Here is a 112,034-nt window from a genome sequence, read left to right on the forward strand (position 1 = left end):
CACTGTCTGTCAATATTGAGACTTCAAGCAAACACTGGTCACATCTATTACTTTCTGGACCAAATATTTAAGAAATTCCGTTTCTGGCAACAACTCCACTCATTCCTAAAGCTTGAAAAGGCTTTCTGATAAATGATGGTTGACGAACATAATAGTGATTAACACAACAAATCTAAAAGAATTACTAGGATTTAATGTGTCTTTTTCGATCGATTTCAATTTGCCCAGTATAACGCCAACAAACGTGTCACTCCTTCCCGAGGGCTGCCTTGTTGGCGTTGCTATTTCGGCTTTATAAGATTATTTGATAACGTCTTAACGAATTGTTTAACATCAACAATTCAACGTGAATCCTATCTTAAGAGATTGTTAATCGGAATATTATATCTTTTGAGAAGGAAACGGTTAAATTTGGGCATTAATGTAACATTGGTACATGATCTATCTTTGAATGAAGAAGCTAAATGTGGACCGTTCATTGTACACTGATGGAATGTTTGCGCACAATATCTGGAAAACTCAGGTTTGATTTGTTTACCACCCCATTCATAAATTCATTAATGTAATATGAGAAGTTTTCAAACGCGTTGTTAGATCGACTACTGTGATTAATAATTTTCTTTGTAGGGCGTGATTTTGTTCACACGGTCGTCTTTAATATTGTTTTTAGTGATCCGTTACCCTAGATTAGTGTGTTCTATTATCGATACATAAAGATTTATTTGGGTTCTATGTCTAGGACCCTTGAATTTCTAAATCGAGAGATAGTATCGACAAGTTGGGCTAGTATGGCTAATAGCTGACACCTAGAGTGATATCGCAAACAAGTGATTCCAAATGAATGAGAAGCTAGTCCATTGAGGATAGAAAAGGGCTCGCGAAATCTCTTTACCACGAGAACAGAAAGAACATATGATAGGGATAGGATTACTGCATTCGATTTAAGAATATTATACAAGGTGTAATAAACAAGGAGGCACAAAAATCAAATTTATTGGAAAATTTAATCGCATGATTCTAATTGTAAAATTAAATTTATGGAGTGAGATTTTTCAGCACAAACTCAACATTTTACATCCATAAGCTTAATAGTTATCTAACCTCTGATGTTTTACTCGGATTCTATCCCTGATCTTAAAATGTGCATTGTATCTTATATATTTGATATCATCAGGGGCCCATATTGTCGCGGCAAGATAACATCAATATTGATTGGAATGTTAATACTGAGTTACAGCTACTATAATAATATCACACCATGAATAATTGTCAGTTACACCAATAACTGGTAAAGAGTCTGGCGATCTCATCAATTCACAAAATAGTGAAGCCATAAATAGCCCATTGTCAATGACATCTGACATTGCCAGTTTCTTACTACCCGTCTGGGTTTTGGTATATGTTTCAATGACAGAACTATTGGTGAGTATAAACCATTTTCCTTGAACAGCAACACACTGTGTCGCCCACGTAAAAGATCCCTTGACAGTTGGAAATCGAAGAGTAACAGGCGGATAACAATTACCATATCATGTTTATCTGAAATTATAATGTTCCACGTTTTTGCCATTTCTTCGGTTTGACCAGTGAGACTTGTTCGCGTGTACATACATTTATTCATGTTTACAAATTTGCTCATATGCATTTTGCATATTTACTGTGCCTTCGAACAATATATAAGTTAGGAGTGTAAATATCAAGGGATACTTTGAAATATTTTCAAGACGCCGTTGAAGGATAAGACGATATTCCCTTCTCAGCAAAATCTTGAGCTAACGGCTTCCATGTGTCGGGTGGCACAAAAGAAAAAACGAGTACACTATTTAAAATGTACATTTTTCATTAATTTCCATGTGTGGTTCAATATAGTTGTTAGACAATTCCACTGCAAATTGCAGATCTATCGTTCAGACAGTGCTAAAATGGTACAAGTTTTAAAAATGTATGTAACAAACAAAGGTTGGCATTGCCGTTATAGAATAGTAACAAATTATTTTCGTGTCGTGAAGATATCAAGTATGTGTTGTCTTACCTGACATGGGAGGGGGGGGGGGTTGATGGCCGAATAGTTAGCGCTTCCTTAGGACTATCAATGATTCAACTGCCGCGGTTTCGATTCCCCGGTTGTAAGGAGTAGGGTTGCATGTCCAGCCTCCGGGTCCTCCCACTGCTAAAGACCCCAACCCCCGCCTACCCACAAGCGAATTATTAAAATAAAATTGGACCATATGTTAGTCTCGAAATGACCTAGTTTGTGTCGAGTGGACGTTAAACCCCATTTCTCTCTCTTACCTGGCATTCTTATGGCGGTGTGTAAGTATGGAAGGGGTATCGCTGATAATATTAAATGTCCATTTCAAATGTCTTTTCCAGTGATTACATGTAAAACGTAACATGCACAAAGTCCTAATACCGATAATGATAATATGAAAATACCTCAAATAACAAAATCAAATGTAATAAGTCGGTATTAGGATCGTTAATGAAAATGTCCAAATACCTCATCATCACGTGACATCCATCATTTGCATAGCAAAGTTACTGTTATCATAAATGAAATGGCGTTTTGTGGGACGTAAGATCCAACCGGGCTATATTGAGCAATTAGCTGACGTACTGACTGGCAGCGGTAATATTTTTTTAGATCGTATATACAGGAGATGATTGCACTCAAATCGAGATGTGTTTTACTGTCAAAGGAACATGACAGTGAACACATTTCGGTTGAGGCTTTTGCTTCAAAATGAAAATGTCGAGTTAAAAAGGTATGACCAATGCGAGAGCGAGACAAAACAACTTCATTCCGAACATTACCTTCTGCGATGTTCTTTACATTCAAATGCACGAACAGAAACCCTAGACAAACCAAAAACATAAATTCAGGCCCACTACCTATACTCTAGGTTTTAACTTGATTAAACATATTTTAATGTCGATAAAATTGTATCTTACCATTTATTAAGTGTTCAATTTTGACTTTTTCCGATTTTTATTAAAAATATCTATTATGCTTGTGTATGTACAACCATGACCTATTATATATATTGGACATTTTCATCCATTCTGTTATATTTACATAATGTGTATGTGTTTGCCATTTTAACTATGTACATGTAATTACACCCATTTATATATTATATATATAAATTATTTAGGGAGAGGGGTTTTACATAGGCTAAGCCTGATCCCCAATCCCATTCAGACAACCAGAGTTATAGGGGATTATTTTAAATGGCGGCCGTCTTGGACGCCAACTTGATTTTCTCAAAACGCTCAATGGTGACCCAGGTTCACCCGGCAGATTCTGAAAGAGAACACCCTAGGCTACTAAAATCAATCATAAAAAAAACTTTGTATACAATTTCCAGGTTCAGCCATAGTTCTGCCAGACTATTAGTGTATTTTACTGTTTACATTTAACGAAAAAATGAAATGAAATAGGGATTAACTTCCTTCTGTTCTGCTCTGCTCCCACTGGACTAATGAAGACGGACATATGAGGGATATCTATGTGCCATGGGGGTAGTTTTGTCCGGACAGCGGCGCTACGGCCTACTCTTATGTCGAATTCGAACTACCAGGGGATCTTTTACCTGCACGCCAATGTGTATACAGGGCCTCGGTTGTTCGTCCCACTCGAACGACTGGGCAGTTGTCCTTCTCAGGCCCTCCGTCCTGCACCACAGACAAGGGGAATCGTCGCCTCAAAACATTTAATCAGTGGAAAAGACATTTTACCAGAGCATTCAATATTGGGAGCGATACCCTTCCATATTTGATACCCTTGACGCAAATGGTCGACATGAAAAGGTAAATACCGTTGTCAATGGAATAAAAACAACAAAATTCAACTAATGCTCTAATATTTTATTTGACAAGTTAGTCCTTTGCTGCAAACATTATTATGAAGTTATTTGAGTTTTCTACTGGACTAATTAGATATCCGGCGACGACTCTTTTCTTCAGAAGAAGATCCACCACTTTGCCTAAGTGGAGGTCTTCGTGGTGTTCTGCTGGCGACAATCTGTAATTGGGGTTCACCTATAACTGAGAAGATTTAGAGTTACATTAGTAAATAAGAACGGGTAAAATGTTTTACGTTTCGTAGAAGTTAAGAATAATGACTGAAGAGTATGCCGAATAATGGCTAGGATCCTTTCTGTTGGTCGCTAATGTGAAGTTAATGAAAACACCTTATACTGGATTATTATAAATTGTGGCAGATGTGGCAAGAAATTATAATTCATTTGATCCACCCTGAACCGAGTATTTAGCGATTGAATTTTGGGTCTCGCATCGATCATCGTTAGTTACTAACGTCGGTACGATAAAAAAAAAACATAGTTTCGTACAATCAGGGGCAATAATTCAGGAAGTCACAATCCGATATGCGTGAATATCGACAGGAACCAAGATCTTTGGGTTATAAACTTATATTTCAAGTTTCATCAAAATCAGAAGAAAATTGTGACCTCTAAAGGGTCCACAACATTCATATACCTTATTTTAACGCTATTTCAGTACGAGGGGCGCCCATTTTGTCTGTCAGTTTTTGGCTGATCTTTACGAAATTCGTATTCAACCATCCTTAGGGTGTAACGGCGATATATTCAAACGGTTTTTGAAATCGGATAAGAATTATAACCTCTATAGTGTCCACAAGCTAAAAACGCGATTTTCCGTACAATCAGGGGTCATAATTCAGGAAGTTAGGTCTCGAAAGGAACCCAGATCTTTGGGTTATAAACTTACATTTCAAGTTTCATCAAAATCAGAAGAAAAGTGTGACCTCTAGAGGGTCCACAACCTTGATATACCATATTTATACGCTATTTGAGAACGAGGGACGGCCATTTTGTCTGTCAGTTTTGGGCCGATTTTCACGAAATTCGAACTCAACCATCCTTTGGGTGTAACGGTGTTATACTAAAACGTTTTATTTTAAATCGGATAAAAATTATGACCTCTATTGTGTCCACAAGCTAAAAACGCGATTTTTCGTACAATCAGGGGCCATAATTCAGGAAGTTACGATCTGATATGCGCGAATATCAAAAGGAACCGTGATCTTTGGGTTATAAACTTACGTTTCAAGTTTCAACAAAATCGGATGAAAATTGTGACCTCAATAGGGTCCACAAGATAAAAACCTGATTTTTCGTACAATTAGGGGCCATAATCCACGAAGTAACGGCCCGATACATGCCAATATCGAAAGCACCCGAGATCTTTTGGAGATAAACTTATATTTCAAGTTTCGTCAAAATCGGATAAGAATTGTGACCTGTAGAGTCCCAACAAACAATTGTGGGCGGACAGGGGCGACAGCAATATACATGTGGGCGTATAAAAATAGGTGTGGACTCAAAGATAAACCTAGAACAGAGATGAGCTATAAAGCGGTATCTTTATATTGGAGCTTAATGACGACGGACCCCAACAAATAGCTTTGATCAATCTGCAAGTACTATGGGGTGAGGTTTTGACACTTGCATAACTAGAAGCGCTAGTTTGTATTCTGCACAGATAGAGTGAAATTGTGTATTTTTCGGTGATATTTTGTATTCTTTGATATGGCAATAAAGTATTTGTGGACAGATGGGCATAAATATGTCTCCTAAAAACAACCAATCTATTCGATGACTCAAAGCTTGATCCAGCATACAGTGAAATGATTTAGTTAGAATCATACATATCACAGATACTTACGGGCAGTATCACACGTAGTTCCAGTCCAGGAACCAAAACAAACACACATGTACCTGCCATGTATTTCCAGACACGAACCTCCATTCATACATGGATTACTTCGGAGGTCGTTGCATGTCGCTGAAAACAATAACGTTACAATTAGATCGATAAACTAATAAATTTTATAGAATTACTGAATACTCAACAACAAAGTAAAATACACTCACAAGCCTCACCCTTTTTGCTAGATTTTGTTCTAGTAATAGATTATAAACAGAGGCAGCGTTGTTGAGTAGTATAATCTGAATCGCCCAAGGTGTCAAACAAAGGAATTTGAAAGTAAGGCCTTCATTTTTATACTTGCGCCCCGTCTTCATTAGCCCAGGTTAGGAGAAGAACAGTAGGCCGTTAAACCCCATTTCATTTCATTTCTTATACTTGCGAACATTCTTGAAAGAAGACATGAATCAATTTGTAACGCGAAATTGTGGTATTTTAGACATTGCGTAAAAGCATAGTTGATATACTACGCTATTGAATAAAAACAAAAATTACCATTTGATGTAGTATTAGAAACAATGGATTTTACTGGGACAGATGGCGTTTGGGGTGATGCTGGAGCTGGAATTAAAAATTAAAGAATAAAGTTCCAAATACATTTATATACAAGTAGATAAATCTAACGATATTGGCACAAATTCTATCATTCTTTAGTGTATAGAAACGATGTTTTGTTTAAATCTATTTCTGGAGATCTTGTAAATTTTATTAAATAATTTTTAACAATACCAGCTGTAGTTTGTCCAGTCGGCTCAGTAGTGCCAGCTATCGTTGTTGAATACCGAACTGGAAATAAAATTATAAATAAATTACTATCATTCGATACAAGAAAGACCCCCCCCCCACACACACACATGCCAGGGCCTCTTACAGCCTTTCTTCTTACTTATAATGATAATAATGTCCATTTTCAACGCACCAGCTCCACAAAGTGTGCTTTCCTTTTTGTACACCTACAATATCAACTAAACTTACTTCGATCTGTACAGGTAGTTCCATAAGAATTGCTTGGACATACACAAAAAAACCCTTCACAATCACATGGATTAATTAAACAGGGTGTGGTTGCTGTAACTGAAATATATTGGGAGAAAATTATTGTAGTCTCTTTATGTCGCAGTTATAGACAATATATTACACAAAGACTAGGGCGAGATATGTAAGCTACTTAATGTCAATTGCTGATAGACTCATATTAGTAAAATATGCTATCCAGAGCGAGTTGCCACATTCAAAATCAGTGATCACAAGCAAGCCGCTTATGTGCTAAAATCACATAGGAAGGTACTAATGCCAATCAAATATAGATTCTTTAAAAACGAAATTCCCTAATAATATGTCCTATACTTATACTAATCAATTAAAGATATTTACATCAAGTTGGTAAAATCTGTACTGGAGATACCAGCCAGATAATAATACCAAATAAAGACACCCTAATGATATAGTAGAAAGCTAATAATAGCCACTAAGAATATTATTAGCACCTAAGCCACACGATTGGTTATTATCATAAGCACACTATAACTACCTACTAAATTTGTTAGTAGCAAGTTGATAATACCTTCAGGTACCACTAGCAGGTTGATAATATCAACTATACAATACCAGCAACTGGTGTATAATTTTACGGGATCAGACCACTATTATTGTCATTTGTATTCAGTAGGTAGTTGCAGGGAATTGTATGGACTGTCATGTCGAGGTTTTATATCAGCACAATCGAATCAAATCAGCACCTTTTCACCAATGACTAACGAATATTTTCAAATGTCCATTGATCATCACTGTACCATCTAAAGATACTTATAGCAAGTTGATCACATCTACTTGAAATGCTACTATAAGCTAAAGTATGTGATAATATCAGAGATACGAACTAACAATATCAATAGCAAGTCGATAATATCTACTGGAAATGGTACTAGATCGTATAAGCTAATGCAGGTAATAATACTAGAGATATGATAAATATATTAATAGAAAGCTGATAATACTGGAAATGCCATGGTACTACATCGTGTAAGCTAATGCAGGTAATACTACTAGAGATATGAATTAAAGATATTAATGGTAAGTTGATAATATCTACTTGAAATGCTACTATAAGCTAATGCAGGTGATAATACTAGACATACGAACTAATATCTACTGGAAAAACTAGTACCAGCTAATAATGAAATGAAATGGGGTTTAACGTCTTACTGCTCCTAGACTGGGCTAATGAAGACGGGCATACGCCATACAGTGTGCTGAGGGGAATTTTGCCCGGGCAGCGGAGTTATGGCCTATATGTGCACGCCAATATGTAGATGGGACCTCGGTTTTTCGTCCCATCAGAACGACTAGACAGCTTTCCTTGTCAGGCCCTCCGTCCTGCATCACTGACAAGGGGAAACCAGCTAATAAAGGTGATAATACTAGACATACAAACTAAAGATATTAATACCAAATGCAAGTTGATAATATCTACTGGAAATACTACTACCAGCTAATAAAGGTGATAATACTAGTGATATGAACTAATATCTCCTGGAAATACTACTACCTGCTAATCTAGTGACACGAACTAAAAATATTAATAGCAAGTTGAGATCTACTGGAAATGCTACTACCCCAGCTAATATTGGTGATAATACTAGTGATACGTCCAAATGCAGAGCAATACGTTATATTGATAATACTTACAGACAGTAACTACAAACAGCGTTAACAACAGGATGGTCATCAATTTCAACATGATGACAAGTTCAATCACAACTAATGAACAATCTTAATCAGAGATTAATTTATTCTTTTACCTTGTTTATAGGCTAACAGCTGATGACAATATAACATATTAAATACCTGCACTATGTAAAATTATATGGAATGTTACATTTATGTGCAGTATATATCAATGGCATTTTGTTAACTATAATAATAAATAACACCTTTAATTGTTATAATATTAGATTCATGTGGTGTCGGATTAAACTAGTTTACAGTTAAATTAGAAAATCATGTAAACAACTATAAGTATAGAGTAACAGGGTGCCGAAAAAGTCAAAAGTTCAGATGGCTTCTACTTCTCAATTGTATTAAAGATACATTATGGAAGGTTAGATAAGAGCCGACAGTTTTCACTATAATAGTTAAAAACTAGGGTGGTACTTTTTACCGCCGACCACCGCCGTCGTGAAATTACCGCCGACCAAATACTTTTTACCGCCGACCGCATTGTAATGACTTTCGACCGTAATATAATTACCGCCGACCAAATTCATGTTACTGCCGACCAAATGCTTAATGATTCCTTGTTACCGCCGACTATATAAAATTAATTAAATTATTAGTGACAAATAAATAGATTTGGTTAAAAACGCAGAGTTTGATAAAAATATAGATTTTATTATATATTAATATGGTCGACAACCCTAACCCTCGCACTAATAGAAGATAGGCCAAAAATGTAATTTATTTATAACCAGTAGCTGAAACAATCTTGATATTTTTTTTATTTGCCCTTCAATATCTAAATTGTAGTTTGTCATTCCATATTCTTTAAAATATATATGAATGTTTTTCGACAGTTGTACGTGATTACACCTCAAATAAAAAATAACATTCTTGTATTGTTTTTTACAAAAAAAAACAACCGTAAAATAGTCGGCGCTAACAAGGAATCATTAAGCATTTGGTCGGCGGTAATTATATTACGGTCGAAAGTCATTACAATGCGGTCGGCAGTAAAAAGTACCACCGTAAAAACTAGATAATGAAAAGTAAATATTCTGCAAATTTCAGTCAAATTGCTTCATGAAACCCTTATTTCAGAATCACTGTAGCCCCCGATTATCATTGTTACCGCTGTTTTGATAATTAACAAAGTCTCGATTATCCAGTTTTTGCGATTATATCAATTGGCCTTGAACAGCAGTTAAAATTCAAATCCAATAAAACCGGAAACATAAAATGACATCGAGGGTTGATTATGGTCTTTTATGTTAATAAATGTCTAATTAATAGTTTATATAACATTTCAGGCCTAAAAAAAGGACCTGCAATAGACAGATATACCTTGTGCATAATGCATGTTTAAGCTTTCTACAATAAAATAACACATGAAAAGTAGTAATTTAAGTAGTTTGTTTATTAAAATGTCACACACGGCATACAGTAAAATATATACATTAGATAAAATATACATAAAAAAACAGCAGTGTCCATCCTGTATCGAATTATATTCTGATTAATCTTCTTCGTTTGACCATGTTTATAAGACAATTGGCAAGCGTTATGTTGTTATTCATTTTTAAAATACTTAAAACATTTTTTTGAAAATATATTATATATTAACATCTAAATTTACAAATAGTTGTTCCAGATATCTGCGTGGACACCACGGTCAATTAAAAAAAATATGGATGTCGCTCTCGATACATGACGAGCACAAAGGACATATGCGATTATTTAGGGGAATAGGGATTTAGAATGGCGACAGGTTTCTATTGATAAAGGAAGAATATCACGTTAAGGTTTACTTATAACACCCTTTTGGGACCTGTTCAGTGCACAAACTTTTAGATCTTTTGTAAACAACTTATTTCCATGTGTACAGTTTCTATCCTCCCACAGTTTTGAAACCCACCTATAGATTCTTCAGATTTAAACTCCGATTTACTACCGTTACAAACATTAAGCGCATGCTTTACAATTGAATTATAAAAATTAAGCTCATGCTTTGCATTTAAATTTTCTACTAACTTTAATACTTTCCTTTCCCAAGATTTGAGGCCATTTATGGACCTTATTATAGGAAACGATTTCTAACACAGTTTTTGAGATGTAAATTAAATTACCTGAATACCACAATTAGTTATAATCCTTGAGTGGCATTTAGTGATTGAGCACATTAAAAAAACACAACACAATTTATATGGAATACAAACACTGGTTTATACACATATAGCACGACGTTTCGACAAGTATTCTCTTATCGTTATCAAGTACAAATTTGTACTTGATAACGATGAGAGAGTATTTGATCAAACGTCGTGCTATAATATTCCATATAAATTGTGTTGTGTTTTTTTCACAATTGGTTACTTTGTCCGAGAACTGACCTTACCCATATCACCATAAGAAGCTATATTTGTACTCTCTTGTGAACTAAAACAATTTACGAGCACGCGTTTTCAGATTATCTATCTCAGTATGAACAACGGTGCCCCATATAGATGCACCATAAAGTAATATTGACTCGACTAAAAATCACAGAGTTTTTTATATACTGAATAAGTCATTCCACCAAAAGCATTAAATATTGAAGTTAATAACCTTAAAGCGCGGCTAACTGATTTTGCCAGCTCTTTTACAGCAAATCTTTAAGTTAAATGTTCATCAAACCATAAACAATCTGGCGTTTGGGCGAAAGTGTATGATTTTTTATTGTTTGCTATTAAGAACGCGTCGACGAGAGGACAATGCAGAAATTGAAAAAAATAAAAAACGATAACCCTTGCGGTCAGCAATTTTCAATCACACTTGGTCTGGGGCATCTTCAAAAGATGCTTTAATCTCCCGTTAACCCCGTACATCTTATCAAGCTCTTCGCGTAATACCCTGCATATCAAAAGATAGCACGATCTCCCTTTAACTCCGTACATCTTATCAAGCCCTTCGCGTAATACTCTGCATATTCGGGCACTAATTTCGATTGGCCACTGACCCAGCTGATGAGCCTATAAGATTACTCGATTATCGCAATACCAAGTCTTGCGCTTTCCAGCTAAAATGTCTACCTGTGATAATTGAGTTGCAAAGTTCAAGCTTTATTCATTGTCGAGGTTTCCGTGGAGGTCACAATCTCTGATTGGACGTTATCGCGCACGTGTCTGCATTAAAGTGAGAAGTTTGAGAATTGCAAACCACGGCAGTCTAGCAACATCTAGATGTTTTAAAATACGTGAACATTGCGTCAGGTACATGGATCTATGGGGAAATGAAATGAAATGGGGTTTAACGTCCTACTGTTCTGCTCCTATACTGGGCTAATGAAGACGACAGAAGTTCCGGTAAAAATATTCATATTTTTACCAATTTATCCTAATTTCTACTCGAAATGTTGTAACCCTACATTTTTGATTTTGGTCAGGTATGTTATTCGTAGTGGTCGACTAATAATCATGCAATGGTTTGGGAATGAATGAATCATGTGGAATTTTCTGTGAGTTATCTTCAAGTGGTCATAAGACCCAACACCGATAATGGCCATGTCAAAATACCGTTATGGTAATGGTCCGTGGAAATATGAAAATATTTGTTAGTCATTAGTGAAAAAACGCTGATTTAGTTCTATTGCGCTGATAAAAAACTTTGACATGCCAGCCCATACATTTATACACTGCCCTGCAACTTACTACTGAATAATCGTGGTCTGGTCCCGTAAAATTATACACCAGTTACGCCCCTTCCTTATGATAACCGTGAACGTCCGATTTTGTCACATAACACTTAATGATTTTTAACCAATATATATATATGACTAGTTACATGACATCATCATTATAAGTGTTAAGATTTTGTACATTTTACTGTTTACATTTAATCATTGGACAGCCAGGGCATTTTAGCTGAGCATTAAATATTGACAGCGATACCCTTCCACATATATAAGTTCATTTTGCGCGATCGTGACACTATTTAAACAAAACGCGGATATGCACAGGTGCAAATATACATTTGCAGTACCCCTTAACTTGATGTAAATTTACTCCCCTATAGTGGAAACTTGTAGACGTGTGTAATTTGCACACGTGCATATAAGTAGCACACTCACATCGGATATGATATAAGCTTTAACAATGAAAATAATAAAATAATTGTGATATGTGGTTTGAAGGACACTCTAGTATTTAGGTCTTAAATAATGTGTTATCACAAGCTTAAAATAACATAATTCGTCGAATCATCTGGATGGGATGGAAAACCAAGCTCCTTGTATACCATTTAAATACGAGTAGGTGTGTGCAGGAACGTGACGATAATAGGTAGAAACATAACCGGGGAAGGAAACAATGAGTTCTCTAAGCAACAATGTGCTTTTATAATGCGCAATCTTAACGCTTAATTAAAAGATATTACGTGACTGGAGCAAAGATTGCATACGGGTAAAGTTTGGATATCAACAGTATAGACTTCTGAGGAGATTCATACTCCAAACAAACAGCAACTGAATTAACCTTTTAAGAATTTTTTTTTCTGGCAACAACTCTTTACACCTCCAAACCAGGAAAAGGCTTTGGGATAAATCATTGGACAGTGGTGATTTACAATAAAAGAAAACAATATAAAGAATTACTGGGAGCATTTTTCTATCGATTTCAATTTTTCAACAAAAAACTTGCCGCTTGGAATGAGGCGAAAAAACGAGGTCCGTGAATATCATTGAGAGTACGTTAACAATGACAGTTTGAAAACAAAATAAATGTAGGCAGCAACGCAGTTGTCTGGGAAAAATTAAAGATGCATTACATAGTATTTAGATAAAGAGCTGATCGTTCTTGCTATAATAGTTCAACTATATATAATGAAAAAATCATATATCCAACTTGCAGTCTGCCTTTTAACACGTTAGTTGACTGACACCCGCCCCACTTTTCACATGATTATCGAATGATATAAATTCTGTCCCCAGCCATTTCCTTTATATTAAAAGGTGTTGGGGAAGATGTGTACTGAAGTAAATTCTTTCCACAGCGATGCCACTCAGTCTATAGGACATGCTCAAACCTTAAGTTCTATTTCTTGTTATATTCCGTGCCTTACTGACAGTCTCGTTCGTTGAACGATTGTGCGGTTAAGGGATTGTGTAATCAATGTGAGGATATTTACACCGTAATCTCGCTATTGGCTTTAGGATATTTATTAGTACTAAAGACTAATGTAATCAAACTATGTTGTTATGGCTTGAGACGATGTTTTAGAATCCAGATTACTAGGAATACAAACACCAAAACAAAAATTTGCTTTCAGAAACGTGACGATAATAATAGGCAGATAATATGATTGGAGAAGGAAGTAACAGTTCCGTTAAATAACAATTGTAACCACCAGGCCGTGTGAACAATGAGCTCTTCTACATGATGTCGAATCTCTAGTCAGTACGTGAATTATGAAAAGATGCATCTGGTGTAACGTTTTGCATTAGTCGGCCGCTACAATTATTATCAAACTACAGTTTTTAGCCACGACATAGGGATCACTGAAACAAGCAATACCTTATAAAAGGTATATAATTGGAACTAACCCATTTATCATTAAGATGAACATATAATTATAGAAAATCTGAAGATTATCTATTTTACTATTCATTTTATTTCCCCAGTTGAACCGTGTATAATGAAGTCTATCGGAGCTCATTCCTTCGGCTTGCACATATGGAAGTATAACGTTGCCAAAAGTCTGAAGAGACAACGTTTCAAAATACATTTTTCAATGTTTCAAAATACTAATGTCCTAGCGTAAAAATGCAAAGTATACTTTTGAAATACAAAGTACATTTTTCAAGCTCTTACATTCTGAAGAATGAAACAACTTTGAATTAGCTACTTTACATTTTACACCTTGCATTATGAACTTTGCATAGTCGACCTACGTATCTGCGACTTTGCATTGTCGAACATTTACCTTATATGGAACGGTCAAGTGATGATCTATGTACGGAAAGTGGCGGAGATTACCTTAAATATCACATCAATAACTTCTCCCTGAAAAGGTCAAGGTTCATTGTAAAAACAAGGGACATCACTCTCGACGAAGTAAACCAGACGTCATTGACGTAAACAAACAATCACGAAGAAAATCAAACATAAATATAGTACATTATTTCTGACATCAACGGGAAGTCGATGGCGGTCTTATATACTATTCAAAAAAAGTAGGGGATATTTGATTTTGGGGGCATAATACTAAAATATGCAAATGACTACGAAAAAAGTCACTATAGAACCTAACAGAAGAAACATTTCCAGTTACATGTGACGCCCAAACGCACCAATAGCTACCGCATGGAATGCAGGTGATGCTTGGGATCATCATGGGGGTCCAACCCAAGATTTGCACGACTCTGACTTTGAATGTTACAGTCATTGTGGCATTGAATTCTAGGGTGGAAACATCAGTTTAATTGTTTTAGTGACCAGAAAACAAATTTTGATATGCGTCGGCTTACCCAAAATGAAAGGTTACGTGCCCTTGGCATGCTACAGATCGGCACAACATAGGCGGTTGTGGCGCGGACGATGAATGTTTCTCAGTCTGTCATAAGCAGGCTATGGTCCAGATACCGTGATACACAATCTGTACAGGACAGACCACGCTCAGGTCGACAACTCAAGTCCAGGATCGATTTATCCGTACCTTGGCCTTGAGAAATCGTGTCATCACAGCAAATCAGATCAGCGCTCGTCTTCAAACAGACACTGGTGTGAGAGTGAGTGGCCAGACGATTCGGAATCGACTGCATAGGGGTCACCTTCGCGCCCGACGTCCTCGCGTGATCCCTTGTTTGAGAGATCATCACATTCAGGCAAGACGTCGTTGGTATAGGGATCGTCAACACTGGGATAATCGACGATGGAGCAATGTGATGTTTTCAGATGAGTCAAGGTTCACTGTTGATTTTTTGGACAGACGTAGGAGGGTGTGGCGTCGTCGAAACGAGCGCTTCCAAGACGTTAACGTCATCAGACATGATCGATTTGGGGGTGGTTCTGTTATGGTGTGGGGAGGCATCACTGTTGCTGGAAGAACGGCTTTACATGTTGTTGCAGGGCGTGTTACAGGCCAGTACTACCGGGACAACATCTTGGCAGTCCATGGGAGTAACATAGGCCAGGTGGCGTTAGTCTACCACTTCCGGTTTCGGAGTTATGACCGCCGAGCGAAGCCGGGTATCCTGCTAGTACTATAATAAAGTTGTCACACACGAATCATATAATTATCATCTAATAGGTACACGTATATAGAACAAACTAATTAATAGAAATGGCCATAATATATTTCTTCAGACCGCTCCCAATGTATGTATGGATGTTAAAATTAACATTAACAATGTAAATTGGTTTTATTTCAGATTTGTTAGGCTTATATATTACAATATGTCTGATTTGAAAAAAAAAACCCGGCTGATCTGCATCGGCAGGCAGCACATGCGTTAGAAAAGAAATTGGATATGTCTGCCTCAACGAGTGCTTCTACTTCTAGTTCTACAGTCCTAGTGTAGAACTGAAGAATCTATTTAAGCCTTATGGAAAGACGAAGAGACCTACACCTGGAAGCTCAAACGCAAAGTGCAGCTTCAGATTTCTTTGCTTAGCAGATTGTCCACAAGTAATTACAATAGGCCTTCTACCGTATTATAATTAATTTGAATACCGTACAGTTGTTATAGTCTTTACAGAAGCATTATGTAAGATTTCGATACATGTAAAGGGCTGGTTATTCCCGCCATAATACGGTATTTGAAAATTGGATACTGCAAAATGAATAATTGAAAATTTAATTCAAATTACTTTATTTTCAGCCAAGTTATCAATGTTTATAGTTTTGACAAGATGTGTACATTGATCGTAACCACCGTTTTGGTCATCGAGTTATCCAATGGCTTCGAGAGTTAATTATGGTCTTGTGATGTTATTAAATGTATAATTAATAATTTATTTAATTCAAGGCCCAAAGAAAGACCTGCAATATAGACAGATTTAGCTCTTACATAATGCATGTTTTATCAAATATAAAAAAAAATAAACTGAAAGGAATTTTCCTGTATTCAATAAAATGCCATGTACATGTACCTTAACTTAAAATTTTCTTTTGGAATACAGTGCCCGACCGCACCGGGGAAAAAATGCTGCAAGACGCAGGTATTGGTGAAAAAAAGATTTGTCCTCTTAAACATGATAATGCTGATTATTTCAAAAGTGAACTGAATGAAAACTTTCCAAAACAGTTGGAAATCAAATACATTACACGGGACAGTTGGAAAACGAGGTGGTGGGGGGGGGGCAATGTGGCTTTAGAGAGTAGGACACTGACTCGCTAGTCTGGGGGTCGCGAGTTCGCTCCCGGTGTTGGCCGAGAAAGTCCATCGAAATTTTCCGGCGTGGTTTCCGCTTGTCCGTGCTGCAGGAATGAGGGCCTGACATGTGCAGCTCTCTAGACGTCCGAATGGGACGAAAGACCGAGGTCCCGTGTACACATTGGCGTGTAAGTAAATGAGGGCCTGACAAGGGCAGCTCTCTAGACGTTCGAATGGGACGAAAGACCGAGGTCCCATGTTCACATTGGCGTGTACGTAAATGATCCCTTGACAGTTGGAATTTGAGATAAGAGTACGCAAAATTCCCCTCATAGCACACTGTACGGTGTATGCCCGTCTTCATTATCCCACTCGGAGCAGAACAGTATGACCCCATTTCATATCATTTGGAAAACGAAGAAGAGTACACACGGCTGCTACCACACATTGCAGACGTAGTTATCGAAATGATAAAAGAATGTGTTGCCAGGCATTAAACGCGATTCCATTCCTTCCTCATCGTCACCTTGTTTGCTTTGCAAGTCCGGCTTTATATGATTATTTGTTAACATTGGTTAGAATCGCAAATTTCTACTTGAAAACAGTGTTGAATTATTATAAATTTGTGTTAGATATGGCAAGAAATGTTTCCCTTTGGCGAAGAATAAAGAATCATGGTGATAAATAGAAGGTGAGGATTCCAGAATAGCCTTAGGCCAAAAAACAAAAGGGTTCTGTTGCCTGTAACGGACAGAAAATAGGGTAGGGTCGGTAGGTAGAGTTTTTTTTATTTTTTTTATTTGTTAGATCTAGTAGATGTACCGTAGCATAATATTCTGTGCGAAAATCTTCAATTGTATGTTAGGTTTAGTCCGCGCCAAGGAACATGAAGCATGAATAGATTGGTGGATGGAATTCTTGGATCATTGTTTAAAATGTATCAGAGGCTAGATTATGATTTAAATATTCTCTTAGGGGGCAAATGGACTTTTTAATCGTTCTATGTTAAATAAAATAATAGCGTAGGAGACCATTTTGTTCAAGGGAAAGAACTCGCGATGAAAACTTAAAAAATCATATCGTGCCGTCGCACGAAATAGGTCCGTAATAAATGTATTTGTCTTCTTTTAAATACCAATCGAGCAGATCCTACGTTAGCTTGTTTTTGTCAAATTGCGTTCCGTTACTTATTAGAACGAAGGTTGTGAGGATTATGGCTTTTCGTGATGTGCAGTGTTAAATCTATACGAAACCTGTAGTCTCGATTTTCACTCCAGTTAGCAATCTCGCGTCAACAGTATGACAGTTCTTAATAATCGTTCGCTGTACAGTATTCGCTTATTCCGATCGGAAAATGCAGATTCAAAGAACGATGACATTTATATCCATTTATAGCAACAAATAATAAAGCCGGTAGGCTTAGAGTATTTTGAACGGTCGCTCGTTGAACAATTTTTTTTTTATTCCCTTGACACTAATAAAAAAATTGAGTCGGTAGGTTTTGTAATGGGTCGGTCGGGTTACCGGAAACATAACATTTTTTTTTGGCCTTAGAACAGAGGTGGGTAAGGGCGGTATTTTCATATTGCGGCCACAGAGGGACGGATATGAACGAACATTGGACAGCGCCGATCAGAGGCCATTCCTAAAGGAACTACATCTGTAAACACGGTTGATATTCTAAAGATATCTCTTTTACTAATGCGACCGATTTTTTGTTAATCACATATCTCCACATCGAAGTACTTGAATGTTATTTGGCAATATTCAAACCGCGGTTTACAACACGAACCTGTCAGCCTTGGGCCAACCCCATTAACTATTTATGTCAAAAAATGTGTCTCTAAGATGGCCGTTCGAATAGAAATCCATTGTAATAGAGTAATAACAAGGGGAAAGAGGAACACTTTGATAGTATATTAACCGCCATTAGTTTGGATTAAGCGATGCATTGTTTAACTTTATTATTTAAACATCATTTAATGAAACACTAAACCAGTGTGATTTTTCCTACAATCAAGGGCCATAATTCAGGAAATTACAATTTGATATGTGCAAATATCGAAAGGAACCGAGATCTTTGTGTTATAATCTTACATTTCAAGTTTCAACAAAATTGGATAAAAATTGTGACCTCCATAGGATCCACAACCTTGATATACCATATTTTTACGCCATTTGAGAACGAACGGCGGCCATTTTGTCTGTCAATTTTGGGCCGATTTTCACAAAATTCGAACTCAGTCGACCTTAGGGTGTAACGGTGATATAATAATACGTTTTTTTTTTAAATCGGATAAAAATTATGACCTCTATAGGGTCCACAAGCTAAAAACGTGATTTTTCGTACAATCGGGGGCCATAATTCAGGAAGTTACGGTCCGATATGCGCGAATATCGAAAGGAACCAAGATCTTTGGGTTATAAACTTACATTTCAAGTTTCAACAAAATCGGATAAAAATAGTGACCTCCATAGGATCCACAACCTTGATATACCATATTTTTACGCTATTTGAGAACGAACAGTGGCCATTTTGTCTGTCAATTTTCGGCCAATTGTCACGAAAGTCGAACTCAGTCGTCCTTAGGGTGTAACGGTGATAGAATAATACGGTTTTTAAAATCGGATAAAAATTATGACCTCTATTGGGTCCACAAGCTAAAAACGCGATTTTTTCGTACAATCAGGGGCCATAATTCAGAAAGTTACGGTCCTATATGCGCGAATATCGAAAGGAACCGAATCTTTGGGTTATAAACTTACATTTCAAGTTTCAAGAAAATCGGATAAAAATTGTGACCTCTATAGGGTCCACAACCTTGATATATCGTATTTTTACGCTATTTGAGAACGAACGGCGGCCATTGTGTCTGTCAATTTTGGGCCAATTTTCACGAAATTCTACCGCAGCCGTCCTTAGGGTGTAACGGTGATATAATGATACGTTTTTTTTTAATCGGATAAAAATTATGACCTCTATAGGGTCCACAAGCTAAAAACGTGATTTTTTGTACAATCAGGGGCCATAATTCAGGAAGTTACGGTCCGATATGCGCGAATATCGAAAGGAACCGAGATCTTTGGGTAATAAACTTACATTTCAAGTTTCAAGAAAATCGGATAAAAATTGTGACCTCTATAGGGTCCACAACCTTGATATACCGTATTTTTACGCTATTTGAGAACGAACGGCGGCCATTTTGTCTGTCAATTTTGGGCCGATTTTCACGAAATTCGACCGCAGCCGTCCTTAGGGTGTAACGGTGATATAATGATACGGTTGTTAAAATCGGATAAAAATTATGACCTCTATAGTGTCCACAAGCTAAAAACGTGATTTTTCGTACAAACAGGGGCCATAATCCATGAAGTTTCGATCCGATACATGCCAATATCGAAAGCAGCCGAGATCATTTGGGGATAAACCTATATTAAAAGTTTCATCAAAATCGGATAAGAATTGTGACCTGTAGAGAGTCCACAAACAATTCTGAACGGACGTCCGGACGGACAGGGGCGACGACAATATACGTCCACATGAAAATGTGGGCGTATAAAAATAGACTGGCATCCGCCATGCAGTTAGCTATGTAGTAAATTTTGCAATTAAATTCCATTTGTCAAGGTTTCTTTTACGTGCACGACAAAGTGCACAGATGACCTCCGTTCCTCGTCCCAACCGAACTACTAGACGCTGCCCATTGATAAGTCCTCCAGGTTAGCGAGCCAGTGCCTTACTGGAGAATGGGGAAATGAAATTGGGTTTAACGTTCTGCTTGTCTGTTCCACCTAGGATGATAAAAGGGGAGGGGAGGGGCTGCAAATAATTCAACTTGTGTTGACGTTTGATTGGGTACTTATCTTTTACTAAATAGCGACCTTAAGCAGCCATGTCGTGTTAGTAGGTAGAGTGGTTGGCTAATACCAAACGAAAAATGTAAATTCACACGGAATAAAAGGGTTAGACTCATCCGTTGTGTTGCGAAGCAGATTGTTTCGGAGAATGCAACCTTATAAATCATTTCCCCCGTATTACAGGATTCATGTAAAATCAGAGGACCAAATAGATACTCGACGGATCTTGTTATTTCTGATCCGGGTGCCATCGCGACACTGTTACCAATGATCGCGAGTATGTTAATACAATCTTCGTTCGAGTGTATACGTATTCAACCTTCAACTAACCCATATGAGGTTACTGTGTTAAATATATTGTATATAACCACATTTTCTTACTAAATGGTATTCTGTCTGGATATTGTTATTAAACATGCTTAAAATGTAACAAATTAATGCAATGTCCACAAAACTAGCCAATGTGGGTGTATATTAATATACGACGCGTTAGTGACCAGATCCATGTCATCAAATGCTAATTTGATAACTGATGATATTTAAGCAATAACATTATATATGAAAGATAACGTTTGGTGGGCGTGTAATGGCGTGACAGTAAATTAATTATGTTCTAAACGACAATCGTGTAATTCTGGTAATTTATCGTGTAGACACAAGCGCATATCGATCATTTTCTGTTACTTATTAGTATTAAAGTCTTTAATCGTGATCGATATAGTTCATATAATTAACTGCTGAATCTTTTTACCTGTATCAATTGTACGTTTCCAGTTTCTAAATTTATGAGCGTGTATCTTCTGTGACGTGATGGCCGGTCACACAAGTAACCAATGACACCTATTTACTAATGGACTGGCAGACCGTTGCAATCTGCACCGATAATTATCAAATTATTAATGAATACATGAATGAATGAAATGAGGATCAGATAATACAGCAAACGATTAGCTAATACCCGTTTATATAAACACGAATTATGCTTTCAGGAACATAATAGTCAACAGTGAGTAGACCAAGAGCCAGTGACGAAAAAACTGCCTCATAAGTAATAGAAGGTCTGACCATATTAATTGGCAGCTATTGATAGGGCAAATTCAAAACATCCAGTCTTACGAGGTTCCAGTGGGGCCTTTGGCTGGGAGGGGCAGGTAAAAAGGGCTAAAATTTGCCTCATAAGTAATAGGATCAGAATTATTTCTTAAATGTTGCCATACAATGTATGAATATAAAAAAATATAAATCTGACCGGAAAAAGTGGGGCCAGGCCCTTTGCTGACTGGCTTAAAAAGTGCCGACGGGTGCCAAAATTTGCCTCATAAGTAATATAGTTGAAATTTGTGCCAAATGTTAGCTATGTATGAGCCGATTCTAAAAATATCAAATCTGACTGGTTTCAGTGGGGCACGTCCCTAATCTGACCACTTAAAATCTGCCCGATCTGCCACGCCCACAAAAAAGGTGTAAATTTGCATCATAAGTAATACGATCAGAAATAATTTTGAAATGTTGTGGTGCTATATCTGAATCTTAAAATGCAAAATCTGACCGGAAAAAATGGGGCCACGCCCCTTTCTGACTGCCCTAAAAAGTGTGGACGGGGGCCCAAAAATGCCTCATAAGTAATAAGATTGAAATTGGTCCCAAATGTTAGTTAATTGTGAGATTGTTCTAAAAATATCAAATGACTGGTTTCATTGGGGTAAACCCCTAATCTGACGACTTAAGTGTGCCTAATCTGCCACGCCCACAAATGGGGTAAAAATTTGCCTCATAAGTAATATGACTGAAACTGGTGTCAAATGTTAGCTGTGTATTAGTCGGTTCTAAAAATATAAAATCTGACTGGTATCAGTGGGGCATATCCCTAATCTGACTACTTAAATATCACAACCCACCACACCAGCAAGGTGAATACACATTTTGTTATCACTTAAGTTATATCCACGAATTCAAATTTGTGTCAAATATCTGTGAGTAGGTTCTGTTTGACTTATAAACCTTTCAGAATTTTCTATATCTGGCCTAATTTACACTTGTTAAATGACATAATCCATATGTGCAACAAACAAACTTTTCTATTGTTGGTATATCTTCGTCATTCATATATTGGTGGCATCCAAAGTTGGAAAATTATTCTTGGGACTCTGAATTCTGAATTGCCCTAAGGACCTTTATTGGACAAAACTGCCCCATTCTGAAGAATGCAGCAGTGTAGTCACAGTCAGTGAACCAGTGAAAAGCTAGCACATCACTGCATAATGAGGGAACTAATTGTCTCAATATATATCAAATTATTTTGCGACTGTATTCCAACCACTATCCACACATTTCCAACACAAGGATTTCCAAGTAGAATGATCATAACATCTGTTGCTATGGAACGGACAATAATATGTTTGGGCAGGTTTGTCGCAGCTATATGAAAAAACATTCTTGAATCTGCGTCTTCGTGCATACATGTCAATGTAGAATCATTGTTACACCGAAGAGACCCGTTTACATTTGTAAAATATAACAGTCCGTCCCGAGTTACATACACTGGCAAATAGTCAGTACCCATTCAATTGTTACCTATGTACTGCACAAGAGATTTTTTGAACTTGTCATTTTTGAATCCTGATGTAATATGATGTTTGGACCTTAAATGCTGTATTCTTGGTCTAGATCTAAGGAACCAGCACGTCTATCTCTCTCTATGTCCTTTATCGATGGTTTTTAATTTGTCAAATACAGCATGGATCTCTTGACTCAACACACTAAATATTTTAACCAAAATATAATGAGCAATTGTTGCTGTGATCGTTTTTAATTTCTATCAAATACAGCATGGGTCTCTTGACTCGACACACTAAATATTTTAACCAAAATATAATGAGCAATTGCACCAATTGTTGCTGTGAGGTCTCCAAGTAGATGAAGAAAAACCATTCTATCTATCACTATACAGTCAATCCATTTAGGCTCACTAGACTATTCTGCTTTCAAGGGCCTCCAAAAGCAAAGATGTTTGAGTTGATATCATGGTTTTATATGGCATTGTGTGAGCGGATAAGATATAGTAATCATCAGGTCTAATTTATTTTCGATAAAGCAATCTAATCACTATATCTTTCTCCATTTTCAACTGTAGCCTACATCTTGCCGTTCTTTTTCGTTTGTTTTAGGTACCGTTAGATGCAGTTGGGCTTGGTTTTGACCGTTTTATGGGTTTATCAAATCATGAGGTTTCTGCAATTACTTCTAAAATAAATTTGTCACGAGACATGTTACCATTTTCAGAAACGTTTAAAAAGGAAATCTGTTGATTAATATTAATTAATATATCTTGATCCGCATTATTCTTGAATGGATTAGACATGTTTAGTATTCCTTCAGTAATTTTGATGCTATGTGCTGTGTTCTTCTGAATATTAGCTTGTCTCAATTCAGAAGTTACATCTTTAGGTCTGGAAATGCCTAAATGTTCAAACTCCAACTATAGTTGCCCTGGTATAATTTATTGAGATATGGACCATCTCTGTCTAGCTGCTATGGAATTTCTATGATGATACTAATACCTGAAAAACAATTAGCAGCATCTGCATTAACTGTCTGTTCTACGTATGGGAAGGACACCTCTTTGGAATTTGTCAGATATTCCAGGATGTGTTGCAACCAGAGAATCCATCTGCCATAGTTTGGCTGATATAAACTGAAGAATAATCTTGACATTTCAAAGCGGCAATATGTAAATAAGTTGTTACCAACACGAATACCTCGTGAAAAAAGTGAAATATTCAAATTATTCTCACTTCCGTGTACCAATATTTGGCTGTTTTCCCATGTTCACTGGCCAGTGTCTTTTGTGCATAATCAATTATTTCATTATTTCGTTGGAAACATTGTAGCTGTTGAAGAATTTGGTTCACAAAACTGTCTGAAATGTAATACCTCCAATAATAAAGCTAGCAAAGGGTGGATGCGTTTACATCGATTATAGTGGGTACCTACTAAAAATCAAGTAAGAGAACCATCAGCTAATATCCCAGCTTTCCTCAATTACGAATGGTCCTTCAGATTCTTCAATATGCTTCCCAACAGTTTTGAAATATTCATTTGATAATAATAATAATAATCTATTTATAAAGCACTGAATATCCAACAAACTGGTAGCTCAAAAGCACTATCTACCATTATGAAGAGGTTGTCAAATAAAGGACTTTCTGCAGTCTGAATTGTATATGCCATCTTTGCAATAGCCAAGTTATATGTCACTATCATGTATTCCTGACCACACTCTTCACCATTCTGTTGGAATCTCGTCATTGTTTCCAAAACAAAATCGAGGGAGGTTGGAGTTTGATTGATTTAAGGAAGATAACATATTTGTTGTTGAGGAAGGTTATCCTACCCACATTTGTGTATCAGTAGTTTCTAATGCATGTGATATCATCCATATGACATACAATATCTTGCCATCTGCACAACTACTAGGAATAATAGATCTTCTGTGATAAATCCACAGTTAGTCATACTAAGCTTCTTCCTATATGGTTCCAGATTTAAAAGGATTGGAGTAAATGACCATCTTGTCCGACAAACAGGAAGCTGGTTATAATTGTCAGTTGTTTCAGTACAGGCAGTACAGGTAACCAATGATATCTTCTGTAATCCATGTCGAACCATACTCTGTTCTTACCGTGAACTGCATGTTAATTCGTCTCCAGTTCTTCAATGTCGTTGTAACTAACACGGTGTCCATAACGATTTAAAATTAAAATATCAATTACTTTTCTTCGGCTTCCTGTTATACTCTTCATCGCCATTACAAGAGTCAAATGTTTGGACGTTTTAATTTTACCACACAAAACATTGTACATGGCATCTTGAGAAATTAATGCAATTTTTCTTACATTTTTCTCTGCGTTTCTTCTCTCTGGATGGGCTCTCCTAATAAATGAGTAAAAAGTCGATTACTAAATCTGGCACAGAAAGCTATCCTTGAGTTATATCTTGCACAGTTAATTTTGATGACAATCTTGACTTTGGTACATTTAGTATTTCCTTACGTAATACGTATGCTATGTCACAAATCTTTGCATTTATCGATGATTTTCTAAGAACACCTCTTTAATGGCCTCCTCAACATTCATTCTTTTGTTATAAATGATATTTCCTTTAGTATTTGATGATAATAATGTCAATTTCTCTGATTCAAAGTAATTCACTATCTTCCTTTCAAAATTGAAAATAGTAAAATCACCAAACATATTATTCTCTTTGCTACTTTACTCCGAAAACAGATTTGCAATGTACTGATTATACAGTTCTTTTGTTGTGTATACGTTTTCGTCTTCAATAATAAATAGATTCTTGTAAAAAAGATAATGCCATGGCAGTCTTTGGCATCTGGTTATTCAAGTCTACGCTGGTAGTATTCGCCTACATGGGATATGTTTAGCCTCGTTCATCGCGTCGCTTCATACAAATGTTGGATATCAGAAGCCCAACTTTTCAAGGGTAAGATAATAACATCAATGTTGATTTAAATTGACCATTAAGTCGTGTTTGCAATGTAGAAAACTGGGGATGATATTGAGTTCAAGAATGATACCACTTGGAGGTCAGTCGTGCTGTATTGAATTTCCACTATGTTGTTGAAAACTGCAAATTAATAGTGGGGGCGTCAAACTAGTCAGCGTGAGTATTCAACCTCTGGGTGGGTAATGACAATTAAGTGGTCAGATTAGGAGTTTGCCCCACAGAAACCCATCAGATTTAATATATTTTTAGAACCGACTAATACATAGTTAACATTTGGCACCAGTTTCAGTCATATTGCTTATGAGGCAAATTTTTACCCCATTTGTGGGTGTGGCAGATTAGGCACATTTAAGGGGTCAGATTAGGGGTTTGCCCCAATGAAACCAGCCAGATTTGATATTTTTAGAAAAGTCTCATAATTAGCTAACATTTGGCTCCAATTTCAATCTTATTTTGCATTTTAAGATTCAGATATAGCACCACAACATTTCAAAACTATTTCTGATCGTATTACTTATGATGGAAATTTGGATCCTTTTTTGTGGGCGTGGCAGATCGGGCAGATTTTAAGTGGTCAGATTAGGGACATGGCCCACCGAAACCCGTCAGATTTGATATTTTTAGAATCGGCTTGTACATAGCTAACATTTGGCACCAATTTCAACTATATTACTTAGGCAGATTTTGGCCCCCGTCGGCACTTTTTAAGGCAATCAGAAAAGGGCATGGCCCCACGTTTTCCGGTCAGATTTATATTTTTTATATTCATACATTGTATGGCAACATTTTAGAAATTATTCTGATCCTATTACTTATGAGGCAAATTTTAGCCCTTTTTACCTGCCCCTCCCAGCCAAATGCCCCACTGGAACCTCGTAAGACTGGGTGTTTTGAATTTGCCCTATCAATAGCTTCCAATTAATATGGTCAAACCTTCTATTACTTATAAGGCAGTTTTTTCGTCACTGGCTCTTGGACTACTCACTGTTGACTATTATGTTCCTGAAAGCATAATTCGTGTTTATATAAACGGGTATTAGCCGATATCCCAAAATATATAGATGACATATACTAAAGAATCGCACATTTATCTTTTTAGAAAGTGTCGAGCAATCAAACTGGTTATCTAATGTTAGTCTAAGCAGAAAATGTTCACGATCGAACTCAAAAGTTCATCACTCTCCATCAGTAAGAATAAAAGTTATCTTGTCCCAAAGCACCGACCAATGAAATTGCTTAGCTCTGGTTCCAAAGTCTCAACCGATAAAATTAGTGGACCATGCAAATGATTGAACACTGTCAGTCAAGGCATTCACCAAGTTTAAACATTCTACCTCAATAAAATTCCAGTCTCGACCAGTCAGATTAAAGTATCTACTTAGCCTAAGCAGAAAATGCTCATCATCGAACTTATTTAAAGTATTGATGTATTGAAACTATAGACAAAGTTTCATCACTATAATGAAACTAATCGAGCTCCGATGTCTCGACATATCAAATTGCTTATTGCTCTGCTTACCCTCTGCCGAAAATGCTTATTATCGACCTTAGTAAAGATATTGATGGGGGGTCTATAGGCTCCTGACTGTTCTCCAATCCAGTTTATATGAATTATTGTTTAGTAAAACGAAATATTGATATAAGGTTCGTCACTCTCACTGAATTAGAACCAAAGTTATCGTATCGCAAAACACCTACACCAAGTTTGAAATTTTATCCCAATTAGAAGGGGAGTTAGTTAGTCTTCTGCTTTCTTCTAAAGGTGGATGGACAAGGATAAGGGTCGCCTGTCCAACCTCGTGGGTTTTCTGCGGGTCCTCCCACTGCTAAAGGACCCTACGCGCAAGCGAATTATTGAAATAAAATTGAACCATATGTTAATCCCGAAATGACCTAGTTTGTGTCGAGTGGACGTTAGACCCCATGTTGCCCCCTCTCTCTCTTTCTCTCTAAAGGCCGGGGATAAAAACGGACTATAAAGTAGTTAAAAGTTTAAATTATACCCCCCGATACTTATTTGATGGCAAATGTCAATGATAACGGAAATTCCAAATATATATATGAAGCCTATCCTCCAGAAATAGAACTAAAGATAGCTGTAACTTCCTGAATTGGACATCAATATAAAACAACACGTACACATGTGGGTTTGCACTGACAAAATATCCTTCACTTAATGGTAACATACCACTCTAAAAATGTATTATATTCACAAATATTTGCCAAAGTGTCAAACATTTCTAACTGCTGGTATCAGATAGCAAGCCGGAATATATTCGCTATCTTAAATGATTTATCCTGTTTAACACATTAAAGATGATCTTGGAAATTGAATATAAAGAAAATTTCAATCAAATTACTCGTTTCTGAGCGAAGTTATAAAGCTATGAAGTGTTTACAATATAGCCTCGATTGCCAAGTACCATTGTTAAAATAATACACACGGTCTCGGTTATTCATTTCTAAATTAAATTATTAAATAAGGATGTGTTTTAATCAAATTAAAAATCGCGAATATCCGAAGGTAGTTGATTATGGACTTGTCATGTTAAAAAATGTCTCATTAATAATTTATAACATTTAAAGCTAAAAGAGAGACATGCAATAAGCAGATTTAGCTCTTATATAATGCATCTTTAATAACGTTAAAGACCAGTGTGATCAAAATATGCTGTTGTGGCTTTAAAATGATGTTTTAGAATCAAGATCACTAATAATACAAACACTGAAGCGAGAATTTGCTTTCCGAAACGTGACAATAGGCAGATAATATGACTGGCGAAGGAAGCAACAGATGTCGAATCGTGAGTTTTTATGTGATTACATAAATCAGATTGCATGTGGGTGCAGTTTACTTTGCACTTGGTGCATGCTTACGCGGCCACATCAAATATTATTGACTAAAGTTTTTAACCAAGATTGAGAAATTACTGAAACGAATAATACCCTGCGATCCATTTATCAAATGTATTGAGGGGAAAGGAAGAACAGATAATGCTAGAAAATCTAAAGATTTTGTATTTTACTATCAATAAAATCAGTCAGAGCTCATTAATCAGGGATACATCTGCGTGCGCTTAAAATAGCCTTTGACAGTTAGGAACCGAAGAAGAATAGGCGGAAACAACACCTTCCGTCCAAACCTCTTCCAACAAATATCGTACATGTAACCATAGGAATAAGTAATTGTCAAAAGATAATTGGCGCGACATAAAACTCTATTTCATGTCTTTCTCACTGCTTGTGTTTACCACACTGTTTTCGTTTTAACTATTTATTTTGATTCCTAAATTGTTAATATGTAGTGTTTTCCGAAATTATATCTGAATTATCACCTTTGACGTTGACATTATGTGACTTGCAGACTATCACCGTCAAAAATCGCCATTTATCAGACGACCACCTTCAAGACGGATCTGTAATATTATCAGTGTGTAACAGAATATCAGTTTGTAAACATCAGTTTTACACACAAGTAATAAATGAATCTAATGACGAAAAATAAACACATGTTGACATACATGTATATAGTTGGCTTTGCGATTTAATGAATTAAACATTGCCAAATTTCGTTTGGAGGTTGTTTGGTGTCTGGATTGGCCTGCTCCCATGAGTTGTTTTAAAGAAGTTGGGATGATGGGGGTAATATTTTCCGAACTGTCATTTACTGTAGTAAATTTCTATTACCTGGATGGGGGTAATGCTGTTTCAATAAAACAAATTTTGGTTCACCTAATCAGATATTCCGGAGGTCTTCATATATCACAACGGTGCATACCTTTTTTCCCATCGCCTTTCGAAGAAAGTAAGGGTCTAGTAAATTGGGTATGTCCGCAAGTCTGTCACACTTTTTGAGGCCCAATAACTTCCCTAAATGAGCTAGAATGTTCAACCTCTTGGTGTAGGTGTATATTAGGCGAAGGCCTTGATGGAGTTCGAAGATGAACATTTTCTTCTTTAAGCAGAGATAAGCAATTTGATTGGTTGATGTTGTGGGACAAAATGACTTTTTGTCCTAATTACTAATTAAGTGTGAGTGATGGAACTTGGTGTATAGTTTCATTTCATCAATACCTTGATTAAGTTCGATAATGAGCATATTCTCTCAGGGTAAGCAGAGCGATAAATAATTGAAGAGCCCCGGAACGATCTAAGTCAATTTTTCAACGAACCCCAGTTAATGGCGCCATTTGGTAGCAAATAGTATAGGCTTTCTGTGAAACAATCTATCCGGTAAAAACGATCGGAGTCCCATCGAACCAAGGCCCTTCTGAAATGCCCCCCCCCCCCGGACAAATAAATCCATCGTACCCTTTATTTAACCTTAATGTGCCTGCAAAGTTGAAGTCAGTTGTACTGGTAATTATGGTTAGTATTAAACATCATTAAACCCACTCGTCCAAAAGTCTGTTTTGCCTTTTATTCGAAAAGACAACCAGCGGCTGCCAGGCAGGATACGCCCACATTTTCGAGAGATGGATAGAAAACAAGCTAAAACGAAAGTGATTTTTCCTACAATCAAGGGCCATAATTCAGGAAATGACAATTCGATATGCGCAAATATCGAAAGAAACCAAGATCTTTGAGTTATAAACTTACATTTCAAGTTTCAACAAAATCGGATAAAAATTGTGACCTCTATAGGGTCCACAACCTTGATATACAATATTTTTACGCAATTTGAGAACGAGGGGCGGCCATTTTGTCTGTCAGTTTTGGGCCGATTTTCACGAAATTCGAACTCAACCGACCTTAGGGTTTAACTGTGATATAAAAATACGGTTTTTTAAATCGGATAAAAATTGTGACCTCTATAGGGTCCACAACCTTGATATACCATATTTTCACGCTATTTGAGAACGAACGGCGGCCATTTTGTTTGTCAGTTTTGGGCCGATTTTCACGAAATTCGAACTCAACCGCCCTTAGGGTTTAACGGTGATATAATAATACGGTTTTTAAATCGGATAAAAATTATGACCTCTATAGGGTCCACTAGCCAAAAAACGTGTTTTTACGTACAATCAGGTGCCATAATTCAGGAAGTTACGGTCCGATATGCGCGAATATCGAAAGAAACCGAGATCTTTGGGTTATAAACTTATATTTCAAGTTTCAACAAAATCGGATAAAAATTGTGACCTCTACAGTGTTCACAAGCCAAAAACGTGATTTTTCGTACAATCAGGGGCCATAATCCATGAAGTTACGGTCCGATAGATGCCAATATCGAAAGGAACCGAGATCTTAGGGTGATGAACCTATATTTCAAGTTTCATTAAAATCGGATATAAATTGTGACCTGTAGACTGTTCACAAACAATTGTGGACGGACGGACGGACGGACAGGGGCGACAATATACGTCCACATGAAAATGTGGGCGTATAAAAATGTGGCTTACTTCGTTCTTACCCTGGACTCTTCAAATTCATTATTCAAAACGTATAAGAGAATACATCTAGGAATCGTTTCAAACGATTTTCCAAATATAATCTGTAATCCTCGCTATATTTAATTTCTGCAACTGAGCATAATTTTTCCTAGAAATCCCATTGCTAAATTACTTAATTGTGGTGTTAAATTACTTAATTGTGGTGCCTACTTGGTACCCTTTCCTATACCAAGTATTTGTTTTACGGAATGATTCGTATAACTTTGAGGATGAATTTATATTTTAAATCTCTAATGACTGCATTCACGATGGTTGCTCAGTGTTACAAACATCAATGGTTGCGAAAAGGTCACCATCATTTAGATGTAATAACAAAATCTATGTCATTCCGAATAAACGATTTCACGTTTGACACGTACGGCCTAAGTAAGATATCTATGGCATCTGATTGACTATTAGTTGAACAGCACAGACCGGCAATTATTGGTTTGAATGGGAGATAGTCTGGTTGAAAACACTGAATTCGGCATGTTGGTGTTTAACGGACTCCTTGATCATCATGGATTTTCGGAATACCATAAAACTGGCTTGTTTGTACTCGAGTCGGTGCACGAACGTGACAAATGCATCAATTACTTAACCAAGATCCTACAGAAGATGGTCATATATATATACCCACACTTTGTCACAGATCGCATTTGTTCTGTTGCGATATTTTTGTATTCTTTGATAACTTTCTTTCTGTTTTATTGGAAGTTTGATCGAAGACTGTACAAAGTAGTTGACGCTATCGGTTGGTTCAGTATTAATTAACTAGATTATATACGGCCCTTGTTGATTGCTTGCTGTGTAATCTACTGTCCGCAGGTATGTCTAATGGGTTTTGTTTGTGTGTAGTGCGGTCCTTCTGCATTTAAAATTTTCTTTTTAAAGGACATGTAGCTCTATTCTTTGGGGCCTTTAAATAGACGAAAACGGGTCCTAAAACACATGTGGCAAATTAATACAATATGCGTGTATATAAAGTGATTTCCATTTAATGATTGAACATTCTATTGTAATGTCTCACCAATAATTTTCCGTGAAATACGTGAACAGTCCAAGCTGAACGACAGTCGTTTGTGCCTGCTTCGTCCGTTCTACCCGGGTTTGTTGAAATTATTATATTTGTGAATCAGACATTGCTAGGAGGGAAATTTGGTCCGAACAGAGAGGCTACGGACTATTCTTAATTGCAACTGCCTGGGTTTTTCTTGGTGCACGCCAACGTACACACGAGACCTCGGTTTTGCATCCTCCACACACTAACGACTGGGCGAGTCGGAGCTTTACTGGCTGAGCCACATAAGTTCTGTATGAATTAAATCTATTATTTTCTTGGTGTAACTCGCCCATTGCCCCTGGGGTATGTCTTATTAATAAGGTACGTCAACTAACAAAATCATGGGGGATTTTTAATGCTTAGTCTATTCAGTTATAACACTCTGTGGAGGGAAAACTAATATCTGTACGTGTTGATACCACTTTGCGTATTCTTTCAAAAGGTTAAAAAAAAAGCTGTTCTGCTTCATCTAAGGCACAGCCCTTTCCACCGAGTCTTAGTACTTGGATATAGTGTTGGGTATAGTTAAATAATGAATATACAGGGGTATTTGGGCTAGGGGCCTGTCTAGGAATTTTAGTGGGGACAATGTCATATTTGACGGAGACCTTCGAGAATTACCCGCGAATTTTATAAAATGAGAACCTCTTAGAAAATATTCCTGCTCATTTTGGTGCATACATGTATAGGATTAAAGTAGAGTGAGGCTACAACAGATTTATATGATCCCCTCGCTTAAAGCGATCAATACTTGGATAGTTTCAGGCCGCCGTGTTGGGTGGTTTATCTGGTCTTGAATAAAATCGCATGCAAGTAAAAGAAACTGTAGCCGTCCAATATGTATACGTTTCGCGTATAACACAATATGTGCATTTACATACTCTTTCCCTCCTTTACGCTCGATTTTGTTGGATAACAAAATGGGCGGACATTATGCTCTTAAGTTGGGGATGTCCTATCTTAAAATCAATTTAAGTTAAAATGTTTTCTGAATCAACTATTTTAAGTTAAGATACAATATCATCGTAGTAAAATGTTTAATATCGTTTTATATATAAACCTCGCCTAAGCCAGCTGACCTAACCTGTGAAATCCTCGGACCATGAACTCCCAGCGTCGGAACAATGATCTTTTAAAATCCTTATTTAATTCATCTGAACTTTAATTGCGACAGTTTACTGTAACGGTGCTTGGTGAATTGGTTAAAGGGACACTACTCTATCTGTCTTTGGGATGCAGACCACCTATAGGTTTTCCTGGTTCAGTACGTTCGAATGTATAGTCTTTTCTCTCACTCCCGCGTTCTCCCCTTTTGTTTGTATGACCATTTGTGTTGATCTGTTAGTCCATAATTTAAGCGGGGGGTTTTAATTGACATTTTCTGCTAGGTTTTGATCGATATTCATGAATGATAACAGAGCTAATGTCTACCTCCCAAACAGAGCTGTCTTGTCTTTCAGTCCACACTAACCTCTACTAACGACTCATTTGACTACGCTACCAAGATTCTTGGTATGGGTAGACAATGATAAACAATACACTGGAAACCAAATAAATCATAATATATTTCTTTCTATTACTATAATAAAATAGAAATGGGGTCGTAAAATAATAAAATATATACAAATAAACACGGAACTCTTTCTTGATCACGTTGTTAGAGGGTCGAAATACGAACTGTGCATGTCATCGTGCTAATTTTTGAATATATACACGTGGATCTGTATACCTTTATAACGTGATCGTGAAGCCTAATAAATTTACAAACCAAACATGCAAATTTATATTTTTTTGATTTTTTTTTTTTTTGAGGGGTAGTAATTGATGACATTTTCTAATAAAATTGACTAAAATGGATAAAGTGTTTATATATCGCCAGGAACTTTTCTAACAAATGTCATTTTTCATCTTGTACAACCTTGTTACTGACTCAAAAGGCAAAGCAAATATTCTCATAAAACAATTCCAATCTGACTTCTGTAAAGGCACAGGCACGGCTGATCCGCGCCACCTACAGTTCTCAGGAAACCATATACCAACTTTACCAGAGCTGAAAATCACCGACACTGGAGTTACTAAATTACTCTTGAATATAAAGACTGCCAAAGCTATGGGACCAGATCGTATCCCAAATACCGTCCTGAAAACATGTCCATATGAACTTTCACCAGCTTTAACTGGAATATTCCAAAAATCAGTAAACACCGGAACATTACCATCCGATTGGAGAAATGCAAACATCAGCCCAGTATTTAAATAGGTTGACGCCACCAAGCCGATAACTATAGGCCAGTGAGTCTCACTACTGTTCTGTGCAAAACATTGGAACATATAATATGTAAACACTTACTAAAACATTTTGAAAATCACCAAATACTCACAAACAGGAACCACGGCTTCAGATCAGGATACTCCACTGAAACCCAACTGATAGTCACAGTGAATGACCTACTCGAAAGCTATGATCAGAAATTGCAAGTCGATGTGGCGATCCTAGACTTCTCAAAAGCCTTTGATATTGTACCACATGACAAACTCCTTCAGGAACTAAGAATTATGGCATGAGGAAATATACTGAACTGGTTAACATCTTTCTTGAAAGATAGACATGTGAATGTCGCCATTGAGGGTGAACATTCTGTCAGTGTTAAGGTTGAATCTGGTGTCCCCCAAGGGGCGGTTTTAGGTCCACTGATGTTCCTTTGCCACACAAATGATCTTCCGGACACAGTTAAATCCACCGTTCGTTTATCCGCAGACGACTGTCTTCTCTAAAAGACGATTCGCTCGCGCGATGATCACCTTGCACTACAAAGGGACCTCCAAGAACTGGAAAAATGGGCTGAATTCTGGGGCATGAAATTCAACCCCAAAAAGTGTTATATCCTCAGCGTCCAACAAAAGTCAAGTTTTTTCTATGAACTTAGTAAAGGACATTAACTCCCTGGAAAAGGTACAGCGAAACGCAGCTAGATTTATAATGAAAGATTATAAATCCAGGAACGATGGTTGCGTCTAAGATATGCTACAGGAACTCAACCTTGACACGCTGCAAAACCGAATACGTCACTCAAGGTTAGTTTTAGGTGGTACAGATTTCAGCTAATCTAGCCTAGCTGTGGTCTGGAAATTAGAAAACTCTTGTCACGGATACTCTACCACTACAAATGTCTGACTATTACATAGCTCTGTCAGTGGTAGCCTACCACAAGAAATGTCTGTGAGAGTGTTTTTGTAACACCTGCTGATGTACGGTACACGTGCTGTAAGATTTTCATGTGGTGCACTTTTGAGCTAATCTAGCCTAGTTGGAATACCACACCCACCACCAGAAACCCGGCAGACTTACATTCTGATGATACCAGATATACATGCATTGAGACTATATAGGAGAAAATTGGTACACTTTTCAGCTAGGTTAACCCCCTGGGCTCCCGCTCTATAACTACCAATATCGTCGAAAAATTCAGTGTGAATCACCCAAACTGTTTTAAAGTAAAAGACTCCAACACAAAACAATTTAAAAACTCTTTTTTCATTAAGGCAGTACTGGAACAGCCTAGGAGAGAGTGTGACATGTGCACAGTCAGTGGAGAGTTTCAAAGCAGCTCTCCAGGGCCGCAACTAAGCAGTCAACACTCACTCCCGACGCGTTATACCAGAAGTGGTTTCTGCGTCGTATATATATATATATACAGATAAAGATGTAGTTAACCACGTGACCAATTGTGATGACCGGAAATTTCTATTGTTTATTAATGGTTGTGGCGATCGTCTTTGGGATATTCTTTTTCACACTAAATTCTAAATTAAAACTTTTGGCTTACTGTCTCACATTGCTCATTGCTTCCGTCAATAGTCACCCCCTCATCTCATTTTAAATTTTTTTATCAATCATCAATCATCGTTCTTAATAAATCCACGTGTATTATTTTTCTCTACCCCGTGTTGTTTACTTTTTGAGTTCCGCCGTGTCTCGTTAGCGAGACTTCCGCTCGGCGAGAAGCTGACGTTACGTCACCTGATAAAACTAGCGAGAACACACTTTTTCGGCAGAGCGAAGATCGGAACGAGTGGAATCGGTAGGTAGTGGATAGTGTCTAGCTGGTGTTTTGGATTATTGTGAACCGCGCTTGGGGCAGGTGTCATGAGCCTGATATTAGGCTATCGGTAATAGCATTGTGCATCGGTCTAGTGTTGATGAGGTGTGCGCCTTCTTTTTGGATTCTTACGTGTACCTGTGTTGTGTTGTGTCTATCACGTGTACGTGTACCAATATGTGGCCGCGTTTAGGACTGTACATATATAGATCAAAATTCACATGTGTTCAATCCTCTGTGTTAGTACATACTGGATTAGCCCCTTTAAGTGTTGAGCACCAGTGCCTTAGTTGCAGTCACCGCCGGGCCTTTAATTACATTGGACTCGACCCGGTTGCAGCTAGGCCCTGCTTGCGGTTGCTAGGCCTTGTGCTGTGTCTCCTGGAGCGCTTTTTTGCAGGTATTACCCGTGAAAGCTGTGGGTGCCGAGGTGTTGGTGCTAGACATCGATTGCCTAGGTACATGTGTGAGACGTTGTTCCGGAAATACGAGTAACTGGATTAGCAGAGTTCCTGTTGACGTCGCGACTAAAAAGGCTACTTTACTTCTGTACATAGTCGCGTGCCTATTTCGCTGTGTTGTATTTTTGTATATTTTTCTTTTTATTTATTGTAATAAAGTGTATGATCTTTAAAACTTTGTGATTGATCGAAACAAGGTATATCGAGCTGGGGTTAACATCTATGGAACAAACTGAACCTAAGTTAAGTGGCGATTGAGAAAAGTCAGAGTGAGATCCGAAAAATGCTTGACAGTGAGTCCGACAATACACGATGTGGCAATAGGGAGGATCGTTAAATGGTGACATTTGATAGAAAGTTTGAACCTATCGTCACGTCAACGCCTTCTACAAAATCAATGGTCTCATTTCGGAGACCGATTCGAATCCCTCAAGATTACGACGGCTCAACTTCATTTATGGATTACAAATTTCATTTTGGAATATGTGCAGGATTGAATGGATGGAATAGTGAGGAGATGTCACTCCATTTAGCCAGTAGTCTAAAAGGTAGTGCTCAAAAAGTGTTAACGTCTGTGAATTTAAGTGAAAGGCGGAATTACCAAAAGTTAATTACGGCTCTAGAAGACCGGTTTCTACCCCAAAATCAAACCCAACTCTATCGTGCCGAATTAAAGGCCAGAAAGCGCCGGCCAAGAGAAAGTTTACCTGAATTAGGGGAAAGCATTAAACGACAAATGGCAATGTCTTATCATACAGCATCTGGGGAATTACTTAGTATATTGGCTAAGGATGCATTTTGTGACGCACTCGCAGAAGATCGTGACATGTTGTGGCAAATTCAGCTTTCGACACCTAGGAATTTGGAAGATGCAGTTAGACTAGCAGTGGAGCTTGAAGCTCACCGTGCCGCTGGCGGGTCTAGTAATAATCAATTTCGTAGTGTTCGTGGTCCCAGTGCCGATACGAGTGAGTCCTTGGAACTCAAAAAGTTAAGTAAAGACTTGAATGAAATTAAAGATCTTATGAAATCGAATCAACACAAATCGACCCTACCAACATCTAATGAACCGCGTAATAAAATATTTCGTCGGACATATAACGGGGGACAAAATGCCCGAACTGTTCTTAAACCTCAACGATCTCTCTCACAGAAAAGAGATGCACAACCCATTCCTCGAGGTGGGCCCGGTTCTAAGCCTGATACCAGGTCTTTCGGAACCCCAAATGAGACCGGTCTTCACGTGAAAGCTCATGTATGTACCGTGTATTCTGTCTCGAGAAACATATTTTAGAATACCCGTGAGTATACGACCTAAATTAGAGCATGTACCTCATACGTTTCGTGCCGCTAACGGGGGTTCGTTGGATGTTTTGGGTAAAGTAAAACTCAAACTCGAAATTTATGGGGAAAGTTATTTCTATAGTTGTGTAGTGGCACTATCGGGCGCAATTCATTCTTGGTTTGGATTTTCTTGAAAAATACGATGGAATAGTTAACGTGAAAGAGAAAACCTTACTTATTAATGGTAGGTATTTGTCGTGTGTCATTATCAGAGAACACTTACATTCCTGCTAGACAAGTAATCATTGCGAAAGGGGATATACCGCCGGAATTCGCCAGGCAGTTTTCGCATGTTGATATAATGATATAACCGATTGCTAAGATATACGAAAAACATAAAATCATTCCAGCTAGAGTCTTGTGCCATCCCTCTGGTAAGGAACCATGGGTACCCATTAGGCTCTTAGATGCAAATGAACATGACGTTTACTGTTTCAAAGGACTAACCTTGGGAACGCTATCTGTGTTAAAGTTGTACCCAACAAAGATTGTGCCAACGTTTCAAGTGTGTCCAACAAACCAACGATTGATCTCCCAACCCATGTTTTGGATTTGTGGGAACGGGCTTCTAGTGGGTTAAGCCGAACGTAAAGAGACTGTTGATGAAACATCACGATTTATTTGCAGCATCATCAAAAGATTTAGGAAAAACAGGATTAGTTAAACATACAATCCAAATCGGAAATTCTATGCCCATTAAACAAAGACCAAGAAGGGTAGCTTTGCACCAGAAATAAGAAATGGAGAAAATGGTGAATGAAATGTTAGACAATGGTATTATTGAACCATCCACTGGACCGTGTGCCAGTCCCGTAGTGTTGGTGGGGAAGAAATCCGGAGACTTGCGATTTTGTGTAGATTACCGCAAGCTAAACGAAATTACCGTGAAAGACGCATATCCCCTTCCCCGTATTGATGAAACGTTAGCTTCCTTGTCCGGAGTTCAGTGGCTATCCACAATGGATCTGGCAAGTGGATACTGGCAGGTGGAAATGGACACTAATGACAAACCTAAAACAGGGTTCACGACTTTCAAAGGACTATACCAGTTTAATGTGATGCCTTTTGGGCTATGCAACGCTCCATGGATATTTGAACGTCTGATGGAGAATGTTCTGTGTGGACTCCAATGGGAAGTGTGCCTGGTGTACCTTGATGATATTATTATTTATTCGAGAAACTTTGATGAACATCTCCATAGGATAGAAGTTGTTTTTAATCGACTTCGGGTGGCCGGGCTTAAGTTAAAAGCCTGCAAGTGTAACCTTTTCCGTGAGGAAGTCCAATATCTGGGCCATGTAGTTTCCGCGGGTGGCATTTCCACAGATCCATCCAAGATAGCGTGTGTCCGGAACTGTCCTGTTCCTCAGAATTTAACTCAAGTCCGTAGCTTTGTGGGGCTTTGCAGTTATTACCTGACGGAAAAAGGGAAACAATTTGTTTGGACCAAAGAGTGTGACGAGTCTTTCAGAAATTTAAAAAGAAAATGAACAGAAAGCCCTATTTTAGCGTATCCGGACACTTCTAAAACGTTCATACTTGATACTGACGCGAGTGGATATGGAATGGGAGCTGTGATTTCTCAAGTGCGTGGAACGTGTTATTGCATATGGTAGTAAGGCGCTATCCAAGCCTGAGCGTAATTACTGTATTACCCGACGGGAGTTACCCGCGTTTGTTTATTTCGTTAAATATTTCCGGTCTTATCTCTATGGCCACAAATTCCTTATTCGCACTGATCACTTCTAAACTTCCAAAACCCTGAAGGGCAAGTCGCTCGATGGATTGACCAACTTTCTGCCTATGACTTTGACACTCAACATCGCGCTGGAAGGGTACACTCTAACGCAGATGCGGTGAGCCGTAAACCCTGTGTGCAGTGTGGATGGGAACCCCAGCACCAGCTTAATCTTATTGGCATTGATACAAGTGGCATGAGACAAATGCAGGAGAATGATCTAGAAATAAGTGCGATAATCCGCTGGGTAGAGAATGACTTGAAACCTAAATGGGAGGAAGTGTCTCCACAAAGCCCTTTTGTTAAGAAAGTTTTAACTAAATGGGACTCTTTGCAGTTAGAAGACGGTGTGCTATATCTGAAACAGAGTAAACTGGGTGATATGGGGGTTAGCCGCGCTGTAGTGCCCAATTCTAAACAGGACGAAGTCCTAAGATTTATGCATGATCTTCCAACCGGAGCTCATCTCGGTATAAGTAAAACCACAGAAAAGATTAAGCAAGCCTATTACTGGCCTGGACTTAAGATTGATGTACAAGATTATATAAATTCGTGTAAAGAATGTGCATCCATTAAACTGAGAAAGAGGAAAGCACCCATGAGCTCTTTCGCAGATGGGGCACCTTTTGAGCGTTCTACCACCCCCACTCAGTTCATTTAACACGGTCAGTAAACCTGAATTGTCAAAACTTATCACTTCATGTTCATCGAAATCATGCCCACTTGATCCAATTCCTACTCAGTTTTTGAAAGACTGCCTTCCATCATTAATTAGTGTTATCACAAATATTATAAATTCTTCAATCCGTGATAATATTTTTCCAGACACCTTTAAGACTGCCATAATATTTCCACTCATCAAAAAGAAATCACTGGATCCAGAAATCGAGAAAAACTATCGACCTGTATCAAACTTGAGTTTCATATCAAAACTTTTGGAACGTGTCATCTCTAAACAGCTGACATCTCATATTACAGAAAACAATATGTTCGAGCCCTTCCAAAGTGCATATTGAAAGTATCATAGCACCAAAACCGCGTTAGTGAGGGTCCACAATGATATTCTTACAGTGTTAGATAATCAAAACTGCATTCTTCTGATCCTATTAGACCTATCTGCTGCTTTTGATACGGTAGATCATCAGATCCTTATTAATCGTCTGGAAACAGACTTTGGAATCACTGATGACGCTCTGAAAATAATCAACGAGTTGTTGTTGGTCAGGAATCTTCCGCTGAATCGCAGCTGAAATTTGGAGTGCCCCAAGGATCTGTGCTTGGGCCGATATTGTTCAGTTTATGTACATCATCACTTGGTAATCTGGTTAGAAAACATGGACTTGAATATTACCTCTATGCTGACGACACACAGTTATATATTTCGTTTAACCCCTCAAATCCTGGCAATTTCAATATATCTAAAATTAACATTGAACAGTGTATTGATAGCATCAAAGTTTGGATGTCACAAAATTTCCTTAAATTGAATGATGACAAAACTGAATATTTAGTAATAGGCTCAAAATTCAATCTTTCTAAACTGGATGGCGATTTATCAGTTCGTGTTGGAGAGTCTACTATATCTCAATCTAAGTCCGCTAGAAACATTGGAGCTATTTTCGATTCAAATATGAATATGGAGTGCCAAATAAATAACATTTGTAAAACCGGTTACTTTCACCTGAGAAACATTGGTAAAATTAAAAAATATATATCAACAGATGCTACTAAGTCACTAATTCAAGCTTTAGTTATTTCCAGACTGGATAATTTCAACTCACTGCTTTCTGGTGTTCACAAAAACTCACTAGACAGGAAACAGATACATATTAGTCGTGTGCGATTACTTTACAGAATTTGCAGATGCTTTTCCAATTATGAATATTGAAGCCCAAACGGTGGCAAAGGTCCTGGTAAAAACACGTACGACGCCGTATCGACCTCAATCAAATGGACAAGTCGAACGGAATAATAGGACAATTAAAGGAATGTTCCATATGTTATGTTCGCATACCGATCAAGTAGGCATGAAAGTTCTGTTGTGACGCCAAATTTTGCTATGTTTGGGAGGGAGTTTAATACTCCTCTAGACTTGCAATTTGGTAGGCCTCCACAGTAGAAATGTGATCAGAAGTCGTGGAATACAGTATTAAGTGATCGTCTCATTCAGTGTCACGATTTTGTTAGACATCACCTCCAAAGTGAAACAAAACGCCAGAAAAATTATTACGATCATCGGATCGGTATGGAAAGACTTTCTCCCGGGGATAAAGTGTGGTTGTTTACCCCAACTGTGACGACAGGAATACCTAATAAGTTTGTCAAACATTGGCGTGGACCCTACACCGTACTTCGGAGGGTGACCGACATCAATTATGAAATTGAGGATGATCAGAGTCATCGTAAACAAGTGGTTCACGCTGACCGACTTCATAAATTTACGCAACGATTAGATGAGTGTGATAACGATAGTGACGAGGACGCCGTGGTCTGTGACGCCGGCATAGAGGACGACGACAATGACGATCTGGACATCCAAGGTTTTGCACCGCACATGACCAGGCGTGGTAGGAAGGTTGTAAGACCCTCGTATCTTGACGCCTACTTGATGTCCGTTTCTTTATCTGCAGGTAACATGGCGTCATCTTCAACCCCCAGACCGTTTACATGCCTTATCTGTAAAGATGCTCAATGTAGGAGCAAGTCAAAGTACGAAGGCATTGTGGTACCAAGTCACATACGTTAAGTGAGCTAGAACTTGAGAGAGAGCAGAGTACGGAGGGGAAGCAGAAAAGTGTGGTGAAGTCTGTAGTAGTTAAGAGAAACGAATGTCCAGCAACTCAAGGTCGCACGTCCGTGGTGTCCCCACTGCGATTAAACATAAACCGGGTCACCGTGCAGGAGAGGGGCAGTGATTATGGGGATGAGCCCAAGTTAGATTTTTCGCTATATTCAGATGTCAGTTCTGAGGAAGAAGGGGAAGTAATTGTTGAACAAGATGTACCGAGAGTTGAGAGTGCTAGTATGCCAGTGGAGAAGCCCAGAGAGACAGAGCGGTTGGTGGATAAGGTAAGACGAACTACGACGACAGAAGAGAGATTGGAGGATGGGAAAATTAGGAGAGTTGTCATTGAGGAGGAGTGGGAAACGGACGTGAAGGAGTATCAGGAGGCTATGGAGTTGATGCGGGCGAAGAGATTCTAGTACGATGCCCGGATAGAACTTATTTTAATCAACTGTGATTTAACTCATCAGTGATTTAACTGTGATTTATTTATTTTATTATTTTCATCCAGCTTTTGTTTTCATTGTTGCAATGCGTGACGCATTGGGCGGAGGCGTGGGTAATGTGATGACCGGAAATTTCTATTGTTTATTATTGGTTTTGGCGATCGTCTTTGGGATATTCTTTTTTTCTCTAAATTCTAAATTAAATCTTTTGGCTCACTGTCTCACATTGCTCATTGCTTCCGTCAATAATCACCCCCTCATCTCATTTTAATTTTTTTTATCAATCATCAATCATCGTTCTTAATAAATCCACTTGTATTATTTTTCTTTACCCCGTGTTGTTTACTTTTTGAGTACCGCCGTGTCGCGTTAGCGAGACTTCGGCTCAGCGAGAAGCTGACGCCACGTCACCTGATAAAACTAGCGGGAACCTACTTTTTCGGCAGAACGAAGCTCGGATCGAGTGGAATCGGTAGGTAGTGGAAAGTGTCTAGCTGGTGTTTTGGATTATTGTGAACCGCTCTTGGGGCAGGTGTCGTGAGCCTGATATAAGGCTATCAGTAATAGCATTGGGCATCGGTCTAGTGTTGATGAGGTGTTCGCCTTCTTTTTGGATTCTTACGTGTACCTGTGTTGTGTTGTGTCTATCACGTGTACGTGTACCAATCTGTGGCCGCGTTTAGGACTTTGCATATATATATCAAAATTCACATGTGTTCAATCATCTGTGTTAGTACATACTGGATTAGCCCCTTTAGTCGCTGTAACGTAAGTTGCAGTCACCGCCGGGCCTTTAATTACATTGGACTCAACCCGGTTGCAGCTAGGCCCTGCTTGCGGTTGCTAGACCTTGTGCTGTGTCTCCTCTGGAGCGGTTGTTTTGCAGGTATTACCCGTGGAAGCTGTGGGTGCCGAGGTGTTGGATCTAAGCGAGGGGATCGGTAACTGAATAGTCACTTTTTAGCTGACACTTGCTCCGTTATTCTGTAGAGACGTCGTGGCCCGAGGAGAGTCTTAAGAAAAACCACCCCCTCGGACATTAACCAGTAGTGCGCACTGTCCTATTTTGGAGGTAGAGTGCCCATTGGTTGTCACACAATGACCTCTGGATCAACCAATATAGTGCGCGATTCGACGGCAAAGTCGAGTGCTGAGAGTCGAATGCTGGATATTGAGATTTGTGTGGAGAATGAGCTAATGTGTCGTTTATGGTGGTAGGTTTGACGGATACATGTTTGCTAGTATGCTACTTCCAATTTGTGTATCTCAAAATGTTCATTGACAACTTCTTACAAGCTTTGTAGTAAGACAGTGCCAGGTGTTGCTCTGTCTGTGGCGGAGAGGTTTCATCCCAGTGAAAATTTGTGAATAATTTCGAACCTGGCCAGAATTGACATTAAAGTCAATGAATAATATTTGGTGGTCTGCATCGGTTTAGTAAGCATTGCAATGTTTGTCGACTTTAAGTCTTGAATCGATTTGAACTCCAAAGTTTTGATGAATATCTTAGAATTCGGGGCGTAAAGATAAGGGAGTAAACAGACTTGAATTAAGGAAAACACACACGGAAATGAACTAGAGTCGAAGAAAGCTATACGGCCAACCCACTTCATTCAATTGACAACCACTATTCTTCTTGGCTGGTAGGATACCGAATACATAATGTAAAATACATTTAAGTAGCGCTTCGGTTGGATCAAAACTGAATATGAAAGACAAATTTTGTTTTAGTTCATTTGCACGTATACGATTGGACAAGTTAGACAAGTTATTTGGGATGCGCGTGTGTGTCGGGGGGGGGGGGGGGGGCTCCGCATATGTCGCACTTCTAGTTTTAACAAGAATGCCTTTCTTTCTTTGTCAATCCAGTTGCAGTACATGAGTGTGAATAACAGTACAAGATGACATTTGACCACATTTCTCACACAATACCTAGCGATTATAACAGCTTATCTGGACAATAGAAAGGGTCCTTATGAATAATATATGGAAACCGTCTTTATACTGGGGACGGGATAGCCAAAATGAGAATATAAGATATGGGAAAACCCTCTTTGAACACTGGTCTGTTTCGATTTGTTTACTTATAGTATTATTTAACGACTGTTTTCCAAATACGATTTCTAACAAACACATGTGAATCTATGAACTTATTGATTTATAGTTGTATGTTATTTATAGTTATAAAACTAACTCGCTACATTGCTTCAAGAACATGTATTACACATAAGCAATGTGTTATTCTTATTCCGTAAGCGCTTATTGTCAAATACAGGATAATTGGCCCTAATTGAGATTACTAGGTTTAATTTGAGATTATCGAAGTAATATCGGGAACACATTAATTAAGTCATATTCAAAATAATTCAGTTGGCAACTACTATTCTTATTAGCTGGTGAACTGTCATCGCCCACTGGCCAATTGTTAAACACGTTACAAAATACATAAAGAAAGGAAAATTACATTTACACATTGTGGAAACACAGCGTTCTATAAGCGCCCTCACCCCTTTCTCTATCTCTCTCCTCCCTCTCTCTCTACAATAGTGTAACGATAAGGTCACTGATTATTATGTATCTTGACTTATCGATATCCGTGCAGATCAGTTTTATTATATGTCATACATGAATACCATCAGGTGTATAGACGTACCTATGTACAGAGCTCGATAAACTCAAGTAGTTATGTTGACAGGTAATAAATAAGATCTCCCCCTCCTTTCATCGACTCTACAAGAATAAATGATATAAAACAAACTATAAACTCGTGTATGATCGACATCTGTAGATAGAAAGAGTGTTAGACAGATAGTCAATAAGTCTGAAGAGTAGGTCTGTCATAATTTTAACTGTTTGAACATGATAGACATAAGTATATCAGTCATACTTTTCTTTAGATATTCTGTGCAATTAACAGAAAAGAATTAAATCTCGACTTTCCTTATACGATTATAAAACAAATGCTTTTAGAGCTTTATCTTTGTGTTTCAAATAAACACGGAAGTGCGTTTTATGTCCAGAAATGACCTAGTGTTTGTCGAGTGGACGTTAAACCTTATTTCTCACTTTCTCTCTCCCATGTTGTATAATAAAATTTTACACAAACTATAATTCCACAGTTTGCAGTTTATGACCAGACAAGGGTACAGCAACGAAAGAAATTGTCTATAAGATGTATATGTTTGAATTTTTCTATATCAAAATGCATTATCTGAAAGTAGTAATACATATCTTGTGTAGCTTTCAAGTTAGAAGGGGCAATAAATCTGCCTAACGTTGGTCTATTTTAGTAATGTGTTTTTCAATAGAGGATTATAGCGCCTAAAAAATACATTAGTAACACTTGATGTATTTCACTGTCGGATTACTTCAAATTCACTTGTCATTTAGCCCGAATGTAAAAGAGAAATAAAGCACACATGTTTAACCAAGCGGAGAGAATAATCAGCATGTTTGAAAACAGACAATTTAAATTCTCTATTCAACGACATTATAAGAAACTTTGAATATGAAACTGTTAGTCACGAGACAGCAAAGTGATGATTATCATAATCAGGTATTCCGAAAAGAAAAAGCATACCTCGCCTCGTACACGACTCTTTCAATGGATGTAATATCGATTTGTCAACAATTGTATTATCTTATACTTTTGAAACTAGCATGCTTGTGTCTGTTTCTATAATCAACTTAATAGGACAATTTGACGTATACATTCATGGGTATAAGATTTTCGTCCCATCTCAACGACTAGGTAGCACTTTACTTTTCAACTCTGCAGACGCCACCTCTGACAAGTGGCAAACTTTTTATAATTTATAAATTCCGAATAATGATTACATGTTAATCGCCTTCACGGAATTATATAATAATGAATATATCATTATCCACATAATTTGTGTAATAAGTAGTTACTTGAACACGGATGCATATAATATAGTATTACATAATAGGATCAACGAAATAAACTATATCAGTATATATAATATACGTGCAGCCTACTAATTCTATACGCGTTTAAATATAACTTTTGTTTTGTACATTTGTGGGTCATATATTAAATACATTATATACGCGTCTACATATACAACTTTGGTTTTTTTTAAATATTTGTGGTTCAAACAGTTGCATACCTTAACGTGAAAGGGTGGGCGGCGGTGAGCAGTCCACCCCTAGTGTACTCTTTTTGTGTTGCGGCACATTTGATCTAATGCATTGCAAAATAAGATTGTTTTTCTGTCGGAACAGTAGGATCCAGACGCCTCGCAATGTTACTTTTCACTAAGCACCGTTCGTTAAAACAGTTAAGGAATATTCGATTATTTTTAAAACTGAGCGCCTGTTTATTTTAAATATGGTCAGATTACAAATCCACGTTGGTGTACCAGGTAAAAATCACGTTTGATTACGTTTACATCCTAGCTAATAAATTTAATATGTAAACAAAGGAATCCAGAATTAACACACTCAAAATTTATTAGTTTGGGACATACGCTCTAAATAACAAAACGTTTATATTATTGTATCACGCAAATAAAATTGATATTCCTCTCAAACCACATTACCTAACATTGTTCCATGCAATATAACTACTAGTAAATTGTTTCATATTTTAGTAAATATGCTGGATAGACAAAAGTATGTGGAAAATACTTGTTGAAACAGTGAATCTGCTCCGTAGAAGTATGTCCTGTATTACCTGCAACGCTGGTCGTACCCGGATTTTAACACAGTCCTGCTTGGAGTTAGCTCCCTTAAACGCAGACAGGTTTTATTTAAAGTACATTTAAGGGAAATACCTGAGCAATGATACGACAGTATATCGGCTTTAATAAAACTGCTTTTGATTGGACAGGATTTGAAGGTACAAAATCTATTATGTATGTGCAATTCATTACAGTGTACGCTCGGCTGGATTTCTAGGACTCATGTGAGTTTGGCGTCCGCTGTCTCGTCGTGCTACATGTATAGTTTTTTTTTCGACAAACCAGGAAGATAACAAAATGAAGGGCGTCTTTATACTGGCATTATTTACAGGTAAATAGAATACATACTATTGTCGAACCATACTGAGATGACCTACTTCTGATTATCCGTAATCAATACATGTATCGTGGTGATATACATTGTATGGTAGATATTAGTTACTTTACCACGTATAGTCAGAGGCATTATATTACGCCTGATATGCTATATGGCGAACTCTATTGGGTGTTAGTCATGTAATCAGAAAGCCACGGAAACAAAGGAATGAGGTGTTTTTCGTTTATTCTTAAAATAGCATCGTGTCCCATCTGTCGTCGCAACGGTTTCTTTGTAATATGTTCACCTCACCAAGCGGACTCGTGCATATGTGGGCCAGCTACATGTCAACCCCAACCGACCCCACGTACATGGTATATAAATACATATAAGCTTTATCTCAGCGTTGCGGTTTACTGCTCATGACCTGTCAATCTAGAATTTCCCTTAAAATATGCATGGCTAAACATACTACAAACAGCCCTCGAGCTACAAATTGTTTGTCGTCCTGTGGCCGACTGTTTGCTACCTTTTAGTATTAAAGATGTGTAAAATAACGAAACAAAATGTCAGTACTATCACATGTTCACAATTTCTTATCGATGCTCTACCGATCAGAGTCCTTGAGAGATTTTCATTTCAAACTTGTACAGGGTTGTTTTATTGGGTAATAAGAATGCACCCTGGCGACATATTCAGAATATTTATATAGCAAATTGCTGAGTAATTTCTACTTTTAAGGTCACCAAACTCATAAAAGCTTGAGAACGAGATAAATGAAAGGCAATGCAGTGTCAGTTTAATCAAACTTCCTTGATAGACATTCAATAACTGAATATAATACTAATTTATTTTATTAAACTGTCCCATATCAGCAGAATATTTCCAGAGTTCATACAATATAGTATGGTTTCAGCCCAACAAAGCCCTATGAGACACTGCAGGTAAACCCTTAAAATAATAGGCAATGAATATAATACAGATAAAACAACCCACAAAATAACTATTTCAACCATAAAACTTAACATACTATGTGTACTAGTGTACTATAGGACTATACGTACAGATATCTACAGTATATATTATAATCATAAAATGTCATACCGTTTATCTAAAATTAAAATACAGATGTGACGTCACCCTTTGATGTTGGCGTACCATTATTTCAAATAATCGTACGGGCAACTTGCCAATAGTACTTTATTCATACCAGTGAGATATTGGACTAGTGTGACGTAAAAGCTCGTGCGGAGTGTCAGTATTTTAAGATGTTTAATGGTCTCGAGCTTACGACATTGCGTAATATATTGTAAAAACATTCGGGCCTACGGCCCTCATGTTGTTACAATATATTACTTAATGTCTCGCTCTCGACCATTAAAAAATACATAATCATAACAGTTCATACTATTCGTTTAAAATTTCGTAATATTTGTTTAAATCCAGGCAAAACATTTCATACTCAAAAGCAGTCATAACATGTCATAATGTTTGTTTAAAACCAGGCATAACATTGCATACTCAAAAGCAGTCATAATATTTGTTTAAAACCAGGCATAACATTTCATACTCAAAAGCAGTCATAACATGTCACAATATTTGTTTAAAACCAGGCATGACATTTCATACTCAAAAGCAGTCATAACATGCCATTTTATTTGTGTAAACCCATTCATAACATTGCATACTATTCATTTAAAATCAGTCAATAAATTTTATACTATTCTTTGTAAACCAGTCATAATAATTATCCCTAACATAATTGGATGGATTGTTATTACGATTAAGTGGTAGAAAAAATAGCTATAACATACAATTTTCTAAAAAAAAAACAAACTAAAATATATTTTTATTTTGTTTTGGTGGTTACAAAATTAAAATGAAAAGTTGGCGGGGAAACAATGCAACGCAGGGTTAGCACTGTCTAATAGCCAATAAGTAAAAAAATAAAAAAAACATATAAAAACACCTGGTTTTAAGAAAACAACCTTTATAAAACAGTCTATTGTTTTGGAACACAGAATATCCGGTTATATTACGATAAACGTCTTCATCATTTTAACCCCCAAAAATATATATATATTGAACTGATATTCTGAAAATTAGGCGACTGGACCTTGTCAGCATATTTGAAATCATGCCGTAAACATTAGGGTGTAAACAAAAACACTCCAAATTGTTTACATTTCGGTAAAAGGGGCAACATGCCAAATGCTTCAAAGGTATCTCCAAAATCAATAGTATGATCAATTGTACTATCAAGACTGTTAATCATAGTACGGTATTGTAACAGTGTAAATCTTCGATAATAACTAAAGACTGGAACTATCCTTGAGACTATTTATTACCGGAAAACATTTAACATCATATACGGAGAACAGCGCGTCCGACAAGCAGAGTAACTGTCCTGGAAACGGGATGAAACCTAGAATCTATATAAATGTACAAATCGGTATTTATAATAAAATAGTATCTAAGGAATTAACAATATACACCAACTATACTAATAACAATTAAAGAGGTAAGATTAAAATATAAAAGAGATTGCAATAAAATAAAACAATAAGGTAGTAATTAAACTCATTAATGTGTCAGCTGTCAACGATCAGTCATTAGATAAGTAGCTTAACGTCTAATTAACAACGCAGGATTAATAGAAACATAAGAAAAATAGAAATGTTTAAATGAAAGAATGAACAATGAATGAATGATATATTGAAAGAAGGAAATAACAACAATTCACAATATTATCACCATTATAATTTCCTCTGTGGTGAAAATGATTCGTCCTCGGATCATACTAACATAATAGAAATAAACATTGATAGTACTGCTAAAAATTCGGAGGGTTGTGTTAAATGTATGAAGCCTTTTCACTTTAATATACATTAAGTATATATACAAGATAAAGATATAATTGGGGGGTGGGGGGGGGGAAAACAATAATTATTGTTCATCATTATGGATATAATCTGAATGGCTTATGACGTCATATATATTTGAGTCCGCGATAATAATAAATAATTAAAATGTCGACAATAATAAGATACTATACTATGAATTAACTAAAATTTGAAATTAAATGATTAAATGAAACATAATATTCCAAAGAAGCTTTTATGCTGAAGTGTTTATGAATTAATCTACGGCATCGATAATATCGATTTAATTGCTTATGCAGAATAAATAACTATAGCAACATTCGAACGGGAATGTAATAATAAATCTTATCCAAAACATTATAAATTAAAGGCAAATAATTAGAGATCAGTGAATACATAAAAAGTCAGTGGTTTAAAACAGTTCATACAAATTCACATTTTTTAATAACACAACATAAAACAATATTCAATCACTTTAATGAATAATTCCCTGGGGGTAATGTGTGTTTGATACTACGAAAGAATACTGGATCTTCTTTAGCAATAATGTCCCAGTCCTCTAGGTCAAATCGACTATAAACATCTCCCTCATTCGGACCTGGACCCTGCCTTTCTACATTTAACTGTAATTTTCCAGATTTTTGATTGATTTCCATTCGGGTAAATCCCGCTAATTTCAAACTTGATTTATCTGGATATGTCCACCTGCCTCTCGGGAAGACCTTAAGCTCTTCCTAATTCCGTTTATGTTGATTTAACAACGTTTCTACAAACCACTGCTCTGGGCCAGCAATTTTATTCGGATAGTTAGCTATAAAGGAAACAGCTTTCTGGTCCAATTTGTCTTCCTTCACCCAAATGTTTGGTTGCAGGTTGATTCTTCCATCGGATTAAGTATTCAAGCTGTCCCTTCTTAACACGCCTTTTTAACACCGTTTCTGTTTCTTGGATCTGTGGCGTTGAAGCTACCATGACATCCGGTTTTTATGTCAAAGGGTTGGACACTCTTTGTATATGTGTCCGGAATAGCCATTATACATTTATCCGAACGTCCAAGACAATCTGTTTGACATTCACTAGATTTGGTTGACGATATCTTGCTGGTCTGAATAGAGATGTCGGCCTTTGTAGAAATCGAATTTATTGATGATACGCTCGATCTTTTTGCAGAAATCATCTCCTTAAAACGCTGGCCTCTTAGAAAATCTCTGTTCTGTTTGCTAGTAGATTTTCTATTCGATATATCTGAATCACGATGAAAACTGCACCACGTTAAAACTATGGAAGTGTTACTATCTTTATGGTCTATCCTCCATTGGTTGGCCTTCGAGTTGATCTTCGTTACTTTCATTATTTCCGCCAATTCATCTGGTATCACTATCTGTTCCATATCTGATTTTTCTTTGGGATACTCGCTTGAAAGAGGTTCCGAGATCTTGCCTCACAAAGCACTCCACCAATCTGTAACAGTGTAAATCTTCGATAATAACTAAAGACTGGAACTATCCTTGAGACTATTTATTACCGGAAAACATTTAACATCATATACGGAGAACAGCACGTCCGACAAGCAGAGTAACTGTCCTGGAAACGGGATGAAACCTAGAATCTATATAAATGTACAAATCGGTATTTATTATAAAATAGTATCTAAGGAATTAACAATATACACCAACTAGGATTACCATTATACTTATATTTTCAACAGATTCATACAGATGGTGACATGTTACTAATATGTATCAGAGAATGTGTGTTGTTGTTTTTTTTTATGGGGGGGGGGGGTCTTCGGTATATGAAACCAAACGATTGAACTTAAAAACAATAAACATATATTTATAAATCTGGTCTATAAAAACAGATATATTCGGGTAATAAATAATTTTATTAAATCAACTTTTGCGAGAAATGGCGGATTTCAATAGTTTGATTAGCAGTTCCTTTAACTTGCAGTGTGCTGTAACTCAACCACTTTGCCAAACCAGGTACAGTTTCTGGTGTACCGAAACTGGTTGTCACCAGTCTGGGATTTACAAGGAAAGCGTGCCTACTTGTTCGGATGTACAAATTGGCGTGCATATAGCAAACTTTAATAGTTGAAATTCTTGACCGAGTAGGCGGGCGGCATTCGTTGCCCCTCATTGCATACATAACTATAGAAATAATAATAATAAAAATACTGTATGTTATTCAAAGAATGACCACAGAATGGTGTTCCCAGTTCTGACCCACACTCAAAATGGTTTCTGTGCCTTTAACTAGATCCAGTATACTTTGACCTTTTCAGTTATCCCAACCCTTGTTCAAGGAAATTGTAACATTATTTTACAAAGACAACTAAACCCAAATGTAAACAGTTATACGGCTAAGTAAAGGGTAATTTCTAGCCATGGGTCACGCGGTCATATATATTGCCCTCACTAATCGAAAAATGTTTAATATAGTGTTATCTGTACATAAATCATTTGGTATGTATCTGTTATTTATTTATTACTGCCCTTCTGGTGACATGATTATCAATCTTTCACCGTTGACATCTACAATGAAATGAGATGAAATGGGGTTTAACGTCCTAATTGTCTGTACCGAGTATACTAATAAAGACAGACATGCGTCATACAGTGTACTTTGAGGAAAGTTTTGCCTGGTCAGCGACGCTACGGCCTACATGTACTCGTATTTCGGATTTCAAATGTCGAGAGTTCTTTTACGTGCACGCCAAAGTGTACACATGACTTCGGTTTCCGTCCCATCGGAACGACTAAACTCCGCCCTTGCCATGACCTCCGTCCTGCACCACTTACAAGGGGATTACGAACGAAAACATCGAGGAATTTTCTCGGTCACACTGGAAGTGCACTTGAGACCTCCTGGATAGCGAGCCAGCGTCTTACTCACTGAGCCGCCGCGGCTTCCCGAACGTTATTGTGTTTAAGGTGTGCATATCCCGTCGATTGCATTATTTACTAAATAAACTCTGTTCTTTTCTTTGTAGTGCTGTACATCATACAATCTGTAAATGGTGAATGTTGGCAACCTAGGGATTGCGTCTACGGTCAGACCTACGGCAAATCACGAGAAGAAAAATGCAGGTAAGGACATTGACTGAGTAAGAGGTCATGTTAATAATATTTTGATGTTTTCACTCATTCGTTGGTCTGTTATTATAACAATATAATAAGCAATTGCATATTGAAACAGCGCCTTTCTTTTTAATTGTCAATTTTCTTGGTGCTTCTGAAAATAGATATTAGTCTTAATACTAATCTTCCAACATAGAGCTAACAGTATTTAAACATACATTATGTAAGAGCTAAATCTGCCTATTGCAGGTCTTTCTTTAAGCCTGAAATGTTTTCTAAATCATTAATTAGACATTAATTAACTTATCCAGGCCATAATCAACTCTTGATGACGTCGGATTTCTCCGATATTAAATAGATTAGAACAATTCAGCTATATTTTGATTTAAGCTAAAAAAAAAAAAAAAATGGAGGAGTGAGACTTAGCTTCGAACAACCAGTACGGTGGTTGAAATTATTGCACACGTTTTGCCAAACCTTCAAAGGCTAATTTCTTCGTTCGCAATAGAGTAATTTGATTGAAATTGTCACATTAATCATTTTACATTATCTATTTTCGAACTATTATAGCAAGAATGGCTAGCTCTTTATCTAAATCTTACATAATGTATCTTTAAGACTATTCGAACTGTATTTGTAGTACTGTGTGCACTATTCGATGCCTATTAAAGCCTTGTTTGTCTCCCATGAGATATTTACCAATATTAACTGAATTAAATCTACTAATATCCCAAAACAAACAGATATAATAAAACATATAGTGATGTAAATTGATACGTAATAGAGATTTGAAGAGTTAGGAATAGTGACGCAAAAAAAAGAACACGATGTAGCCTTATTATTGAAGTAGAGTGCGATAAGATACAATGTCTGTCGGGGAAACATTTACCTCATAGCACACTGGATTTCATTAACCCGGTTGGAGCAGAAAAGTAGATTAAACCCAAATTCATTTATTCATTCATTCCTGTATGTATTTCAGGGTCTTATACAGCTATAGAGAGTGTTTAGAACATAGAGGTTGTTTCTATGGTGACTATTTAACCAAATATCATACGTATTATTACTCTCTAGATGTTGTATGTGGTAGGTATTTTCTGTTTCTTAATCTGGACTCTCTACATTATCATCAATATGTTGTCAAACATTACACCAATGGTGCCTTATACGACGAGCGTGTATAATTTCATTAGATAAGTTATCCCATCCATTGGACCCGTTGGCCCTCATATCTTACATACTGTGCATTATACGTCTTCCATGCGATTAGACAACGTTTTCCAAGGGGCAAGTGTCTCTATGTGTTACTTATTTAAATGAATTGAGAGTCACGGTGAGTAGGTCGCTAGCTTACTAAACAGGAGGTCAGGAGTTCGATCCCGGTGTTGCCTGAGGAAGTCCCCCCTCCCAGGACACCTGGCAAGGAAAAGTGTCTAGTCGATCTAATAGGAAGAAAACCCAAGGTTAGGTGTAAACGTTAAAATGAGAGTAGGAGATCGACGAGGAGTAAGCGGAATCGTAGCACACTGCATGGATCACTGCTCGTTTTCATTAGCTCGGATGGTGTAGACGAATAGCACATTAATCACTATAACATTTCATGTCTAATGTAATGTGTTTTCAATTTAATAATAACTAATAAATCTTTTTCATGTTTTAATTTCCTTTCTTATATTAGGTGGATCTACGGTTACCATAAGTGCCTCTCTGTTGATGGTTTCGACGCTAATTACGGCCTGGATCTCCTAGACCAACCAATCAAAAATTGCCGCTCAGAAATTGTGAATAATGTATATAATACCAGAAGTAGCTGCATAATTCTGTGTATATAATTATTTAAATCGCCTACGTATTTAAAGATGCATTATGCAAGTGCTAAAGGTCCTTATTGCAGGTCTTAATTCTGGCGTCAAATGGTATATAAACTATTTTTGTTACATTTATTAACATGACAAACCTAAAATAATTTGTCAAGACCATCGGATGGCAGAGAATTAAATGGATTAGAACGCCTACGATTTTTTTTTAAAGTAACGATAAAATGGATAATCAAGACTTAGCCTCGTGTGTCCAGTACCGTTGTTACAATAATAAACAATCTTCGCTCCGGAATGTATTCATTTTACATTATCTATTTTTGAACTATTACATCAAGAACGGCCAACTCTTCAGCTAAATCATACATAATGCATCTTTAAATAGCCTTTCAATTCAGCCTGTGTTCTCGTCCAACTTATTCACTTTCGCTTCTCTCCATTCAGGAACTAATCTGTGCATTTCGAGGCCCATGTAAAGTTGACGGACAGTTACAATTAAGGGGTTCCAGCTCTGCCCCCGCCGTATAATCACGTGGTTTTAAAGCTCGTTTGAACGCGTTTGGCAGATTTCGATCTTCATCACTTCAAAATCATATTAATCGAACAGTGTCAAACATACCCTGGCTCAGATAAGCTGCAATTCGGCATAACCCAAAATGTCTCGTAGGGAACCTGTCTCGTAGGGAAATTTTGCAAGGACAGCGGCGCTACGGTCTACTCTTATTTACAATTCCAACTGTCAAGGGTTCTTTTACGTGCAAGCTAATGTGTACACGGAAGCTCAGCTCGGCTATAAACTGTCCCTTGCCACTAACAAGCGTGAACCACGCCGGAAAAATTTCCGAGGAACTCTCTTGGCCGGCGCAGAATTCGAACACGGGACCTGCAGGTGGGCGAGCCAACGTCGTACCCACAGAACCATCGTGGCTACCCAGGCCGGAACCCCCTAGCAATCAAAATGTTGGAGTTGTGTGCCACTACGGGATCTTGTTCCTCGTGCAAATTCAGCAGTTAAGTTATCGAGCCTTTGGTAAACTTCTGATTGAATTTTAAATCGCAGTTTGTTACCCTTTTACGCAAAAGGGTAACAAATTTTGAATTAGAATTGTTGAAATGCAACTTACTTTAATTGTTATGAAAATACTATAATACATGTATATATTTTAATTTTTCTGTTAACACTTTTTTTTAAATAAAAAAAATCGTTTTTCTATGTATATGTTTTACTGAAAATAATATATGCGAAAACTTTAGAGTAAAAGTAGCTACGCATGCGATCGTTAACATCTTCATTGCACATTGGTTTAAAAGAAGAAAACTTCACACACCATATTCTTGGCTTTGGTGGGGGGGGGGGCATATGGTTAGCACGTGTGGGCTGTATCATACGGTCTGTCATTACGTCAACTGGCGTAGTTTCGATTCCCCGGTTGCACGTGACAAGGAGTAGAGTCGCCTGTCCAACCTCGTGGGTTTTCTCCGGTTTCGTCCCACTACTAAAGAGCCCCGATGCGCAAGCGAATTACTGAAATAAAATTAAACCATATGTTTGTCCCGAAATTACCTAGTTTATGTCGAGTGAACGTTAAACCCCATCTCTCTCTCTATCTCTCTCTCTCTCTCTGTATTCGTGGACATTAGACTAGGCAGCAGTGTTGGAATTGGGAATTGGCTTTCGATTCAATGTAGAGGTGGAGATGACTTAAATCAATGTATCTTAATACAACTGGGGGTGGGTCGGGTATATAGTCGTCTGTCTGTATATCTGTATATTTATGGATACAACCGGTACTGTATTTATCCCCCCCCCCCAGCACATCAAATAAAAGCAATAAACCATATGTTAGAACCAAGCTAATGACCCCATCGGTGTCAAAAGGACGTTAAACGAGCTTAGGAAAAAAAAATAAACATTCGTATATACTAGAGGTTACCATGGCAATAAGTGATAATACTAGAATAATAAAAATATGTGTTTAGTGTTGCCTTAAAGAACAATCTCCGGCACGCAGGGATCGAACATGGGACCTTCTTCTACTCACGGAGCCACCGTGGCTCCCGTAATGTATATATGTTTTGCAGTTTATAAAGTTTTCATAATCTATATTTTAACTATTATAGTGAGAACTACCAGCTCTTTATCTAAATCTTACATAATGCATCCCTAAACAGGGTAGAAAAAACTTACAAAGTTGATCTAGAAAAAACTGTTCTGAAACACCCATTATACGCTTTCCCATCTTGGATCTTCAGTAAGTAAATAATGGGGAAATTTAAAAATAAATAGTCAAACACCTTGGCAAGTAGAAGATCTGAAGTAATAGCTTCAATAACTGTCTCTAAAACTACGACCATAAATAGCTAATTTATGCCGTAGTTTTGTCCCCTTTGATTGTTTTGAATTTAAGACAGAAAGGGAATTATGTTCTGAACTATATGTCTGACATGGCATGTTCATGCTTTGATCTGAGAAATTTAAAATATTTCCAAATAACGAAAATTGGCAACCACACGGCTGTGTTTTAAATGTTGTAAATTTGTTTTATAGTCCGTATCATCTCCAGCTATATATCTTAAATCATCTCCTGTATCAGTTTATACCATCATCTATATCTGGTAAGGTATCACCATTACTATAATATATACCATTTTTAAATCACCTGTATATCATTGGTAAATTCTGATCAGCTGGCATGGTTGTGGAATTAGCTGTGCAAGTCAGAGTTATCTCCCCTCGTTATTCATCGTGTATATAATGATATACACGATGCAAAACTGGTTGATGAGTTAGGTTTAATATGACTGTTTTTGGTTTATCTACCCATATAATAAAATATCCATACATTATCTTTTATATTGTACTGTAAGTATAGCCATAGGCATAAGTATCGATTCAACATTAAAAGTCATAATTAAAAATTATAACTCTTCTACTACTGTTGATGATGATAGTGATCATGAATCATCATAATTACCTATAATTATAAGTGCTATACAACCTTCCACATGCTCTTTCCCTACTTACATCATGACACAATTACCCACGTTTGTTTTAAAACTAAAGAATGGCTTATAAAATTAACGGCTCTATTCCTTACATATAATGATGAAATGAAAAGAAATGAAATGGGGTTTAACGTCGTACTGTTCTGCTCCGAACTAGGCTAATGAAGCCGGACATACGCCATACAGTGTGCTATGAGGTAAATTTTGCCCGGACAGCGCACTACGGCCTACTCTTATATCGACTTCCAACTGTCAAGGGATTTTTTTTTACGTGCACGACAATATGTACACGGGACCTCGGTTTTTCGTCCCATCCAAACGACTAGACAGCTGTCCATGTCTGGTTGAACCACGCCGGATGAACTTTCTTGGCCAATGCAGGGATGGAACACCCGACCTCCAGGCTAGCGAGCCAGCGTCTTACCCACTTAGCCACCGTGGCCCCCACATACAATGAAACATTACCATGAGTTATTTCTATTTGAAAAATTGTGGTTTTTTGATTAAATGTTAAAGCAGTATTTTCACCATTCAAACCATGTTTTATAACAACACCACAACAACCTTTAACTGAAAATGGATGAAATTAAAAAGTATAGTATTAGTGAAAAGTGGGAATATTAAATGTACAATTATTTACGGAGGCCACGAGGGCTAAGTGAGTAAGTTTGTGGCTCGCTAATCAGGTTCGCTCCTGATGGCAAAACAGCCCAGCACCGATTTGCTGTTTTATCATTAAATACTTATGCTTATGGCTATACTTACAGTACGATATAAAATATAATGTATGGATATTTTATATGGGTAGATAAACCAATAACCGATATATTAAAGATTCATTTCCGGGTACAAATTGGGTGATTTGATGATATATTTTGACTAAAACATATTCAAACTAATTAATTTATCATAATTTTGCTTCAAATCCTTTTCAAAACATTGCAATTGTCGGGGAATCCCTGGCTATAAAAAAACGACCAAAAGAGGTCATGTTTAGTTACCGTAAGCATACAATGTTCATCATCGAACTCCGTCAAGGCATTCACCTAATGCAAGCCTACACCAAGTTTGAACATTCTACATGAATTAGAATGCGAGTTATTGTGTTCCAATGTCTCGACCAATCGAATTGTTTATTGCTCTGCTCAGCCTGAGTAGAAATATTCATGATTGAACTTAGTCAAGGTAATGATATAATGAATCTATATTCGGAGTTTCATTGCTCTCACTTAATTAGAACTAAAGTTATCGTGTCCCAAAGCATCAACCAATCAAATTGTTTATCTCTGCTTACCCTAAGGAGAAAATGCTCATCTTCGAACTCCATCAAGGCATTGGCCTAATAAACACCTACACCAAGTTTGAACATTCTAGCTCAATTAGAAAGAAAAGTGTAACGGACAGACAAGACAGACGGACGAACCCATTTTAATAGTCCCCTGCTTTCGTCGAACAGCGGGGGACAACAAAAGAAGAATTTTGGATTATCTCTTAAGGAACAGGGCAAGAATCACTCATCTGCTGCTGCACTCCCTAGTGAAACCAAACAGGTATTTGCTGATTTTTTTACCAGAATGATGAGATCTCTTGGCAAGCGCCAGGTCATTATACGCAGCAAGAATAACAAGAGCATCGCTAACGCAGCAATATACGTCCACATTCCTGTTTTGTTTGATATGGTCCAGTTTGCATTGAGGGTCTGTGAAATAAAACTGGGTTGTAGGACTGCTATCAGTTTAACATTTCGTTCACATTAACAGAACACAATTTTTATTTTAAAACAATCAATGTCTATTCTAAAAGCATGACGTTTCGAATAGGTATGCAAAGTTTCAAAAGGATCTGTTAAGAATTGCGGCCTGTAGGCAAAACACAAGACACACAAACATTAGGCGTGGCTCTGTCCCAAGGGGTCGAGCATGCACCAAAAATAATAATAGAGGTCAGCCTTAGGATTAAGGAATAAGTATAAACAAGTAGCCTTAGGCTATAAGGAATAAGTATAAAAAAGTTTTCAAGATGATCGATTAAGAAATGCGGTCTGCAAGTGACACACAGACATAAAAAAAAGAAAATGGGCGTAGCTCTGCCCCTGGGGGTTGGGTATTCACCACAAATAATAGGGATGTGCCTTAGGATAGAAGGAATATGTATGCTAAGTTTCGAGGTGATACGATAAGAAATGCGATCTGTAGATGACAAACAAATAAATAAATATAAGGGATGGGCGTTAGGTATAAGCAATTCATATGAACTCTTTTCAAGACGATAGATTAAGAATTGTGGCCTGTAGGTGACACACAGGCATAAAAAAAGAAAATGGGCGTGGCTCTGCCCCTGGGAGTAAAAAAACAATAGGGATCATCGTTAGGGATAAGCAATTCATATGAAAAAAATTGGCATGGCTCTGCCCCTGGGGGTTGGGCATGTAGGGCCTACTCCAAATGATAAGGATGTTCCAAATGATAGGAATGTTCCTTAGGGTACAAAGAATAAGTATATAAAGTGTGGCTCTGCCCCTGGGGGTTGGGCATGTACCCCAAACGATAGGGATGTTCCTTAGGGTACAAAGAATGTGTATGCAAGATTATAAGTTAAGAAATGTGGCCTGTAGACGACAAACAAACAAATACTAGAAATGGGCGTGGCTCTGCCCCTGGGGGTCGGGCATGCACCAAAAACAATAGGGATCTTCCTTGGGGTATAAGGAATAAGTATACCAAGTTTGAAGAAAATCCAGTAAGAATTGCGCCCTGTAGGCGACACAAAGACACACGAAAAGAAAATGGGAAATGGGCGTGGCTCTGCCCCTGGGGGTTGGGCATGTACCCCAAACGATAGGGATGTTCCTTAGGGTACAAAGAATGTGTATGCAAGATTATAAGTTAAGAAATGTGGCCTGTAGACGACAAACAAACAAATACTAGAAATGGGCGTGGCTCTGCCCCTGGGGGTCGGGCATGCACCAAAAACAATAGGGATCTTCCTTGGGGTATAAGGAATAAGTATACCAAGTTTGAAGAAAATCCAGTAAGAATTGCGCCCTGTAGGCGACACAAAGACACACGAAAAGAAAATGGGCGTGGCTCTGCCCCTGGGGGTTGGGCATGCACCCCAAACGATAGGGATGTTCCTTAGGGTACAAAGAATGTGTATGCAAAGTTTCAAGATTATTAGTTAAGAAATGTGGCCTGTAGACGACAAACAAACAAATACTAGAAATGGGCGTGGCTCTGCCCCGGGGGGTCGGGCTTGCACCAAAAACAATAGGGATCTTCCTTGGGGTATAAGGAATAAGTATACCAAGTTTGAAGAAAATCCATGAAGAATTGCGCCCTGTAGGCGAACCACAGACACACACACACACACACACACACACACACACACACACATACATACATACACACACACACACACACAGACAGGGGCGACGGCATAATACGTTCACATTATGAATGTGGACGTATAAAAATGGAAATCTTACAAAAAGAACCGAATAAGTAAGATATATCCTCATGTCATCAAGAGAATCTTATCATGCATTTACAACCAAGCATGAGTCATTAGTAGGACTAAGTAAATTTTGTGAACTTCGACCACTGAATGTCAAGATCTTTGATCATATACCACATAATGTGTGTGTTTCTCATCATCATGAAAATATTCGTCTATAATTGCTGCAATCTTTAAGATCTCATACAACATTATCCACTAATTTTAGTGAGTTTATAGAACAAATAACATGCAATTCTACATCATGTGTGACTCAATCATGTTTAGAGTGGGAGGAGACTGTTAAAAATTATGCACCGACCAATCCACACACAGCCTTGGAATACCGCCAATGGAGAAATAATGAAAGGGCAGAGATAGAAGAGCTAAATGGTACAGTAGGAGAAGCATTTGCTGAACTAAAACAACAACTAAAAGGATTTTTGCTCCACACCTACATAAAACGATGTCAACCACAGCACTTGGAATATTTAATATCTAATTCTAATTATCAGAGAATTGTTTTTCAAATGGATTTTTAAGAAAATGCTACAATATTAAGCCAAAACGAAGTTCGGTCAGCACATTGGCATCACCATCGCGCAACCTTATTTACTGCATATGCATGGATAAATGGCAAGGATAAAAGTAATCGCAGTATTGTTTTGATCTCAGATTGATTACTGCACACTAAGTATAGTGTTTACATATATTTATGGACTATATGTTCCGCTTTTTAAAAGAAATCCATCCAACAGTGAAACACATAGATATATTTAGTGACGGGGCTAGTTCTCAATTCAAGCAACGAGACTTGTTTTCGAATCTTTATTTCTGGCAACAGAAACATGAACTTCAGCTTACCTGGAATTTTTTTGCCAGGTCCCACGGAAAGGGCGTGATGGACGGGTTAGGTGGTACTCTGAAACGTTCTGTTTGGCGCTATATTAAAAGTGGAAAAGCAAGTGCAAGTAATGCAAAAGAAAATTCCATTATAGCTGAAGGATAAACCTTAATATTCATATCAAGTTCATTTCCGAAAACCTCATAACAAAAAAATGGGAGAACTGGATGACCACTGGAATGGTGTGATGGCAGTCCAAAGAACTCATAAAATGCATTTTGTCGCGCCTGTTGAATCTTACAGTATCCAAGTAAGTTCAAGTGATGTGAAGTATAGAGTCCAGATCAGAGATCAGATTGAAGAAAACTTAAAGTAGCTAAGTCTCTAACTCAATATCATCCAAAATCTTCGACATTGAAAACACGAATTATTTGTCAATTTAAATCAACATTGATGTTGTGATCTTACCGGGAAAAGTTGGGCTTCTGATATTCAATATTTAAGACAAAATAAACATGTTACCATTGGTACACGAATCGTGTACCATAATGCGTTTCAGGCCCATTCTAACAAGGGACTCGAAGAACGAGGCTAGACATTCAACAAGTCATGTCAAACGGTGACGGCATATTCATATCGGGAGAGTATGCGCAATAAATGTAGACTAGAATAACCAGACGCTAGAAATTTGCATTCGATTGAGACTTCTGACATATTTCGCCGAACGTAACTGATTTGAAATTAGAGTAAAAACAGAAATGATTTAATGTAAATCAGTTTATATATATTCCTATTACGTTACGACCCATTTGTGTCAATTCCTAGGTCCAAAATATTAGCGATTTAGCTCCTTTAAGAGTCTGATGCTGGAGAAGATGTTATTTATGCAAAATGAAATGAAATGAAATGGGGTTTAATGTCCTACTGTTTTGCTCCGAACTGTTCTAATGAAGACGGGCATACACCATACAGTGTGCTATGAGGGAAATTTTGCCCGGACAGCGGCACTAAGCAGTTAAACAGTGGGTTATGATTGAATATGATAGGTTGGAGTATCCAGGTGAAATATCAAAAATTGTACAGAATGATATTCAGGTAAATGTGAGGCACAAGAGTGTGAAATTTTGGAAGTGGCCTGAAACACGCGATGATTCTTTTTACAAGAACCACAATATCATTAAGTTAATCAGTCCTCCTACCATTGTTAATTCGAGGGGACTATTTACATTTTAAGACTGGACATGCAATTGTTTTTTGAATGAATTATTATCGCTAATGAAATTTGTTCAATCAATTACAAGTATGTATTTATTGCCCATTTTCTTGTTACTGTTATATGTATTATTTGTAAATTAGTTTAAAATTGTTTAAAATTGTTTACATTTATCATCTCCGAATTAAAATTGATTACTGAAGTTAAATTGTAGTTGACAATTCAAGTGTGGTGTGAAATGAGCAATTCCTCCATTTGCTAAAATAATGGATGATCTTCTAAAAAAGTGACATTCAAATATCCTTCAGATTAAAGATACATTATGTAAGAGCTAAATCTGCCTATTACAGGTCTTTTTTTCTGACTTCAAATGTTATATAAAGTATTATTTAGACATTTATTAAACTATTATTATTTTTTTTTTTTTTAAATACATTATAGGGTTTATCATTACATCATCTGTACATATAATTATATCATACAATTTCAAAATCATTTATTTAACATTCATTTATTATTGCCAGTAGATGTTTATCTTTAGTATTGTGTGCAGGGAATACGTTACTTCTACTAGTCTCAAAGGATATAGAGGATATTTGTCGTTTTAGAGTGAATAACATATTTTATTTCGTCGAGAAGCAAGAAAACTTATATTTTCACGAATGCGTAGCAGGAGTGAAAATATAAACGTTTTCTTGCTTAGAGATGAAATAAAATATGTTGTTCACGACAAATGTTCTATTTATTTTATGATTTTACAATCATTTTAGGTAAAAACAACTAGCCAGTGGAATAACACTTTTATTTCACTGATAAAACGCGGTATTCCACTACTGATCATAAAATAAACTGTTTTATTATGTGTAATTATATTTAGCTTGGTTTTCCCCCAAGATGTGTTATCTCCCCTTAAGGAGGCCAGAGTCTTGACATTATTAGCGACCTTTTTTGTACATTTTAAGGGAAAATTTTAAGCTGTTAAGCGGTAGATTAAAGTACAGATCCTTTCCACGAAATGAAAGTCGAAAGTTGAAAGGACTTAAGTACGTTTAGCTACCGTGTTGTTCATATAATTTAATAACAATAATTTTTGTTTATTTCTGTGTTTTTTGGGGGTATGCGGTAAAAATGTCCATTTATTAAGTATCTTCTTATTAGTTTTAATTTCCAGTTCTAAGGACTTTTTACTTTGTAAAAATGCTCTGTATCTTTCGCGGGTAGGAATATTTGCTTCTATTTTTGATTTATATATGTAATACTTAGTTAAAAATATTATTTGATTTACAAAAGTCCATTTGTTAATATTGTCAAAAACTGATTTATCTAGGTAACCAAGGTGAATTTCCTTTTGTGTTATATTTACGTTTATATTTGCTTTTGTAAGAATTTCATACATTTCGTTCCATATCCGTTGCGTGTAACTACAGTGTATAAACAAATGATTTACAGTTTCAATATCTGAAAGACAGAAAGAACACAGAGTTGATTCCGTCAGTCTTAATTTACAAAGTAATTTATTTGTATAAATTATTCTATGGATGTACTTATATTGGAGGTTCTGTAATTTAGAGTTAATATTTACATGGTGAGCTAATTTGAACATTAAATTATTTACATAACAAGCCCATAATCAACTCTCTTCCAAAAAGTAAGGGATATTGAAATGCAAATACCTATACAGGTTGTGATATGATAAATAGTCATAGACACTTGACAAGCTTTGAGAGTATGTCCACAGATGAAGAACTTATCGCCCCAACAGAACCACCGAGCTGCACATCGGACACGCAATACACATGGGAGGGGTTCATTGTCAAATTTGCTGGTTTATCTATCCATGTTTGCTTTTCTATCGGTCCCTGCATAAGATTTACTGTTTAGCGTATCTTTGCTTTACTGTGCTAAGTTTAATTTGATCGAGAGACGTGTTCGTCAACGTCAACCGACAACACTGCAAGAATTGGCCGTCAGATAAGCCGCCCATATGACCTGTTTATGTCCATGTGTAGGCAATTGGCCTGTTATTAACATACACTGGTTACCTCTAATAAAAACAGCAGTGCATTTCCGCAGTTTTGTATTGTTTCTGAATATCCCCTACTTTTTTTAAGAGTATATTATAGCGAGAATGGCCAGCTCTTTATCTACATCTTACGTAATGCATCTTTAAATTGTTCTTCCATGTATCAGCTGTACCAAAGACACTATATCCCTTATTTGTTGTCGCTCTGCTTATACAATATGGTTAACAAATTATTTTTCAACTGTTTGACGAAATACAGTGATGAAATCGCACACCGTACGTCCGTCACATTAAAAATGATGAATTTGCAAAAAGGGTATGAGAGACTGGTTAAATTCTTTAAGGAATTTATGTAGAGACGAATCCTGGTTTCATTGTGTGATAAAGTTAGATTCGAGAGTAATCACAATTCACAGAAAATAATGTTTGAATACATATGATTGGATAATGTTCGTGTCTGTGCGTACGTCCGTCACACACGTTTCAGGACATGTCTCAGTGGCAAAGAGACAAAGGCAAGATCGTTGATATACCAAAGTAGCATGGCATCTAGTACTTAAACATTACCAAAGTAAAAAATTGTTCTGTGTTGTTGTACAAGGAAGAATATTGTCCCACTTGTACGTCCATCACCATGGAATTATAAATTGGACGCCTGAATCTTCCTTTTATCAGTGGAAGACTCATTCATTCATTAAAATATTGATGAGCGGTTGTTTTGTTTCTATAAATATACCTTTCATTCCCAGAAACTGCATTAAATGGTTATTTATTTAGTTATTAAACGAAGAATAAACCGAAATAAAACATACCAAAATTGTATTATATTATGTGATATATTACTGAAAACATCATTATATGAACAAGTATTTTTGTACCCCATCGGGTTATTGCGCGCAAGTAACTATTCAGTTAGATACAGTGGCGTAACTGGACGAGGTCTGATTTTAACATAGAAGTGAGACTTCTAGAAGTAGAATGTTGGCTTTCAGAAGAAAAAATCCCTGATAGACTATACTGATCCCAGGGTTAAGAGACCCCAGTTGCGAGGGTCGCGATTAGTCGAACTTAAATATTCCATTCCATCTGACGTCCGTTGTATCTATGACAGATTGGGTAATTAAAACACATTCTATAGCAGGGACTATATAGCTCTAGAATGGAAGGTCTGATGAGTACCAAAGGGAAACTCATCCAAGAACTTTTGATCCTTAACACATTGTTTAATTTCCATCTCATGAATCGGACAAAAATTGTCGCGTCTGGAAGGTTCACAAACTTCATTCATATTTCACATTTTCCGTGAAAGGCGGGGGCATAACTCCAGAACGGATGCGCACCAAACTAGAACTCGTCCATGCACTATAGTGATACTTAACACATGTTTTAAATTTTATCGAAATCAGAAATCTAGAGGGTCCACAACCTTTGTATTATATACTTTTACACTATTAGCATAAATAGCAGCGACCATTATTATGGTGCAACGGTTGACCGCTTTTACAATTATTAAAAATTGTGACCTCTAGAGAGGTCCGATATGCGCCAATATCGAAAGGAATCGAGATCTTTGGGTTATAAACATCCATTGTAAGGTTCATCAAATTGTGACCTCTAGAGTGTCTAGAGAGGTCCGATATGCGCCAATATCGAAAGGAATCGAGATCTTTGGGTTATAAACATCCATTGTAAAGTTCATCAAATTGTGACCTCTAAAGTGTCCACAACCTTGGTATTATTTATGTATATATCTGTCCTGTTAAGCAGGAAAGCAACATCGACTGAAGAGTTTTCATGGTAAGGGATTTAAAAAATAAGAATTAAAACTTCGCTCTCTGCTGAGTAATTTATCTAGCCAGAAATCGCTTAGAAAGCGTCTCCGACAATCTAGAATCTCTCCTAAAATCGTAGGGTGGTAGCCCCCCAAATCAACAACTGCTTCCGCTGGCCCTGTTATTAAGTGAAGATTAAACTGAAATAAACTATACTAATAGTGTATTATATTGTATAATTATACTACTGAAAACATCAATAAAGTGACAAAGCAACAATAAATAATACTTACGATTTCTTTATTTGTGTTGCCAGCAGCTGCGTTATAAAGGGACATTGCAACTAGTCAAGGTTGACACTGTATATTATTTCTTTTAGATAACATCGACCTGTTTCCAATGCGTCTTATAGACAAAACCTAAATATAAATAATAAACAAAATAGCTTATAGTCGTTTCGGAACGGGGTTTAATGTCCCGTGAATACAATTCTTCGGCCATTTTGAATGGGGATATGTGCAATACCAGGGCTTTGAATTAATCCCGGCGGTTATGCTCTGTCCGCGTCGACATACGAACCCTGGCTATGTTGGGATGGCCTAGTGGCCAAGAGTGTCACGCTTCCAACTCAGCTGGCCGGTTACCTCTGGCGTGCGGTCGTGATTTCGATCCCTGGTGTGAGCGTATGTGGCTTGGAGATAGAGACGCCTTCTCAACCTCGTGGCTTTACTCCGGCTACTCCGGTTTCACCCCACAGGAAAGACCCATGCGTGTGCGCTGAGCGTAGTAAAATAGAACTTGTCTGCGATATCACCCCCGGTGGAAGCGGACGTTAAACACTAATAGAAGAAGAAGATTTTGTCTACATGGCAATATCTGCCACAGTTCCTTTAATATCAACCAAATATTTGTAAAATGCTCAACCATGAATAAGAATTAATTAATCTCATGTTAAGCTCTAGTCGTTTTTATGCTCAGTGTCCCTTTAATATCAAAGAAAATGGTATTCGTGAAATGCAAAACATTAAACAAGACAAACAAACCAATATTAAGCTTCATTTGATATTTTTTCTCTGTTTGGGATAGTCGTATTCGGGATATATATTTTCTTGATTACTAATTACGCCTATAGTATCTGATACTGACTGGATCAGAATGAATTTACGGATATGTAAGAAACGAATAGGATACTCATCAGTTACATTATTAATATGTATGTGCGTTCTATTCGCGTGGTACTTAAGCACATCAGAATTATCCGACATCAAAAGAAATGGCGTTTCAGATTTAAAACATATAAACTATTTTAAAAGGAGGTTCGAAGATTCTGATAGAGTTGATTCTGGTAATTTAAAGGATGGGAACTATCTTAAAAGTAATAATTATGTCTCGGTGGAACATGGAGATCAAGTCCAAGACGTAAAACAAAGGCATTCGGCCATAGAAAGACACCACCCACTGTCATCAACGATACCAGTATATATTGTAGAGGAGCATCACGAAGGTATAATATTTTCAATATACATTTTCCCAAGGTTCTTAAATCAAACAGCCGTCGTCGCGTCGTGAATCCTGCAGAGTGTATTGGTTGCGCCAATGGGCATGTTGGTATATTCGATAAGCTATCGCGTCGGAGCCCACTACTTGCATGACCGCCCCTATTTATTAGACTGACCCTAGTAGACACAATTATGCATATTTTTAGTATTTTAAATGAGTTTCATTTTATGACCTGTCTTCATTAGTCCAGTCGGAGCAGGACCGTAGGGCGTTAAACCCCATTCATTACATTTCCATTTTATGATCCATGTCTAGGCTATCACATAAAAGAACAAAATATTCTAGTTCTGAGTCTTGCAGAATGTATGATAGTCTGCCTTTAATACGCGCGCCATATTATGATCCATGCGCATGTCTAGACTCTCACACGACCGTCCAAAATGGAGAATTCCGCATTCCGTCATAATCCGTCGGACGGTTTCACTAACCGGGCGTCTTTCATCGTGAACTGTTAGAAACCTCGCGACCAGTCAAATAGTCCGGCAGCCAAACCCCATTTTAAGCCATCCACACCCAACGAAACAATGAATGGGTGGTCACTAAAATATTATAATTTTAGTAAAAATTAAGGTTAGTAGTATATAGAGATGATTATGCTTAGGGGAATCAACTTGTAAAGATCGCATATACAAGCCGGTAGCTAGCCCAAAATTGTTGGGGGGGGGGGGTATAGGGTGCTCTCCCCCTAGAGAATTTTGGAAAATAGGGTTTGCACCCGAGGAGAGGAACTATGAAAATGACGGAAAATTTCAATTTTGAGACTGAATTTGTGATATTATCAAAATTTGAAGGAAGGAATACAACTTTAGCTTATCTATTATAATCTATGAGCAAAACGAAAAGTTCGGAATCGGGTTAGAGTGCGACTTGTTTGAATTTTGAAGATTATCACGCCGTTTTGCGCGCCGAATTCATTCATGGGCGCCTAATCAATCTCACTCGTCATTATGGGTGCCCCTCCAATGATACTATGCGTGCCCATGATCTCGTCGGGACGGCCCACCACTCTCGGCATTATAGACTGGGTCTATCAATATTCAAGGCTCAGTGAACTCCCCTGAAAACATTGTTAATGTGATAGAGGCTACAGTTTGCAACGAATTTATTTTCAAATTTGTTGTGAAGCATTAGAAGTGAGAGGACGAACCCTATCGATATTCAGCATTCCACGACGTTCTGGAGTTATCTCCCCGTTTCCGAAAACTATGTTAACAGATTTTAATATTCGTTTTTATTTTCAAATTTGGTGTGACTCACTGGGGTCATGGGCTTTTCAACTTACTCGACTTTCTGTTCCGGAGATACCTCTTCTTATCATGCTCTGTTTATATTTGTTTCTCAGGTACGCCAGCCACTATATGGTTTCGAATGTCCTATGATGATGTTGGGACTTTTCAGTAGATTCAATTCTGACAGAACTATTTAAGACAAATCCTCGCCATACTTGAGTTTAGTATTGCGTGCCCTAAAAGCGCATTAATTTATTAATGGAAACGGTAATAAACAAATACAGTACTGGCCAAATTAATAGCAATTTTTTCTAAAAACGTTGCAGAATTAACTCACTAAAATTAAAGTATGGATAAAATCATACACCGTGAATATATTGAACTGAATATTCTTACACATAACCATATTGACATCTACTTCACATTGCATGGTTGGTCGACGTAATTCATGACGTCGTAGCGGCTGATGACGTCATCGATGTCCGTCATGTTGGGTTTTTTTTTTGCCGTTTTTGGAATACAGTCATTAGGGAATTCTCTAATACAAGAACATCAGTTACGTTTTGGGGAAGATACAGGACAAGCACACTCAAAAAATAATGATTTCAATGGTCGTGCATGACGTCATTACGACTGTGTGACTCACAATGACGTCATCTCGCCGAAACAGGTGTTTTACGCCAAAACGATTCAACTTGTAAGTTGATTGATTTCCACGTTTTTGGTGTTTATTTATATCTTTTCTTGGGCGCCGAATCCAACTACGGCTTTTAAAATGTTCAAAATCGACGTAAATTGATTTTTTCAACGATAGTTGGTATACAACGATGAGCACATGAGCGAGTAGACTGTGGGAAAGTTACGACAACTCATTTCCAGGCGCCATTTTGGGTCCCAATTATGACGCCATAAAAGCTATGACGTCATGGTGAGGGTAACGTTTTACCCTAAAAAAAATGCAAAAGAAACCAATGCAGTTTGGTTCAGTGATAAATATATCAAACAAAATCATACCCAAAATCGGGGAATTTTCTGAGAGCGATATCTCGTAATCAGTGTGTTTTACTATTTACTCGTTGGATTATAAATGATTTCTTTTTAAATTCCTCAAACACAGAGTGGTTATGCAAGCGAAATGTGCCGAAAAATCGAATTTGACAAACATCAATTAAAAAAAAAGAAGCATTTTTTATATGGTGCCGGGCGTTTCTTTCATAATGGCCGCCAAATTTGGTAATATTATTATTATTATTAAAGCATATCTATAGCGCGCCCTTTCATAAAACATGTTCAGGGCACTTTTCTATCTTGTGGGTAGAAAACAGTGTATTTTAGTTAATTGGAAATCGTCGTCTGAATCTGTTTTGTCATCTGGGGTTCCCCAAGGTTCTGTTCTTGGTCCGATTTTATTTACCCTCTATACGTCACCATTAGGATATATTGTCAGAAAATATGGTCTCAGCTTTCATTTGTATGCCGATGATACTCAATTATATATTTCATTTAGACCTAATTGTCCATCTTCTTTCAATTTATCAAAATTGCAACTTGAGAACTGTATTAGTGAAATTAGAAAATGAATGTCAAAGAACTTTCTAAAATTGAATGATGATAAAACCGAATATTTGTTATTAGGCTCAAGGCATCAATTAAGTAAATCTGCACAAGATAACCCCCCTGTTGTAATTGGTAATTGTGATATATTTTCATCTTATTCTGCTCGTAAAATACGTAAATGTGTAACTGTAGAGGCCACTAAGTCACTTGTTAATTCTCTGGTCACTTCTCGATTGGTTTACCTTTAAAGCTTATAGATAAATTACAAAAAGTACAGAATACTGCGGATAGACTTGTTACTTTAACTAAGAAATGTGACCACATAACTCCTGTTTTATATAATTTACACTGGTTACCTGTTAAATATCGAATTGATTTTAAGATTTTATTACTTACTTTTAAATGTTTAAATAATTTAGCTCCTGTTTACCTCTCAGATCTTTTAGAACTTTATACACCTGGCCGAACATTACGTACATCAGATAAACTACTTTTAAAGCCCAAAACTGTTCAACTAGTCTCTTATGGTCAGCGCTCTTTTAGTTATCAAGCACCTGTTTTATGGAATAATCTACCATTTAGTTTAAGATGTTGTACATCTCTATATTCTTTTAAAAAACAACTTAAAACACATTTATTTAATCAGGCTTTTAACTGACTCTGTATACAATCGTTAACATGCCCATAATCTTGTTGTTAATGTGTGATTTACATTGTCACTTTGTAAAGTGCCCCTGAACATGTTATATGAAAGGGTGCACTATAAATATGCTGTAATAATAATAATAATAATAATAATAATTTTCAAAGTGACAATGTAATCATAAATAAACAACAAGATTATGGACATGTTAACAATTGTATACAGAGTCAGTTAAAAGCCTCATTAAATAAATGTGATTTAAGGGTTTTTTTAAAACAATATAGAGATGTACAACATCTTAAACTAAATGGTAGATTATCCCATAAAACAGGTGCTTGATAACTAAAAGAGCGCTGACCATAGGAGACTAGTTGAACAGTTTTGGGCTTTAAAAGTAGTTTATCTGATGTACGTAATGTTCGGCCATTATATCGTGGTTATGTACGCGAAATGTGCGGAAATCGAATTTGACAAACATCAATTAAAGAAATGTATTTTCCATGTGGTGCCGGGCATTTCTTTTAAAATGGCTGCCGAATTTGGTAACAAAGGCAATTTAACAAAAAACCCATAAATTTGGTAGACTAAAAGGGCATCTGTTAAGATACGTAAGATATGACTTTTGCTATGTCCTTTATATGGTTTTCGATGTCTCTGAATTTGAAGATAAATTTCGAAAATACAAAATAGCAGCAACACAAATTGGCGGATATTAAATTAATCGTCATTTTTCCTGTGGGATATTAGATAGTGTCTCTAAAGCATGATGTATACTGTAGTTCGATGTACCCTGTAGTTCAGATACAGTCTCCAAACCGTGTTTACACTGTAGTTTGGGTGTAGTTCGTCAAATGAAGATGAATTTTACGATATATCCATCCTGAAATAACAAAAGAATAAATATATTGTAAACGCGCTTTAAATATCTGGATGCGATAGACTTCGTGATAAAAAATTCAAGGTACATTATATCATTGGCAATAATAAGATCCAATTTTAGTTTTTAGTTACACACTGTTAACCACCAATAGATGTTTTAATGACAATAAATCCTAAAATGTATTCAGCTCGACGTAAGACTTAAATACAGATATAGATACAGTTGGTTTAACTTGAATATAAATTTTAATTATCAATGCATATATCACATTACAGTCGAATCACATTACATATCTTTTTAGTTGATGTTCATATCGTCTTACGTATTTGTCAACATCAAGGTGAACTTGCTCTATTGTCCGATTAGCCTATTCAGACTTGTTACAATGAATTTACTCACCCCACCCTCGCATAGTTATGAATTTATTGTTTCACTTGACTAAAGAAACATTTTGTAGGAATGTATGCTTTTATAGATTGAAAACTTGTTTGCGATATCATTGTCGGTGGAAACTGTCACTATACCTAAAAAATGATTGAACAAATAGCGGAGACGGGGTTTCAGCCGGCTGATTTAAATTATTTCTTTAAATACAGTAAAGCTTGAAATATGTCAGTTTTCACTCTTTAGAATGTTTTTGTAAATAAGTTTTTATTGTAGTTTCCGTGGCGTATTCCCAATAAGCGTTAGAAACAAAGATATATACCCTTATATCCCGGTGTCGATAAATGTTGGATTGTGTGGAACATGCTAACAAATCTCAGGTACGATATATGTTTGATTCTGGTTGAGAACAGCATGAGAGCAACATGATTGTTTTCATTGGAGTTTAGACGCAAATATTCAAAGGGGTCAGACAAACTCTAAACCAACCGCGTTCCTTTCACTGAGTCCCTTCAAAGGAGGCCCTGTCTGTCTACCTGTGGAATAACATGCATTTGTATCTGTTAAATTTGTGTGGTAGACAGATTGATATTATTTATACATAGGCGGGGAGTGATAACGTCTTACCCCAAACAAATTGCAAAAGAAACCACGAAGTTTCTGAGAGCGATATTTCGTAATTAGTGTGTTTTAATGGTGGGGGAATAAATAATTTCTTTTTAAATTTTTCAAACACAAACTGGTCATAGAGGCGAAATGTGCCGAAAACCGAATTTGACAAAAATCAAAAAATGTATTTTTCACATGTATGGCGCCGGGCATTTCTTTCAAAATGACTGTCAAATTTAAAATAGCATTTTCCGACAAGACCAGCGATAATCTCGTAAGATAAGACTTTTACTATGTCTTTTAAATGGTTTTCGACGTCGTGAAACGCACCGTCGGGGGATTTGTTGGGGCCTGTCTCCCCCAGAAAATTTATAGAAATTTCAAGTCGGTCTTGCCAGGCCGTGAATACGGCAACCTGAAAGTGGTCGATTTTAATGTAGACATCTGAACTCCAATCAATAAATCAATCAACCAGGCTGTTGTCGTTGCATTCACATGACACCAGACGTGTCACCGATGAAACAAATATGCCTGAAACAAATGTCGCTGTTAGTGCGACCCATTTGTGACAATTTCTAGGTCCCAAATATTAGCGATTTAGCTCCTTTAAAGCGAATGCAAGTTAAATATGTTTAATAGTACTTTTATCTAGTGTATCTTTTATTTTGATTTTTCTTATAGAATAAGGCTATATAACAATAATGTGCGCTTCTTGTTGTATAATACTAATAATAGTATGTTCAGCTATACTTTTCGTTTAAAAAATGTATGTTTTATGTCCTATAGACACTTATTCGCTGAAATCTATGACATCCAACAATATAATAGGGCATATAAATAGATAATAAGTTTGCATGACGTCATATGAAATTCCTGGCTTCACAGTTGTCGCAACTTTATCTATACACGGCGTTCCGTCGACCAACCATGCAATGTGAAGTAGATGTCAATATGGTTATGTGTAAGAATATTCAGTTCAATATATTCACGGTGTATGATTTTATTCATACTTCAATTTTAGTGAGTTAATTCTGCAACGTTTTTAGAAAAAATTGCTATTAATTTGGCCAGTACTGTAATTCCCTTCAACAGATATTGCTACATATATCCACATTATAGATATATAGGTTTTTATAGAGCACTAGGTACCAGCCCTCATTTAACCTGTTCACACATCTTACAAATTTATTGTACTTTAACAATTTCCAGTGGTTGCAAAGTGGACATGAAGGTCTCATTTAGTACTTTCGGAGACACACAATTGTTCTCAATTGTACATTTACATGCCGTCAACACCACTGTTTCCACCTGTAAACATTGTTTATTTCAGTAATACCATATTGGTTTATGGCGGCCAAGGATGGAAGATTACCAACTCGTGGCAATGTAATGGTATGTTCCCGATTGTCTTTATTCAGGGTCAATAGAACAGGCCTAATGCTTTTATATGGAAGAGGTTTGACTCTTCGACTTAAGTTCAAACGTTCCCTGTTTTCAGGTTGATGTTGATTGGGTCGTGTGTGGCCCCAATAGTTATTTAGTATACGATGTTTCTACCTAAAACGATGGACCGACGATACCTTTTAAGGCCTTAGTAACTGTAATAACGGGAGTCGGCAAGACACACACAGATATAATAATGAGGTTTCAAGTCAACCGAAGACAAATCGTTTTTTTCTGTGAGATTATGTCTAAGTATATGCATTTATATATAGGACGTTTTCGAGTTTGCCCTCTTTCTTTACATTTAATTTGCATGTCTAACCCATCAAGTGACCTGAGAAATCCGGGACTGCTTAGTTAAAGATTATCCGAGATTCGATAACGAGTTGGCAGTTCTCACTATAATAGTAAAAACTAGATAATGTAAAGACAATTTGCTGATAATTTCATTCAAATTGATCCACTATGAACCGATAACTAAGCGATTGAAATTTCCGCATAGCCTCGATCATCATTAATAAAGTCAGTACGATAAACAGCATAGTCGTGATTATCCACTTAATCGTTAAATCGCGAAGGAAAGTTATGCAGTAAATCGGCTTATAATCCACTAAAGATCACAGGCTAGCGATGCCATCTGGAGTTGATTATGGTCTGGATAAGTTAATTAATGTCTAATTAATAATTTAGATAACATTTCAGGCCTAAAGAAAGACCTGCAAAAGACAGATTTAGCTCTTGCAAAATGTTTTTACGCTCTTCTACTTATGATGTTCACCGGCCAATTTTACCGGATGGCTTATTACGCTGAAGTTTTGAATCTTTCAAATTTGAGTTTGCTTATGCTGATTCTAAGCAATACTACTTTCTAATAGGACACGCGTAATTCGAATTATCGTACCACCTCTTTTTGTTTTCCTAGGTTCATATAGATGGCCACCCGGATACCTCAATACCAAAATACCCTATAGGTGCCAAAATATTTCAACATCCCAAAACGGAACATCTTTATAAACAGATGATGATGAGCAATGACCAGTTCATAATGGTGAGTTAGTAGGTAATGCTATATGTAGCTGGAATGTAATGCGTAGAGCAGTGTAGTACTGTGAACTCCTTGATTTCTATGACCTATGATGAAACCAGTCCAAACCCTGTTCAACTCCTTGACACATTTCACAGACGCCTCCTGCCCGTAGGGAACGAATCAAAATACAAAATGAAATCCACACCATTTAACAATTTCACTGAAGTTTTGTTTTTATTTCAGCCGTCAGTGTTTTCTGGATTCATTTCAAGAATGATATGGATTTACCCATCTTGGAACAATGATTTTGGTAAAGATAGAAATGTTTTGATAGGGTTCGGCTATGCTTTTAATCGTACTTATAAAGATGAATTCCCACTCTGCGTTTGTTACGATCAAATGGAATGCCACCATGTAAATAGAGAAGAGTATTCATATCAGTATCCCCATATACTTCAAACTGATTGCGCGATAAAACAGATAGTTATATCCGAGGAAATATCAGATGCCAAAGCTGAGGAACTATCCCAATCTGGAGATTGGATTCCATCAACAGATAACGTCTTCTTTGATATCGACGAAGATTATTATGGTTGTCAAGCTGCGGTACAACCATTATTGGATGTAAAAATAAGCGAGGATTACATAGATGACAGTTTGGTTCCTGCCATTATGAACATATTTTGTCCAAGAGATGCTAAATCAGAGCAAGGTGTGGATAAGATTTATTATAATTTACTACATCGTCTATCTGATAGATCTTCTGGGAAGAAACTACGGACTGAACAACGAAATGAAATCGTGGAACACACTCTACAGGACATAAAGAAGGGTAATTTAATGTCAGAATTATGTAACCCGTCGACTGTAGATCATGAACTAAAGGGGTTAATTGAAACTTTGAGTATTTTGGATAAACAACAATTAAAGGCTTTGGCTGATTTAGGCATTTGTCTACAGACCACGCCACGAGCGTACAGCTTCAACCGCATGGATGGCATGAAACTGTGCGATGGTAACAATCGACCTGGTAACGGAAGTGCCGTATTCTTTTATACTCCTACTTTGAATGAAATAAACAAACGGACAGATCAGTTATATGTTATATTGAGAACACTTCCGGAGCCGAAATTTGTCAGTTTGTGTCGATCTTCGAGAGATGGATATGTTCCTGGTCAATTTGTATCTAAAATAGAGACGGATATTATTCAGACTCTTGGTAAAGTGTTTCCTAATATAACGGAAAGCTCCGTACATTATGATGCTGAATTACACGGTGGACCAAAAGGCTGGTACAACAGACATCCTGAAACCCCTTGGTAAAAATATTAGAGCAGTGAATTATGTCAATAAACTCGGTGCTCGTATTAAAAAAACATTAATGAAATAATTAATTTTACAGAATCTCCACAAGCAGTAGCTAAAATATTCGTCTGTGAATGAGGATAAAATGTTCACAATAAGTGGTGTATCAAGACGGCCTGCCTCGAAAAATTTCGAAAACGAGAAGCCCAGAAATGCCATGTGATATGAGACAAGAATCCGGTTCTAAACTAATGAACCTCGGTTCAGGTAGAGACAGTCAGTAGGAATAATTTCTTCGAGAACTCATGAAAAGCACAAAGAGACAAAATTCGGAAAATTAGTTTATTAAAACACCTGACTCCACGCTCCCCTTCCTTCCCCCACTAGATCCGGCCTTGTTTATAATATACCACATGTTACGTCTACAGGTAAACTTTGTCAGCAGTGAAATAAACCATAGTAATTGTCATTCCATAAAAAAAATATTAATTGATTATTTCCCAATTACTAACTACCATTTAAAGAATATATAAAGCCGGTGTTCAGATCTGGCAGATGGTGTGTTTCACTGTACTGTTAACACAGTAAGGACCAACTAACAGAAAGTTTAACGTTTTTTGATGACCTCGTGTGAGCAAAGTTGCCCCCTCTGTCAGCGTTCCTGAGATTGAAATGCTATTAAATAATACGTGGGTTAGATTAACTGTTAGCACCTTAGTTATGCTTATATAATTACGAGGATATTTTTTACAAGGATATTAAGAAACTGGATGGATTCAGTTAGATTCCATGGCATGGGGCTGATTTATGGTATTTCAAAAATCGAACTGTTCAAAGATATAAGGTCTGAGTAGTGTTTGGGGTCAAAATATCTACCTGGAGAAGACTGTATGTTGCTTAAATAAATTGTGCGTACATTGAACTCAGACGGTATACATCCGTGTGGTATAGTAGTGAATTCATTACTGAAAATCTGCTATTCTTTAATTGGTTGCAACTAGTGCTGATCAGATATCTTCAGAATTGGACATTGATGCTTGACATGCTTGGTTTGTTGTTGAATAGTCCGAGATAGGGTATGAGGAAATCTAACGCCAGCTTTGGAAGGGAAGATACATGGATTTATCTACCTCTGCTGCGTTACAACAAAGATGTGGATTAATTTTGGACGGAACAATAACTGATGGCCAACCTATATGAAACGAATATGAATTACTTTATACATTACGTAAGATTTGGATAAAGAACTGGTAATAGGTAATGCAAAATAAATATATTGAAAATTTCATTCAAATTATCAGTGTTTGTAGTTTTGACAAGCTGTGTTAATTGGTTGTTTATTATCGTGCTGGTTATTCGAGGCTTAGCCTGCTTCCCAATTTTTAAAACTAAATCATTAAGTGGCCGAACCGGTCTAATCTACTTAAAATCGGAGCCATCCGATGGCACCCAGAGTTGATTATGGTCTTGTCATGTTAATTAATAATTTATATAAAATTTAAAGCCTAAACAAAGGCCTACAATAGGCATAATGATTGATGATACTATGTTTTATTCATATTACATGGTGGTGTTTCAGAGAGGATATATAGATGATGCTGTTTCATGTAATATTGTGACAATATCAATATGAAGATCAGTCATTTACCAGAGCGTTTCCAGGGATAGGTAGCTTTCCCTCTTTGGCAGTCTTCAACAAGTAAGGGATTACTGAAAAAGCGAAAAAATGTTTTAGAAATATAATTTACCAACTCCGTGATGGTTAAATCTTTATTAACTGTAATTCTGTTCAATGGTAATTGGACCCATTCATAGTTTGAAAGAAACCAGTAATATGCGTGCAAATGCGTATTGAGTCATGGGGTCTTATAATGTGACTGGAATTTTCTCGAGCTGTGTTCACGTTTAACGGCGACCTTGTGCGGTCGCAGCAGTGCAATAAGAACGCCACCCCGGTCTGATGGGGGCTTTACAAAATTTATAGAAATTCTCTCAGTGTCTGCTTAGAATCCCGGCGTTAATGGTACGAAAGATGAACGTTACGTTATTTTCTACCTGAATAAATACTACCGATTACAACGCAATAAGTAATACAGGAAATTAATTGTAAAACATTAGTGGTACCCAGCGGTCGTCATCTTATATTTGTAAATTTATATAAAAACGAAGACAAGAACATGCTGCAAACAATACTACTGCCTATTCGCAGCTAACTTCAAATATGTAGATGGGAATCTGTTTAAAAATAAATCCTGCCTTGTTTCTCATGGTAGTATAATTGTTTGTCGAAATAGAATAACATCACAATATCCAATTTTATAAACGAATTTAACGCATTAAACTTTATTATATGACAGTCGTGGAAAACACGAATAAGAAATACGAAAAGGATAAAAATGATCAAAGCTGGCGATGAAAATAAAAGTTTGAGGCCAGCTACGCTCGGCGTCATTGTCTTTGGTTCAATCTCTATCCACTAACTTTTAAAATCACCATTACGTGTCTGCTACGACATTGTATTCTGGTTAAAAGAAGTCATTCTAATCTCACTTAACTTTAAGGTACCTCCCATGGGTCACTTAAAGTTAAGTGGATTTTTCTCACTTAAACTTGCCATTGAATACCACTAAATTGACTAAACACTCAAAAGTTAAGGTAGCTTAACTTGAGGGAAAACTTTATATTTAACATTGCCTTTGAGGGAAGATTCTATACACTGATTTTGGTATCAACAATAATTTTAGTCTACATCTCACATAAGGCCATGTGTTGTCAAATTACAAAATAGTGTTCTTTGGTTATTTGTGTTGTTAACTACTCCATTTTGATAGTCTTCATAATTTCAAAGAATTAAACCATGGATTTGAACAATTCTGTTGCTACTAATCCAAACTAGCATCAGTCTGTGTGATATTTTGAAGGTATTTAACATCTCGAACATGGGACTTGAAGAATTAGCCAGACACATGGGATATGAATTATCAGTTCACAGACATTTTCACCGACTTCAAGAAGATGTAACTGAATTGGCGAAAGTCAGGAAAGTGTTACTAGGGGTTGAAAATGGCAATTGTCATGTCTTCAGTGGTATGAAACTAGATAAATTCACACTTGATGAAAAGATAGACAGAACGTGATTGTGGTAAATATGCATTTTAATAGGTATCCTTTACAGCTGCATACTATTGATTTCTGGCATCCTCTGTTTCTTTGGTTGAGTCTTGAGTGTGCATGGTAGTGGAGTGGCTAATGTAATTACATGTATGTATTACTTGTAGATTGTGACCAAGGCACGATTCTCTATATTTCATGAAAAAGAGGGTTTAAATTATGTACTAACACATATGATCTGTTGCATGGATTGTGTATTACATTGTTCGAGTGATAAGTTAGTGCTTGTTGTCAAGGGGGGGGGGGGATTCGGTAAAATATGCCTTTATTGTTGGGACATGGCCACAAATGACGGTGTAAATAACGTCTACCAATACCACTAGATAAGGACCGGTTTTCTTACTATAATATTACAGAGTTCTTGTTGTGAGAACCCAATGTCTTTAGAATTAGTAGGACAAGTGACATATGTCCCCCACAACGAAACAACCGCATCTTCGCCAGGAATACATTATGAGAGAACCCAATGTCTCGAGTATTATTAGGACATAATATAAAAGAACCTATGACAGTTGGAATTCGAATTAATTGTACGCCGTAGTGTCGCTGCCCGGGCAAAATTACTATCATGGAACATTACATGGCGTATGCCAGTTTTTATTAGCCCAGTCGGAGCAGAACAGTAAAACTTTAAAGCCCATTCATTTTATTTTATTTTCAATTGAATTTAATTGTAGAATGATTATAAATATTTATGTGGATGTATTTACAAGAAGCAGTTTACAATTTTATGAATTTTTAGGGAATGAGGACAGTGGTGAATCACGGAAAGTAGAATAAACTCTGGTCGAATAGTGTTGAATTGTAACATAGCTTGGGCATATTCTGTCAAGTCGGAAAATGCACATAAAAGTCTTTTATTCCATAGTATTACATTTGTATCTGAAAAATGTCACAGTATAGTCAATTCGTTTCCCCGACATAAAGATAATGTTGGCGTGAGAGAGAAGCTGTATAATTTGAAATCTAACATCAAACGGGTACAAGGACTTAACCGAAAAAGAAATATCGGCAGCGCCATGCCCGTTGAGCAATCAGAAAATTTTGATATCGTGGTTCAACCCTATGACGTACGCTTCAACGATGTCTCGCAGACGGGCGTAGAAAATTTATCGCAGGTGCCGAATGCTAAAATTAATCATGTCAGGTCACATAGGCGAACATTGTCAAAGACGGGAACCGATAAAGTTAGGGATGTATATTGTAATGAACTTTTAATAAATTATAATCTCCGTCATACGTTATTAATTAATCATACAACAAATAAATAAGTTCTCAAAAGATGGTGTGTATATTTATTGGACGTTAAACTCCATTTAATTTAACTGTTTCTGCCGTTCTACTCTTCAAAAGTTTGGCTGATAAGTTACGTTTATTGTATGAATCTAAATTCTTCATCCTTTTCTCATTTCAGTGAAAACGAATGCCGCCCAATAATCAGAAGAAAAGCAATCACTGGATGAAATGTAAAGCCTGGTCCTCTGTTTGCGGGGAGTTTTTTTTAGGGTTAGGTTTTTCCGGTGTTTTCCAGAGGAACAGCGGTGGATTAGGGTTAGGATTAACGTTAGGTTTTCCCGGTGTTTTCCAGAGGACCAGGCTCCGAGTTACCTATTTAGGGTGTTTTCCGGTATTTAGTGTGTTTTCCGGTATTTAGTGTGTTTCCGGTATTTAGTGTTTTTCTGGTATTCAGTATAACATGGTGTTTTCCGGTGTGTTACGGTATATAGTATAGCCCATTGGTCACTGCAAGTGAAAAATTGGTGCTTGTGGTCAAAGGGGGTATAATTTGATGAAATGTCTTCGTTGTTGGGACATGGCCACAGACCACAACCAGTAGATAAGGGAGGCTTTTTCTAATTATAATATACTATACAGCAAAAAAAAACCGTCAGTACGATTTCAAAATCAGAGCGGCACTTTAATCAAAACATTCTAGAAAACGACTTACTAAATGGATCAAAGCAATTTTTTGTGAACAGAATGTTGACACATTAGTGATTAATTCATCACAATAGCAAGACATTACGAGAAGGTTTAGAGTCTGTACACAGTCAGTACATCAGTATCTGGTGTGTCCACCGCGAGTGTCAACAACAGCAGCGCAGCGTCTGTACATGGAGTGGACCAGCCGATTGATGAACGCCATTGGCACCTGAAACCACACTCTCAGAAACGCCTGGCGCAATCCATCGGCTGGCTGTGTTTGGTCTCGGTACGACGTTATTAACGATTGATTGGTTGTTTGGGATTTAGATAAGTCACCTATAGTAGACTATATTGAACTTGAGCTGGACTGTAAACGATTTATTGGTTGGTTGGAATTCGAGTCAGTTACATAAGTAAGGCTATATTAGACAACTTTTAAGTTGTTGTATTCAGGGTCTGGAATAGCAGGAAAACGTGTTTGCGGCCATCAAATTTTCCGGTCATTCGCCTCACGCAGACCACCGACACCGCCGTCTGTAACCCGAAGTGTTTTCAGGGAATTTCAGGTTCTGCCCTCCCTACCTCCCAACATTCATCGAGTCCGTACGCCTATACTCTCGCGCGAGTTTAAACAGATAGAAAAGGGACGAAACTACATGAGATGACATGAGAACCGTTATAATCAACTAAATGAAAAGTAAAATCGCCGAGTTTTAACCAAAGTTCATAAGAAGTCAAACGCGTAAATAATATGCATATTTTGGCCGAATGTTTGCTGCGGGCAGTGCACATCACGAACCAGTCCGTGACTGAATAGTTTTCATTTAAGTATTTGTCATTAGAGATGTATCATGCATCAGTAGGTTTAGTTTTTATTAGCACACATATTTGAGGCTGTGGACAACCTTACCTTTATGCATATGAATGAATCACCTCGATCATTTTACTATTTGCATACCTTGAGTGAATACAAACTCGCGTGTATCCTAACCAGTTTTTGTATTAACTCCTTTATTTACTATTTTGGAGGATCTTGGGATATTAAAAACAGAGTCACTCTTCCGTGTTTCGATTTTTATTGTACCTTGTGTGTAGTAGCAGGATTTCAAACTCGGATCGTTTGATCACATTCTGTGAAACCGCACCTGGGGGCGAATCTTCCACTTTAGGATCAAATGACCATAAAATAAGTGAGGGGGCGTTCCAATTTCATAAAAATATGTTCAAACGACTCCAAGTTCCACGTAACTGTTAACGCGACTTTTAAAAGCCGCGATAATAGACTTCGGTGCAGCCTTCGCCTGTGGCGGCTTTCAAGAGATGGCTCATAACCCCCGTTTGAGTATAGTCCAGGCAAGATAGCATAAGTGCGGGCAGTTGCTCTATTACAACAGTAAACAGTAGAACTCGCAACACCTATTTTTTTGGACATGCCAAGACAAGACAAATGAGGACTGGACATTAATCTAGTTGTATTTAACAAATCAACCTAGAAGCTGGTGTCCCTAAATAGATGACACTCGTTAATTACTTGCACATCTAACATATTTATAAAACATCTAGCATTGAAATTGGTCATCACTCTGTGCAACCCAAGTAAAAAATCTCATTGAAGGTGCGTGCTGGGCAGGTAGTCAATCGCCTACCCTGCCCTCATAAATGCAATGCAAAAACAAAAGAAACTGGAAATGGTTGATAAAGATCGAAACCGATAAGATTTCCTATCAGGGTATAGGGGAGGGAGAGGGGGTGGCTATGTGCCCTCGAATTTCGACAGAGTTACCTTAAATACTCAAGTAAATCCCCACCCTAATGAAAACATTGTGCCCCCTTTTTCTGTTGCCCTTCCCTTGTTCCAACCAAATCCAGAGATATTACAAGACAATCGCACTCAATGTACGTACAGAATATGTCTGTTTATCATAGATGATTTAAAACAAGCCCAATCAGACCCTGATTTCCACGGATGGCTTCCAGAATAGATTTCACAGTCGGATTAATGTTTCCATAATATTCAGAATCAACTAATTTGTCTTAGTTTTATTTATTTATCTAAATGAATTTATTGCAACACGGGCGACGGGAGCGTTTTTGCCGGTTAGCATACTCAAGGCCAATATGCTAACCTTCACCACAAACTCTATTGACATTTAATCTGTCACCAGTAACTTCCTTGGTCTGGCTTAAGGTGTATCTTGATCTTCTTCTCGTTCTTGGGGTTGTCAGTTTACTTTCAAAAGAATATTTTATTTCTTTATATCTGTAATATATATATAAAAATGTAGCCGATGAATTAAATAGAAATAGGCCAGAGGCCAATTTGCAACACGAAAGAAAATGTTAACGTGAAACACGTGGTTATCAAAAGGCTCCACCAAACGATAAAACATTAGCTGCACTAACGGTTCTTTGATAATCATCGTTTCGCGTAAAAGTAATAATTGTTGGGGTTTTTTTTTAAAAAAAAGAAGAATAATATGAAGTAAATACCGTATTTACACGACATGCACTGTTTTTAAAGGTCCCTAGAAATTGTTAACGATAATCCGTAAGCCACACGTTGACATTCATTCCTCGACAAACTTGCATAGCAGTACCAATCGATAAATTAGTGCGTACAAAGAAAATTCTTATAGGAAAATATAAGAGATAATATAAGTGAGATAATTAAAGCTGATTAACCGATAATTCCGATGTTAATGTAGTATGTGCAAAGAAACCTTACGTTTCTTTGTTGGATGAGGAAAAACGTGAGTTGTCAATCTTCGATAATGGCGGCCGTGTGTAGATTGCAATTATTCCGTTTCACGTAAAACCCAGTTAATTACTAAGATGAAAAAAATGTGTCGGAAATGGAATCAGCTGCCTCCAAAACGTATATTTTGACACCACATGTGGTGGTCACTTTGTAAAATTCGAATTTTCCCGCCATCTTGAATTATTTTCCAATATTGACTCGGCGGTATAACTAATCATGAAAATATGTATGGAAATGGGTTCAGCTACCCCAAACGGATATATTTTGATACCAAACGCGATCATTTTCCGGTCAAAACTGGCGGCCATTTTGGATTTTTGTCAATTTGATCCATTTGGGCACGGATTTCGGACTGACTTTTTTTTGGGTGATAATATAGGTCTATACCAATCGTAAACCGTGGTCGGCATTTCTATTGCAGTAACTGCTCGGAATGGTGCGAAATTGAGTTAAAATGCCTTGACTAGTATGACAAACGCACAGGTTCACACACCCCAATCCATATCACTCCGAAGCCAAAAAAAAAATGTTTTCCTGTAGAGGTTTTTAGGCTAATCAAAGGTTCATAAGCGTGTATTATGAATTAGTCTATAACAGTGATATTAAAATAAATACATTTCTTTATTATAGATATAAACTCCTACAACATGACAGCCACAGAGTACATGAGGGTTGGCTGGTCTAGTGGTTTAATGCGTGTGCATGAAATCAAAAGGTCTGCCATTGACTCAAGAGGCGTGGTTTCGATTCCCCGCTTGAACGTGAGAAGGTGTAGGGTCGCCTTTTCAACCTCGTGGGTTTTCACCGGGTCCTCCCCGGTTTCCTCCCACAAAGTTAGTCCCGAAATGACCTAGGTTGTTTGTACTTGACGTTAAACCCCATTTCTTTCTCTCCCTCCACAGATTGCACAACCTTGACATCAACTTGTGGCATTAAAGGTGGACACTACACTAATACCGAAGCTTGCAGGTAAAGTGCATATAGTCATTCATTTTATAATTCGAATGTGAAGTCGAAAAATCCACAATCCGACAATTATTGGGGTTGATCGTCCATCTTGTCTGCTCCATGGAATGCACCATGATAAGCCAAGCAGTGTGTTATGACGGACATTTTGCCCGACAGCGCCGTTACGGCCTACTCTTTTTTCGAATTCAAACTGTCAATGGTTCTTATACGTTAAGTCATTCTTTTGATTCCTCGCTTGTGCTTGACAATGAGTAGGCTCCAACATCGTGGGTTTCTCCGGGTCCTCGGGTTTTCTCCCACTACTAAAGAACCTTACGCGCAAGTGAATTATTGAAATAAGATCGAACCATATGTTAGTCTGGAATGACCTAGTTTGTGTCGGGTGGACGTTAAACCACATTTCATTTCATGGTCAGTTCAACTCCTACAGTAGTAGATCTTTGGATGACGCATTGCATGAAAGGTTCCCACATGAACGCTGAGAAGGCTCTTGTTAACTGCGTATACAATGGCTAGATTTAATTGTTTGTGAACAATATTTACACTGATAGCTGTAGAAGCATTAGCCCATTCTATGAAAACAAACCCTGATATTTGTTTTAAGCTCCCGGTAAGTGCTCAGTTCAAAATCAAAACAAATTATAATATTTGTTTTGCTCCTGGTAAGTGCCCAGTTTAAAATAAGAATGTTATTAGTTATTAAAATTGTATTGTAGGTTGATTAGAAATTATAAAGCATGTTTGGTAAATGCTGATTGCTTCAGTGGAATTTACAAGTCTTCTTTTGAAGATTATGTAAGGAACCACCCACACATCGATTGTGGTGAGTATACGCGTCTCATTTTATGCCTACACTATAATTAAAAATAGAAGGTATAGTTATCCAAAACTTGGTGCGAACTACTACTTTCTTCAAACTAGACTACATATTGTTAATCCGTTACTATAACGGTCTCGGTTTCATTATTATAAATACTTTTAATTACCAAGAAAGGAATTCTCATTTGTTTACGATTTATGCCAACAAAATGATTATTTAACAATTTAACACATAATCAGAAATGAATGAAATGCGGTTAAATGCCTTATTTGTATGCACCCATCGGCTACTGAAGACAAAATGTATTTAAACATGCATTATGCAAGAGCTAAATCTGCCTATTGCGGGTCTTTCTTTAGGCCTTAAATGTTATCTAAATTAATAATTAGACATTGATTAACTTACCAAGAGCGTAGAAAGAGAAAATGCTATGGCAACAAAATCAGCTTTGATACTCGCAAACAAAAATGAACAATATTCTCGGAAAAAAAATATAAAAATTTACGGTGTGAGAGAGGCGAGAAACGAGGACTTAAAATCAAAATTCCTTAAACTTGCTCATGACTGTGCCGGTCTTAAGATTCCAATTATGGAAATAAATGCCATTCATAGAATACCATCAAAACATCCAGATAAACCTCGCCCAATCATATTAAAGGTACTAACAACATATGCAAAAACAGTATTAATGAGAAATCGTAAATACTTCAAAGAGCAAGGTGTTATCCTGCTAGATGACGTCACAACCAGAAACGTAGAGGTCATAAATAGACTCAAATCACATGAAGAAATAGAAAATGCATGGTATTTTAACGGAAATGTTCGTGGTGAGACATATGACAAAAAACGTATTATTTTCAATTTATATGATGACATAAATGAAACCCTTTTCAAGATTAAACCTGCCACTAATAACAGTAGTCAAGAAACAGTGCGTTAGATAACTGTGAAAAATGCGTATGACTCTATGCCCAGTGTAATATACTAACGTAGTTATTCAAAACCGTTCTAGTTTAAAGCGTTTAAATGACACCTTTACACAAACGAAAATCAGTCAAGACATCAGTGTGCCTATTCCAACATTACGATATATGTTTGCAATCTGTGTACATGTGTATAACTTTATGACATTTATACGTTTATGTTTTCAGCATTTTCATTCAAAACTATTTACAACTAATTTATACAAACTACATGGACTTATCAGTACAACTCAATATTTACTTTATTTTGAATTAGACATATTTGAAATTATAACGATTGGTCATTGTTTGTTACAATGGTACAAATTATTAGTATGAACAGTAGAGGGTTGAGGGATAGCTTAAAACGGAAAGATCTGTTTAATTATTTAGCAGAAAAGAAATACTCAATATGTTGTCTACAAGACACACATCTTTTGAACTCTGATTTTAAAAAAATGCATTCAGAATGGGATGGCGACATTATTTTAGGTGAAGGAAAAAACAATGCAAGAGGGGTCTGTATACTTCTAAATAATAACTTTGAATATGAGATAAAACGAAAACACATAGGTCAAGACGGTAATATTATAGCGGTTGAACTGCTTTTAGAAAAGGTAATTACTTTGAATTTAATTACAATATATGGTCCAAATAGAGATACTCCTGATTTTTATTGTAAACTGAAAAAGCTAATACGAGAATTTGACTCAGAATTTAAAATCATTTGTGGCGATTTTAACCTTGTCCTTAATTATGATCTTGATTGTTTTAATTATGTTAAATATAACAACATAAAGGCAAGAAAAGAAGTATTAGATTTAATGAATGATGAAAATCTTTCAGATGTTTGGCGGGTATATTCTCCAAATAAGAAAAGTTATACATGGCGCAGAAAAAACCCAACAAAAAAGGCCAGATTAGATTTTTTTTTAATTTCCGAAGAGTTGATAAGTTTAATAGATAAACCAGGTTACAGAACCGATCATTCTGTAGTTTTCTTGAATATAAGAACTAGTTCATTCGAGAGGGGCAGGGGATTTTGGAGATTTAATAATACACTTCTCGAAGATGTTGAATATGTTAGAATAGTCAAAAATACGATTCTAGACACAAAAAAAGAATATGCCGCATTACCTTATGCGAGAGATAAAATAGGTCTTATTAAAGATAGTGACCTTTCATTTGTGATTAACGATCAATTATTTTTCGTAATGTTGCTACTCAATATAAGGTCAAAAACTATATCCTACAGTGTATTTAAGAAGCGAAAAGAAAAAGAACAAAAGCAGTTTTTGGAAAAACAGTTACTCTTTCTGCATGATTTTCTTCAGGATAAAGATGACACGTTTTTAAATGAAATTTACCATGATTATTTAAATCAACAAGAACGTTTAAGAGAGAAATACATTAAAGGATTGATTTTAAGATCAAATGCTACATATATTGAACATGGTGAGAAACCATCCAAATATTTTCTAAATCTGGAAAAAAGAAATTATGTCAATAGGAATGTTACAAAAATTATTGATACAAATCAACGACTGATAACAAATCAAAAACATATTTTAGAAGCTATTAAGGATTTCTATAAAAATTTATACGAATCACGGGACAGTAGTTTAGAAGATGTTAATCTTGATGAAGTTTTAGCGGACCATAACATTACCATTCTTAGTAACAATGAAAGGGATGGTCTAGAGGGGGAGATAACAACTAGTGAGGCCCTGTCTGTATTAAAACATATGAAACCTGATAAGAGCAGTGGAAGTGATGGCTTTTCGAATGAATTCTATAAGTTTTTCTGACCAGACTTATCAATTTTCCCTGTCAGATCCTTTAATTATTCACTAAAGGCGGGTATCTTATCAGAAACACAAAGGCTCGGTATTGTTTCGATACTTCCAAAAGGGAATAAACCAAGGGAATTCATCAAAAACTGGAGACCAATTACATTGCTAAATACCTCCTACAAAATTCTATCAGCCGTTATAGCAAAACGTATTAAATCTGTTTTAAATTATCTCATTCATGAGGATCAAAAGGGTTTTTTAACTGGGCGATTCATTGGGGAGAATACACGACTTTTATTTGATATCTTGCAGTATACAGAAATTGAAAATATTCCCGGACTAATTGTTCTTATAGATTTCGAGAAAGCTTTTGATTCCATTTCATGGAGATTTATTGATAAAACTTTAAAATTCTTTAATTTTGGACAACAAATCAGGAAATGGGTGAACATTTTTAATACTGATTTTAAGCTCTGTGTTAAACAATTTAGTAAATCGAGTGAGTTCTTCGCCATCGGACGTGGCTGTAGACAGGGCGATCCGTTATCGCCCTATGTTTTTTTGCTATGCGTTGAAATTTTGGGTAGTTTAATAAGAAACGAGGAAGACATTAAAGGAATTAATTTAGGGAATAAAAACCAAAAAATCGTACAATATGCGGATGACACTGCTCTGACACTTGACGGTAGCGAAAAATCTCTTAGACAGGCCTTGAATCTTCTTAATGAATTCGCAAAATATTCAGGTTTAAAACCAAACTTAGAAAAAACTTGTTGTGTTTGGATAGGTTCATTAAGAGGAAGTCAAGAACGATTTTTAAATGTTAAAAAAAATTTAATCTGGGAAATATCGGAATTTACGGCCCTAGGAATAAAATACAGTACTGATATCGATAAGATAATAGACCTGAATTATAATGTTAAGTTGCAAGAAGTTTGTCACTTGATGTCAAATTGGTCTAAACGAAATTTAACTGTACTCGGTCGAATAACTGTCGTAAAGTCAATATTAGTACCAAAATTAAATCATTTACTAACAAGTCTACCTTCACCGGATATATCTTACTTAAAAAATATAGAGAAATCGTTATATAAATTTGTTTGGGGTAATAAAGCTGAAAGAGTGTCCAGAAAAACTATGGTTCAAAATTTTGAAAATGGTAGATGTAAAATGATTGATATAATAGCATACTCAAAGTCGTTAAAAATTACTTGGTTTAGAAGATTATTAAAACATCAAAACACTGCCTGGGCAGTTAATTCTTTACCAGATAAACAGTTGTTGGTTGGCTCTTTCGGGGATGATTATTTCTATAAACTATCAAAGCGTACAAAATTGTCTTTCTGGCAAGAGGTTTTTAATTATATAAGTATTGCGCTAATTAAGTTAAAACCCGTTCAAATCTATCTATAATTTCTCTCCACACTTTACAGACCTGTATGGATTAAAACAATCACTTCTTGCTAAATGGACTACTTTAAACAACATAAATGCTAAAACAGTAGATGTCAGGTTAATATTACCCATTTACCCTCAAATTATTGAATTCATCTCTATGTTTGATACTGGGGCAAAATATTTCTACACACATTTCTTAGATAAAAAAATTCAAAAAACTAAATCCGAAAACTCATGGGAATTAGATCTAGGAATGAAATTAACTTTAGAAGAATGGGCTCGTATTTACAAGCAAACATTTGATTTCACCGTCGATACTAGGCTGAAATGGTTTCAATTTCGACTCAATAGTAGAATAATTGGTACAAATAAATTTTTAGCTAAAATTGGAATTTTTAAATCAGATTTATGTACCTTTTGCAAAAAAGAAACTGAATCATTAATACATCTTTATTACAGCTGTGAACATGTACAGGTATATTGGAAAGAATTAGGAAGCTGGATTAAACTAAAGGCAAACAATGATTTTGATATCACCTTGATAAAATGTTTATTTGGCATTGATACTGATGATAACAAAATTCCAAATTTGATATATAGTTTAGCTAAGTTACATATATATAAACAACGGCTTGGAGAAAATAAACCAATTTTGAAGGTTTAGTTATTTAGAATTTGTATTCGTTTGAACACATTTTAAGAAATTTGAACGCCCTCTCACCCATTTTATGGCAATTTGTGGAAGATTCACTCCCGGGTGCTGTTTTGCAGAATATGATCACATGATCCGAGCTTGAGATCTTGCTGCGACACAGAAACGCCCAAGGTTGAATACAATAGAAAATGAGTGCAAATGAGTAAAATCGCTGGGGCGATTCGCCCGCATTCAGGGTGGTCCACAGCTTCAAATGTGCGCGCTTAAAAAATCTAAATATTAAAATATTTATCAACGAAATCTTTAAATAGTACCTCCTTTACGCGTGTTACGAACTTGATCAAAACATTTGATGAATTCTATGATTTTATTTTTCTTAATGTCGTCTTCATTAGCCCTTTAGTTACAGACAAGTAGGGTATTTAATATAATCCATTTCATCCATTCTTAAACATACATTATGCAAGAGTTAAATCTGCCTATTACTGGTCAAATTATTAATCATTAATTAACTTACCAAGACCGTAATCAACTCTCGATGCCATCGGGTGGCTCCGATATTATTAGATTTAAATACGTTTTGCAGTTGATGATTTAAAGTAAAACTGGATAACCAAGACTTTATTTATTATCGTAACAACGGTAACAATGACAATCGAGGCTACACTGTATTGTATTCAACATATTCATTTTTCATTATATATTTTTTTAACTATTATAGCGAGAACTGTCAGCTGTTTATCTAATCTTACATAATGCCCCTTTAAGAAAACACAATCAAATATCACCGGTAGAAAATCTCTCAACATGTGTTCAATCGTATATAAATAGGCCCATCAAAAGATTTTAGCGTTGGTCATATGTGTCGTCTGGCTTATATATCGTCTGCAGAGGATGCCGAAAGCTGACTAATTTTTGTTTCATCATATATTTGTAAATATTGAACTGTTCTCAAATTGATATTCCTTTTCGAAATTCAACTATCAAAATATTGCAGTTTGAAAGGGATTAAATAGTCTCAATACGTTAATGGCAAAGCTTTTTTCATATTTAGAAAATTAATATGTTGAAACTTTTAAACATTAACTAAAAGATTATTGAGAACAATATTTATATCACTCTTATCATAGCACACTGTATGATGCGCGTGCCCGTCTGCACAAACCGGGTTGGTACAGTAAAATAAGACGTTAAACTGCCATTTCATTCATTCATTCACCTTAGATAGCATACTTTTCAAATCTTGCCGTTTTCTTTAAAAACTACCTTTAAAGAAACAACTTTTCTTATATATAAGAAAAAAAATTATAAAACGATCTAACTCTCAGTTAAACATATAAGTAAAATTCAATTATTAGAGAAAAAACACTAAAAATTAAATTTTTGGCTAGTACTTTCATCGTTATCAAACGAATCGTCAAGCTATTTTAATGCGTTACTATGCTGTTACAACAACGTTACGTCATAACAGAGGAAAGTGACATATGTAAAATATAAAAACTAAACCGAAATAACATTAATTAAATATCAAACATAATTAAAATAATCACCCCTTAGCATTCAAAATTGGGTTATATTTAGCGATAAAGTTGCTTTCTTTGTTTCTTAAGAGATCAGTATCACTAATATTGGCCATGTACAAAGGAAAAAATCTTGAATTGAACTTTACCACAAATATCCATATGTTCGCTTACCGGCAAGAATCTATTTCTTGCGAGTTATTAGAACAATGTTGGTTAATTCGCAAATTCAAATTATCAGTAGTTTTTCCAATGTACTTGCTATTACAACCATTACGTATTAATAAGTAAATTACATATTTCGATTTGTAATTCATATTTTGTTTTGCATAGAATTTAACATCTTTAATAATTTGGACAAATGTTCCTTCTAATTGGAACATGTCATACATCGTAGTTTCCCACACTTGGATAAACGGGGTACCGAAATATCGGAATCAAATTTTGATGATGTTAATATTCTTCTAAGATATTGAGGTTGTTTTAGACTATTTACAATTTTTGAATTATTTAGGATGTATTTTAATTTACGACTACTGTTCTTTAAAATATCCAACCGCCCCTTTGCAATGGAGAACCCTCTTTCTTGAGAAGAATTAAATGTTGTCACAAGTGTTATATGATTAGTTAGTGTTATTTTGGGTTTTCTGAGATCACCAATGTTAAATTTAGATGCGTTTTCTTAACCAAATTTATCAAGTTTAAAAGATAATGTTGTTTTATAAGGAATCCCCTTAGCTCTTTTAGACGTTTTGATTTATCTTCTTCCGAAGATACTATTGTACATATCCGTCTTGTAAGATTATAAGGAATATTACTTTTGGTATGCGCTGGCACCCGATTAGATTTTATTACATACTTCGAGAAGGTATTTGTTGAGTAATAAAACCTTCTAGTAGTTTATCACCACTGGAAGCAACAAATTCCAGAACAAGCCAGAACTCATACCAAAATGGCCGCTTTATACAAATGAGTACTAACCCGAACCCTAACCCTAACCCTTTTAAGAGAAGTAAAAGCTAAATTAGACCCAAGTTCAATCTTTTAAAAAGGGTTAGGGTTCGGGTTAGTTATCCCCAAAATTCTCATTTATATAAAGCGTCCATTTTGGACTCCGGAAGCACCCGAACCTTGATAAACTACTAGAAGGGTTTATTTGTACCGTGCGGTAAGGTTTTATTACTCAACAAATACCTTCTCGAAGAATGTAATAAAATTTAATCGGGTGGCGCTGGATGTGTCCGTTATTTCTCCGGTGGATAAAAGCCTTACTGACACATCTAGAAAGTTGAGACTGGTTGTGCCTTTTTCGATCGTGAAATTTAAACTTTTGTTAATCGAATTAAGCAGGGAATGGAGTTGAATAAGGAGTTCTGGATTATTTGGTAATATTATTAAACCATCATCCAGAAATCTCCTCCATGCTACTTCAATGAATAATTGTGTTTCACGACCAAAAAACTGCCCAATTTCAGAATACCACAATTCTTCCAAATAACCAAGAGTAAGCGTTGCATATGCTCATAGCCACCCCTTTAATTTGATCATAAAATTGCCCAGCAAAATAAAAAAAAAATTATTTGACAGAACAATTTTAAGTGCTTCTACCACAAATTACTTTTGAAATCCAACTTATCTGTCCAGTAATCTACAACCTTTAATCCAAGATCTTGTTCGATGTTACTGTATAAATTTTCAACATCTAAACTGACTAAAATGCTGTTAGCGTCTACAGATTCTGGTAGTTTGCACAAAAAGTCTATGTCATCTCGTAAAAAGCGTTTCACGTATGTACAAAAAGGTTTTAGGATAAAATCTACAAAGTTGCTCAATCTTTGTATACTACCATTAGGCTCCCCTACTACGGGTCTAAACTTTAAATCAACTTTAAACTTGTACAGGCTCAATATCTATCTATCTATCTATATATATATTTGTGACTGTCGTTTGTCTGTCTGTCTGTCTGTCTGTTCGAAGTTGGCGGCTACACTAGGTCTGCCCCGAGTCTGAAATTTGGGGTATAGGGGTAGCTCGGACCGGGGAGTAACATAGGCCAGGTGGCGTTAGTCTACCACTTCCGGTTTCGGAGTTATGACCCCCGAGCGAAGCCGGGTATCCTGCTAGTAATAAATAGAATAACCAGTTAGAAATTAGAAATGACCTTCTACATAGGCCAGGTGGCGTTAGTCTACTACTTCCGGTTTCGGAGTTATGACCCCCGAGCGAAGTCTGTTCGGGGTTGGCGGCTACATCTGCCCCGAGTATGAAATTTGGGGTATAGGGGTAGCTCGGACCGGGGAATAACATAGGCCAGGTGGCGTTAGTCTACCACTTCCGGTTTCGGAGTTATGACCCCCGAGCGAAGCCGGGTATCCTGCTAGTTAGTAATAATGATCTCTTGAAAACAAAAGAAAGCAACTTTATCGCTAAATATAACCCAGTTTTGAATGCTAAGAGGTGATTATTTTAATTATGTTTGATGTTTAATTAATGTTATTTCGTTTTAGTTTTTATATTTTTAACATGTCATTTTCCTCTGTTATGACGTAAAGTTATTGTAACAGCATAGTAACGCATTAAAATAGCCTGACGATTCGTTTGATAACGATGAAAGTACTAGGCAAAAATTTAATTTTTAGTGTTTTTTTTCTCTAATAATTGAATTTTACTTAATATATATAACCTATAATGATTTATTGCTATGACTCTTCCACGTATGTCGCTTTACAATAATTTCTGTTCACAATGATTTATTTTAGCTTAAATACAAATATGGCTTTTTCTGAAACGAAATGCGTTTATATATGTTTTACAGTGTGTCTCGAATGTGCTTATTTTTTTTTCTAAAAATGAATAGTAATAGTAAATTAATAATTCATATTTCCCTTTTCTGTAAAGAATCGCAAAATTGTCAATATTTGGTCTCATAATACATGTTTTCCTGTTATACTTTTGAAAACAAAATTGTTTTTATTGAATACCCATTGGGTGTGTTTGGTTTTTTAAATTCATTTTGTTTATTGCTACATGTACTTTATTATCTAGTTTTATATAATAAACTTCTCTTTTGAAAAGGTTTTTGCTTTTTCTGAAACGAAATGCGTTTATATATGTTTTACAGTGTGTCTCGAATGTGCTTATTTTTTTTCTAAAAATGAATATTAATAGTAAATTAATAATTCATATTTCCCTTTTCTGTAAAAAATCGCAAAATTGTCAACATTTGGTCTCATAATACATGTTTTCCTGTTATACTTCTTATTTGAAAATGCTGTTGCTTTGTACCTGTACCTTTATTAACAGTAATTCTGTTGAATGGTAATTGGACCCATTCATAGCTTGAAAGAAAACAGTAATATGCGTTCAAATGAGTATTGAGTCAAGGAGTCTTATAATGTGACTGGAATTGATTTCAAACTCTTTAAATATTCATTGTCGTCGGAAAGATAAATGAATTGATATGCGGTTTAACGTCCTACTGTGCACCGAACACGGGCATACACCATGTAATGTGCTATAAGGGACAAATTGCCCGGACGTTGGCGCTATGGCTACACCTAAAACAAATTCCTTTTGTCTAGGGATCTTTTACAGGCATGTCAGTGTGTACTATTTTCATACCATCTCAATGATAACGTTTTCCCTTATAAGGATCTACGTCCTGCAGCGCAGGCAAGGCGGAAGCACGTCGAAAATCCAGACGAACTTTCTCGGTCAACACCGGGATCGCACACGGGAGTTCCAGCTTAGCGAGCCAATACTCACCGATTCACCGCGGCCCCCTATTGTCGCCAGTGACGCCCACAAATAAAACTGGAAGTCGACAGCTAGAGATACACAAAAATAAAGAAATGTAAAGAATAAATGTACCTTCGTGGTGTTCCTCTACGATGTCTACCGGTATGACAGGGGATAATTGGGTATCCGAATCCTCTGAATTAGGTACCGTGTCTTTAGAAACAATTTGATCTGTTAACTGATGGTGTTGATGGAACTGTATCATGAAAACTCCAACCTAAAATAATAAGTAAAACCATACCAGTTACTACATACTTTGATTTGTTTCGACTTAAATCCATCATTCTAAATTATATAAAGACAGGTTGGCAGCGATTTAACCAGGTGTTGAATTTGGCTTTACAAATCACCAGTTTAGTCAATACAGTTGAAACACTGAATATATGACATTTAATATTGCATGGCTCCGATTATTTGAAATCAGATTTATTTCATTGGAAAACAAACTAGAAACAACTTGAAAATCAGCTTCTACTCACGTAGTTCAAATATTCCAGTTATATAGATACAATACAAAGGAAATAATAGATCAACTGGAAAAAGCATGTTTTATCAACTCTGAAATTTGATTGTAACACTGCAAATATCAATATATTGACTACCACACCGCAATTACAATAAATATACTTCCAATTGCTTTATTTGTGTTGCTAACTGTTAAAGGGACGTTAATAGAACATTGCCGCCTGCTATTTTTGCATGCTAAGGTTGAAAAATATTTCTGGCATAATCGCGACCTTATTTCAATACATCGTATAGACAAAACTTAAATTTGACTAGTAAGTAAATATACTTTGATTATCTTTTGTTTAGGAATGGGATTTAATATCTCGTCGACACACTACTTTGGTCATTTTGAGACTAACTCTCAGCGAATTTCTTTTGTATGGTAACGTGCAAGAACCTGAAAAATACCGTTTCGTGATGACCCCTTTGTCAGCTTCCAAGCTACTCTTTTACAGATTTAGGAATCTATGGGGTTGGGTGTAACCGGCACGGCACCCAGTTGAAGACGCGCAGTAATATTGATCCGTAGGAGGGGGTCCAGTTAGAGGAGGGGGTCTCCAGTTAGAGGAGGGGGTCCAGTTAGATTCTAAGAGCGCGAATTGGTCCTGTTAAATTGTAATATATTATGTAAAATACTCTTATCAACATAATGAAATTTTCTTCATTTAGGAACAATTTTTAAAAATATTTGGATCGGCCCAGTTTGATTCCAAGAGCACGAATTAAAAGGTAGAGAATATTAATCACATTCTATTCTTTAAAAAAAATTTTTTTCTCTCTTCTCACTTTTCATATGTACACTTAAATAAAAAACAACGAACATTATGTTTAATTCCAAAACAAAGTCATGCGTGTAATAGTTATAAAATACATTTGTAGTAATGAAGCCCATTATAAGGGTTAATTGAATCAAATGTTGAATGTTTAGATATTGTATAATCATTACACAAACTACATTATAATTCCTTGGATAAAAGACGAATGAATATATAATAGTTTAAAAATATATACGGAACAGTCTATAACACTCTTTTTTTTAAAAAAACAAAATTTTTCGTATAAATATGCATTAGAACTTTAACATACCAGAATTGTGTGTAAGGGTTGTTCAGGCTATCGATGGCTAATCAGAAATGGACACCGTAACATCGTTACATTTTACTGAACGAATCAACATTATTAGTCTAAAAGCTAGCCAAATTTAATTATTATCTCTAGTACAAATAGCATGATAACCGTAAATATATATGCTTTTAAGGACACCGCCAGAGGCACTGTTCACATTGCCGCAAAATTAGTTTCATGATGCATATATGAAACCTGTGTCAAAATGTTCCTTAGGATTCCCAGTGACAATATGAATGTTTCTGAGTAGTCAATTATGTGGTTTAACCCACTTCTGAGTAGTTCAAAGTTCACAACTGGTTGGCCACACTTAATCTACCTTAAATGCAAATCCCAGTACAAGCACATAAAGGGTATCAAACTGTTCCCTTGGACCCCCTTGGGCAATATCACTCCATATAATTGGTCAAGTTTGGGAATTAACACACATCTGAGTAGGTAGAAGGTCATTTCTAATTTCTAACTGGTTATTCTATTTATTACTAGCAGGATACCCGGCTTCGCTCGGGGGTCATAACTCCGAAACCGGAAGTGGTAGACTAACGCCACCTGGCCTATGTTACTCCCCGGTCCGAGCTACCCCTATACCCCAAATTTCAGACTCGGGGTAGACCTAGTGTAGCCGCCAACCCCGAACAGACAGACTTCGCTCGGGGGTCATAACTCCGAAACCGGAAGTGGTAGACTAACGCCACCTGGCCTATGTTACTCCCCGCTCCGAGCTACCCCTATACCCCAAATTTCAGACTCGGGGCAGACCTAGTGTAGCCGCCAACCCCGAACAGACCGGCTTCGCTCGGGGGTCATAACTCCGAAACCGGAAGTGGTAGACTAACGCCACCTGGCCTATGTTACTCCTTGGCCCGAGCTACCCCTAAACCTCAAATTTCAGACTCGGGGCAGATGTAGCCGCCAACCCCGAACAGACAGACTTCGCTCGGGGATCATAACTCCAAAACCGGAAGTGGTAGACTAACGCCACCTGGCCTATGTTACTCCCCGGTCCCAGCTACCCCTAAACCCCAAATGTCAGACTCAGGGCAGACCTAGTGTAGCCGCCAACCCCGAACAGACCGGCTTCGTTCGGGGGGTCATAACTCCGAAACCGGAAGTGGTAGACTAACGCCACCTGGCCTATGTTACTCCCCGGTCCGAGCTACCCCTATACCCCAAATTTCAGACTCGGGGCAGACCTAGTGTAGCCGCCAACCCCGGACAGACAGACAAACGGCAGTCACAATATTAGTATAGATTAAATAGCCTCCGAGTCCCACAACACCAAAGCATATTTATACATGTGTTACCTTATAAGATATCGACGTAACTACTTCTTCCCACTAACTATCAGACGGTTGTTGATGATTACCATATCTTGCACCCGAAATCATGTATCATCTTGCCATTTCAATATCATATTCTACGGAATGCGTAAAGTATAGGCTATGCGTGGATTCCAATTTATACTTTCTCTTGATGTACTTGCATAATCCCTGCTGAATATTGCATAATTAATGTACAAGAAAGCCTTACAATTTCAAAGCCTAAACGTCCATGTGCTTGATTGAGGTTAAGAGTTCACTTGAATAAAAAGATTTGATTGGTAAGACTCTTCCTACGTCGCGGGAACAGTTGACAAACGGCGAACTATACGTTGTTTGCATTGTTAAGTGGTGACTGGTGGAACTGCTTGACGCCCTATGAGTAGACGACTATGTCCATAGTGATCACCACTATTTGCTTCTACATATCAGATCATGGGCAGGGTGTTTACCATCTGTGTGTTACACAGTCAGTCTGTACCCGAGAAACAAATTACAGCGGACACGCAAAAATGAGGACAAACCGATGTTTTCTGAAAATATCAGATCCAAACTAATCAGCACAGACGAATCTTTCCATAACCGAACGGACGACTGATACCACTTCTCATTTGAGACATTTACATAACTAATGTGTATTTGTATTGCAACTCGACAAGATACTATTTAATTCGATTTGTTAGTTTTAACTATACCATTTCCTACCAAGTAGACAATTTAACATGTCGGTTTCGTTCTCTGTGCTGTTGATTATTCCGTTAAATATACAAACTAATCAACTTACCATACACAGGTATATTGTAACACTATTACTGGTAACATAGATTAGATCAGTTTCTTAAATATAGGATCTATTTACATCGGGAACAGAATATGAAACAGCTAAATACAAATACAGCAGAAACATAAATACACCAGGGATATAAACAATAACATTAACACAGTACATGACTATATTACTACCATTCAGCCCCTCAGCCACGGCAGCGGCTCTGCTCATTTCCACTCTTCTCGTCCAAGTCTCTCGTCTCGGGGTCTTATATACATACCTTCGTCACTACATGTGGAAATTTTTGAGTACGTAATTAGATGCGTGCATATTACATAGTGGCCGTGTATATATGTTGTGGACAGTTTAACTTATATCGTAGATCAATAACATGGGGTTCAATGGTTTCACAAATGTGGGGTTTAAAATGGTTCAATGCATCTAAATAAATATTTTACATGTATAAAATATAGTCTTAATATGATACAAGTTATGGGGCACTATTTGTCACAGTATTAAGAAAAACTACCAGCTTCATCTCCAATATATATATCTTTAAGTTATTAATATAACAGCTGTATTAGTTGCAATATTCATAGATACCATAGATACAACCACATGCTAAGTCATGGCGAGATAGCCCATTTTTTGCTTAATGCATTTTTAATCAGCATTCATGATTCAAATTCTATCACAATTCGTACAGTTTTGAACACAGCTAAGCACACATCCCCCATCGCTCTTACGCACTAAAATGCCAAACACTCTTAAAAGCAGTTATTTCCTAGAACTAATAAACACACAATATTTTTCCTCACCCCACAAATGGCCATTTAGTACAATCTTTAAATCACTCTTAACATCTATCTAGTTATATATGCTGGCTCGACATTCACTTTAAAATATCCAGAACAACTAAAGCAAATACACATCCACACAGACACAAAAAAAAATCACTAAGCACACCGAACATTAATTAGTATCCGCCCAGATACACTGCCTTGATACACTCTTTAGAGCGAGAATTTCATATTTTCTAAGAAAGTCAAAACATAATTATTTCTTTGTCGTACAGTTTTGAACACAGCTAAGCACACATCCCCCATCGCTCTTACGCACTAAAATGCCAAACACTCTTAAAAGCAGTTATTTCCTAGAACTAATAAACACACAATATTTTTCCTCACCCCACAAATGGCCATTTAGTACAATCTTTAAATCACTCTTAACATCTATCTAGTTATATATGCTGGCTCGACATTCACTTTAAAATATCCAGAACAACTAAAGCAAATACACATCCACACAGACACAAAAAAAAATCACTAAGCACACCGAACATTAATTAGTATCCGCCCAGATACACTGCCTTGATACACTCTTTAGAGCGAGAATTTCATATTTTCTAAGAAAGTCAAAACATAATTATTTCTTTGTCTTTTGCTCAATAGGTTGTCAACTCATAGGTATCATTCTCCCACTTATAAATCCTTGACTCCGGAAATAATAACACAATTACCTCCCTTGTTTTTTTTACACCCCCCCCCCCATGGAATAGCTATCTTCAAACGTTTGAATTTGAAGTTGAAAATGATATTTTTGCCAATTTCTCAACTGGCAGTAGTGAATTATAGGATTAATAGGATTATTCTTTAACAAGGTGGGACTGTTTATAGACACCATCTATTTTAAGGCTTTATTTTAATACATTTTAAAAATATAACTGAAATTGAAATATGAAATTGCAACTTTAAATCTGACACATCGCAAATCGTATATATCTATTGATACACACACATCCATCTGGATATCACACTTTGTAAATCACTTAACACGCCTAAAATTCGTTAACATATATTCATACACTTTGTCTTGCCACATTCTTTAAATCACTTAGCACACCGAAACATCCATCTAGATACAGTGATGTAGCACACTCTTTAAATACTACCACATCTGACATTCCGACCTTCTGTGACACAATCTTTAATCTACATTCACAAAAATCCCTTGGATTGTAACAAAGGATATCTAAAATATACTGTCTTCACCTTAATACTTTTCCGGTAGATAGCATCTATTTTTATAAATCTAAAGCGTTTATTAAGATATGTTCTGTCCGAACATTTGAATATTGAAGCATCAGGTGCTATCTACCGTCCCAGATGAAAGACATCTTACCTTGTGTTCTTGTTAAAATACATCAAATGGGATGATCTTTCTTTACAGATACATTTTACATCCAATCCATAAATATCGACACACGTAATGCCGAACTTTAAGTTTTAATGTATCGCAACCCCGGGTGTTTATGCGCGCTCAAGATAAATTTAGTACGTGATAACATATACGTATATATTAATAATTGGTAAATCTATTTTAAAAATTGATTTGTTACTTCAGTGTGTCGTGGAAATGACTTGAACCTACCAACTTGTTTTTTTATTTCAAGAGTAATTATCTAAAATTTTTCTTCTTTTAATATGCTACTAAGCAACGTATTTAAATTTGAGATTTAATATTTCAGTAAACAACCAGATTATTTACAATAGGGGCACCGAAAGGACTTCATGTTTCACTTACTTCTTATATAGATAATTTTCTTAGCACTGTAGATAGCTGAATTGCCGACCATACATCTGATCTCTAGACCAGTATCATTTTTACCAACATAATAACTAAATTTGCTTCTAGAATAATAGCCACATGCAGATGACGCTGGTGGATCAACTTGACCATCAGTTATATTCTCCCGTATTGGTGTAGGATAAGAATCACCAGGTGATATGGATTCCCAAGACCAGGACCATTGAGGATTCCCAACATTTACATGACAGGTTATCTCAATATTTTCACCAACATCATACTGTTGTTTATTTGGATATATCATCATGTTAATACCACCTATAACATAATAGAGCTTAGTTTGTAACGTAGTCATAGAGTAGACTAGTCCTTAGTACTTTCTTAACATTAAAATCTTATTTCTCACATTTACTTATGTCTGAAATGCTTACTTTATTTCAGGTGGGGGATCACGTGGCTAAGTGGGTAAGACGCTAGCTCCCTAGCCTGGAGGTCGGGTGTTCGATCCCTGCATTGGCCGAGAAAGTTCATCCAGATTTTCCGGCGTGGTTCTCCCTTGTCAGTGATGCAGGGCGTAGGGGCTGACAAGAAAAGCTGTCTAGTCGTTCGGATGGGGCGAAAAACCGAGGTCCCGTGTACACATTGGCGTGCACGTAAAAGATCCCTTGGCAGTTGGAATTCGATATAAGAGTAGGCCGTAGTGCCGCTGTCCGGGCAAAATTTCCCTCATAGCACACTGTATGGCGTATGCCCGTCTTCATTAGCCCAGGTTAGGAGCAGAACAGTATGACGTTAAACTCCATTTCATTTCATTTATTTCAGGTGAAGATATTTAAATATAAAATGTGAGGGACAGGGCTAGCAGGCTTCCACTACCCGATTACCTGTGTCATGAAATACTTACTTTGAACAATAACTGTTTCCTAATGTAAACAAATCTTTAACAATATTATAAATTTAAAGTTACATGCCTAAGATTTATTATTATTGTTTGTAAAATACTTGCAAACAGAGCTTATAATGAACAACGCAAATAATCAACACAAATTCATTCAAGCCAAGTAACCTCTTCCTTAGTGCGATACGTCAATGTTAAAATACCTATTATTAAGAGAAATGAAATGAAATGGGGTTTAACGTCCTACTGTTCTGCTCCTATGCTGGGCTATTGAAGACGGGCATACGCCATACAGTGTGCTATGAGGGAAATTTTTCCCGGGCAGCGGCACTATCGCCTACTCTTATATCGAATTCCATCTGCCAAGGGATCTTATACGTGCATTCCAATGTATACACGGCACCTCGGTTTTTCGTCTCATCCGAAGGACTAGACAGCTGTTCTTGTCAGGCCCTCCGTCCTATTATTAAGAGATATATCACTTCCAGTATAATAAGAAGAATTGTTATAGTACTTTATATTTACAGTGCAACTGTCCTTTATTCATCGGGTACAATACAATCATACTTATGAATACTTACTTTGAAATGTAACATTTTTATCTTCTTGAAATGAAATCTGGGAGGTACCAGCAATCCCATTAGTTATACACTGATATTCAGCAGCATCATTACAATCAGGATCTTTGATAACAACTTGTAGATAGGATTGGGCTGGTCGTTTTGTCTGGAAGTTTCCGGTTACTGTATATTTCGGTCCAGTTATTCCTGTTCCAGGTCTCGTCCCAAGTAAATCTACGACTACCAAGGTTATTTGTTTATTTATCTGTATACTCAATAATATAGCATAACCAGAACTAACAGTAGGAGAACAGCGTAATGTTAAAGATGTAGCACCCGACTGTAAATTCTGTGATGGTGTTACATCTAACCTGACACCCTCGACACCTGTAAACATATATATAAGCTACACAGAGAGGGGAAGAGAGTAATAGGGTTAAGCGTTCACTCGATATAAATTAGGTTATTTCGGGACTAATATATGGTTCAATTTCATTTCAACATGTAAGCGACATGTAATTGGTTTTATCAAAGAATTCGGGTAAACTGGTTTATTGTCAATGAAAATGTTTAAAGATGCATTGTGCAAGATTTAGATAAAGATCTGGTCGTTCTTGTTATATTATTTTAAGAATACATAATACAAATTAATATATTGCAAACTTCAGTCAAATTACCTTATTCTAAGCGAAATTATAAACAGACATTGTATAACATGATTATAACAACGCCTAGGCTAAAGAACACATTATATACAATACAGACGTCAGCGTTTCCTAGACCATGTTATACACAAACTATTTAACATAACAAATACAATGACTCTATCAGGATTGACCATCTGGTTAGCGAGCTAGTGTCTGACTCAATTAGTATACCCCCTCCTCGCTGTATATTATGTGATCTTACCTTGATTTACAGCAGTGTAAAACAATAAAATTAACAAAACACTAATCCCCTCCATTATTTTCGGTCACAGTTTTTACCTACGTTATGATCAATACTATTCACTTGTCATACTAATAAATGTTATATAATACGTTTTGCATTATACGTTACCATTTACTTTTGTAAAACACATTGCTATAGAGGAATGCTTGGTGACAAACAATTATAACGTCAAACACTACAAACATTTGCATAATATAAAAGTTACACATACAACCAACACTCATGGTAATAATCGCATATAATCCCAATGAATTATGAATACCTGAATAAATATTATTATTCGATTTATATAGCGCTTCATTACACATGAGTATTTCAAAGCGCATTCCAACAAAACAGTTCAAAAACATTTTTAAAATAAATATGTCTTTAAGTTAGCTCTAGATGGAAGAGGACTCTCAGGTTTTTTTTGGAAGATCATTCCACATTTTAGCTGCTCTAACGAAGAAAGCATGTTTACCAGAACGTTTATTAGATTTAGGAATCCCAAGTGTGTTATGATCACTTGAAGAACGAAGGTTGGATCGTCGGAAAGTATAGAAATCAAAGAGTTCTTTTATATAACTGGGTGCAGTGTAAGAATAAATTGATTAAACACATTAGCAACAGCTTTAAACACTAGCTCAAACAGGAAGCCAATGGATTTTCTGTAACTTGGTGGATATATTATCAAATTTTCGTGTTTTAGTTATGCGACGTGCAGCATTGTTTTGCACTATTTGTAGTCTGTTTACAAGTGTTTCTGATGCTCCTAACAGAAGTGAACCTACTCTGGCAAGCATCAATATTAAGCTTAGAGTGTATTCTCGAAATTGTTCTCATTTGAAGATGCATTGTCCGTATGATACTATTGATTTGCTTAACTGGAGACATAAATTCATCGGTCACAAAATCAATACTCTTAGCCTGCTTCTTGGGAGTTATAGAGCAATCGGCGATTTGAATATAGAATCCGCTTTAAACAATTTACTGGATTATGATTTTGTTGATATGACAAGAAATTCCAATTTATCATCGTTAAGTTTTAGCCTATTTCTGGTCATCCATCCTTGAATGTCATTAAAGTAGTCATATATTTGGGTGTCATCAGCAAAGCCGTGGTTTTGTACCCCATGTCTTCTTATGACTTGACCAACTGGAAGAATGTATAAGAGAAAAAGTAGAGGACCCAATATAGATCCTTGTGGAACACCTTTTGTAACAGCACATGATTGAGACACCGATCTGTTTATTTGCACTTATTGTTTTCTATCTTGATGATATGACTTTATCCATGACAGTGCGGGACCACGGATCCCAACTGAAGATTCCAGCCTTTGAAATAGAATACTATGATCTCTAGTATCTAAAGCAGCAGTGAGTTCCAAAAGTACTAGGTGCACAGCTAGATTCTTTTCCAGTGTCAGGTCAGATAATCTGAATTTGAGATGCAATAATTATTTCAATAACCCTGCCGATGAATGGCAAGTTGAAAACCGGTAAGTACTTCTTACACAGCTGAGGATCAAGGTTTGGTTTCTTCAACAAAGGTGAAATCAGAGCTGACTTTAAGCATATAGGAACAGTACTGGTGGTTATATAATGATTAACAATGCCAGTAATGACTGGAAGCAGAACCTCCAATACTTTCTCCTCTTTCAGAATGTTCAAAGAATTGGTGCACATTTGTAGATGATGTGAATGGGCGGTAATCCGGCTAGCATATATTCTACTAAATTGTGTCCCCCGATTGCCAATTCATATTGTCGATTGTCGAATACCATTGCCGTCATCATTACTGCCACCATATATTAAAGTTTGATGTAGATATTACGGATATTGTCTACTCCACTCGATATTGAAGCCAGACAATTGTCTAGAGAGGTGATTATGGGCTCGTCATGTGAATAAATGTCTAAATAATAATTTATATAAAATCTTAATCCAGATAATAAACATGCAAAGGGCAGATTCGGATACACATAAAATATCTCTGAACAGTTTGAATCGAATAAATGTGGGTGGAAGCGTCGATATCCGGGCAAAATTCTCCCGTTCATCACTCACGCATAACAACAAAATCTAAGATGTCGACAATGAACCATACCCTTTTCTATATGTTTTTTGATTATTTACATATTATAAATATGTAGATATACATTTTCGTGGAACCAGCTTTAGAAAAACTAACAGACAGATGACATAACTCCGTATTCGATTTACCAGACATATTAAATTACTCCATATTCGATTTCGAAGATTTTATCGAATACTTAATTGGGATCGAGTGTGCTTGCATCATGAATACGAAACACTACTAAACACACAAGTCTAAGAAAACATTTTGTCGGAACGAGTGTTTTCATTATTAGTTGGATATCTAGTGTGTAATTGTGCAGCTTATGTTATGTCCCCGAGGACGCCACGTTTGCTCAGTGAGTAAGACGTCGACTCGTTAACCTGGAGGTCCCGTGTTCGGTCCCGGTGTTGGCGAAGAATGTTCATTGGGATTTCCCGGTGTGGTTTCCACTTGTCAGTGATGTAGGACAGAGATCTGGGCAAAAAGGACAGCGAATAGTCGGTCGGATACGACAAAAACCCGAGGTCCTGTGTACACATTGGCGTGCACGTAAAATAACCCTGGACAAAATTGTCCTCATTACACGGCATATGCCAGTTTTCATTAGTCCAGTCGGAGCAGAAAGTAGGCCGGTAAACCCAATTTCACTTCATTTTATTTCGTTACGTCCCTGGGTGTTTATAATTTATTTCGTCTACCGTCAAAGTTACAATAAGACATGACTTATATACAAAAACTACTACAAAGGAAATACTAGTCACGAGCACTACCACAATGTCATTGTAAAGTTGCACGTGTCAATGAGTACCTACTGTCGAGTAATGGTTAAGCTTGTGTGTGCATGTATATTTAAAAATAGGGACATTGAGATATACCGACACCTACCAATGTGGGGTCATACCGCCAATATAGATGTTTTAGTTAGGGTCACCATTAAAAATCATTTAAAACGCAATTAGTATTAACCCCGTTCTCTTTGGAAACCTTGACGTTTTCTAATTTCAACTTACATAATTCGTACCTATTTTAAAGTAAACCCTGAATGATTGATTTGTGATTGCACTATTGAAGCAATTTGGTCATGGGGTTATTGTGTCGCATATAACAATGCATGTCAAAATAAATTATTACTATATGAAAGAACATTAACAGCATGTACAGTACTAAACAAGAGACCACGATATTTAATAATAAATCATGTTAACGCGGACTTATATTGTAGTCACCCCTATTGGTTTGTCCGTCCACACTTTCTTGTTAGCGCGCAATAAGTTTATACTTTTTATCGGATTTTTCTGAAGCTTGCAGCAAACTTGTCTTTCGTAAAAATGGTAGTACTGTGTTTAGAGTTATACCCCCTTCCCCCCTTTGCCTAAACCTGTCCACGATAGAGGCCAGAGTTTTTATCAAATGTTTTTGAAACATTCAGAGATCTTGTATTATGATAAGACGGTGATCCTTTTTTTTCACCAAGATCGGAGTCATAATATGTAGAGTTACGACACTTTTTTGCCGAATCCTGTCCACACTACTTGTAAAGTTTGTCAGTACAAAAGAAGTCAGAGTTTTGATCAGCTTATTCAGGAACCTTGTATTATGATAAGACGAAGAAGAGGCCTATTTCTCACCCTTCCCCCACCGTACCACTAGAGTGTCACACTACATTTTCAAAAACTCTTGGAAATTTGATGTGAAGTAACGAATTTTATATCGAATCTTTTACGTGCACGCCAATGTGTACACGGGATCTCAGTTTTTCGTGGAAAAATAGAATTTGAAAGTTGGAATTCGATATAAGGGTAGGACGTTAAACCCTATTTCATTCCATTTGCCACATATGGACTAAAACTAACAATTCTCGCCGCATTGTCTTCAATGGATATTTCTTGCTCTATACTGGTAACGTGTTTTTTTTAACATACCGGCCATCTTAATCTTTATAACAACAATAAAGTTAAGATGTCACAATCATCTGATGAAGATATTGAATGGGTTTGACCGCATCGATATTTTTCTGTGCCTGTTCATTTTTTTTTTATTCTTATAAAGATATTTATTTAGATTTTACATACTGATCATGCAGTACATGGATAAGCGTATGCATCCACAACATATATATCGTTCTCAACCGTTCGT

The 112,034-nt window shown here is 36.7% G+C and overlaps 1 protein-coding gene and 3 long non-coding RNA genes across 6 annotated transcripts; 2 read left to right on the top strand and 2 right to left on the bottom strand.

Moving 5' to 3' along the window:
- The first annotated feature begins 48,404 nt into the window (after positions 1-48,404).
- LOC126829831 (uncharacterized) lies at positions 48,405-57,580 on the top strand. The gene is made up of 4 exons (XR_007683535.2): positions 48,405-48,600; positions 54,463-54,559; positions 55,533-55,636; positions 56,229-57,580. It is a non-coding gene; the product is annotated as an uncharacterized LOC126829831 (long non-coding RNA).
- Positions 57,581-69,798: 12,218 nt separating this feature from the next.
- On the top strand, positions 69,799-85,494 carry LOC126829809 (UPF0489 protein C5orf22 homolog). 3 transcript variants are annotated; one of them, XR_007683531.2, is made up of 4 exons: positions 69,799-70,221; positions 76,910-76,971; positions 77,945-78,070; positions 83,940-85,494. XR_007683531.2 is itself a non-coding variant. In XM_050559941.1 (4 exons), exon 4 carries the CDS (start codon positions 78,323-78,325, stop codon positions 79,370-79,372), a length of 1,050 nt encoding a protein of 349 aa, XP_050415898.1. In that variant the 5' UTR covers positions 69,799-70,221; positions 76,910-76,971; positions 77,945-78,078; positions 78,293-78,322; the 3' UTR covers positions 79,373-80,648. The 3 variants fall into 3 exon arrangements, 2 of the variants coding, with proteins under 2 accessions (XP_050415898.1, XP_050415897.1); XM_050559941.1 differs by lacking the exon at positions 83,940-85,494 and adding an exon at positions 78,293-80,648 and having other exon boundaries at positions 77,945-78,078; XM_050559940.1 differs by lacking the exon at positions 83,940-85,494 and adding an exon at positions 78,293-80,648.
- Positions 85,495-86,120: 626 nt separating this feature from the next.
- LOC126829834 (uncharacterized) lies at positions 86,121-103,868 on the bottom strand. The gene is made up of 3 exons (XR_007683538.2): positions 102,061-103,868; positions 99,197-99,341; positions 86,121-86,711 (listed from the first exon to the last, which is right to left on the bottom strand). It is a non-coding gene; the product is annotated as an uncharacterized LOC126829834 (long non-coding RNA).
- Positions 103,869-103,900: 32 nt separating this feature from the next.
- LOC126829835 (uncharacterized) lies at positions 103,901-107,978 on the bottom strand. Its single transcript, XR_007683539.2, has 3 exons — positions 107,798-107,978; positions 106,910-107,275; positions 103,901-105,748 (listed from the first exon to the last, which is right to left on the bottom strand). It is a non-coding gene; the product is annotated as an uncharacterized LOC126829835 (long non-coding RNA).
- Positions 107,979-112,034: the final 4,056 nt, after the last annotated feature.

The sequence above is a fragment of the Patella vulgata genome, chromosome 8, assembly GCF_932274485.2.
Source record: "Patella vulgata chromosome 8, xgPatVulg1.2, whole genome shotgun sequence".
NCBI classification, from domain to species: domain Eukaryota; kingdom Metazoa; phylum Mollusca; class Gastropoda; family Patellidae; genus Patella; species Patella vulgata.

Excerpts from the sequence above, each read along its gene's own strand:
- LOC126829809 (XM_050559940.1), top strand. The coding sequence starts at position 69,873 with ATGAATTTACGGATATGTAAGAAACGAATAGGATACTCATCAGTTACA. Across the intron at positions 76,972-77,944 it reads CAACTCGTGGCAATGTAATG|GTTCATATAGATGGCCACCC; the intron begins GTATGTTCCCGA and ends TTGTTTTCCTAG. Across the intron at positions 78,071-78,292 it reads GCAATGACCAGTTCATAATG|CCGTCAGTGTTTTCTGGATT; the intron begins GTGAGTTAGTAG and ends TTTTTATTTCAG.